Source organism: Cydia amplana, chromosome 2 (assembly GCF_948474715.1).
Source record: "Cydia amplana chromosome 2, ilCydAmpl1.1, whole genome shotgun sequence".
NCBI lineage: Eukaryota > Metazoa > Arthropoda > Insecta > Lepidoptera > Tortricidae > Cydia > Cydia amplana.
In genome coordinates this window covers 23,440,441-23,584,619 of record NC_086070.1, presented here as the reverse complement: position 1 = coordinate 23,584,619, position 144,179 = coordinate 23,440,441, and the positions used below count along the sequence as shown (strand labels likewise).

Sequence of the window (144,179 nt, the reverse complement as noted above, 5' to 3'; positions counted from 1 at the left end):
GTTAAATAAAACAAGTAATAAGTTCGCCTTTGTTGTATTTAATTTACTCTGTAACTATGTTTCTCGTGTTTTTATTTCTATGTGCAATAAAGTATATACATACATACATACATAAATAAAACAAGTAAAGTGATATTTTGGTTTTTAATTACGAGGCCTAACATAATCCCACATGTATGCCTTTAAGATTTGAGGAGTTCCCTCGATTCCTTATGGATCCCATCATCATCAGAACTCGAGCTTGACAGAAATGTGGCTTAAAAACTAAACTTGCTTAACAAACATAACGAAGAGGACAAATCGCCAAACGTGAACTATGGGTCGTTGAAGAGTTCTGTTCTGATCATCAGCAGTTCCACTTCATCAAATGCGACAGTTTTTAATAAAAATGCTTGATTTTCTGATGAAAATACAAAAATCTCTATACGCACGCCTTTAAGATTTGAGGAGTTCCCTCGATTCCTCATGGATCCCATCATTAGAACTCGAGCTTGACAAAAATGTGTCTTAAAAACTTAACTTGCTTAACAAACATAACGAAGAGGACAAATCGCCAAACGTGAACTATGCGTCGTTGAAGAGTTCTGTTCTGATCATCATCAGCAGTTCCACTTCATCAAATGTCACGTTTCTGAATGTATATGCTTGATTTGTTGATAAAAACACAAAAATCACTATATGTATGCCTTTAAGATTTGAGGAGTTCCCTCGATTCCTCATGGATCCCATCATCAGAACTGGGTTTTGACAAAAACGGGACCAATCTGTATGCATATACATACAATCAAAAAAAGAATTTTCAAAATCGGTCCAGTAATGACGGAGATATGGAGTAACAAACATAAAAAAAAAAAAAAAAAAACACAACCGAATTGATAACCTCCTTCTTTGAGATTTGGAAGTCGGTTAAAAAAAAGAAATTTTGAGGTAAATCACATTTAAAGTTTGGTCCCTTTTCACCCCAGCCATCCCTATTCACCCTGGTACGTATACTACGTATAAACGTAGCGTAAGATATAATTTTAATCCCTATATGAACGGAACGTGTGAAATACGGGCCCAAATGAATTAAGTAGCAATCGTCAAACCTCTTAATCCTATCAAAGCGAGCTTAATCCCTCACAAGGCATGCATGTTCTTTGAAGTATTTTCTTATTTAAAATAATATTTAAACGGACGTCTGATCAAAAGCTATAGCGCTCAAAGGAGTTTACTCATTCGTGTCACATTTCAAACCCTGATCACTCTTGCATGAAACTAGAGCTTCCCATAGAACGACCTAGTTTAAAGTCAAATTGAAGCATTTATATACATATATTAAACGTATTTTAAGTCGAAAAACGCTCGATATATTTCACTCCGTACTCCGTATCAGGAACTCGCGTTGGCGGCCCGGTGCAGATTGCGGGCCGGTGGCGGCAGGGGAGGCGAGAAAGTACCGTTTACGGCATTATCTGAGAAGATAGTCGGGTGACATTTATTTATTTATTTTATTGATAAACATGTTTACATGACTTTACAGCTAAACCAATGCGTCACGAAACTTAGACTAACAGCATGTCATTGTTGCTTACTTATTTCCCTGTGGTAGGTACAGTCAAGTGTCAAAATATGGGTGCATACAACTTACTCAAAAATATATGCCATAGTTCTTAATTCGCTGACATAAGAGCTATGGGACATATTTTTGTGTATGATGAGTGCATTCGTATTTTGACACTTGGTTGTACTAAATACATACCTGCTCCCTAGTTAATCTGAGTGTTCGCCTCGCCTTGTAACAATCCGAACATAGCCTGTAATGTGTATTGGCTAAGCAATGCTCATAATTATGGCTTATCTAGCAAGCTGCCAACATGCCTGGTTAGGCCGATACCACATATTACATGCCCAATGCCCAATGTTGCATTTAACCTCAAATGTATGTGGGGTGTACGCACCGCAGTTGACTAATAGTCCTGCAGCTTTGTCCTACCGACTACTACTACAGATGTAGTGTGCATATTAACTATATCTTCTATCGTATTTTCAAGGAAACGCACGAACGTGTCTTGCTATTTCAGTCAGTCTCGGTACAAAAAGTGCTGAGGTTGACTGAAGTAGCATGACAAATACGAACGATTCCGAGAAAATATGATGGAAAACAATTATGCACTACATCTGTTTAAAATATGAAAGCAGTCAATTTAAGAGCATATAAATAAAGGGAAACGATAATTTTTGGTCAATCATATTATACATTTATTAATTATGCTTCTGCACTACTTAATTTAACATTCTAATATACATAAAACATAACTGTAAACTTTATGTTAATAATTAAAAAAGAAAAAACTTGGAAACCGGCTAATTTACTTCCTAGCAAAAATTCTTACAAAACTGGAAAATTCAATGAAAAATATATAATTGTGGTGCAATTGTGTATAATAATTTCACTTGTAGTATCTTGCCTATTATTCTCCATCGAATCGAAGCTTTATAATCTAAATCCATCTCACCCAGAAAATATGTAACTTTACTATACGACGATCGGTCTCGCTGACTGTACTTATGGTCTGTTATTCGTATATGTATAAGGTTTTTGTAATATAGGAATTGTTCTCCGATTCATATTTTAAAATAATAATAAATAAATAAATATAAAAAATACCAACTCTGTTTCTACCAACTGTTCACTTTCATGTTTTAGAAGGCAAAAAAAATAATAATATTATGCAATGCAACTCAAACGTACATTAATTCAAGCAGCCAATAAGTCCCCCAATTTTATTTCTATACATAACATAAGCTGTCTTAATATATTGCTTCACTGACAACAAAACTAATGTAATATCCTCCGTAACTAAAGCGAAATCATACCAAAGGTTACAAAAGCAAAATATACGCTCACGGTTGAAATCTTTTGTACAACAATAACCATAGAAACGACCCTTAGCTGGTATCCAATTAGGCCATCAAAACGTTTTTATAATAATAATATATCCGTGCGTTTGCCCGGGATTAGGGACTGTGTAGACACGACTTAACCTGGGAATTGTATTTGGGGCGTATGTCTAAACCCGGCATTATACTTGCATGCATGAACGCGCGTCTTAAGTGGCTTCAGCTATACCATTTTTATTGCGAAGTTAAAATTTAGCAACAATATTGTTAAATACAGTATCTTTTACAATGTTCGTGTTGGCACTAACTATGTGTGTGTGTGTGTATTTACTGAATAAGTCTGGTATGTGCCAATTAGTTTGTGGACTTCAAATATCTATTAAATTATATAAAATTGCGTGCGACTTGCAATCCGGTCCGGAGGTTGCGAATTCAAACCCCGGCTCGTACCAATGAATTTTTCGGAACTTAGGTATGTACGAAATATAATTTGATATTTACCGGTCGTTTTTCGGTGAAGGAAAACATTGTGAGGAGACCGGAGTAATCCTAATAAGGCCTAGTTTACCCACCAGACTCCCCTGAGCCGTGGCAACATGCCGAAACAACGCGAGCAAGATGATGATATAAAATTTTATCGCAATATTAAGTTTAGAAATTAGCAAATCAAACAAATACTCGTATTTACAAAGCGTCTACAGAGGGCCGATTTTTGAATTTAGATCGCTCGATTTCGTCACTCGAAAATCGGTGGAAAAAGGCGAAATGCTGATTTTTGAAATACGAGCGATAGAAATCGGGAATCTAGTGGTATTGACCACTCGTTTTCCATTCTATTAGTAGAATTTACATGCCTAGTAGTGGAGATATGACTGAACGACATACACGAAATGGAGCGGTCGAATTTCAAAAATCGGCCCCCTGACTGTTTCCTAAATAAATGCGTTTGATTTTTCTCTGCCCCATTTAACCTGTAGGTACCTACTCGTATGTCTCACGTGGAAGCAGTGTCAGCTCTACGTCGGTAATCTGTAGCTTACCTCAGTTAATTATGTTCCCTATCCCGCACGAGATTAACCCGAGGGATTCCAATGAAATTTCATCCCGTGCCATCTACTTTACAAATAAGTTACGGTTTCTGAGCTAGTGCGGGGACAGACGGGATCTTGAAATTCTAACGTCACATGTATTTTTCACGTACCGGAAGGAACAGAGCGTTGGTAGACCCCCAACAAGGTGGACTGATGGCCTGATAGTTTGCGGGAGTCCGCTGGATGCGGGTGGCGCAAGACCGGTCATTGTGGCACTCTTTGGGGAAGGCCTATGTTCAGCAGTGGACGTCCTCTGGCTGATATAAATAAATATTAACCCTTCGAGTGGCATTGTCCGCCTCGTGGTCTCTACGGTAAGTGGCGGTGGCCGCGAGACGGACAGACTATAACAAGTCGTTGAATGGCGGCACCTGGGATTGAACGATGGGTTGAGTGGCGCAGCCATTTTGGAAAAATATACGTCAAGTGGCGGGGCCTCAACGGGTGATCATCTCGAATTTGGCGCGTGTTAGAAATATGACCATTTCATAGCAGAAAAGGATAGATAGTTAAATAAATTTCACGAGATCTCGCGTATTGAATTCCATTCAAGCGGTTATTGTAATTTTAATCCTGATTACCGAGTTTCACCGTATATAACAAGGTCAGCTACTCTTACCCCGCTGCCACTTTTACTCTACAGTCGCTATTCGTTCGTATAATCTACAGTCGCTTCTTCTTTACTAACCCACTAGTAAAAAATATACAATAAGCGATACCTACACCAGAATAATCCCAAAACAATACGTAACAGACAAAATAAAAAGTTACTTACCTAACTTTTTACACCCTAAAAATACGAACTGGAATAGAACTGAGTTTGTAGTGTTTCTACTTGAAGTAGCACAAACTAAAATATTTGATTTGTTGCCCAGTATCACTAAAAATACTCAGGAAGCCCATCTCTAGTACTGCGAGGCAGTGGCTATTTCAGGATTCGCCCGGATTAATTCTGCACTCTTTTGAATTAAATTGATGCCATCAGTGTTTCTGTAGACACGTGTTTGTCAAAAGTAGGTAAGATCAATGTGGCTAATTCCGTCAATTAGCATTTTTCTCGAACAACGAACAAAATTGATAAATTCATCGACAAAGCAGCGATTTTTTTTAGTTTCAGCAATCAAAAGCAAATGTTTTTTTTTTCCTATGGTTGAAAATCTAAGAAATATATTATGCTCGTGGACGGAATTAGCCACATTGACCTTCTATTTCTAAATTGGGTTTCATTGAGAGCGTAAAGCTTGTATAACATTTTGGGTTTGGAATTTTCTATTCCTTTTTGAAAATTATTTGACGAATTATTTGGTAGGTATTATTAAGTGGGTCTAATCCATTAGGATCGACATAGGTCTATTTATAGGCCACAAGTCGGGGTCACAAAACCGAGCGTATTTTTGAATATGAAGCGAGTCTTTATGAATATACCATACTTATAAACAAATCAACATACAAATTTTCTTAGAAAACATATTAGTAATAATTACGTAGGGTTATCATTCAATAGTCATAAAAAGCTGCTGAAAGATTCCCATAATATCAATTTAGATTTAATCTAGCCATAAATTAACCATCAAAGCTATAATTAAAATGCATATGGCTGTTTCGTAACCACCAGCGATGACTTACACCAACTAGATGGTGCATATTTTAAGATGAATTTAAATTGCAATCGGGTTTTTTTAGATATGAATAAAATCTAAAGTAAGTATACCTAAGAGGCAAAATCTAGTTGATAATTTATAGTTTTTCTAGGTGGTCAATTAAGGACTGTCTCATTTCACACATAGACAAAGATAATTATACTATCTTTATTTTACACTAGTACTAGCACCGAAAAGAATAGGATGAGGACTATAGTTTTTTTTGTTTATATTTACTGACAAATTTGGTTGGCCAAACTATATTAACCCACCGCAGCCGGAAAGGTTGTTGTCCGAAAAAGAAAAATGAGGCCATCGCGTCCCAAGGCCCATTATGACTAATTGATGGTGCAACTTTGTCGAACTTCATCCATTATGGCAAGGGCGCGTTCGGTTGTCATTGATGACGCGAGAGTTATTAAAGTAACCAGTGTAGCGTGGCCTTTATCGGGTAACCCCCTTATTCATAAAACCAAAGAGAATACAGTGAATAGAGAGTTACTGTTATGGTAAATTAAGTAGTCCCAGTACATTTATTTACTGCCATCTTTTGACGAAAAATTAAAACTGTTAGAACGCCATTTGAGTTTGACCCTTGTTCTTTCACTGATATGTGTTAATTTGTTAAATATTGAAATTTACGCCATCTACCCGAGTGTAGGCCAAAGGTTATGGCGCCATCGCTCGAAAAGATTGCACCATACCTTTGGCCTACTCTACCTACCTACCTATAAGTTCTTGCGGCCCACACCAGTTTTGGTGTCGAGCCATAGTCGTTGCCGCGCACCGCTACGGAACGGACGCCTGCTCGCGCTTGCGCCACCTAGCGGTCATATCTGTCGTAACAGAGAGTGAGTCTTCTCTACCTAGTACTATATTTATTCTGTGCCCTAGCTCGCGCTAGGCAAGGGATTAAAACATCCGGTCTCCCTGACATCCCTCGATCATTATTAACGATAACCCACAGCCTAATTTGGCACCCTTCACCCTTTTTATGGGAATCAAAGTTGGGCCGTGGCCTTGAATTAAAAGGCCTTGGAAATATGAGTGACTCGGCAGTCAAGTATCACGAATGCTTGGGATGAATATTTATAATAGGGATGATGACACTTGTTGAATTTTATAACAAAATCTAGTAAAATAGATAGCAGACGAGCAATTTATCACAATAATGTGGATATTCAAATAAAATATTGAAAAATTACAAAATTACAGGAACTGAAAGTTTCAAAATTTAAGTTTTTTTTAACTTCCAAGAACGATAAAAGTAAGGGTACCATTCGATTCCTTACATTTCATCCAAAAAAATATTGTATAGCAACTATATACATAAACGCAATATTTCACCGACAAAAACGCAATTTTCTTGTTTTGTCCATACTACAAGATGGGCGATGACGTCACGGCCTCTGGCCGTTTTGTATAGGGCGTTTCGCGAGTGAAGTGCGACTGTCGGACTTTGACTACAATTTCTGACTTTTGTGTTACTTTAATGCAATGGGTCCCATATAGACATTTGATCCTAAAAACAAACCCGATCGATTGATACCATAAAAAATTAGTCATGTAGCCTATTATATTGAATATAAGGCAATTTTATTGAAAATTGTACAAATTTGAGAACAAATCAAAGTTATTAGGTATATTAAAATATTAGACGACAACGGTTTCACTCACTTAGATTTGTAGGGATCTCGGAAACGGCTCTAACGATTTCGATGAAATTTGCTATATAGGGGTTTTCGGGGGCGAAAAATCGATCTAACTTGGTCATATATTTAGGAAAACGCGCATTTTCGAGGATTTATATGTTTTCCAAGCTTTGCTCGATCTCCCAGATATTACATATTCTGATTGCCTATAAGAGATTGTATATTCAGAGATATAATCACCCACCATATCTCCTGAATACTTACAGCTTTTCGTATTTTGTAGCCCGCTGCGTACGTTTAAGTAAATTCGCGGTCACTTAGCACCCGCTATAAAGCTAAAAAGTTGTCACATTTTTCATTTATACTCGTAGTCTGCCTCTTTTGCACTCACGTATAATGTTCCTCATACGTGATGGCTTCCCTTTTGCACACTTCAATTATCCTTAACATCACGTCATGCCTTGTCGCTGCTTGCATTTCCTCAAGCACTACGCACATAGCAAATAGAAGAGGAAAGATGCTAGGGCACCTGATACGTTCACGACTAATTTATGAAAAATCATAGACTGTTCGGAAAGAGAAGAGACGTGAAATGTATTGGGCTCCATAGATTCCACGACTCTTCTCTTTCCGCACAGACTCTAGAAGGGAAAGTTGTAGCAAAGAGGAAGAAGGGAAGACCAAAGGCGAGCGTACATGAATCAAATAAAGGAAAAACGTTTTAACGTCGTGTCGTATCAGGCTGTCAAAGAGAAGGCAGAAGACCGCAAAACCACAGAATAAGTAATATCTAGTATTATCATACAGAACGGCCACGCACTGCCCCGCCCCGACTCGCATTACCTCGCCCCGCGACTGTCCGCGACATGAATCTAGAGGACTTCTGGCGTCCTCTCAGTAAAGCGACTTACCCACACATACACAATGACGCGTGTACAGACGTGCCGCGCACACATATAAACGCAAATGATTTTTAATGTATGGCGTGTCCGCCCTGTGGCAAAACATGGAAATTGCTCCACCGACAAGGGTCTTAACTCTTAAATTTATGATGATACGCACATAGCTAAAAGCCAACGTTTGCTCTAATTAAATACTTAACCCTAAAACTCCCGTATAATTGGCTCCGAGCTATAGACGAGCCAGTTGCCGACTCCTGAACAGCCCTAACTTTGTCTAGTGCCTGTGTTGAAGTTTTTTCATTACTAGCCTGAGTTGAGGGATGGCAGAACTTCGTGATTTACCTCAATTGTCTTGTTTTGGCCTAGTTTGCTTCTAGTTTATATTTATTTCGATAATTGCAAGTAATCCATCATCTTGTCCTCAGAAGGAATTATAATGGTGGCATTTTTATATTTTATCATATCATGCGTTAGTAAGTTAGATAATTGTTAGAAAACAACTAGGAAAACAGTCACTTATTCAATAAAAGAGTTGTAATGTATAACTATCCTTATGACAGTTATGACCCTATTTTGCATGCATAGAACCAGTCTAAAAATGTATGGTTTTTTATTTCATTATTTTTGTGTGTGGATAGGTTTGCGTATTGTAATTGTGATGGAGTTAAAAAATACCTAATTATACTTAATTATTCCTCAATCATTCAGGATGTTTTTTAAATTAAGTGATAAAATAATTTTCAATAGTCTTATTTCATAATTTGTTACGATTTTGATCTTATTTTGATACGACCTTGAAGATCGCGTACGCTGAAGTGAAATTCGTGCGTAAGATGCGCGCCAATCACCAAGACGGACTTCGGTCGTATCTAAACCAGTTCAAAACTTTAACAAGTTGTTATATGTGAATCGCGTTCCTGTTATTGTTATCAGATTAAATGATGGGTACCATTTCTTATGATTATGATAGTAGTTATTTGCTCTCGTCTTAGGGTGTGTTTATTGACCTATAACTGGCCTTTAATGTCTTTATAACTGTTATAGATTTTATCTTTATATCTGTCACTGTCATTAGGATGTTAATGGGGAATTAATGTTTTCACCCGAAGATTTATGAATTATGACCTAATATTATGTTACTTATATGAATTGTTTATATGTATGTTGTTAATTGGGCTTTTGTTTTTATTCGTGTACCCAATCAATAATTGATTATAAATATTATTAAGCTTTCAATTCTTATTTTAGTGTTTACCGACTTTCAAACTAGGTACAAGTAGGATTAAAAACAATGAAAGTAAATAGAAAAGCTATAACTAAATCGATAGTAAAGATAAATGAATCAAATCAACTTCTAACAAAATAAAACATGCAATAAACCGTAAAAATTTAATGAAACTCTGATTGATAAACTAATAAAAACCATTATTGGTTTACGTCAGTAGTCAATATTTAATTAAATATTTGCTCCATCGTTATAGCTGAAGCAATTAAAATTTGTTTTTTAAAAACTCTTATAAAATTTGTTTTATTGATTACCAATCACACAATTGGGTTGCGGCATCATGCCGACCAAATTAGGTTACGTTAAAAATCGGGGTTAGAATGTGAATAACTTTGGGACATTTGGTTTCATAACTTGATTTTTATTGTATTCTGTCCTAAGGTACCTGCACCAAAGACCACCACCACCACCTGTTACTTTTATGTTTCATTTATACAAAATTTATTTTAAATTAATCTTACCTAACGTTGTTGTCAATTATATAAATAATAGGTACTTACCCAAGGACGAAATATATGATCTAAGAACTATTAGTAATATTTCAGAAATACCTGCATTATTTTACTGGATACTTTTTGTACAAATTTAAAATTGGACGTTCTCTACATGTATATGACGCAAATTTTAAATTGGTAAAGTCTCCTCAAGGCAATCTTGTAATAAAAAGGAATATTTTTGTAATGCCTATTTTCTGTAAATATTTTTCTGTATAGAAATAGAAAATATTTATCTCCGAAAACCAATAAAAGACAGCCTTTGAAGGAATACAATTGACTGATTAGATCGCGTACACCTTGAAGTAGGTAATTTATAATTTAACAGTAATTATTGAGTAATGTAATTTTATTTGAAGTTATTAACAAATTTTCTTGATCAAAACCTTAAATACCTTTTTTAATTATTCTCACTTTGTCTTGAAATATTTTTTTCTGACACCGCCACTGAAATTGAAAAGCTATTTGTCAATTTGTTGAATTCATTATGATAATTGAGACGGACCTTCAGTGGAAAAATTTAATAAATCTGCTAAGTTTTTTTTGTTTTTAAATCGCGCCTCAATCGTTTTTTCCTTCGTTTGCTGACAGATGGTCAGACAAATTCAAATATCGGAGGTTTTCTTTAATTTTTTTAACCAAATCTAAAAACGAGGAATATATTTTTCACCTCAGCAGCTCGAACAAGGGTATTTTGCTACTTAAAAATAGTAAGCAAAATCGCATTTTGCTCACTGAGTGAGACAAAATGAGCAAAATGCGATTTTGCTCACTGTTTTTAAGTAGCAAAGTACCCTTGTTCGAGCTGCTGAGGTGAAAATTTAATTGTTGGTATATCTTAAGAAAACATGAGTGAATAGAGGTAAGTGATGAAGAAGGAATACATTTTTCGGGTTCTCTAATATGTTCTCACTGCTGAGGTGAAAAGTTTTGTGAACTACACGAGATCAAAGTTATTTACATCTCGTGCGCTTTTGAGTCCCTTACTACGCTCAAGATTCTAAATTAATCTTTCGCTTGCACGGGACTCAAAATAAGCACTCAAAGAAATATCAAACTTTGATCTCTTGTTGTACAAATAACTATAAAAATATACATAATAAAAAGAATTGTCGTTAATTTGGTTTTTATTTAAGGCAAGATGAAACTGGAAAAAAACTTCAAATTCTTAATTTATCTTGAAGCTTTTCTACAACGGTTACCGTGTAAGTATACAGTATACACGTTAGCACAGAATAAATAATAGTAGAGTCTGTGCGGAAAGAGAAGAGTCGTGGAATGTATTGGGCCCCATACACCGTAGAGAAAGGTAACTTCCTACAAAACCGAAGGTTGACAGCGATTCGAGGTCGAATCATGCTGTCCCTTTCTAATACATGGCACTATCACTTTCGGCTATATAGTGTTGTCAAAATTCAAGTCATGATCTTTTCTGTGGTCGTGGACACAAAGGGACGTCAAGTAGTGTCAAACCTAATAATTGCTCGGAGCAATGCTAAGCCGAACAGAGCCGAGTTTGCCCGAAGCGAGGAGTTTCGTACCCCTGAGCATATAATAATGTACCTAAGTGCACGTTTGCAAGGCTCATATTAAATTTAATAATTTGACGAATTGTTGTCAATTCGTGTTACATAGGTATAAAATCCGAACGAGATGCACAGCGAGTGATGTCAAAAATAAGATATATGGTAAAATTTTCTGTTTCCGATGTCTGGTCGAGTGCAAGCATACTTACGCTTAACTTATGTAGGTAATATAATGTTATGCTTCCAGTGTAATATGTGTCATCAAGCTATTAGACTAAAAGCTACATGCATCCAAGTATTTTTCAGATATGGCAGCATACGAAATGAGTTTGTGTGAGATAGCGGAGTTGAATGAGCGGCCTTAATCATCGTGCTACGTCAGGGTAACGGCCGAGATACGCCGACTCGTTTATTTCAGGTTGCATCACACTTTAAGCGGAGCGGATTTTATCAAGCTTTTATTTTTATTTTTAACAAGCAGAAACGTCTGGAACGATGATATTAAGCTTAGAATAAATTTAAAAGTGGAAAAATTACTGTCTTGGGTGAGACTTGAACTCACGCCCTCTGGATTTATTTTATTTTTATGTTTTAGCCACGCTGGTAAACTAGTTTTCTGAATAAGACAAACTAAACAGCATGTTAAAACAAATATTAAAAAGAAGAAAGCCGACTTAAATATGAAAGTAACTCTAATCGTGTGTCTGTTTATAACTTTTTTAGGACTAAACTAGGTACCTACTTAAGTAGTGAACTAATTTTGATAAGCAAAAAAAAATCTTTCTACGCACACTACGCTTCGGGCACAAGGAAGGCAAGAAGGAATTAATTATTTTGTTTATAAGGAACTAAACTTTAGGTCAAATGTATTGTCGGGTGTAGTACATACTTTAGTTACTTTGATCTAAAACTCGAAATTTAATGTAAATTTTAAAATTATTATATTTTGAATGGAAGATGTTTATGCCAATTTAAAGCAAGTAAACAATTTTTATGGTTACAATATTCGACAATTCTAATCCCGCCCACCGAAAAGCCACAGCCTTACCAGGTTGACAAATTGATTTTTTGCCTGATTTCCTTGGTCCTTTGACACGTGGATTTGCTGAATCCCCGTCATCGGGCCGACAGACTGACAGTTCAGATTGCTATCTCAGCTATAGGGACTAATCAGGTACCTACAGCGATTTAATCACTCTTTCCTAACTTTAACTTCGGCCTGATAAAAGAATAAAATGAGTTTCATGCCAATAAAAATCTGTAAATCACAATGAAATGAGCGCCATAAAAAAAAAACTAAAATAACCTCTCTCGGTAGGTCGTTCCAAACTTGGTCTATAAAAAATATATTATTATGAAAATTATACTAAACTTATTCCAAATCCTAAATGTTGAATACACCCGCGAATTCCATGATAAAAATAGCGGAATTAAAATTAAATGCTAGTTTATAAGGCCAAGTTCTGTTTATTATAAATTAAAAATAAATAAATAGTTTAGAATTTATTAATGGTATTTTTTATGTATTTTCTTAAATAGGTAAATATTGCGGGAAATATTATGTTCAAATATTTAAAAAGCGCCCAGTTCCAGTCACGTTCCCATTAACCTCTAGCCGCCCAGAGACCCATAAAAAGGTCTCCTGTTCCATTTTAATTTGAACTTTGTGTTGACGAAATAAAATTTCATTTTGCTTGGCAAGGTTTGACGTATGGGCGGCTAAAGGTTAAAAAATTTCGGATTTAAAAAGTACCAGGTTGCCAGTGACATGGCTCTTATTTCAAAAAGCTTCTCTGTTAAAGTGTCCCGTTAGACCGGGCCGTGTCCGGGCCAGAGCTTCCGGAGCTTCGTTTTCTATGGAAAGCACCACGTGATCGCCGGTCAGCCGTCATAGAAAATGACATGTCGGATGCCTCGTCCCGGGCTCTGCCCGGTCTAGCGTGAGTCATCCTTAATACACCCACGCATAGAATGACAACTTCGTTTTTACTTTCGGGGTACGGATCGGTAAAAAACGTCCGAAATCAACCGTTTTTTTACCTAACGTTACTAAAAATATGTCAGGAACAGGGCAGGGGTTAATTAATCTAGTTATGTTTTCCGGGTGGAGATAAATCAAATATCCTATCATGCAGGGAGCGAGCACTTTTTACTCGCTCACCCCAACTTCTGACCCGACTGTGACTCAAGTCAAAAGAGAAAGGTCATGATTGGCTGTCGCACAACAGTGACACCACTGACACATATCCGGCAGATAGATAAAACGTAAGATTTTACAGTTAAATCAAGTTAAATACTACGAAAGACTTGAGCCGATGAAAGTTTGAATCATTGCTTTTACTATTACACGCAACTACGTATTACGTATGCATCGCTAGCTGGTACGCGGTCTCTAAATGAACAGGTTCTCTTGTTAAGAAGTATTCTGTTTACTTTTTTTACTGCTATGTCAGACACCACCCAACGCTGTATTAAGCGCTTTGTCGCGTGATAGGCTTCATTAACAACCATTACATACTTATAATATTAAGTGGTTATCACACCAGCGGGCGCAGCATGGTTCCATTTTTAGGGTTCCGTACCCAAAGGGTAAAAACGGGACCCTATTACTAAGACTCCGCTGTCCGTCCGTCCGTCCGTCCCTCCGTCCGTCCGTCCGTCCGTCCGTCCGTCCGTCCGTCCGTCCGTCCGTCCGTCTGTCACCAGGCTGTATCTCACGAACCGTGATAGCTAGACAGTTGAAATTTTCACAGATGATGTATTTCTGTTGCCGCTATAACAACAAATACTAAAAACAGAATAAAATAAAGATTTAAGTGGGGCTCCCATACAACAAACGTGATTTTTGGCCGAAGTTAAGCAACGTCGGGCGGGGTCAGTACTTGGATGGGTGACCGTTTTTTGGCTTGTTTATTTTTGCTTGTTTTGCTCTATTTTTTGTTGATGGTGCGGAACCCTCCGTGCGCGAATCAGACTCGCACTTGGCCGGTTTTTTATCGTCTGTCACTATGCCCCGTCACTTTTGCACTTATATACTTGTTAGAACGTGAGAGGCATGGTGACAAGCGATAAAAATGCGACCGAATTTTCACATCGCTCCGGAGTATATTGACAGCGCTAATCGCATTTATAACGGAGCGACGTAAGAATCCACATCCAATGTGAAGACCGCCATACGCGCTACCTGTACGGCTACCATCAGTTTGGCACTGAGATAAACGCCGCCGAGAACGTAATTTACTTTCTATTCATCTCGCTCGTACTCGCATATTAGTGCAAACGAGATGTATAGAAAGTAAATTACGTTCTCGATAGCGTCAATGTCAGTTTTGACACTGTCAGTGACTCACGGTACGGGCTCTTGTGACTTGGGCCACGCAAGACGTGAGCGCGCGAACTCCGCGCATTAATCTCTGTACAACTCAGATTTTGTGAAGTTAGCAGCAATTTCCTCGGAAATCGGAAACAATTTACGAATAACAACAAACCTCATAATTCTAGCTTTCACCTTTGCCATTGTCGGTGACTTTGGCTGAAATTCTACGTGAATCGGTTTGATACTCAAGGAATTCAGTTAAACATTTTGATTGTTGAACGCATTTATGCTTAATATTTGCTTACAATTTAATTGCGAACGTTGTTTTTATTTATGAAGTTAAGTACTCGTGAATAAAACGGTTTAATTTTATTTTAGAAATATAGCAATGATTGGTTTGGGAATTTTTTGTTTTTGTTTTGAAACAAATATGTAAAATCTCATTCATGTAGTACTTTGTAAATACCTACTTATCCAGCTGATTTTAGCCTAGGTAATCTTGGCTAGGCTAAATTCAGTCAAAGTTTATTTTCTTCACATATTGAACCCCCCAACGGAGCGGCAGCTGACGTCCACGTGGATTCATTACATACGTTAACTACTTTTACGAGTTATCGCCCAGTTATGCCTTTTTTTATGATAATCTGTTCCTGACTTGTCTATAGCCAAGAACGGGATATTTCTTCATAGATTTTTTTTTTACCAGTGAACAAGCAGCGATCAACAATTATATTTAAGTATTATTTATTCTATTCACACTGGTTCTACAACATCTACACGTATGTCTTTACGCTAGAATATAGTCGATCACTCGCTTTCTCATCTCCTTTAGGACCGTTATCTATTCTTCTGAAGGCTGTACAGTCATCTATCTTTTACCGTTAAGGAATACTTTTTACAATAAAGTACCTTTTTAAGTTACCCCGAACCTGGGGTCCCCTTGACAACTAATCTGACCTTCTAACCCAGAAGGGAAACTAGGCCTTATTAGTAGTGATGGGTAGGACATCAATTTAAAATGAGTTTGTATGAGTACCTCATTTTCTAAAATGAGGTGTTACAATGTCTTACTTCAAATGAGGTGAGGTACTAGCATATTTACAGAGCGCATACCGCGAACCAAGTTCGTCATGTGGCGTCCCTGTCACACTTACCTACGAATTTACAAGTGCGACAGAGAAGCAACACATCGAACTTCCTTTTAGAGACTGATTTTTCGCGCCATTTCGACAAGTAAGTTCAAAAAGGCGTAAGATGTATGAAAGCATGCAGCGCTTACGCTTGTTGTCTTTCGCGTTTAATTGTTAACGTATTTTCGGTGGTGACGCGAAGCGATATTGAAGTACCTCGCGTGTCTGTCTCACTCCCTCTTTGGGTATTTCTAATTCATTGTTTCATTTTGAAAGGATTTTTGACGGGTTCATGTCACGGAGAGGCGGTGAGTGGTACAAACTCAACGCATTTCTCGGTGAACCTTTTGTCGTTGCAATAAGGTTTGTAGTTCGGCAGTTGACAGTGTGGACCATTACTCGTTTCTTCATTTGAGACATTTGAGTTTTGAGTGTCGGCGAGCAGGCGAGCACCTAGCGCCTCGCGCGATCCAAGGACTGGCAGGGACTTTCTTGCGAGTTGTGAGGAGTGTATGAGTTTTGAGGGTCGCGAGACTCGCGAGTGAATTTGAACGCATAAGAGTTTTTTGAAATTTGAAGTGTGTGAATGATTTGTGTGGCAAGAGGTGTTTGTGATGCGCGCGAGTAAATGAGTAAAATGAATAGAGGAGTGGAGTAAGACATTTTTGCGGTACGAAGTACTGCGACAAATTAACAAAATGAGTGGTACAAATGAGGTGCCTCACGAGTGAGCGACTCAACACTACTTATTAGGATTAGTCTGGTTTCCTCACGACGTTTTCCTTCACCGAAAAGCGATTGGTAAATATCAAATGATATTCGTACATAGGTAAGTACCGAAAAACTCATTGGTACGAGCCGTTTGAACCCGCGACCTCTGGATTGAAAGTCGCACGCTCTTACCGCTAGGCCACCAGCGCTCCTTCTAACACAATCATTATGTTTCAAAAACAGATGACAAAGTTGGATATTGAAGTATTTTATTCGCAAGAGTGGAAAGCAGTCTGATGCAAATTTTGAGTTGTTTTCTCATGTTAGCTGATAGAATTGACTTGTAAGAAATGATTTTGAATGATAAATATTTAATATCGTTAATTTGAATTTGATTTGTAATGCTTTACAGTTAGTATTTTCTTCGCGTTAGGGTGGTGTAATTTTTTTTTGTTTCACTCTATAGCAAAGTTTGTTAAAACCCTCGTGTAACCTAAGCCCTCGTTCACGTGCCCTTGAGATTATATTTTAAGAACTACTCGCTACGCCCATTGATCAATTTAGGAGTTTTTCGCTTGCTCGGCTATCAATATCGGCACGAGAAGTTAATCAACAACTTTGCCTACTTGAAAACAAATCTTGTACCTTTAAACGAGCAATTCTTGTTTATTTATTTATTTATATATATTTATTGTAGGGATCTCGGAAACGGCTCTAACGATTTCTATGAAATTTGTTACATGGGGGGTTTCGGGGGCGAAAAATCGATCTAGCTAGGTCTTATCTCTGGGAAAACGCAGTTTTGAGTTTTTATATGTTTTCCGAGCAAAGTTCGGTCTCCCAGATATTCAATAGGTATTTGCGAGTTGCAATAATTTGCAGGAGACTGTACAGGGCGGTAGAGGGCGTGACCTGTCATATCTTTCTATTTTTAGCCCATTGTCAACGTTCTCGTCCATTATACGTCCGACAAAAAGGATTTACACCCGAAGTTAAAGTTACGTTTGCAGCCCTGTATTTTTAGATACGAAAAGGTTTATGATTTTAGCTCGAGGGTAGGTTTGTATGAATTTACTGTTTAACATCCATATGTGGCTGAAGAGTACAGAATAATTATGTTATTCTGTTGTTCTTAATACAAAACAAGCAACAGTGCCGAACCAGTATAAAACTGATGAGATGATTGCGCCTAATGGCTCCTCTTCACGATGGGCCAACGCCGGCCACTCCAAGGGACGCATTTATGCGTAAGAGGGAGTAAGTGATATTGCTATCTCATTCTACCGCATGGCTACGTCCCTTGGAGTGGCCGGCGTTGGCCCATCGTGAAGAGGAGCCATAAAACGTTTTTTGACGTGATAACGTCTTATAAATCGATGAACTCCGGTAGCATGCACGAAAAAGTGTCACGTTGTGGACGGATCTCCATGGTAAAGTTGTGGAGAGATCTCCATGATAACGTATAAATAAAAGTATGCAATTTTTCATCAATGTTTTCTTATGACGTTACCACGCAAAATTATCGTCCGTAAACCGACTTTATAGACAACCATATTTTTTTATATTAAAGTAGCCATCATAACATGAGTCTTCGTCAACGCTGCCAAATCGAGCAAAATGATATCACAAATATCTTAATTTGTATATATTTAACTGTAAATTGGCAACGGGACACAGGAGGCACCTACCGTTTTTTCGCTTTTTGAATCAGAATCATTAAGAAGATTTGAACTTACGACCTTCCACGTTTTTTTGTCAATTAAAAAGAAATTTAAATGATAAAGGTCTCAAGGTCATTTCAAGGTCATGAGGCGCAATCTCGGTACCGATGGGAATTAGGCTGCTACAAACCTTTTCCAGTAAAGTTCATTGAACTTTGTTACCTGGAATGGTCTGGGGCGAGTTAATATTGAGTGTTTCGAGCATTTAAAGTTAATCTCCAGTTTTATTCGATTTAGTAGTAGGTATTTTTCGCTTACGAAGCTGGTGATCCCAAGTTCGAGTTTTGGGCGAATGTTCAACCCAACATTTGTATGATGAGCATACCTCAATAAACATACATATAATCACGCCTATTTCCCGGAGGGGTAGGCAGAGACCGCGGATTTCCACTTGCTACGATCCTGACATACCTCTTTCGCTTCCGTTACTTTCATAATATTCCTCATACACGCTCGCCGGTTTAGGGTGCTCTTGACCTGGCCTTTCTTCAGGATTTCCCCGATCTGATCGAAGAAAGTCCGCCGAGGTCTGCCCCTTCCAACTCCCTCTTCTACTTCTCCCTTACACACTCTCTTTGTCAGCCTTCTTTCACTCATTCTTTCCATGTGTCCAAACCATCTCAACATACTTACCTTTCTCAATTTTTGTCACTACATCTTCGTTCAGTCGACACTTTTCCCTTATCACACTGTTCCTAATTCTATCTTGTAATCTCACACCACACACACTTCTCAACGCTCTCATTTCCACTGCATTCACTTGGCTCTGATGCCTCTTCTGCCATACCCAACTTTCGCTACCATACATGAGTCTAGGCACCAACACCCCTCTATGCACAGCCAACCGTGCTTTTTGCGACTCCTTTTGGCTACTCATAAAAGCGTTAAGTGCCCCAAACACGCGATTTCCAGCATTCACTCTCCTTTCAATGTCTTTATCATGCTTACCGTCCCTAGTGAACAAGGTTCCCAGATACACAAACTCTTTCACTTGTTGCACTCTTTTTGACCAATCAAAATCTCACAGTTAGTCATATTTTCTTTCTTTTCAAATACCATTACTTTCTAATTTTTTACAAGCAGAAACGTCTGCGACCGACGCTATTAAGCTTAGAATAAATTTAAAAGTGGAAAAATTACTGTCTTGGGTGAGACTTGAACTCAGAGGCCGTGAGTTTAAGTCTCACCCAAGACAGTAATTTTTCCACTTTTAAATTTATTCTAAACCATTACTTTCGTCTTGCTTACATTAATTTTCGTTCCTTTCCTTTCAAAAGACCTAAATAAACATATATCATAATTATATACTTGGTCAACCAGATCTTGACAGTAGAAAAAGGCGGCAAATTTGAAAAATGTAGGCGCGAAGGGACATCGTCCCATAGAAAATTTGAATTGCGCGCCATTTTTTACTGACAAGATTTGGTTGACCAGCTATATTCTATTTTTGAAATTATAACTTTTTTTAAATAATTGGTTATTATTGACGCCCTGTGATCTGAGCAGATTTTTTTAAACAACTTGTTTTATGTCTCAACTGATATAATCTTCATATAAGGGTAACATTTCATTTCTGACCGCAGCTGCACTACTGCCACTACTGGTACTGAACGCGTCGCTGTTACTGTTAATTTCCATAGTAAAATGAACAGTAGTGCAGCTGCGGTTGGAAATGGACTGTCACCTTAGATACAAATTTTGCCTTGATATAAGATAATCTCATTATCGGTTCAAAAATAATTGAAAAAATTCATATTTGAAAGTCTTGTAACAAGAATTTTATTACATGGATCAATATATTAATATTGAATCAAAGCTGACCTTTTTTATTTGATAATTTGTTATTTAATACCAGAAAGTAGTTTTTTGCCTGAGATCTATAAATACAAGATATTCCTTGGTTCAAGACTTTTTTTTCATCCGTGTGGATCCATTATCAAATCACGCTTCTCGCGTGATCTTGGATATAGGAAAATCAAATATTTGTCCTTCGTTTTCCTGGTCGTCCTTCGATTTTGATTTATAAAATTATAATAACCAACAATCGAACCTTTTTAGGGTTCCGTAGCCAAATGGCAAAAACCGGAACCCTTATGGATTCGTCGTGTCTGTCTGTCCGTCCGTATGTCACAGCCACTTTTTTCCGAAACTATAAGAACTGTTGAAACTTGATAAGTAGATGTATTCTGTAAACCGCATTAAGATTTTCACACAAAAATAGAAAAAAAAATTTGGGGATTCCCGATACTTAGAACTGAAACTCAGTTTTTTTTTTCATGTGTGGGGTATCTATGGATAGGTCTTCAAAAATGATATTGAGGTTTCTTATATCATTTTTAGGGTTCCGTACCCAAAGGGTAAAAACGGGACCCTATTACTAAGACTCCGCTGTCCGTCCGTCCGTCCGTCCGTCCGTCCGTCCGTCCGTCTGTCACCAGGCTGTATCTCACGAATCGTGATAGCTAGACAGTTGAAATTTTCACAGATGATGTATTTCTGGTGCCGCTGTAACAACAAATACTAAAAACAGAATAAAATAAAGATTTAAGCGGGGCTCCCATACAACAAACGTGATTTTTGACCGAAGTTAAGCAACGTCGGGCGGGGTCAGTACTTGGATGGGTGACCGTTTTTTTGCTTTTTTTTTGCTTGTTTTGCTCTATTTTTTGTTGATGGTGCGGAACCCTCTGTGCGCGAGTCCGACTCGCACTTGGCCGGTTTTTTTTCTAAACTGAATAGTTTGCGCGAGAGACACTTCGAAAGTGATAAAATGTTTGCCCCCCCCCCCCTTATTCTAAAATAAGAGAATGATAAAACTAAAAAAAATATATGATGTACATTACCATGCAAACTTCCACCGAAAATTTGTTTGAACGAGATCTAGTAAGTAGTTTTTAGGGTTCCGTACCCAAAGGGTAAAAATGGGACCCTATTACTAAGACTCCGCTGTCCGTCCGTCCGTCCGTCCGTCCGTCCGTCCGTCCGTCCGTCCATCTGTCACCAGGCTGTATCTCACGAACCGTGATAGCTAGACAGTTGAAATTTTCACAGATTATGTATTTCTGTTGCCGCTATAACAACAAATACTAAAAACAGAATAAAATAAAGATTTAAGTGGGGCTCCCATACAACAAACGTGATTTTTGACCGAAGTTAAGCAACGTCGGGCGGAGTCAGTACTTGGATGGGTGACCGTTTTTTTGCTTGTTTTGCTCTATTTTTTGTTGATGGTGCGGAACCCTCTGTGCGCGAGTCCGACTCGCACTTGGCCGGTTTTTTTTTCTAAACTGAATAGTTTGCGCGAGAGACACTTCAAAAGTGATAAAATGTTTGTCCCCCCCCCCCTTATTCTAAAATAAGAGAATGATAAAACTAAAAAAAATATATGATGTACATTACCATGCAAACTTCCACCGAAAATTTGTTTGAACGAGATCTAGTAAGTAGTTTTAGGGTTCCGTACCCAAAGGGTAAAAACGGGACCCTATTACTAAGACTCCGCTGTCCGTCCGTCCGTCCGTCCGTCCGTCCGTCCGTCTGTCACCAGGCTGTATCTCACGAACCGTGATAGCTAGACAGTTGAAATTTTCATAGATTATGTATTTCTGTTTCCGCTATAACAACAAATACTAAAAACAGAATAAAATAAAGATTTAAGTGGGGCTCCCATACAACAAACGTGATTTTTGACCGAAGTTAAGCAACGTCGGGCGGGGTCAGTATATACTTGGATGGGATGGGTGACCGTTTTTTTGCTTGTTTTGCTCTATTTTTTGTTGATGGTGCGGAACCCTCCGTGCGCGAGTCCGACTCGCACTTGGCCGGTTTTTTTTTAATCTGTCAGCTCCCAGTGGCTCATATATGAGCCAGAACGCTTATGGGTGACGTCATATCGTGGGATTCGACAGGTAATACGTCATAAATCCCGTAAATACGGAACCCTTCATGGGCGAGTCCGACTCGCACTTGGCCGCTTTTTTCCTTTTACTTGCGACAATAAACAAATATCGTGCCTATATAATAATATTGTGTTTCACCCAATACAAACTCGCCTAAACACCCAGCCCTCGCCCTTTATAAGCAGGTACGCAAATATTATATAGGGCGGGTTCCTTCAATATGGCACTTTTAGACCTAAAATGACTTCTTTTGTCGGCATCAACAAAGCATGATTTATAGTCCACGCTTTAACCTCAAATATGTAAAATAGAGTGAATAATTAAAGTAGACGTGACATGTCTTTAATGGTCTGAAATGTACGGTAATGGTGTCTTTCAAGGCTGGGTAAGACATCCATTTTAATGTACATAATACATACGTATATGGATACTCGTTTATAGAAGGAAGGATTTTAAAATGGAATTAGCTTAGTAAGGTGGGCGTAAAACTAAAATATTTGCAGGCATCGATTTGCTACAACTTGTGACTTACCTAAAATACTTTCGAAGTGTAGAAGATTGGACTTTGAAAAATTGCCTGTGCATTAGTGACTACTGTAGGTAGTACTTAAAATTTACACGAAATAATGCAAGATTTGCTTCTAGATCAAAAATATTTCTTGGAGATGTTTAATTAAGTTGGAATTAGAATACCTACGACTTCTAGGACACATCGGTGTCACTGAAATGTTATGGTACCATGACTAATATAGAAAATATGAAAAAAACTGCCATGTTTTCTTCATATATTACTTGCAAATGATATGTATACCAAAGAATTTACTAATGACGACTTATCGATATAATGCTTATAATAATGTCAAACTGCCTAATAATTAAAAGAAAAACTTACTAAGAGACTTAAGGTTTTCCTTTAAAAATAATGTAGGTAACAATAAGGTACCTATTACCTAATAGCGATAAAACTGAAGTCACTAAAAATGAATCGTTATAAAACTTATTCTCAAAGTTATCGAACTGAATCAAAATTGATTGTAGAATAATGCTGCAGAAGCGAAAATTCGGTGTCAAAACTTACGCCGGCGATGCGCCAACTTTGATAAAACTTGATATTATGCACTTGGTTTTCTCAAAGTCGCTACTCTCAATGCAAAGTCGATTTTGGTATTTTAGTTTCTTGTGGAGAGATTAGTTTTATGAGCTTTTTGCTTGGCGCAGTTTATAAAAACATAAAACTTTCTTGTTCAAGTCAGTTATGAAATAATTAACTTGTGTTTGTTGCTGCATACAGGATGGGGCAATACGTAAACAATTATTTTACTAAGTAAGTACGGCAAATTGTTAATAATTTTAACAAATGTTTGCTATTGTGTATCATAGCTAAATGATAATATTATTGAGAGATAAAGCGATTTGTTTTAGCTAATTTCCAGTCCACTACCACTTGGATCTTTTTAAATCGAGAGTGAATAGGCATCTTTTAGATAAACATGTTCTATCCAAGACTGCATTGGTACTTACCATCAGGTGAAATTGTGGTCAAATGCTTACCTTTTTACACGACTGCCCAAGGTTTTTTTAATGACATTTCGTAAACTACTTGTAAGTAAGTAAAAAAAAAATTGACAACGTATTTTTTGGCCACTTCTACATATTTAACTTACTTTTTCTTCGATGTCTTTTATTTATACTTATACCTACATGTACGTTCATCTTTATCAGGTGTAGATTTAAAGTACCTATACCTATAAACCTTCTAAATTAAAATTATTCTGTTCCAATTTCGCTTTGCAGTTTGAAATATAAATATCTTAAATCTGAGTGTTTACCTGTTATTTGCTATATAACTCTAAATATTAATTTCTAAATAAGCTTTTAAAAGATCTTCTCTTAAAATACTTTAGCTACATTTTCTAATCGACAAGAAAAATGTGGGGTCATTAATTGCCAGGCGCTGTCTGGCATCTTTAATGTTGAGAAACTACGCTCCCAGGTTTAGAATGGATGCCTGATTGGAATTTACTTTAAAACGATCATTACAATTTCAATGTAGAACTTAGGTATAGACCGACAAGAAATTCTAGAAATTTATTGAGGGTGCCACTGAGCTCCAATAGGCAAACATTATGCAAAAATCCATACATCTATAGAGTTAAACCAAGATAAGATTGCAATGATTTTCACACTTCTATAATTACTCTTGCACTGCGTGTGCTATCAAAATCGTGCTGTCTTTCAAAATCAAAATAAAAATTTCTCGTAAATATGCAATTTATGAAAACGCTTTGCTTTTGACAAATACCTATTGTTTAAAAATGGTTTCAAATATTATAGTTTGAACAAGCTTTCCAACTCATATTTTTTATATTTTACAGTACATTTGGTGCTCCATTACGTTACGACACCCTATGCTATAATAATTTATAAGCACATTACGTAACTATGTCGAAAATTTAAAGGGCCATTTAAACCTACTGTAAAACGTTGTACGATACACGTGTAAATAGGTAATTCGCCATTCGTTGCGAATTTCCTTTTTTTCGGACTTGTATCGTAAATAACTACTTTGTATTACCAAACAAAGTAACACTTCAAAACACACAAACTCTATTAACCTTAATTTTCTAACAAACAAACTCTTCAATTCAGTACACGCTCAAACTACATAAGTGCAGCTAATTCAATATGAAGTTATTTCACTCCACAAAATATAAGTGAGATATTTCCGAAACTGGAGATATTTGTTACCGTCAACAAATGCGGGTTACGCAACCCTTTTACCCCAATAATGTCGATTTTCGGACCTCGCCGACATATTGAACGCTGATAAAAACCCTTTTTTTAGCCGAGAATTCTCGGGCCGACAAACAGCTGCGTCTTTGGATGAGGATAAATTGAAAACTTCACTGATGGTTTAAAAAAAATCTGTAATAGTAATTTGTTTCAAAAATGGGGGAAGTTGGGGGAACGTTGTACGATACACGTGTGAATAGGTAATTCGCCATTCGTTGCGAATTTCCTTTTTTTCGGACTTGTATCGTAAATAACTACTTTGTATTACCAAACAAAGTAACACTTCAAAACACACAAACTCTATTAACCTTAATTTTCTAACAAACAAACTCTTCAATTCAGTACACGCTCAAACTACATAAGTGCAGCTAATTCAATATGAAGTTATTTCACTCCACAAAATATAAGTGAGATATTTCCGAAACTGGAGATATTTGTTACCGTCAACAAATGCGGGTTACGCAACCCTTTTACCCCAATAATGTCGATTTTCGGACCTCGCCGACATATTGAACGCTGATAAAAACCCTTTTTTTAGCCGAGAATTCTCGGGCCGACAAACAGCTGCGTCTTTGGATGAGGATAAATTGAAAACTTCACTGATGGTTTAAAAAAAATCTGTAATAGTAATTTGTTTCAAAAATGGGGGAAGTTGTTGTTTAACCGCTCGTGCCATTGACGTATAATATCTCAAAACGGGCCTTACGGGCACTAAAAATGGTACTAGTTCAGCGGTGTCACTCATAGGTATTCGAGCCAATCGTGCAGTCTAACGCAACTAGTTGCGACCAATCGCGCGCGTGATGCGACCTCATCAACTAATCGCGTTGTAGTGTCACACCGCTGTACTGGCCCTATTCATGCCCCATTCTTATTGCTCGTATAGCCAGTCCTGAGATAAACGTCAATGGCTCGTGCTAATATGTATTGACACCCGAACCCTCCCGAGCAAGCGAAATGATAGCCAGGTAAATAAGTTTTACTTTTCGCTCGCTAGAAAAATAATCTAAGTAGACGTACGTTGTTACTTGACTAATTTCATAATTTAAGCATGCATCCAGTTTCATCGAGATAAAAGCGTATCACTCAGGATGTAGACATTTCTGGAGCGCCTTGGAAACAGATTCCCCTACTAGATGAAGAAAAAATACTTAGTTTAATTAAAGTCTTATTGCCGTGACCATACAAAATGTATGAAAAGAGTCGTGGCAATTAGACGCAACCGACGTAAGAATACATATTCTCAGAAAATGACCCTTTAAACGTTTAATTGTCTTGGCAGCATGTTATTAAATATCTTAAGAATTATGTTTATTTTTTTTAGAAAATTGGGGTTGGTTTTTATCAATATGGTGAAACAAAATAACAATACAATTAATCACAACTAAATAACAGCGTCGCGCGTCGTGACAAATTACAAATGTTTAAAACGGAAGTCTAAGCCTCTCTTTCGAATTATGTCTTTTTATATTTTCATAGGTACATGTTAAACAAACTTTGCCATACCGAATAACACACAAAGCTTTTTATAGTTTTTATCACAGCAACGCGAAAAAAATATTAGAAATCTAATGAATGCTTTTAAATATTAATAATTCAAAGTTAATTTTTATATTTGCATCTATTTACTTTTCCACTCTTCTCGGTAAAATTCTACTTTCTCATTTATTTTGACGAATAAATAAAGCCTTTACGAATTGGTGTAGTGAAAATAATATCCAGTTTTTCCTAGACCACGTCATTCTAAATGATGTAGTCAGTGTTTGTTAGAACTCAAGTCGAAAACTAATCAAAACTTTTTTTTATTCAATTGTTTCTCTTCGTAATGTTTCATAACGCGGAAACTAGAGGATGTAATCTACGGCCTCGGGATAATAAAATAGAGTGCGTATAAGTGAAATAACGCAAAGTTCCTTTCTAAAGTAACGTTGTTTTGATACTAACAAGTATTTAGTAGATAAATAAATGAGAGAAAAACTTCTTTTTTGATTGTTGTTGAATTAGGTAACTAAATTCGTCATATTTGTTTATTTAATATGATAGTTAATTATAAACTGAAATAGATGCCATATACTAAAGAATAATTAAGTGACGTAGCCCTCCAGGGGCGGAGGCCGGATTCGAACCCTGCGTGATTAGTTATCGCGGCTAGCTAGCGCCATAAACCCCTAGGCCACCCCGGCACGATTGTTGCTGCCCGGATTTGTGATATTTGCGGCAGTAATGTCGCACTGCAATACTACCTTAGTATTACCGATGTAGTTTGATAGATCTGCTATCCTAATACTTTCGCCTGCATTCAGTTTTTATTACTACCGTAAAATGAGTAGGGGCAAAACTGACATTCAAACCTCGATAACATTTTATTTTTACATAGACTGTATGCAAACTGAATGGTGTATATAATAAGTGTTTCGGACGTTTGTATTTTCGTTTTTATTTTATTTTGGGTAGTTCCATTTCATAACTTTGACGATAAACAGGAAATCCCGCCTCACCCCGTAGTCCTTCGTAATTGGGGTGAGATGGGATTTCATACAAAGGTGATTTTGGAAGATTGTTGGATAGATTTTTTTATTATAAGTATTACTATAGCTCCATTTTAAATTGGAATAGGTACATTATTTTTGTAGCAGTAGCCTTCAAATCCCATCTAACCCCCCTTTCATCCCTTCTCTCCCCATTCATAACCCAACTCTCCCCGCGAACCCTACTCACCCCATTTTACGGTATAGAGAAGCCAATACAATACAATTCTATACGTAATAATAGTAGTTCAATATTTGTCTGCTAGGTAACTGACATAACCGTACATACGTACGGTCTTACGTCTCGGTCTTCTACGCTCTTCTACTCGTAAATAGCTTTCCTTCATCATTGTCTTCATATAACTTTGTACGTATACATTTTCTTTAATACTTAAAAGTACGGTCAGATAGTATTTTACAATCTCATAAGATAAAACTCATAAAACGCAATTTCCTCCCTCCCAGCGCTCGACAACCTTTTTATAACTTTATTATCTCAAACGTTATGAGTTATTAATGCGATCCTATTCAACCTAGATTAATTGCGTCACTTGAATACAGCAGAAAGCGTATAATAAAAGAAAATGGTTATTTAAACTTCAACTATCATAACCTGAACAGTTTATTTTAATGGCTTTTCTTTAGCAGAGTCGTAATTTAATCGCAGTTAAGTGGCTAAGTGGCGTTTTAAATAAAAATGGCTGAGCCAGTCAATTAGCTAGTGTAAAAAATTCGTTTGCGGCACATTTTTTTTTAAAGTTTGCCTTACATTACAAAATGGTTGTACTTAATGTATATTATTATAAACTAGGGTTACAATTGTTACAATGATGTTACCAGCACACGAATCATAATAACACTTTTGATAAAAAAAACCATTATAAAAAACATGAAGAATTTATGCAGGACGATCTATTATGATTGTAAACGAAGTTCCTACTATACTTAGAAAGTAATAAATATGTAGCAATAATATAACGTTAAGTAAAAGTATATTTATGTGTACTAAATATAATATTTCGTTAATAAGGATAATTTCGTTAAGGATAATTGCCATACCCTACCAGGGTGCCATGTGATTTTTTTCTATTGTAACATCTATATGTATTGTACCATGGTTTGCAATAGGGATGTAACGATACATGATTTTGCCGATACGATACCGATACCGATATTTAAAGTGAATAATCGGCGATACCGATACCGATACCGATATCGTGGTAGTTTGTTAATAAATCAAATTAATAAAGAATTATATGCATATGCATAAAACATACTTATGTTTAATAGACACTCGATTTTAAGAAGTGTGAAAAACTGAAAAATAAAAATAAAGAAGAATATATTCCTATTAGCAAAATAGCACGATTATAGCAACTTCACTGTTACGTTGAGTAAGTAATCTATCGTAGTAAAACTTAGGTACGTAAGTTTTGACACATCAAGTTAAAATTGAGGTGAAGAATATTCTTGCCCCTTACTGTGGGTTGTTTACATTTTGTTATGATATCGAGTGTATTTAAATCGGCGATGCCGATATATCGGCCTGCCGATTATATCGGCCGATATATCGTATCGGTATCGGTATCGTTACATCCCTAGTTTGCAATAAACGATATTACTATTACTATAACCTAAGCTCACTAATAATAAATACCTACATTTAAATCACTAGTTTAGATTTTACATTTCTGAGTAAATTTTGCAGTTATTATTTTCGTCAGGTGACCACCAAAACTCAGTAATTACCACCACCAATTCAGAGCCATAATGAATCGTATTAGTAACAAAACAAGGTCGAAATTGTCTTTTAACTTGTGATGGTAATTAGTGACTTTAGGTTGTCAACTAACGATTTCCGATGTATTACATGCACTTTGTCGTGGCGTCATTATTATAGTCAACAGTAGGGTAAAAAACCGATATACACCCTTTTTGGAACCCCAGAAACACAGATACACAGACAGACAGACAGAAAAATACCTATGACTATGATTTTCTCTGTCTATACTCCAGGAGCCCCATTCAGATTTTACAACATGTTACGGTTTTGATATTATTTTTAAAGATCGATCATGCTGATTGCTACATGCAAAATGAAATTATTAAAGTCGAGCGTGAGACGCACCAATCACTAAGGTTATCGTAACAAAACCATAACAATTTGTACAATCTGAATCGGACTCCATATGGAGCCAATAGAAACACATGAATTGTAAACAGCAGAGATTGGCAACCTTTTATCACTCATTGATCTTTAGCCTGAATGGGTAAAACGATGCGTAAATATATTTACCCACGCTATTTACCCAGAACGTTCAACGTGATAATTGTGTGACTCCAATACGGCCCCAGCAGGCATCGTAAACCTTTATTGACAATTCGTTTGCACTGACACGGAAGGGTTTCGTTTTTTCAGGCTTACACTGCCTTTACGATTGAATACGATTTACTTTCGATCGACTTTAATAAGGCGTGTGATGGGTGGGCGTAATGGAGTTCTGTTTTAGATAATGGAAGGGAGAATACTTTATTATTATCTATTTTCTACTCCAGCACTTAAATGTGTCAATTAAATGACTGACAGTGATATCTAAAGCAATGTCATTTGAATGCTTTGTCTATAGGCTCATAAGATGACTGCTAGCAGTCATCTTATGAGTATAATACAACTGCTTTATTTTTTTTAAAGATACAAGTTCCGATCATCTTGATTGAAAGAGGTATGTTTTCATTTACAATAATAACTCTTTTTTTTTTAATAATAACTCAATTTTTTTTAAATAATAACTCTTTTTTTTTATAATAACTCTTTTTTTTAATAATAACTCTTTTTTTTTTTTTTTTTTGCTGCAGCTGTCATAGAAAAAGTAATGTATGCAACAGCTCATAATTGGTTCTTAAAATTCTTGGGTCTTTTTTTACAAAACTCGACTACGTCTCGTTTTGTAACTTCGACCCTTGAATTTTAAGAACCCTTATTATATCACTGTTGCATAAACTACTATTTGGTGCTGTTTTGTTTTAACCTGTATTATTATTTGTGTTCTTTTTTTACCTACGTGACATTAAGGTTAATTTTATGCATCGTCAATCTATAGTGCAAGTGATCTAACTAACGTAACTTCCGAGTGACTGTGGGTTCAAATTCTGAGTCGTAACAATTATTTTTTTAGAACTTATGTACAGAATTATCATTAGAAATTCAGGTACGTATGTAGTACTACTTCAGAGGAAACATCCTCGTGAAACCAAACTAATCACAATAACATTTTCTGGATCCAAAGATTCACTTAGTGTTAGGATTATTTGCTAAAAGCGAATCCCGATCTCCATTAAGATGCCACCTAACTAAAAAGCGCTAAGATCAAAAGGAGAGTTATAACAACTAAAAATTTATCTCACAAATCCATTAGCTAATCTCTAAATCTCTCAAATCTCCATGCTTCCGCATGTCTTTCGATAACGCTCAACACCTCGTATATTAACTCAATTCTGTACTTCAAAATCAACCGTCACTAGTTAGAAATACAGTTTGTTTTTGAAGAGAACACCAAAACGAAATCCGAGTTTGAAGAATTCTTATGAAAATGTGAAACTCAGCGTTGACTTTAATCAATCTAAGCGGACCAATTTGCAAAAAGCTAATGCATCAGCGGGTTTCGTCCGCAAGTTTTGTTTTGAGTAAAAGGATTAAATTGTGATGGACGGGAAGCATCCGGTTTGTCAGTCAGAGTCCAAAAATTGTGCACAGTCAGAGGTTTTCTGGATAGCGTTTTGGTAGCCCAGTGGTGAAGGTAATATTAGATATACTTCCGCAGCGTTGGCGGGAGCGGTTGCTGTCAATCTCTTTTATATCATGCATTGTTGTTTTGATGTTTTTATTGTTTATTTATATAAGTGTCCCACTGCTGGGCAAAGGCCTCCCTCCTCCTTTTCCACGTATCCCGATCATGACCCGTCTCCCGCCAGTTTCTTTCAAAGGCGAGGTTGGTCGTTGGTGGGTCCCAATTGGTGGTTGATTTAGCCCACAAGTCATCTGGCATACGCAAACGTGTCCCGCCCAGTCACACTTCAGTTGTTCTGATATGAACCTTTAATCTGTCACTTATATTACCTACTAAGAATTTTGACAGTAGCATCGCTCGACTGTACGCCGCAACCGTAAAAGTAGCTCTACTGCAGTTACAACTCAAAAGTCACCTTAAGGCGCACCACTTAGAAAAAATGGAGATCACCTTGACTCTTATCTAACTTTGTGACTGCAGTTTTCCATGGAAAGTGGAGGGGGAAAATAGAAAATATCCGTCCCGATCCGGTGAACTGATCAGATCAGCATTACCTCGAAAGTTACCAACTTCTACGATGCTGTTCATATCGTCAAGAATCGACATGTGATCGACATAATTGGCTGAAAATAATTAAACGGTTTTAATAAGGGATCACGACCCTCAGCACTGAGAAAATCGACACAAGGAGGAGGAATAAATTTAAATCCTAAGGCGCCTAAGTAGACACATTTACATACTTATACGAAACCCTCAGGAGGCATATCGGAAACTAATTCATGTTAGGCATGCAAATATTTACCGAAGCCTACAAGCTGTTGGAGAAGCTCCAAAGTGGATCGGTCCAAGAAAACGGCCGTTGATAGAAGAGATGGGTGACGTATATCGATCGGGATATGAAGCGTGATTACCTTTTGTATTGTTTTTGAGCTCCAAGCTCGAATAACGTCGTATGTGTTATTCTGATTGGATACCAAGCATAAGCATAGCATAGTTTGGCCTATAGCATGGTTATGTAATTCACCTAATTGCCAACAGCTATACTATTATTGTGTATGATGTCTATTTTTTTATGTCGTCATGGCATGACAGAGGCCAGAAAACATTTTCCTGTGTCACATTTTTGTTAGACAATGTCTAGACATAATTTTTCCAATACGAATTCTGAAGAGTAGTCACAGTGCGCAAAGCGCCGGCAATGTGAATGTGGCGGACTATTTGTGGCCGTAATCTCGCCTTAATGTCCACGTCGCGTGACGCAGGCCAGCAATCTTCCTGTGTCAATTTTGTGGACCTTCACCTATTTGTTGTATCACGACAATCAGAAAAACCGGCCAAGTGCGAGTCGGACTCGCGCACGGAGGGTTCCGCACCATCAACAAAAAATAGAGCAAAACAAGCAAAAAAACGGTCACCCATCCAAGTACTGACCCCGCCCGACGTTGCTTAACTTCGGTCAAAAATCACGTTTGTTGTATGGGAGCCCCACTTAAATCTTTATTTTATTCTGTTTTTAGTATTTGTTGTTATTGCGGCAACAGAAATACATCATCTGTGAAAATTTCAACTGTCTAGCTATCACGGTTCGTGAGATACAGCCTGGTGACAGATGGACGGACGGACGGACGGACGGACGGACAGCGGAGTCTTAGTAATAGGGTCCCATTTTTACCCTTTGGGTACGGAACCCTAAAAAGGATGTTGTAAATAAGTACCACGAGGTAATCTGTTTATTATAAAAGTATTTGCAAGTGAAATGCAAATGAATATGTTTTTAAGGGGATTGGCTTAAAATGTGCTAAAAAGACCATTAATTTTTATTTTTATCTTATTATTCTTTATTTTCTAATTCAACTGTCATTACAATCAGAATACGTCTCGTAGATGTATTAGATTAGTATCAGAATCTACAGTCATGTTTAATTTCAGAATATTTTCAACACAAGTTTAAACATTGCAGTATTCTCTCCCTATTCAGTATATTTTTTAATATAAACCGCACGACCTTTGATCTCTAGTGAAATAAGAATCGGGACTAAATGGCAATAAATGACAATAAATTAATAAAAAAATTAATTAAAACGAAGAACTCAAAATTCGAAAAACTCATTGGTACGAGCCGGGGTTTGAACCCGCGACTCCGGGTTGAAAGTAACCCGCTCCCACCGCTAGACTACGCACCTACCAGCGCCTCTTGATTGCGGCCGAGTTAAAAATATGAATTTATTGATGAAGATGAAACGCTATATTATTGTGTACAGTGGCGGATTTCCCATAAGGCACAGTAGGCACGAGCCTAGGGTGGCGAGATATTAGGGGCGGCAAATTGTGACAAAAAAATCGCTGATGATAAGAAGAAATAACTTAAAATTAGGCCAGGCAACGAATTCTCAAAAAAAGGTATAGAGGGAAATGCTTGGAACACCATTTTTGACTTCGTAACTTTGTTTGAAGGGCCGTAGCCCTTGAGCCGGGGGAAGAGGGAGGTTTGAAGGTCCTATTTTTCGGTTTTTCGCTATATCTCGGAAACTATGCATTCTAACGACTGATCATTGTACAAAATGAAAGCTGATTAAATTTGCTACAAGTTTTATTTAGTAAGCCGCGAACGCGAGTGTGGCGTCAATTTCACAGATTGTTCACGCCTTCGCGCCTTGTTCCCCGTTTTTTGTCGGTTTTTCGGCCAGCGTCAAAGGAGGCGCGAAGCGCGAACTTGCAAGACTCCACAATACACACTATTTTGGCTCATCAGTTGCAAGATAAATATTAATTCTATTATATATAGCGGCTATATTTTACGGTTTTACAACAAAACAAAATGGAAAAAAGCGCTGGTGGCCTAGCGGTAAGAGCGTGCGACTTGCAATCCGGAGGTCGCGGGTTCGAACCCCGGCTCGTACCAATGAGTTTTTCGGAACTTATGTACGATATATCATTTGATATTTACCAGTCGCTTTTCGGTGAAGGAAAACATCGTGAGGAAACCGGACTAATTCCAATAGGGGCCTAGTTTACCCTCTGGGTTGGAAGGTCAGATGGCAGTCGCTTTCGTAAAACCTAGTGCCCACGCCAATTACTGGGATTAGTTGCCAAGCGGACCCCATGTTCCCATGAGCCGTGGCAAAATGCCGGGACAACGCGAGGAAGACGAAGAAGACAACAAAACAAAATGGAAAAATAACTACAGCAAGTATGATGCCTTAGATAAATGACAGTTAAACTCGATCAGCTGATGCTTTTCAGCCATCTTGGCCCGAACTAAACTGCGAAATCACCGAGAAGTTTGCGAGTGTGGGTCATACGTCAACGTCGCGATATGTTCGCTCGGCGAAGTCGCGCCGTGATTCACGCACAATAGTCTGGAGGGGGCTTGTATAGGGCCCTCCACACTCATGCGCGAATCGCGGCGCGAAGCCGCGAACGCGAGTGTGGAGTCGATTTCGCAGATCTGCTAGACTGTAAAAATCTTTCGGGTTCCTTTCCTCGTGAGCACCGTGAATATTATTGATGGAAATTTAATGCAAAATTATAGACATTCAAGAGCGGCTATCTCAAAAACTAAACAAGATATCTATCGAAAAACTCGACTGTATAAAACCTGTAGCAAATTTAATCAGCTTTCATTTTGTATAATGATCATGTCACAACGACGCATAGTTTCTAAGATATTATAAGCGAAAAACCGAAAAATGAACCTTCAAATCAAACCCCCCGCTCAAGGGCTACGGCCGGGGACTTTTGATATTTTCACCTCCTAACGAGTCCAAACAAAGTTACTAAGTTTAAATGTGTCCCAAGCATTTCCCTCTATACCTTTTCGTTGCTTGACCTAAATGTAGTCAATGATATGATGGGTGCTGATGCTGAAGGGGCGGCTACAGGGTCTGAGCCTAGGGCGGCAAAGACTGCAAATCCGCCACTGATTGTGTAAAACTAACAACTGAGTACAATTACGAATGTAGTAAACTGCAGTAGCGTTGAACCCATATTGGGTAGAATCATGAATAGGAAGAATCCCGATTGCGTTAAAATAACGGCTGTATGGAATCACGAATGTAGTAAACTGCGGTTGCGTCGAAAAAATATTGTGTAGAATCACGAGAATCTCACTGATTTAAACTTTCACGATTTTTACACATTATTAAATTATACAACGGGACTTAAACGCGTATCTAAGTTTTAAGATTTACCTCCGACGTTCCGAGGAAGAATCTCAATTGCGTAATGTAGTAAACTGCAGTTGTGTGGAATCCATATTGTATGGGAATCACGAATGGGAAGAATTGCGTTTGTGTTATCGATCGCATAATCCTTCATAATCTATTAACATTTATACCTAAAACGTCTACGAAACGTAGACAAACGAATAAATCACGCTGCGTAAACCGTTTTAATATTATTAAACCCGTTACAAAACACCCATACCTGACAAATCAAAAGTTAGAAGGCCGTGTTGGCAATGGCAAAAGTATCACAGCATAATATGTCGTGCCTAATGGGGGATGGAGTAACACAATTTACACAGTGTATTCTTAGGTTATGCAGTACCGTAATGCTTAAGTAATTGTTTTCGACGGAAATAGTACATTGTGTATTAAGGGCGATAAACAAGAATGTATATACGAACGAGTGTGAATTGAAGCTTGAAACCGAAGGCGAGAGGGCTTAATTAACACGAGTTCGTTATAACTGTACCGCCCGTGACACACACAATGTTTTTCATCACACTTATGAGGAAAAAAGAGAAATAAATAAAACTTCTGTCTAAATTCGTACGTACGTACATTACAGCCCTAGGTCGAGATTTAGGTTTATTCTAGAGAGTACTTAGTTGTAAAAACTATGAGCACTGCGGTACTTTACTGTAATTCTTTTAATTCAGAATCAAGGCGATTTGTATATATTGGAAAATATAGAAAATCACAATTTGGCTAATCCTTGTTTTTACCGAAAACTTTCACGTTTATAATTGGATTACTGCCAATATGTGTACTGCAGTAAACGCTCGTTAGGTAAAAGTTCGTGCGAAAGTCAAGATGGCGAAGTTTGTCCTTAAATCTGGGTTAGGACAATTTCGTCCGTCGTCAGTTGTGTCGCGTGGATTCATTAAGGTCATGTCATGCCGTGTGGCCGGTTGGCTTTTATAGAGTATTGTGAATGTGAATCGTTTACTATCACCACATATACACACCTTTTTCCATGACGAATGGGTTGCTATGCTGAATAAAGGATGTCACACGCTAGAACGCAAAGTGAGACTGCGTGACGTGACGTACGTTACAATGTGTTAACACTTGCACCTTATTCCTTTGTAATAAGGCAAAAAATGTAAATACATATTTGACATCGACTGTAACCCTGAGGGAAAATTATTAGATTTAAGTAAGGAAAGTTTATCAACAAATGTACAATCTATCAATTTAAGTTACTTTTGGTAACAAAGCACCTAAATCAATTTCTTTGATTGAACAATTCGTCGGAAGAGCAACGATAATCAATTTTTTTCAGTTCATGCTGATCTTTACACCGATATCGTTAACTTTACAAAATCAAGTTTAAACTTAACGATAAAATCTCCCCTTCGGCGATTAAGTCATAAAAAGTTTCAACATTTCACTTCAGCGGTCGTAAAGTCGTGTCGTGAGTAGCGGTCTTTACCCATAAATTAGTTGCCGAACTAATAAAATAAATCTACTCGGTAAACATAAATGGAAGGGAGACAATAACAGTAGGTCATCTGCTGTGTCTTCATTCGACACCCTTTTGCGAGGGTGCGAGGGGGCTCTTCCGCATCCCTGCTGTGGAGCCTGGTTCGGGTCGCGCCCCATCCTCGTGGGGCGGTCTTCCGTCGTCATTGTATGGACGACTGTGTTCTAGTGTGTGCCAGCTTTTTCGCTTCCGGCCGTTATCAACCCCACGACTCATAGCCTGGTGATACGGTTTGAGTGGGGCCAGGTTTCGGGGCCGCAGAGAAGGCGACAGTAGGTCATCTCAACAGTCTCCTTAGGCTGCGGGTGCGGACTGGCGAGCGGCAAAATCAAGACCATTCAATGTGCTCGATCAATGTTGAGCGGCCTTGATTTTCCGCTTTCCGCGCCGCGCCGCGTGCTGTTTGCGTTCATTCCACGGCCTAAGAAAGTATAATTCTTATAATAAAAGAAAACAAAAGGCGGAATTGGAGACGGATGGCAACGATAGGTTAATTCAGCTTATATGCGTGTTGCAATACTTTACCCGGGCAAAGCTGAACACCAAGGAAGGTTCTCTACGCTAGATGTATGTAGGTAGATTCAGTTTCGCCAACCAAACACTGTTAACTGGGTTATCTAATCAGCCACCAAGGCCTTTACGCTTTTGTGGGTTAGCAAATGTATGCATGTTAAAGATAATATTTAATCAGTACCCGCTGTATTATTTCTCTTTTGCGTTTGAAACATTAATGTTTGGCCATTGGTGGAAACGATTACGTCTTGCTAATTCTATCGTCGATTTAACATTCCACCATCGCAGGCTTAGTTACGTAAATTAAATCGCTATGGTGTGTCACGGCTTAAAGCTAAATATTTAAGTTGATGTTTTCCCAGGGCGTCCGTTAATTGGCGCTGGGATAATGAAAAATAAATAGTATGAGCAATGCTAACTGTACCGGACGCATGCGACGGATTTTACAGATAGTGCATAATTATTTCCCATCGTATTTTCACGGAAACGTATAAGTAATGATTATCTGTTATTCGTAGACCTAACTTGGATTAAACTCGTGTTACGAATAACAGTCCTTTTTCTTGCATAAGATGATAAGATAAGATAAGATAAGATAATCATTTATTGCATAATTATAGGTATTACAGAAGGGTGGATTACATAATATGTATTTTAGTGGACTCACTATAATTTGCCTGTCAGGCGTACAATATTTGTTTACTTAAAATCTATATTAACTAATATCTATATTAACTATTTACAATGTTTTTAATTGCCATATTTTTCCTTTTTAGCCTAGTTTTACCTAAGAAGAAAAGATAAGGCAAGTGCTATCAACTATCGTATTACAAAGTGGTTGAGAAATCTATATCAAAAAAATCATTTATATTGTAAGGCATCTTCTTTTTCAATATGCATACTAAAGATTTTTTAAACGCCTTTGCATCCTGATCTTTAATTGAGTCAGGTAATTTATTAAATAATTTGGCAGCCATTACGTATAAGCTTTTATTATAATAGGCGGTTTTTACAGGGATTTTTGGGAGTATCTCATACTTATTTTGATGATTACGGGGCAAGTTTTTTTCAATTTTTCTAAAGAGATGGATATTTTCTTTGACAAATATGCACGCTTCCAATATAAACATAGAGGGGAGAGTTAGGATATCAAGTTTATTGAACAAAGGCTTGCAACTATCATCATATCTTGCTCTTGCAATAGATCGAACACATTTTTTTTGTAGAATAAATACGTCATTTTTATTACAAGAATTTCCCCAGTGCAGTAAACCATATCTCAAGATAGAAGATACTTGGCCATGATACGCACAGAGTGCAGTTTTTTGGGAAGACATAGTTGAGATTTTCCTAAGAGCATAAACATATTTACTTAGGTTTTTACAAAGATTATTTGTATGTGCTTTCCAGCTTCCATGACAGTCTAATGTCAATCCAAGAAATTTAATTTCTGTTACTTCTTGTAATGGAAGATTCTCATATTTTAGTACAATCTCTTTTGGCTTTGACTGTGGCAGGTAGAACTGCATAAATTTTGTTTTGCTTAAGTTAACAATGAGTTGATTCATAGTGAACCATTTCATAACATTGTTTAATGCCAAGTTTAGTCTGTCTTGATAGGTATCGCTGTCATTTCCTGTAACTAAGATAGTTGTATCATCAGCAAAGAGAACCGTACGATTTTTAGTAACGTTGGGCAAGTCGTTGATAAATAATAAAAACAACAAAGGCCCCAATATACTACCCTGCGGTACACCTCGTTCTACTGTTCTATTTATCGAGTTCGAGACAAGTTCTGTTTTGCTTTTTTTATCAATCCGAGTTATGACGGTGTACTGCTTCCTATTTTCTAAATATGATTTGATGAGGTCGAAAGCAGTCCCTCGTACTCCGTATTGATATATTTTATTTAGTAACAACTTATGGGATACAAAATCGAACGCTTTAGTCATGTCCATGAAAATAGCTGTGACAGGTTGACGAGTATTTAAGCATTCTGAGATTGTGTTCATTAATTCGACGATAGCTAGAGTAGTCGATCTGTTTTTCCTAAAGCCGAATTGTTCTCTAGCCAATATGTTATATTTTTCGAAGAATTTAATTAACCTATTGTAGATAGATCTTTCGAATATTTTAGAAAAGATTGATGTTAAAGCTATCGGGCGATAGTTTTCACATTGTTCTTTGTCGCCTTTTTTGTAAACAGGTTTAACAACTGTTACCTTTAGATTTTCTGGATATATGCCAGTAAGTATACTTAAATTAATTAGGTGCGAGAGTGGTTCTACTATCGAATTTGAACATGTTTTGATCACTTTCGTACATATCCCATCATGTCCGACACTCTGTGAATTTTTCAAGCCTTTTATAATGTTTGAGATTTCTTTTGGGGAGGTTGGCTGTATAAAAATAGAATTTTCAACGGGGTCTATATTGTTATCTGGTATAATCCCTGTATCCTGATTAAAATACGTGTTTGCTAGTTCAACAAAGGTGTTATTAAAAGCATTCGCTATATGTACAGGACTGTGCAGAATTTTACCTTTGTAATTTATCTGTTTTATCTCTGGTCTAGGGTTTATGTATTTACTCTGATTTATAATATGCCATATTGCTTTACTTTTGTTATTAGACTTATTAATAAGGTTAAAATTTTCGAGTCTTTGGGAATACGTAATTACTTTTTTCAGCAATTTATTGTAGTTATTGTAGTGATTGCTGTACAGGTTTCTATTTTTCAGATATTGTAAGTATATTATTCTTTTTTGTCTACATGATTTCCTAATGCCATTTGTTAACCACACTGGTTTTCGTTTTGTGTTACATTTTACTAATTTAAATGGGAAGCATAAGTCGTAGAACAATTTAAAACTATTATAAAAATTATCATATGCAGTATTGCAGTCATTACTCTCGTAGACATCAGAAAACGTGAGACTTGCTAAACAATTTTGAAATTTAAATAAGTTTTCTTTACAATAGTCTCGTTTTTTAATATACCATATATCGAGAATATCTTTATTTTTAACAGGGCATTTTAAAATTTGCGCCGAATGATCTGATAAGTTCAGATGTAAAACTTTACTTTGGCACCCTTTAATATTGTGAATTATATTATCTACACAAGTCCCACTTGCTAGTCTTGTGGTTTGTTTAAATTCCATTTTTAGGTTATAACTCAGTACTAGGTTTTCGAATTCTCGGGATGTTTTAGTGTCTTGCATCATATTAATGTTAAAGTCACCGCAAATTACGATCTTTTTCTTATATGAGTTACATAATTTTAACAACACTGATTCCAAAATATGCTTAAATTCATTTAAATTAGCATCGTTTGGCACTCTATATATACAAATAACTACGATGTTGTCCTTTAGTAGATGCACGGCACAACATTCAAATACAAGATTAACAGATAGTTCCTTGAATTCTATTAGTTCCTTATAATCTAAACCTTTTCTTACTAGAATACACGCGCCCCCTCTTCTTGCATTCCGACAGTGAATGGCTGACACATTAAAGTTTAAAATGTTCAAATTTGTATGTTCGCCCTTTTTTATAAAGTGCTCCGTTAAGCAAATGACATCAACCTCGTTACCCGTAATGAGCATTTCATCTAATGCTGCCTCTAGGTTTTCTTTCTTATTTAGAATCCCAGCAATGTTTTGATGTAGAATTACCATGTTACTGAATTTCATTGTTTTTTGGGTCTCGAAAAAAAGTGTTGTTTGTATTGTTCGTCTCTTTTTCTGCTTCAGTTTGGGTAGCTGTTTCCGATTCCGGGATTTGTTGCAGTATCTTTGCTTTGAAGTAATCCATAATTTTGCTTTGTTTGGTTTGTTTAGGTTTTATAAACTGTGTTTTTGTTTTATAGTAGTCTGATATCTTTTTCTGTATAATTCTACTTACTTTATGTCCGCTATTGATTTGTATATCAGATATTATATTTCCAGCTATAAAGTTTCCTATATGGTGCATGATATTTTCCATACCGCTGTCTTTAATTTTCCCGGTTTTTGTAGAAAACATTTCTGTAGATAAGTCTAGGTTTGCGTCGAAAGAGTAGTGCCGTTTGTGAAAAGGTGTATTGTTGAGCAGTAATGAGTTGAAGTTCTCCACCTTTGAATTATATATTGGTTTTCCACAAATGTAGGTCGGGCAGGCTATAATAATATTTGTGTGTGTTATAGGGTTTAGCGTATTGTTTATGAAGTGGATTATTTCTTGATGATTTGAGTTTTGTTGAATATCTTCTTCTCCAATTAAAATCACACAATAGTCACTACTTGTTAGATTAGATAGTTTATTTGTAATATTTTCTAACATGTTTTTTATTCCTCCTCCAGGTGTAATGTAATGACAGTACTCCCAGTTTTGAAGCGAAGTCTCGTTACTTATAATATTTGTAATTTTATTTTCTTTATTACTACTGAGTATGATTAACTTATTTCGTCTGAAGTCATCACTTGTGTCTGCTTGTCTGATTTTTTCCTGCGATGGGGTATGCGGAGATATTTTATTATTTGGTGATGAAATAACAGCTTCATTATTTACAGTTTCAATTTGCTTATCATTTGACACTTCAGGTTTCAGAAGAGGTGAGATCATTTCAGGGTTTCTAGATTTACGTTTTTTTAAAGGTGTAGTTAATACGGAAGGTGGCGTTTCGGTCAAAAGCTGTTTATACATGTTAATTTTCTTTTGCTGTTCTTCGTTCTTTTTTTGTAAGCTTATTATATCCATATTGAGACGAGATATCTCTTCGTGAGCACTTTCTAGCTCCAACGATAGATTTTCAATTTCTAAATTTAGTTCCTGCACTTGTAAGTCTCCAGCTACAGACATACTTGGTAGACTTCGAGGACTATCCTGGTCTGTTTGAGAAAATGTATCCTCATCGATATCTATTTCTGATTCAACATCTGATATAGCCTTTGGCTTAGGTTGGCTCTTATTTTTATGGGCTCTCCTGGTTACAACATTTGTGACCGGTTTTGTGTTAGGGATATCTTTGTTTTCCCTGGGAGAATTATTTGTTGAGGTACTGGGACAGTTACTTGAGATAGCATCTTTGTTTTTTTGCGCAAGTTTCACACATTTTTTGCATATCCATGACTTCCGGTTTCCAGGTGTCATTAAATCATATAATTGATTGGATACTGTTGTACATGTAATGTGAAGCGTCGATGTACACTTTGAACAAATTAGGTAGTGTTTGTCCCTTATTTCTCTTTGGCAAGCCTTGCACATTGGTACTTTAGTGTTCGGTGTCATTTTCAGAAATTATTATTGATTTTTATTTGTATGATGTATATTTATCTTCGTAAATGCCTTTTTACTTATCGTTACTGAACGCACCTTTAGCTGTCATCTATACGTCAACACGTCAATGTCACTTGTCAAACGTCAATGACACTACCGGAGCAGCTGATGAATTACCTCTTTATTTAATAGATTTTTTTATAAAATTAGCAGTTATCTCAAAGCTTTTGCATGTGTGCGTGTGTTTTGAAATATCAATATGTAATTTCCAATTTCGTTTTGATAGAATAAGATGTGAAAATGGCTCACCAAGTGTTGTAATGTTCGACTCCCAGTCAACAAGTGTTTCTGCCGTTGTTTTCAGCCACTTATATGCAGGTTTGTGCGGTTTTTTCTATTTTATTCTTCATAAATAGCTTAGCAGTTTTCGTATAGTGTTGCCCCATTGTCTTACACACACACACATGGATAGAAAACTTTACAAAATATCATAAAAATGTCTGGGTCTGTGTTATAAAGTATTTAATGCGGACTGTAGACACTCGTCGAGAGCCTCTCGCAGAGTCACGTCACAGCTCCGACCCAAGTAGAGAAAAGAGAGACGAGACGAGGAGGAAGCAGATGTACACACTCGTTCTCCGCCTTTCTTGGGGTGTCTCGACGACTGTTCACAGCCAGCATAATATTATATTTCCAGGCACAAGATAGAATTCAACCCTTCGGTTTGAAAGTCGTATGCAAAACTCTAATAAACTTGTTATCATATACCAAATTGAGGACTAAGGCAAATTCGGCGAGTCCTTGAAACTTAAGCACTGTGTGTGTATAAAGGTATGTCTACACCAGTGTATATATTTGAGTTTTCCTCTAATGTCATAGCTATCATGCCCTACAATCGCTTGCGTTACCGTAAACGGTATCAAGCAAACGTACCGCCCATATGTTTGACATTGACATATTAGCTAGCGACTGGGTCAACTCTAGAAGAAGTTGTAACCTGGCTTACTGACCACAACTTACAAGTAAACTTCGAAAAAACGGAAATGATACAATTTAAAACTTTCCAAAAGCGAACATTAAACATTAATAACTCTTACAACAAAAATACAATAGAATTAATCACTTCAACGGTATTTTTGGGTATTAACATTGACTCAGCCCTTAACTGGAACGATCACATAAATAAAATAAGTAGCAAATGAAGCTATTCATTTACGCACTATATCACCTAAAAAAAGCGGCCAAGTGCGAGTCGGACTCGCCCATGAAGGGTTCCGTATTTAGGCGATTTATGACGTATAAAAAAAAACTACTTACTAGATCTCGTTCAAACCAATTTTCGGTGGAAGTTTACATGGTAATGTACATCATATATTTTTTTTAGTTTTATCATTCTCTTATTTTAGAAGTTACGGGGGGGGGGACACACATTTTACCACTTTGGAAGTGTCTCTCGCGCAAACTATTCAGTTTAGAAAAAAATGATATTAAAAACCTCAATATCATTTTTGAAGACCTATCCATAGATACCCCACACGTATGGGTTTGATGAAAAAAATTTTTTTGAGTTTCAGTTCGAAGTATGGGGAACCCCAAAAATTTATTGTTTTTTTTCTATTTTTGTGTGAAAATCTTAATGCGGTTCACAGAATACATCTACTTACCAAGTTTCAACAGTATAGTTCTTATAGTTTCGGAGAAAAGTGGCTGTGACATACGGACGGACAGACAGACGGACAGACGGACAGACGGACAGACGGACAGACGGACAGACAGACAGACATGACGAATCTATAAGGGTTCCGTTTTTTGCCATTTGGCTACGGAACCCTAAAAATGTACCAAGTGTGTTTGCGTCCTAAATGAATTTAAATGGTAGGTACCTAATCGTTCTGGTGTGAACATAGCTTTATACATATAATAACTTTACATAGTACGATCAAAGCATTAAATGAGCAAGCCTAGACAATTGACTTAAGTCATTACTTGACATAAGTTCTAAGCCTCAGTTTAAGTAGAATCCACAAACACTGTCAATCTACAATCTACATATAGAATACATTTTACTCATTGACGTATAATACCTAAGGACGGGCTAATGGGGCACTAAACATCGTACTAGTTCAGCGGTGCTACCCACGAATTCCAACCAATCGTGCAGTCTAACGCGACTAGTTGCGACCAATAGCGCGCGTAATGCGAACTCGTCAACCAATCGCGCGCGTGATTAGAACTCATCAACCAATCGCGTTGTAGAGATTTCACACCGCTGTACTGGCCCCTGTCATGCCTCATTATTATTGCCCGTAAAGCTAGTCCCTAGATATATCTATGTCAATGATTTTACTACACCACTACGCCGCTACGCGTTAGAAATACTACACGATTTGTAGTATTTCTGGCGAAATGCCTATCTAGTTGACAAACCATCAATTTAAGAATCTATTTATTGACAGTTAATTTGGTAAGCTCGCTCCCAAACCGCAACATTCTCTTCAGTTACCGGGTTTACCTACTCTGGCACAAGAAATTTGCTAACAGCAATTAACTGACCGTTGCTAGACTTTATTGTCATTGAAATAAGGGTCACAAATGCGTAGTTCACTTTATAGATAAGTAATGGTTCATACCTACTCATAGAATTTGCGCGCAGTACAAAATCTTGAGTAAGCCTTATAACTTTTTATGACGTCACGTTAATTATAATCTGCCCGTTTCTTCTCAGAGCCTTTAAAAAGTTTCTTTATAGCTATTCTCGAGGGAATACTTTTATTTAGATGTCTTATATCAAGGGAAACATCCTGCATATAGCTTTTTGCCCTGTAGACGAAAGGTACTTACTTTGGCGTTTATAATATTTATGGATTCCAAGGGTATAACCCTGCAGAAGAAAGAGACCCTAGTAAGTAGATTTGCATTGTTACAATGTGTATATATTGTCCAAAATATTGATGACAATATGGGGACTGCCCAATCTTTATCAACTCACTTATCTCCGGTTTTAAGCCTAAGTCTAACATACAAGGGTCAGACAGACGGTTCGCAGAAACTTGATAATGTAATAATATTTGGAATCTGTACGTGGCATCAGATTCCACTTTAGGCAGTCTTTAGGTACTACAATGAAGCTGACTAAGAATTATTGAGAAGATAAAATATTTGGAACGATCAAAGGTAAATTATTCAATAATTACCTTCAGACATGTAATTAAAAGTTTCTTTTTCCTAATGATTCTATATTAAAATAGGTATCTTTATTTTTTAAGCCTAAGAAAAATGAGTTTGAAGATAGATTATTAAAATCGGTTTTTTTAATAACATTAATTAATATTATTAAGCTAATGCTTTAGAATAAGTAATAGAATATAATAGATTACCTATATTACGAGTACAAAGAAAACATACGCGTCACAAAACAATCGCACTGACAAACCCCCTTTGAAAGTTATGCTCTTTATAATAATGTTGGACAAGATAAAAAAAAAGATAAGATGTAGGTGTACTTTAGCTTGTCATGTTTTAAATAAACAAATAAAAACTTTTTCATTTTTCATACATATACCTAGGTACCGTACCAAAACTCTATGCAATTTGCCATGGAAATATCGATAACAACTCCCATTATGACGGCCATTAGAAGTTTTGACGATCGTCCAACCGCCATTAACCGACATCAAGTCAAATACGTAATGACATAATGAAACGTTTACTGTTTTGTTGGATTGTAAATGGTAAATGTTCGTTGAAGTTTGTGGTGATTTACAAAGCTTTACCCAGCGTCTACTTTAAACATCGAAAATATGGTTCGTTTATTTACCTCTTTAGCCCAAGACCGGAATGCAAAACCTGGAGGACGCCTTTACCCAAGAGGTGATCCCAAAATAACATATGTTAAACAAAAAAACTTTAGTTATAATTTATATAATACCTTTTCTAAAATATTTTGTTTTAATAATTTGTTTTATGCAACACAGGACGGACAAAAGAATCGTAAAAAATGGTTGTTTAGTTTTTATTTTATATCCCTCTTGAGTTTCTATTATTATTTGCCTCTTGAATCAAAATTTCGTATTTTCCTCTCTGTAACTAGAATATGTGTAAGAGTGACGAGCCTCGAATTGCAAGAGCGACAGAGAGGTGAATGGACGAATGAACGAATTAAATGGTCTTCATTTGTTGCCCAGGACTCGCACAGCTACGAAGAAAAGAAAAGACAGGTATTTCACTCCCACGCGCTCAATTACTAGCTACTAAAAGGATAAATGGATTTTCTTTTATTTGATTTATATTCTATATTAAATAAAAGTAATTAATTAAATTTAGTTCAAAGAAAAGATTCAATTTACTTCGCTGAGAGATATAAAACCTATGAACTAACTAAATTAATAAACAACTTTTGCACACACGTCTACGCGTTATTTGTGTCGAAGTCTAGTCAAACCGCGGTATTCGGAAAACAAGATCCGTTCTAGAGAAAAGAACGATACGATATGTACCTACTAGATACCTGGTAGTTTAGATTTCAACTAGATATCTTTTGCAGATCAATTCGGGCAACCAATGTCACTTTTACATTAAATTATCGTCTTAAGATCGTTTTAAAATCGTTTTGAGATCTAAAAATACATACCTAACGAGAGTGAGACATTTTAGACATTGTGGAAATCGTTCAAGAGTATCTCCAGAATCGCGGAAATGTCAAATTTGACAGGCTAGATCTTAAAAATATCTTGGTGATGTCTAATAGACATCTAATAGATGTCTAGTTCAAAATCCGAATCGGGCCCATAGGTCCTTTTGTCGCTTACCATAAGGACGAGATTTGCTTGTATCTTTATACGAATAACCTGTCAAAGCAGGATCTATATCTGAATCCCTAAAGTCTTTTCTCCTATCTTTGCATTCCCTAATATTGTTTGTCATAATGATCAGTTGTCCTAACACTCGTATACCTTAATTTTGGTTACCCTATTATCAAATGGCCGATTTTTTTTTGTCCTAATATGTTTTTCCCTAATGGCACTTTCTATATTGAGTATTTATCCTAATGTAATGTAGCATAATTCTTTTTTTGCCTAATTATTGTTAGGCCTAAATATTATATATCCTAACCATCATGTTACCTAATTTTACTTAGCCTATCGTTGCTTGACCTAACACTCGTATGCCCTAATTTTGATTTCCGTATTATCGAATGGCCGATTTTTTATTTGTCCTAATATGTTTATCCGTAATGGCACTTTCTATATTGAGTATTTATCCTAATGATATTGAGCATAATTCTTATCTGGCCTAATTATTTTTAAGCCTAAAGGTCATACGTCCTAACCTAACCCAGTTTTCTGGCAACAGTTCTTTTTCATGAGGGTCGCAGTTCTAACCTAACCTAACCCACTTTTCTGGCAATAGTTTTCTATCGGACTCCGCATCTGTTCCGGCGCTACGGGCAAAGCAGCCCCTTCGCCCTTGCGTATCAAAGGGCAGGCACTAATGCTCATATTCGCAGCTTCGGCTTGCTTAGCCTCAGCCGCTACGGCTCACATTGTGCCCTGCTCTTTGCTACGGCGGGCGAGGGCTGCTTCCCCTCCGCGCCTCCGGCTTTCTACATACACTCTAGGGGTAGGACAGACAAGACCACGTGGATAGTGGGGTGCTCCGATTCGGATTTTGTGTGCTAAAAATATGTATGTATGTATGTGTGTATGTATGTGTGGTCTTTGACGGAAGCTCAGAAGTCCAAACTCGGGGTTTGCCAGAGAGCTATGGAGCGCAGCATATTAGGTGTAAAATTAAGGGATCAGAGTCCGAAACACCACGCTGCGCTCTAAGACTCGAATAATGGACGTAGCTCGTAAAGCGGCTAAGTTAAAATGGAACTGGGCTGGTCATGTCTGCCGAATGCCGGACGACTTGTGGGCCAAGTTAACCACAGAGTGGGAGCCCCACGAGTCTAACCGGGGAGCCGGCAGGCCTCGTCGGCGATGGCGGGATAACTTGGACTCCTTCTTGAGAGGCTGGCCAGATATTGCACTAAATAGAGACGAGTGGAGGAAGAGGGGGGAGGCCTTTGCCCAGCAGTGGGACACAGTGGGCTCTTTATAATATATAATATAATATAATAAAAATATGTATACATTCAAAATGCCAATAATATGTTCGGGAGCCCAAAGTTTCCAAAATACAATAATATAATAATATTTATTACACATTATAAATGTAGGCCGATGTACAAATTTCAACTATACAGGGTGCTTCCTGTAACCGGGGCAATAAATTAAACCAAAGGCTGTACTCCTCGAACTGATTAACATTTGTTCAGCAACTTTAAAAATTATGAATCCTTATTATGAATTATGAATTATGAATACTTTCTTTTTCATACAAAATAAATATTGCCTGAAAATGTACGATGACATCAGTGTGTTTGATGTTGCTTGTCACGCTTTAAACATAACAAAATTTGCAATAAAAAATATTTTTTATGACAATTGATCATTAGAGCAATACCCATTAGATCAAACCAGTTAGGGTGTGATGTGTTAGGCCAAACATTGTTAGAAATTTCGAGGAATATGGTAAAAAACATTAAGGATATTGATAGTTATGGTAGAAATGCTTATGACATATGAGTTTTAGGCTAAACATTTATTATGGAATGTAATTGTTATGATAATTGATCAATAGGAAAAGTAACTGTTATGACAACTGATCATTAGGGTAATAGCCATTAGGTCAAAGCAGTTAGAGCATGTTATTTTATGCCAAACATTGTTAGGGATTTCGAAGATTATTGTAAAGAACATTAGGGATCTTGATAGTTATGGTACAAATGCTTCTTAGGCTAACCATTACATTATGGAAAATAATCGTTATGACAATTGATCGTTAGGGTATGTGCCCATTAGGACAAACCAGTTAGAGCAAGTGACTTTAGGACAAACGTTGTAAGGGATTCAGAATGACACCCGTCAAAGCATCCTTATGGGAAGTGACAAAGTGGGTCTTTTTGATTGGAAACGACAGATTTTGTTTGTGTTTTAGTCTGGTCTCATCATGCACATGTTTCTAAAGAGTTGTACTTTTGCAAATATCTACCTACAATATGTTTTCATACACGGAAGATTGCAACCTAATTGTAGGTATGGAAAGCGACTTAAACATACTTGTAAAAACTCATTAATAATTAGGCATAAACTGATATAGATATCATACACTAATGAAAAAGTGACCAAGTTCACCGGTAAGATGATTCATTGATTGATTGATCGCGTCATTGCTAAGATGAGTATTTCGGAACATGCGAAATAACATTTTTATTTAGGTACCAGTCGCTTTTTGGTGAACGGACACAGTCATCATTCATCGTGACACCGGAAACCGGAATTATTTTAAGGTCTAGTTTATATATGTCACCGTAAAATTGTGAACACTCGTCAGATTATAATCTCGCTAGTTAAATTATAAACTGACGGTAGGGAGATTATAAACTAACCTAACCTAACCTACGTTAGATTATAAACTAACGGGTTCACAATCTTACGGTGACATATATAATAAGTTTATTGCCTTTGTTAAAAGCGCTCAAAGCCTTTTATAATATGTATGTGAGAAACAAACATCTCACGCCAATTGGTGCATGCGAAAAGTTGTAAAGTGGTGCGAGAGATGTACCTACGCCAATCACCAATTACGATCGTCAAGGTTGAACAGTCTGTCTGGTCTGTCTGGCTGTCCGTCGTAAACTGATCTTATTTTGTCGTGTCGTTGTCATGTCTAATTTTGAATCTAAATGTCCGTAGTTCCAAATATGTATGTCAGCCAGTCAGTCAGTTGGTCTATGTCAGGTCGCCACGGAGGTTGGAAGCTACGACAAAGGTCGTCCCAAAACCAGTTCAAAAACATAACAAATTGGTAAATCAGAATCGGGTTCACTGTCTCCATTTAATCGTGAGTAATAAAAATATAATATTTAAAACTTTCATGTTTTGAACACATACCAACTCACATTTATAGACGGGTCTATCGCGAATTTATTTTATTACCCTTATTTACCGACGTTTCGACACAGGTCGTGGTCGCGACTAACAGTAAAATGTCAAAACAGAGATTTGTGCAACTCCCGACGAAAAGTGTATGAAAAAGTTTAAAAATCCCTTCAACAATCCGTGTATAAATGTGATTAAAAAAACAACGGGTTGCACTCCGGGAGTGCCGACAGAAGTGAAAACTCAATGACTAGTCCAAAATGTCTGCAGCACTATGTATAATTGACCCATCCTCCTTTCCATTGAAAAACTTTAGTTCCGAAATTGCTGATCAGTGAGCTTAAATTTGTAGCGTTAATTGTTTAAAATTCGAATAGAAATTGTAAAGTTATCTTGCAGACCTCGCATCTAAATATATTTGGTCATGATATTTTGAGTTTTATTCACCAGTACTAGAGTTACCTTTTATTAGCGATTTCATCAAGATGTAGCTTTATTGAATTATATTTGAGTGATATCTTTATATTAGAATGTAACTGTGAGATCCTCGTATTTCAGCCCGTACAAGATTAGAACATTGAGCTTTATTGCTTAATAAAAAAAGTCCAGTTTTAAATAATTGACCAGATTATGATACGTTATGACTTCTTCTTTGGTGAATAAAAACGAAACAGCAGGCTCAGCCATACATTTTCGCCGCGCGGTATAAAGAGAGGGTTACACCTTACGCCTTACGTCTTACGCCTTACGGTCACGAGACACCTGTTACGAGATTAACATTTTTTCCCCATTACAAAAAGTGCACAGCGCCGCTAAAGAAGTTTTCACTTCAAAAAAATGTCTAAGACCACCTATCCTATACAAATGAGTTGGTACAATTTGACTTGCGTGAGTCTATCGGAATAACTCTTAAACCTTTGTACTCGTACTAACAAAGTCAGGAAACTTTATCGATATCATGCAAGTTCCCATGAGGCCGCACGAAGATAAATAAACTCACATAGCGAAGGAAAGTAAAACAAAAGTGAAGTCGAGAAACGGTTTGTTTTAAACGGTGTATTGTTATTTAGGTTCGTGGGGAGTGTCAATAGTTAACGTATTTAAGGAGGGTACAGCTGACCCACTTAACTAGAAGAGCTACTAATGATGACTTGCGTTCATCTATTGGCGCTGTCATAGTTAGATACTTTAGATTGAAAGCTTACTCAATTGCGTTTTAACCGTTTTTGGAACATTCGTTTGAAAGCGCAGCCGGTATTGTTACCTATACGACTATCGAAGGAGGGATATGTCTTTAGTTATATCTTTATATGTTGAAGTGTAGGTATGTATTTATCTATGTAAATTGTACCTATGTGTGCCTAACTTTGGGACACCCTGCAACCTAAAACGATTGGCGCATTACAATGTAAGAGATGTCATGAGATTCGTCTCAGGCTTCGAGCAACACCGGCTTCCGATTTTCTTTCTTTCTGCCATTTTTTGCGGGGGGAAAGGTGCACACAGTTGCACTTCTCACACACTTACACACAAAATCCAATCTGTAATGACGACACAAATTCATAGAAAATGACACCCTACACAGACAAATCTTGCACACCTCGATCTGTTTTTGTGTACGGACCAGTGTTGGCCGAAACATTAATGCAATTGAAAATGTTGGCCATTAACTATTATAAATTGAACCTTAAAGCGTAACGGACGATTACAGTTTACGGTTCAATTTATAATGGTTAATGGCCAACATTTTCAATTGCATTAACGTTTCGGCCAACACTGGTACGGACGAGTCAGAAGTGTCACAACACAATTTGTACTGGGCGAGCAAAATCGATAAATCCAACAATTACATGAGACTAAAATATACAGCTGTCTCGGCGCCAACTACGAGTTCGTAACTTTCGGCGTCGAGACACTCGGACCGTGGGGTAGAGGAGCGCGTGGGCTCCTTAAGGAAGGTAAGCGGTTAAGGGAGTCAACAGGAGACTCTCGCGCATGTAGCTTTCTCGCGCAAAGGATTACCATCGCTATACAGCGCGGGAATGCTGCCTGCGGGATGGGCACCTTGCCGAGGGGCCTAGGCTTAGAAGGTAGGTTTTAGGGATTTTTATTTTTTTGTTAGGTTTAGTTTTAGTTATTTTATTTTATAGGGTACTTAAGTATTAAGTTTGTATTATTTACGTTATATAAACACGTTTTACTTACTAATTGTGTTTAAATGTAATTAAACGTATGATAATTATGTAAAAAAAATATTACACGTGAAATGTAACACCTTCTTTTTGTAAATTTGATGTCCCAGACCCCTTTTTATAACAAAAAACCGAGCAATTAGGCATTTTTTTTACTGCTGTGTTCACTCGCGCGACTGGACTCGGTCTAGTTAAAAATCCGAGTGCAACTAGTTTTATTACCCGCGCTAGATCAGTTGATCTTGTAACTAGGCAGAGGGGAAATAGTGTGAATGCCGCCTCCCTTCCGTGTTGCTCGAAGGTCTCAGGTGTATGTAGTAAACAGGAGTGATAAAATGTGTAATGTTGACCATTTAATGGTACATTAAACTACTACATACGTAGGTATTAGTTATTTATTAGTAGATTCTAAAAAAGTACTTAATAAATTATAATATATATAAGTACAGTGTCAGATGAGAGTTAATGAAAATTCGTTTTTTCATGGTGAGAGACCGAAAAAAAAACATACCTATTGAAGGTATGTTTATTTAACTGTATTGATATAAATTATTATATTAACAGTGGTTTAACTAAAATTTAAAACGAATTTATTACTAACTAAAAATTTAAAGCTCGAAAATATAGTAATATTAACATCATTATTAAAATGGCACAAAGCAATTTGTACAAATCACGTTAAAATGTATGATTCAGTCGTTAAAACCTTTTGCTAGGTTCGTGGCGTAATTAATGTGGTTAGCTTCGGATCTAAATGTATTAAATTCCCATAAATCATGATCAGTACAGTCAGCAATTTAAATTAATTCGAATTCGGATTTGATGATAATCCTCAAAACAAACCGGATGGACTGATAGCATTAATAAATCTAGCCTATTTTGAGAACCACTGGGAATCGATCCCGTAACCTCTGGATTGAATGTCACACGTCTCACCGCTAGGCTACCAACGCTTCTGACTCTAATTACTGTAATTACCAATTTATGGAATAACATATTAAATATAATATACTAACTTATTTAAATAAACTAATACTACAGATAAATTAAAATTAATACTAAAATAAAAGTAAACTTACCTATAGAATTAAATAAAAACCTAACCACCAAAAAAAAATACCCCATCCAGCAGGTCCGCTTGCGGGATGGTGCCCATTACCTACGCTGGCGGCGTTTCCTCGCTGAACCGCCAGGGCGATTCGTTGCGAGAAGTACACGCCACTGGGGTCTCCTGTGGCGTCAATCACCCGTGCCGACAGAGCCCTCACGAAGGCCTTCATGTCGGCTGACCAAGGGCCTAGTGTCTACCAATTATATTTAGCAGTTGCTTAGCCTATAAACAGATACGCCAAACTACAAATATGACTGCCCCGGTAACTGATTTTCTGACGGTATTAAACGATAATCCAATGAACCGAATGATCATTATGCAATCGGTGTGCGTACTCCATAACCTAAAGTAGCTATTGATGCCAAATAATGAATTTTACATGAACTGCCAGCCAATATGAATCACACAGAGAATTATCAATACGCACAATACCGACATCAAAACTTACTGTACCTATGTGTTAGAAAGAAAGGCAATACAGCTATTAAAAGTACAGATTGCAGAGACTTTTACAAAATGCGGCCCATGAGGGCTATTTGAACTTTACGAAATGATCTCATGTTGACATCAGCACTCGTATCGTGCGTGAGATATACGCGCCAATCACCAAGACGTCAGTCTTATCAAAAACATTTGAAAACTATATCAAATTCCCTTTTTATAAACCTCCTAGTCGTCTATAGTTTCAACTTTGTCCGTGTAGAAGTTGCTAAATACTTTTTCACACCTCCTATTCAGAAAAGAGCTTTTTCTTCCCTGCTAGGAGGGATCAAAGTGGCACTTTTCCTCCCTGCTAGGAGGGATCAAAGTAACACTTTTCTGTTCTAGGACACTATTTTTACATTTTTTTGCACATTATTATTTTAGCTTAAATAATCTGTTTAAGCATCAGATTCTGTCAACACTTAGATTTTTTTATTTTCCTCATAGTTGATATGAAAAGTAGTATGTGTCACACGGTATCAAAATTATTTCGTCTTGGACGTTAACACTTGAATCCGCTCACTACGTAAGGGATTCTATTGTAGAATCCATCGCTTCATTCAGGATTCAATGTACGCCCTTGATGGAAATATATCATTTAGATCCCTTGTAACACAAACTACTGTATCCACTCAGTTGCTTTTGGATTTCAAAAATGGTAGCGTAAAGTGCTTCGCGATTTTAAGCCAATGTCTGCGCGATGCAGTGTTTTATTGAAAAAATAATTAATTGGCGTCTAATGAACCATTTGCTATGATTTTTTTACGCAGAATAGTTAATAAAACAAGGAATCTGAGTCCGTTGCTTAATGTATGGGTAATTAAAATAAAAATAATTATAAAAAATGCGTAAACTTGACACACTAAAAAAGTATTTAAAAAAAAAACTAAAGCGATAACACCTATTTTTTAGTATCGTAAAAAAAAGTAGATTAGTTCTTTTATTTAGTACCAAATACCATATAAGTGTTTATTAAAAATCCTTAAATAAACATCATTTCATTTTATGACACGTCACGCAAGAAATACGCAGGACGGATCGAAATGTTTCGTTGATTCATGATGTATTTTTGAATGGTTAAAGAGACTTAAGTACGGAAATATAGTTCTAATAAGAACAAGTAACTAATAATCTTTAATTAGAATAGTCACAGTTTGCAATTATCGCTTTCATTACGATTTTACAAGTAAATAACAAGAAAGTATTACGTACCACCGCAGTTTCGGGTTCTTTTGCCGATCAAAAACAACACAATATCACATTTTCACTATAAATTTTTCACATCATTAATCACAGAATGTTAGAACAAAACCATATTACACAAAAGAAAACTGTTAAATACGGAATTACACTAATTTAAACGTAAATAAACAAAGCCGGTATAAAAACACCCGCAACACGTGATCGGGCGCCGGTAGGACTGGCCGCCATGTTGAAAAAATGGCCGCCGTTGGTGACTAGGGTCGGGGCACACAGAGTGCGTTAGGCACAGGTAGGTCCAGCATTCGAAAAAGTATGCAGACATTATTTTCAGTCACCGTCATATTCTTATCTACGTTATTTAAGGTACTTTTCCTTCATGTGACATAGTCTGGGGACATCCTGTATATGACAATGCACTAATAAAAGATATACCAATAACCATGTATAAATAATGTCAGGTTTCCCCAAAAGCAATCTTCGTAGTTGAAATATTGTACCACACGGGCACGCAAAGCGTCTAGTGTGCCTCATGCCTTACGACGTCCGAGCGAGACGTTCGCTAAATTGCTTTTGGTAACTAGAGTTACCAGCCGCCCGGCACATACTTACAATTGTTTCTTTCGCTAATCCTGTATAACATATCACAGGTTTATATGATTTTATGATTATAAATGAAACTTAATATTTAGACTATTTAAATAACAATATTTTATTTGAAAAATATGACTTATTCAAAATCTTATCTTATTTCAATCGCAAGTAACCGAAAAAAATCACCGTTTAACTACTTTGAAGTGAGATAGTAATTCATAATTCTACATTAGAACTGAAATATACATTCTATCTGTTAGTTAGATAAATACATAATCGTTTGGTATAAAATTTAGATAGTAAAAGAGTAATTAAAAATACTTACGGCATTTTTAAAACACCGACCACTTTTCCGCAACTTCACTTTCGCACAACTTTGAAACCGACAGCTGTTTAAAATATTTTTATTTTATCATGTTGGCTATTTTTTTTTCTGTATTGACATGTTATTTGTCTATGCTCGGAACATAGTTTAAACCGCTTCCAAGCCGCCACTCACAGATAAAAAATCAAAAATCGTACAATGGTCGTCTGGTAGCTCTGGCTGCCAGAAGCAATTTGTAGGTGTTCAAAATTGGTAGCTCTAGTTACCAGAAGCAACTGAGTGGGTATTAACCCCAATCTCGTCCACCTTAGAGTTTAATTTAATAATTAAAGACTTGTGTAGAATATTGGTACGTGTATGTTTCAAATGTCAAGTCAAGATCCTATTTTCAACGGGTTAAGCTGTTCGTTGTCTGTCTCTGTCTAAATACAGAAATGTAATGCGTAATTATTACATTCTTATTCTAAACTATCAAACTACAAAATAAAATTGTATCTGTTGAAAGAAAATAGGACATCTTCCGTATTCGGACGAAAACACTGGCAAAGTACACACTCGAACAACAAGAACATTCCGAACTCCACTTGCCAAAAGGACCTCTGGACTTTTCTTTGTGAGTTGGAAAATACGGGCGGAAGTTCTGAACTTAACCACTTGAAACGGCGTTCTTGTTACGAAATTCACTCGATTATCTTGTGATTTTGCTGGTGTTTGTTATCGACGGTGTGAAAAGAAAGTGTAGGCAACATAAATAACTTAACATTACAGTAAAAAAAAACTTTAGTCCAAAAGCTCCCCCAACTATGATCCAAAAACTAACTCAAATATGTTCTTTCAAATGCGACTATTATTTGCGACAGTTTAAAGCAAAAATATTTTCATGTACGGAAGACAAAACTCACATGACACCAAAAAGTAGATTGGTATCAAGACTTACAGGTAAATTTGAACGTACATTCGACATCAAACCGATATTTGGATCATATTAGAATCATTTCAGTTAATCGCACTAATACATTAACGGACAAGTCAGAGCAAAACGAATGCGCAAATGGCAGCTAACTAATACGATTCCAATATGATTCAAATTGCGGTTTGATATCAGGTGCACGTTCGAATAAAATTGGCCTGTTAATTACGTATTAAACTTCTGTTACGTATTAAAGTTATTTTACTGGACTATATTTGGTTTATTCACAGACATGTGTTCGAGACCTCAACTCTGGTACCGATGCCTATAACAGCTCAACCTCAAAATCTACCATTACCTACCTCAAAACATTGGCCCGCTATAATTATAGGCCACCTTTGTAGTTACGTCTGACGCGAAGTGACACTTCCCTCGTTCTGTGGTACTTTGTCGCCCTCATTACAGCCTGTTTGTGACACCAAAAGGTTTCGCTTTGAGTTTTCATCCAATACTACCTCCTCAGTGTGACTTTTTTAAGTACTGGCTAAATTGATCGCATTTAGAATAGCCATTAAATTGACGGAAAACTACACTAACAAGGATAATTTTAACAAAAGTGTGCATTTTAAGCTTTTATTAGGTCGACCTGTATGTAACTATGTAATGGAATTTTGCAAGTTAAATTTGATCCACTTCCCGGTTTCCGATTGAGCTGAAATTTTGCATACACATGTAAGTCGCGTGACAATGCAATATTATTATGGTACCATCGAGCTGATGGAGACAGGAGGTGGCCATAGGAACTCTGTGATGAAACAACGCAACCTAATTGTGTTAGAGGTTTTTAGAATTGTCTCGATGAGTATTAGTTGTCTGTCGTAAGAAAAGTACAGTCAGCGATAAAAGCTTGTACCAAAAATGAAATTTTTGCCAAAAACTTATTGTATCGAAACCAAGAGATAATATTTTTAAGGTAGCGTTTTGTTTCAGTTAAATGATTGTACTTTTAAATTTTAATGACATTTTATAAAAAACAAACGTGTAAGTAAGAAAAGTATATTTGTGCTAACTTGTAACTATGTATAGTTTTTGTGAAATTAGCAAGCCGTATACAGCTCCGATATGAATCCTGATCTTATAAATGTTCCGTACAATTTAGATCTGTATTGCAAAACCTCAAGTCATAAGAGAAATCTTACCACATAGTCCGACAAGAAATTGTAGAAAACTAGCGACCCGCCCCAGCTTTGCACGGGTTAAAAAGTATACATGAACCTTTCTCTAGAATCACTCTATCTATTTAAAAAAACCGCATCAAAATCCGTTGCTTAGTCTTAAAGATCTAAGCATACAATAGGGACAGACAGACAGCGGAAAGCGACTTTGTTTTATACTATTGTAGTGAAGTGATTATTGAGGGCGCCACTTCTTACGTAAGTATCTGACACATTTTTGACGTAAAATGCTTAAACAGGGCAACTATTTAGTATGGATTATTTTAAATTCCATTTTATTTTATTTATACTATTTTATATCGCACTATAGCTACTTGTCCGAGAATCCGCTTATCCTTGGGCTGCAAATATACAACCAAACACGAAAGTTAAGGTATCGTTCGGATTCAGACGACATCAGAATAAAATTACTTCTGCAGTCACATCACTGCCGTTTGCATTGCTGCCGCAAATGTCAAATATCCGGGTAGCAACATCAATTTTAACATTATCTCGTTGCAAAACTGCTGCGCTCATGCCAAGTCTGAATCCAAACGGTACCTTTATGGCCCCCTTCCTCAAAAACTTGAGTATACCTAAAGCAAATAGAAAATGAGAAAATTAAATTATTTGATCCTTAATTGGTTTTTAAACTCCGAATTATATAAACCCCTGAAATTAACGAAATCCACTCATACGTCCTCTTTACACTTTGTGCTCGTACCGTGACAAATTAATTTCGGTCGCAGGACGTACGCTTTTCGTCACAGGAGGATATTTGAACCTCATTTTGAATGTGGATTTAACGCATTCAAATTATATTGGAATCAGAGGGCCTACCGTGAACCACTTTCGACGTGTTCCTGCCTCTCGGTCGCACTTGTAAATTCATACGTAAGTGTGACAGGGAGGCAACACGTCGAATGTGAGTGTGCGGTAGACCCACAGAGTAGGTTGAATTTATGCTCGTATCCAGAATCAGAGAGCGTAAATGTCATAGTTAAGTATGCGTAAGTCTTATCTACTCACTTTTATTTATATGGTTTCATACCTTACTTACCTACCTTAATTTATAATAAATACTAGGAGGGATCAAAGTGGCACTTTTCCTCCCTGCTAGGAGGGATCAAAGTAACAGTTTTCTGTTCTAGCACACTATTTTTAAATTTTTTTGCACAATATTTTTTTAGCTTAAATAATCTGTTTAAGCATCAGATTGTGTTAACACGTGTACACTAGGGTGGGTCACTTGTGTATGGAGAAAAAAAAGTATTAGTTATCCTTCGGGCACAGTCACAAAAAGTTGCGTAATAATGCCAATAAACAGTGTTTCAAATTATTCTGTAATCGAAATTCATTTTCTGCCTCCGGATCCATTTCAAAGTTTTCATATAAATATTGTTATATTTTGTATGGTCTGCGGAGTATATTTATGTATCGTCTCTTTATTCAAACTTTAGCTAAAAAGTTATACCATGCATTATTAGCTCGAAATAGCATGGTAAAGGTCCAGAGCCATAAATAAATAAAAAAGTACTCAAATAGAAACATTTTTTTTTCACAATGTCCATACATTTAACAAAAATTTTAACTAAAATCCGGAGGCAGTAAAATTAAAGCTAAAAATAAAATAAAAATACGGGCAATAATTAATTACCAAATGGCACCTTTTTTTAACTGTGCCCCCTAATAAATTAAAAAAAAGTAAAAATGACCCACCCTAGTGTAGGTACACGGTATCAAAATTATTTCGTCTTGGGCGTTAAGACTTGAATCCCTCATTACGCTCAGGATTCTACGCTACGCTAGAATCCATCGCTTCATTCAGGATTCAATGGACGGAAATATATCATTTTGATCCCTTGAAACACAAATTACTATTGTGTGTTCCCTCCTAGCAGGGAAGAAAAAGCTCTTTTCCGAATAGGAGGTGTGAAAACTACTATTACTATTTTTTATGATATTCGAGGCAAAGCAATTACCGTCACCCATGGACACCTATATCCTATATTACTTGCAAACCCTCTGGTGTTGCATTGCTACGCAACGTACGAGTAGGTAAATACCATATGGTACATTCCACAGTTTAGTCGTGTGAGAAAGGAAGTTTCTGGAGAAAAACATAATGAGGACTGTTATAATGTGGTGAATAAACCTCTTTCTAATTCCTGGATATAACTTGACTTTTTCAAGTCTTTAAGTCTATTAAAAGGTTTGTTTAAACACTTCTGGAGCTTTCAAATTTGTAAGTAAACTGCTTCTGTAATAATTCTGTAATCGTCTTTAATTGTTTCACCAAATCTCAGCTTGCAGCTAAATGTTAATAAGCGCGAGAAATTAATATTGGATTGATGATTTTCTGAACAAGACCCTTTAACTCCGAAATTCAACTAATTATGGCACCGTAATCAAAATCAGGTTAAATATAAAACTGAATCCACTCTGTGCTGAACCTTGTAAACTATAAACGAATATGCGTCACGGTATCATCATTTCATTTTTAATGTCAATTATGGGGTCAATTACGATATTGCGGCCCCAGTGGACATTTATGCTTTGAATTGATATTATTAAAATGATTCCACACAATTCACAGTTATATGTACCCAATATTTTAGTTTAGAAATTTGTAATCTAGTAATATGACCATTTTTAGCGTAACGTTCAAACCTGTTAATTACAAATATGAAGTTCTTCAATGATACCTATTTAATTGATATAATTAAGTAGTTAGGATATTACTTAGGTATTACATTTTCGACAAAAGATGGGTGTATCAACAACTATTAGCGGTATAATTAAAAAGGTTTTCATAATTAGAAAAAAAAAAACAATATGTAAATAAAGTGTCATTCAATAGAATTTCCTAACTGTGTAAACAAAAGTTACTAGTAATTTGACATTCAGTGTTAATTTTAGTATGGCGGTTTGTTTACATAGTTAGCAAGTTCTTTTGAAAGACACTTTAGAGTTAAGCCAAGAATAGTCTGCAACGATTTTGATAGCAAATGTTATTTATACGTCATAATTTCATAGAAGTTTGACGTCTAAAATAACACTTGCACTGCGTGCGCTATAAAAATACCTTGAGATGTTTTTAACATGCAGTTAAATCACTTATGCAATGTTTTCCATAGCCACCGATTAGCATTTCCCACTTAAGGTCAGATGAGGAGGCGTTCTGTAAGGGATGATACACAGAGATATGACGTAGTTCGGACTTTCGGAGTATCGCTATACTTAAGTGCCGTAGGGTTGGGCATCACTCGTAAAACTGATGGCTGATATGGGGCTCAATTCAATTGACCAGGTGGCTATTTTTAGGCAAGTAAGGTATCATTGTAACACAAAACGTGCACTAAACAGTGCACATTTTGTTGAGTCACATGATACGTGAAATAGAACCGTATTCATATCACAGCTGGTATATCGTGAAGAAAGTTTTCAGTGTTGGTTATGATACCAACTTACTTTGTATAAAAATTTTAGCGTTAAAACCCGTCTTTAGTGAAAACGCGTTTTCCCTAGTTATAACTAGTTTTCCGTAAGGCCTTGGTGAAAAATAGTTTTAACTTTAATTTTTCAGTAAAAACGACTTAATTATCACTATTTGTTACAACATGTATTTACACGATGTACTTACGCACGTAACACAAAATAGGTTCTTATATTATATCTACTCTTCAAATATTGGTACCTATCAATCCTATCATAGGTATTTTCTCACAAATCTGAATACGCACCAACGCTTGATCCTCCATAGCTATCGCTCACGTAATCTCTAACACCTCGGATTGTCCCTACAATGAATGTGTGTCCGGACAAAGAGCACGTCTGTCTGTCCCCGACAGGCGTGTTCAAGAGATTGTGTGTACACGTATATTGTAGGCGCAGTTTACGATTTTAAACCCTATTCCAATGATATAAGATACAGTTTTATTGTTAAGTTGTTTGGGTGAAATCGTAACTTTTCAGTGACAAATGTTTTGATAAGTACGGGGTTTTCTAAACAGAAAAACTAACTTTGTTTGTTATGTTGCGATAAGTTTCCGAGTTATCGCCTATTTTCTGGAGCTGTCATTTTGGTGCACTTTTAATCCAAACGGTACCTTTAGGTATCATTTTCTTATGGTTGTTATAGTTGGTGATGCGGATTTCACTTTCTCCTCTTAATTTGTGGAAGGTTGTAATTTGCATTTAGCAGATAAGTCTATCAACCTATGTATATTAGGCAGTAAGCATCCCGAATTAAAAAAAAAATTGACTGAACTGCCCAAGAAATATAACTTGCTAAAGGGCTTTATGCTCGTGACACGTGTCGTGTTGGAGCGATATTGTCTGAGTTGTCCAGTGAATGAATGGTGTCACAGAACAAAGGACGAGCCTGTCTCTTGCAGTTACTGTTTGCAAGATTCCATACACTAAGGCCTAAGAATACTACAGAACGAGAGATGAATATCGTTATCTCATTTTAACAAATAGCGTAAGTCCTCACTTTTGTAAGTTTTACTTACGTAAGTAGGGACTTACGTAAGTAAAACTTACAAGTGTATTTCGGGCCTAAGGCTGAACGCACATTGCACACGGATACCATAACAATACTATCCTCCTAAGGTAAAAGGCCGTATTTTCATATAGTTTTCTTTGAAAATACGGCCTTTTACCTTAGGAGGGCAGCATACTCGTATTTTAACTTTCACTACATATTCACTTATTCACGTGTAGTGGTACGCCGCCGCAGGCTGTAGGTACCCCTAGCGTTTTCATTCGATAGCGTGACGTGACGTACGCGTTTGCGTTAAGTGTCACTTTGTATGGGATTTTGAGTTTCCAAAACGTCCCGCTTCAAGCGCTGTTCAAAATCCCGTAGGTCCAAAAATAAACATAACGCAAACGCGAACGTTGGACACGCTATCGAATGAAATTTACATACAATTTACTGCTATGGGTTAACAGCATTTGTTTGATTTTCTGAATATCTACTCAGCTGGTTGATTATGAATAGGGTGACTGCTATAGAATTATTGGCCAGTACAAACAAGCCAATTGAAACCCTATTGTTAAGAGCGGCCACTTAATATGTAGTGGCCAAAACACTATCAAATTAAAATTAAAATACAGCAGTCACCATACTTTAATGAATATAAAAAAAAATTAACCGGGCCTATACACAATACACAAAATAGCAGAATTTATAAATAAAACAAACAAGCTTGGCACGTTGAATTCAAAATTATTATTTATTCTTAAATCCAAGTGTCGATAATTACATTTCTCTTAATACATACTTATTGTTAGTATTATTTCACAATTTATTTACATTAACATTATTGTACTCAACTGGTATACTTTTATTTATTAACTGTGATACATGATAAAACTTTGAAAAATATTGTTGGTGTTTTTCAGCCAGTTTATTGCATTTTAATAAAATAATCTTGCAGCTAGCCAAAATTTGTTTATCCGTTCAAAAACAGTTTTGATTGCGTTTAACTTATTTGCATATTTTTTTTAAATATAGGTACAGCAATTCAATTTTAAATTACCATATAATTAGAATAGCCAAAATACTATGTAACAAATAAACTTTTCATTATTGAGGAAACGACAATTTATGGTTAACGCAATGCTAAATTTACAAGGGGGTTTCTAATAACAACAAAAAATTGCAGATAAATAATTTCAATACAATCACAACAATATTATATTATTTAAATATAACATTTTGTCTAAAATATAGGTCATTTATATGCTTTTCCTAATAAACAATTCTAGAAAATGACAAACAGACGTTATACATTTGCTGAAAAATCACCATATTTAACACCAGATCATAATTATTTATTATAAACAGTGAAGGTGTACTGAAAAAGAAAAGTAGCTCAATAAATTAGACGCTTTATTAATTAGGTCGACTGAGCTAAAATGTAAGCTAAGTAAAACAAAATGATCTAAATCACAATAACATAAATTGCAGCTAAACTTAAACACAAAGGTATGATTGAAAATATTTTATTTGTAGAGTGTTGTTTTATGAGTAGATTTGTATTTAAGTACCTGTCGTAAGAAATAAACCAAGACACACGCCATCGTTAGATATTGTGTTTTTGGAATAAAATAACATTATATTTCAAGAAAAAGAGAAGAGAAAAAAAATACATAGAGTGCTCACTCCATACATCAGTTTTGGTACCAAAAAGACTATTATTTTCATAGTCGACATCTAACATCGAGTAGCGGAATTATCAGTACTGCTACTGATGTATGGAGTGAGCACTCTATGTATTTTTTCTCTCTATGCCAGCATCCAGGCGTCCTTAACGTTTAGGTATTTTACAAAATGAGCTACTTTTCTCCTCAACTATGGGAAAGGGCAAACAAAATGCTTACGCTTTTATCACTATCCGTACTCTAAAGATATTTGTGTCAGCAATAGTCTTAATGCCAATAGATAGACGAAGCCGCTGGCCAGCAAGTGTAAGCTGGTGGTTCGCGCTGACGAGTTGTTTCCGTGCTGCATTGCTGCCGGGGTTTCACCTGTGAAAGACAAAGGTTATTTAAGACAAGTTTTTAGCTATCTCAGACAAGGGGTCTTACCAGAACGGGAAGCCAAATGGTAAGTCGATTAACTATGGTGCGACCTTGAAGGTGAAATTCGGATGTCAGCTGCAGTAGCACTACTGCTGCTACAACGCCGCTGTATCTGTCAAGTTCCTTGATAAAATGAGTGACCTCGACAATAGAACATCATAATCCCGACCATCTCTTGATGGTCGGGATTATGATGTTATGATGATGATGGTCGGGATTATGATGTTACTGCTGCGACGGTATCTCTCAATCCTCTTGAATTGAGAGATACTGTCGCAGCAGTAACGTCTCAACAGTAATTCATGCAGATGTAGTGGACATCCGAATGTCACCTTGGGTCGCGTGGCGCGTAGACGATCGCCGCGATTTGATACAATCACGAAGTCAATTTGCGGCAAATTGTGCTAGCCGTGTGGGATGGCATTGACAGTGACAACGCAATTGTATATATTGTCAAATTACGGAAACTTTAGCATAGCATATAATTTTTTTTACAATTATGAAATTTATGAACTACCGAAAAAAATATTATGTTCCATTTATGATGAAATCCGAGTTCTCTTTCCTGTCCCAGTACATGTCATCTTTAAACTTAAGCATAGAGAAATATAGTAAGACAAGAGTGCTCACTCCATACATCAGTTCAGACTATTAATATCCGTGTCTACATCTAGCATCGAGTAGCGGAACTATCAGTACTGCTACTTGACAATAGATGTAGCACCGACCGGAAAGTCTTATCTCAACAGCATAAGACTTTCCTGTCGGTGCTACATCTATTTTCTAGTAGCAGTACTGATAGTTCCGCTACTCGATGCTAGATGCTAATAGTCTATTTGCTACTAAAACTGATGTATGGAGTGAGCACTCTATGTATTTTTTTCTCTATGACTTAAGTAATTGTCAATAGATACCTATATCGACCATAATATTTTATTTAAAAGATTTCAATTTCATTCCTTTTGTAATTACAAATAACAAAAAAACTTCCAAAAATACATTACGCAACTGCCCTAGTTCCTACACAACCAACGTTCAGCTATAAACCTATATTAGTAAAGTAGCAACGATATATAAGCTATATAAAGCACGTCATTAGTACAGCGCGAGTATTACTGATGGCCGCCATCGCACTAATGTTGGGGATTTATCATCCAGTCATTTAGCAGGCGGTGAACATTTCTTTTGATTTAAGTACCTACCGTTGCTTTTACTGAAGTATTTTAGTATTATTTCTTAAGTTCCTGATGGTGAAATACTGTAAGTGAAAGTGAAAGGCCAATAAACAAAGGATTACTTGTTCACTTTCACTTATAGTCATAATGTGTCAGAAAAGTAGGATGGCAGTAGGAAAGCAGAATATATATTAACATTAAGGACAATGACAATTTTTAAGAGCCAACAGGAGTGGTCATTTTTTTCTCCATATAAACGTACTCGACTGTTTCCTCCGTGGGTTTTGAAGCTAGAGCAATGATTTTTTCAACACAGATTAATATTGTCAATATCTGTGTCGGACCGTTTTGCTTCATATTTTTGTTTTTTAAGGCGCTAGAGCCCTTCAAAAATGGCCAAAATGGCCTAATTGACTATGCCGCAATGAGAGGCGCGCTATTCAAAACTTATATCAATTAGCCAAAAAAGCAAAACGGTCCGACACAGATAATGTCATATTCATTTAGATTTCCAAATTTGGTTACGATTGGTTAAGTTTTGGAGGAGGAAACAGTCGAGTACGAAACCTCGATTTTTGAGATTTTTACGCAGGATTTTTCGCCTTGTCCTTATCGCACTAGTTTTAGGAGCCGCTTCCGTTAGCGAGACAGGTATATTTACCTAAAATATTTAAATCTCAGCTCCTGTGGGCTCTTAAGCGGTATCCGTCCTTACACTTAGCAAACTTACTATAGCAAATTTTAACAGCGGCATACAGAGAAATTATAACTGCTACAATGTTAAAGTAGATATCGCTGTTTTGTATCGAAAAGTCATGGCTTACATTATTTCTAAGCAAACGTCAGTTTGCTTGAATGATTTTTGGTAGGTAGGTATAAAAGTTACCTACACAAAACTTGAACCGAACCTATCAGGCACGAAATAGGCCCATAGATTTCACAATATCCGTCGTCAAATCATTTCTGAATTTCAATTTTGCAATTTTGACAGTTAAATCTATCCATGAACCGGGTATCTATCGTACAATAATAGTATAGGTACATTGTTAGGATTCGTTTAGGCGGCGCGAGAACTCGATTTCTAGTTTCATTACATCGGTAGGTATTTTATCGGTCGGCTAAATTAGATGTAACCTCAATAGTCTACAATGTAGGTAACTATAAGCACATGCGAGTTCGTGCGTCGTCTAAATAAGTCCTAAAAATTAATGTGTCTCACTAGATAGGACACTAACTAAGAACCTTCATTTTCTGCCACTCGACCTAGATCGATGCTTGATTTCTTAAGAATTCTTAAGCGAGCTTAATATTGTCAAGTTAAGAACTTAAAGTACTTCCATCTTGCGAACTTTGTAATTGCGTTCGTTAAAGTTTTTTCCGCCATTAAAATAGCTTACCACCAGGCTAGCGTCATAACATTTCCTAAGGGATATTCATATTTCTACCTTAATAATGTGGAAATTTAATAATCAGGAAAAATATTCGAGATATAATCAACATTTGTCAGAAAATTGATCACGTTAAGACCAAAAAACATAGCAAATAAACTTACCCAATATAAAGCTAACTTATGAAAAGGTCGATCACGTTTTTTGATGTTGTTATGGCGTGAGCAAAGGGAATACAGATTACACGTGTAAAAGGTATTTATTAGTAGAGCTCTTTTTATTCATTTAATATTTTTTATTTAAAATAATTTAATATTTGAGCTTTATCATAAAGTCTTCTGAAAGAATCTATTTAGATTAAAAATAGAATATAAATAAAGGAACGACATTATTTTGGAATATAACCATTTTGACTTTGTTCATAAACTTGGTTCACTCGGTTTCAAAATATGGCCCAAGAGACGTCACCGTCGCAACCAGATGCTCAGAAGGATTAAAATAATTCACTAAAAACAAGCATTTTCATCAAGCTGTTTAGTGTCCATTTCCTCGCGGTTTCCCAGTACTAAAGTGGCTATTAGGAGAACGTCTCAAACGTTACGATCCATAAACTGCAGTCTTTCTCGAGTCTCGAGGTATCTCGGTTCATTCAAACAGCAAGGATGACTCACGCTAGAACGGTCAACGGCAGTTTTCTATAGAAGTCATCATGTGTCGTGATCACCGATCACTAATAGAAAACATACTGTCGGACTCGGCCCGGACCTGAATCGTTTTAGCGTGAGTCCGCTGAACTTACAAATATAAAAAGTGTACCCTAATTCTTGACCTTAAGATTTCAGTTTGCTTGATCGAAAACTAGGGCGAAACATGTTTTCACGAAATAATTCAAGTTCGTATGTAACTTGCGTACTTACTACATACCTAGAGATGAAGTACGAAAAAGGAAAGAAAAATAATTCGATACGAATCTAATTTCAGTTCAAGTTCTAGGAAAATGAAAATAGTATGTCAATTGAGAAATCCATTTCCTTTTTCACGAATCAACTAACTAGGAGGTAAATAATAACTAATAATGATTGTTAAATGAATTAGTTCAGCATTTTATTCATAAAACGTTTGAAAGAAAAATATTGTTAAATGAAGAACCCCATTTTAATAGTTAATTGTAATTAAAACTCAAGTATTTTACGTAGTTAAATTTAAAACTTAGTAAGATTAATAAAATATTTAGTGAAATATGCGAAGCTGCAAATTTTTTCACCTCCCCCATCGCCTTTGATGAATTTCTCGTAAACTTCCAAAGGCGCTCAAGACATTAGTTAAGAACTTTAATTAGTGCAAAAAGGTACATCAAAGATATTTTAATAATAAAATTGAAATAAATGAGCTGAATTTCAGCAAGTTGATCAAACGCTGAAATCAACACCTGTAAATAAGGAGGGAGAAGGTAATTTTAGGAATTTACTAGACATTTCTTGTTTAATATTATTTTCACGAAGAATTTATTAAAGGTTACCAGCGGGGCATCCATAATATTCAATTCATACAGGCTTGCCAAAATATTCAGACAGCTGATCTTTTTTCTTACCACGGAAGAAAAGAAAAGTCAAATTAGCTTATCTTGTCTATGAATAATGTTGACGGAAAGCTAATAGAAGCGTATTTTATATAGTAACTCGCGCGGCATGTTTCGAAGAGCCTAGGTCTCTATTTTCAAGCACTATCAGTGTATGAGTAGCGTTCACCAGCTGTGCGCCGCGTACTGTCGCTCACGGCCATAATCGGTTGAGGTCGGCCTTGCACTACTTGCACTCATGCATTGTTAGTGCTTGAAAATGGAGACCTGGGTTCTCCGAACTGAGGCACGCGAGTGTCTTAAAAATACGCGAGTTAAACCGTAAAAATTGCTGTTTGTTAGTATGACTCACGATAGTAAAAACAATCTACATATATTGACGCAACACCACTGCTGCGTATTAGCATCCATTTTTCTCCAATGCACTTACAAATAAAACTAATAAACCCTTAAAAATAAAACTCATAACCAGAATCACTGTTATTTTCAAAAGTAGAAAAAAAGCGTAATTTAATTTCAATCTGATCAACATTCCAATATTTCAGCGTTCCTTGAATAAGCAATTTAGTTGTTGTCTTTGATAATAAATTAATTTCACCCCGCTTTTAGCTTCCGCTTTTTTCCTTCAAGGCAACAATCATTTGCATTTAAACAGAAAATTAGTTTAACTTTAGAAGCTTTTTAACTGAACGTTTTAAGTAATTAAAAATTGCTTGAGATCCTGTTGGTGCGAGTAATAATGTAAAAACGGGGAAGAAAAATCCTGAGTGAAAAATACCTTGTATGTACTTATAAAAGGTTACCTATTATGAGTTAATCTAATCAATTTTTGTGGCCTCAGTGGCCATTTCTGTAAAAAAAAAACTATTTCAAAAATTTTGATTTTAAAAATGAATTTTAAACGACCGTGCACGACATGTTTGCAGACAGACTGCTTAGTCCGTGTACCATGTAGGGCAGACAAGTTAAATTAAATTAAATTAATAAAATGACATATTAGGATTTAGCAAAAAGAAAGTTCAAAATATTTTTCTCTGTGAACTGCCGTGAGCGTTAGCTGGCACGCAGATGAGACTACTACACTGGTTCTGGTTATCCCTGTGCCGCTAGTCTGATGGATTTTATTAACCCACTTTTTACTAAAACTAAAAATCTTACCCTTGATTTTTTAATGATTTTTCGATATATTGTCAATTAGCCACTACAAAAACAAAAAACAACGGGTTGCACTCCGGGAGTGCCGACAAAAGTGAAAACTCAATGTCTAGTCCAAATGTCTGTAGCACCAGCACTATCTATAATTGACCCATCCTCCTTTCTATTGAAAAACTTAGTTCCGAAATTGCTGGCCAGTGAGCTTAAATTTGTAGCGTTAATTGTTTAAAATTCGAATAGAAATTATAAAGTTACCTTGTAGACCTCGCATATAAATATATTTTCACCTCAGCAGCTCGAACAAGGGTACTTTGCTACTTAAAAACAGTGAACAAAATCGCATTTTGCTCACTGAGTGAGACAAAATGAGCAAAATGCGATTTTGCTCACCCAGTGAGCAAAATGCGATTTTGCTTACTATTTTTAAGTAGCAAAGTACCCTTGTTCGAGCTGCTGCTGCTGCTGTTGTTGTTGTTAATTGTTGGTATATCTTAAGAAAACATGAGTGAATAGAGGTAACTGATGAAGAAGGAATACATTTTTCGGGTTCTCTAATATGTTCTCACTGCTGAGGTGAAAAGTTTTGTGAACTACACGAGATCAAAGTTATTTACATCTCGTGCGCTTTTGAGTCCCTTACTACGCTCAAGATTCTAAATTAGATTCACTCGCTACGCTCGTGAATCTAGTATAGAATCTTTCGCTTGCACGGGACTCAAAATAAGCACTCGAAGAAATATCAAACTTTGATCTCTTGTTGTACAAATAACTATTGGTCATGATATTGAGTTTTATTCACCAGTACTAGAGTTCACTTTTATTAGCGATTTCATCAAGATGTAGCTTTATTGAATTATATTTGAGTGATATAAAGCTAGAATGTAACTGTGAGATCCTCGTATTTCAGCCCGTACAAGATTAGAATCTTTTTCATGTAATGTCATTGAGTTTTTCTTTATTGATTTAAATGCCATCTAAACCTTACGGTCGCGTGATCGCCTTACGGTCACGTGATCGCCTTACGCTGTCTAGAGTTTATCATTTTTTCCCCACCTCAAAAAGTGCCCAGCACCGCTAAAGATTTTCACTTCAAAAAAAAATATGTGGCGTTATAAAGGACGATAGTAAAAAGAATGACTTACACTAGAACTCTCGAGAGGAATCGGAGAATCGCCTACTTAGAACTGTCGATAGGTAATTCAAATGCCTGTGTTTCCGCTTTGCTGATCAACAGCTCTCTAACCTAATTATCAGCCCTGACTTTGTCTTGAAGGCTGCTTAGGGCAGTCTAAGATTTAGCAACAAAACACAAGTTCACTTACTCTGTACAACATGCACGGTGACCGAGGCAGCTTTAGCGTTCGCCGGCACGCAGGTGTAGTTTCCCGCATGCCTTGGCTCCGCTTTCCCAATCACCAGCTCACTGGTCTGACGCCCGTTGTGAACGCTCACGCCGTCTGCAACAATTATAAATCAAATCAAGCAGGATTTCCGCCGAAATAACACATCCTTCGGCCAGAAGATCTAATGATTTTTAGAAAGAAAGAAAAAGGAAGAAAGAGGTATCATCTTCAAACACCAGCTTTCAAGAGGTGAGGAGTAAAACCCATGTTTGTCATAAAATGGGGATTTTTCAAGAAGCGAGTATTCAGTACAGTGTTAAGGGTTACCAACGCATGTGACAACGCAAAGATGGACGACTATGAGCGCGCCCCATCAGGTAGCTCGTCTTAGGTCAGCTGACTATTTGGTTAAAAAGATTCCATTAGCAATAAACCTCTCCACGGGGAATTTTCTTGTATTTTTATAACGGTTTTGAGCGATCCGTCTTGAGATAAGGAAGAAATTATGTAAAATGTTGAAGATCGATGAGTTTGAGCACCTGGGCCGTCTAATCTTTGCAAAGCTTGCTGGTACAGTGAGCTGCAAAATTGCACGCGATTTTTCATAGATTATTAAACAAATTTATCTGAAAGGCTTTGTTTAGTGAATTATGACGATGATTTAAATATTTATAGGTATGCATTCTACCCCTAGCTTTTCCATAAAGTCGAAAATTCCTAAATTATTTTCATGGGTTTTCAGGGGTATTTCACAAAAAGGTTTTTCGGGGACGTGACGCGTAGGTATAGCAGTTAGCAACCAGCCCTAGTAGCACGGCCGCATTTTTATCGTTTAACACCATGCCTGTCACGTTCTAACAAGTATGCAATCTAACAAGTGCGAAAATGACGGGCATAGTGATAGTCGATAAAAATGGAACTGTGCTGAGCCCGCTGCATTGTATTGTATACCGTTGAATTTAAAGCCTGGAATGCCCCTTCAGTACATAACCATCACAGTCCATACGCTACAACTAGTACGTTTCAAAGACCTCGTGATGTCCCAGGAGACAAGACGAATGCAATACAACTTTGAGATTCCTAACTTCGGAACCCCCTGGCCAAATCATGTTCAATGTTAGACATGTTTCATAGAGATTGGAGTACCTTACTAAGACATAGTGCTCATTACTGCCCTAGCACAGTTAGCAGCAGAAGTTGCTAAGCGGGCCAGGTGTTCAAAATTATCTTGACGCGACTTTATTGTTAAGAGAATAAGAGCGTGTCAAGGTAATTTTGAACACCTCTGCTGCTGACTGTACATGTCATCTTTAAACTTACGTCATTAGGGTTACGTCATTGCGTCAACAGGGTGTCATTTATAGGCATTAGCATATTATCAAGGATTGGGACGCCTTTAACTGGAATTATCGTTAGACTAACATAAGACAATACCTACTGAACCTTAGCCCCCAATGAAGCTTGAGCAAATGGCTATGAGCTTACTGTTGGTCTGTAAACTTGTCCTAAAATATTTATTTATTTATTTTAATCAATAAATTCAGATCTCGGCCTTCGGCATTCACAAGCCACAACGATTTGCTTATTATTCTGTGAATATTATGATGACCACCAAGTAATATATAAAGCCATTAGATCTTATTTCAATCGGGCAATCATTCGTTTTAATTTAAAACCAATTACATAATAACAACGAATTTATTTAAATAAATGGCTTGGAAAATACCTCAAATTAAGCCTTTGACGTTACGCTAATAATATGTAAATAATGATCGTTAATTGACCATTGGATAATTGGATATGTGTGGCTAATTTCCCATTTTGGTCAATTTATCTAATTAATAATCCACAATTTTGCCGATTTCCATTGTAACGGTATAATAATCAATTTTTAACTAGTTTATTTAGTGATTGACTGTATTAATGCACCTGCATATAATTTTAACTGCTTTTTACCATATAACCGCGACTGCTAAAATTTTGTTTGTTGCTGATAATGCATATAACCAACATGCTTATTTTTAGAAATTATCATAAACAAATATAATATATACCTACGAAAGTCTAGCCAAGTCAATTTCTCAATTTTAATTACATCCCAAGTGAACTAGAACTTGGCACCCATATGATAGGTATTATAGATCCCAATTCTTTTGCGGGCGAAGTCAACAACGATGCATAACTATTCTTTATATTGAAATTAATTTCTAATTTCACATAAAATTTATGTTTTTATGGGTCACAAAAATCGGGGCTATAACCGCTAAAATCGAAGTTCGCAAATTGCGGGCATCTTTCTCTGTCACTCTAATTACGCCTTCATTGGAGTAAAAGAGAAAGATCCCCGCAATTTGCGATATTCGGTTTTCACGGTAGGCCCTCTGGCGTGATCCGCGTAGGACCGGGTAAAATGGCGTGCTCTTATGTTCGAGGCCGACTCATTTTGGAACATGGCGCCAACCAAGTTTAGTATAGTAGTAGTATACTTTTCGCGCGTCAAAACTTATTTTGAAATTCTACCTCACTGGGAGTTAATCAGCGAGTACCTACATAAACATGGCTAGTATAAATTATTACATAGATCAAGTGACCGAAGCCCATGGGGGGTTTATATATTAGAGTTTATTATTATTTATTATCTTACCTTTACATTTACGCTTTGTCAATATTATCATGTCAGTTATTTTATTGTAGTTTGTTACCAATAGTTACTACACATATTTATGGTACAGTCGACGTCAAAGAGAAATTTACAGCCAAAGTAACAAAAAAATGTTTACACGACCTAAATGCTATGACAATAAAGTCGTGTAAATAATTTTTTGTAACGTTAGTCGTAAAGATCTCTTTGACGTCGACTGTACATAGATAAAATACATGGTACAAACTGTACGTATTCATCAAACGAAAGGTAAGTATAATAAAGAGATTAAACCTTCGTTCCATAGCTTGCAGAAAATCAATGTTTATAGCCGATATACGAAGTACTTGGAACAATTAATTATAAGCGAGTGTTCGAGCAATTAACAAAAACACTTTAAGGTAAGTACCCACGTTTATTGCTGAGTCACATGTAACCTTTGCGTGGGATCTTCGCAACCTAGTTTCAGACAGGAACATTATTAACTTTGCTAATTTTCAAAGTCATAAAGTCAAAATATAATTTATTCATGTAGGCCTAGCTACAAGCACTTATGAATAATAACTAGTTATTACATTATACATTATGTTAAGCTAATTATCAGAGCAATTTATTGATGTTAATATTATTTCATAATAATATTGGATTATTATACAGATCCAATTAAATAAGAATTTCACAAAAGGATCGTCAAACATGAAAAAAAAAATTGTATAAAAAAATACAGGTTAAGGCTTTTGCAGAGCTTTCATCAAAATGGCACGCAGTTTTAGATAATTTCTGGCTATTTAAATAGGGGGCAACAATTGATCGATCAAATGCGAAGAAGAAATGAGACTAAGTGCCAGTTGCACCATCCACACTTGACGGACTGATCAACGTCACCCGGTGCGTCGCGGCGGTTTACTATGAAACTTTCTATACAATAAAATTTTGCGAACTCTTTAACGATGTCAAACAGTTTGGTGCAACCGACCCTTATGTACTTAGTTTTTTTTAACTTTTAGTAAAAGAATTAGGTAACAATAAAAATTTTACGTATTTTAGCCTTAGTGCTCGTGCAATAAGACACGAAATTGTATAGGTATGTACATATCATTGATTCTTCCATATACAAACAAACGAACTTTACTGCTGACAAAATAAATATAAAAAGTTTGCGAGATAGCGCTTTTTATTTAGTTTTGCACCTCAGTAGATACGGAGTTTTTGCCAACATTTTAAGCTTTTAGTACCTACCTATGAAACTTTTTAAGGCTTTTAGATGCAGCGACTTGAAAAAGTACATTAGCGCTTTTAATGAATATGTCTTATATTTATTTTTTATTTAATAAAAAACCGAGTTAATTATAAGTACTGCTGACTTGTACTAGTTGTATTTGTTTCTAAATTACTGAATTGTAACGCGAACTTTCCCAAATACATTAATACGCTATGTTTAGTTCGTATGATCTCTTACTAGATGGCGCTAGTAGTCCTCGATTTCGACGTAAACATTAGCGATATTTTATCTTTCCCGTAGTTTTAAAAATCCAAAACCTTGCGTAACCTGTGTTAAGTGTTGCCTAGTTTTTTGAGTACACATAACGAAAGTGCAAAGTAAGATTAATGTAAATTAGTTAGCCTTCAGTTCCTATGTAAACCATAGTTCACTGTGTCTTTAAAAGATGGCGTTACTAATACCCAATGTTTGATCTTAATCCTAGTTTTCCTGGAGCCTTAAAATTATGCATTTCGTAACACTTGTATTTTTACCAAAACGTAGCAAATGTATAGATATAGATTAATGTCATTTTGTCAACTCATACATATGTAATTCACCTATGTGCACAGAGATGGTGTTAGTAGGCCTATCATATTTCGTTTCTGAAACCTGTGTAAAATACAGAACATCATGTAACATGTTCCTAAAAATATAGCGAATGTATCCAAATAGTTTAACATATAAAAACAACGCGCATGTTCGTACAACTGAACTGGTTACCAAATCAGTCACTAGATGTCACTGTACAGTGCGCATAGCCATCCTACATGGCGGTGTTAAGATTTTTCCTAGAATAAGGACCCGATGCACCTAATTTTGTAATTGTTGAGAAATGAGAGAGAAGTAGTTAGGAGTCATTAGGCGAACGGACTGCGTACCCTCTGGGACCTTTCTGGACCTTCTTGACAAACCAAATCCTCGTCATCTCATCTCCCCTAGGCGCTCGACTGCTGTCCTGTCTTGGACGCTGCTCGGCCTTAGGCTATTTAGTCTAGTTACATAGTTCCTGTACCTAGTGTTAGCGCCGACTGGTTAATATACGGCTATCTGCCTTTACTCCGTGTTTATCTTCGCTCCTCACCGCACGCCCCACCTCTCGGAGAAAACTACTCCTACAGAATTTAATTTAATTATTTAGCTGACTGGCCAGCTACACTTAAAATATGGTTGATTTGAGGCCAGTTGATGTTATTAAATAAGTACCCATCTTTAAATGGACGTAGCCATAAATAGTTACACTTTCAATTGCGCCAATATTTTTAGATGCAATAATGCTTAGTGAAATATATGTATAATACCGTTGTTACTTCTTCAATTCATAGGTAATATACCAACTAAGACAGGATTTTTTGGTATTTAAAATTAAGTAGGTTAGGTAATATCAAAATTATTAATGTATCTATACAACTTACGCATGAATACGTTAAAGTGAGCGAAATATTTCTCACAACAATAACTTGAAATTCTGAATATAAACAGTAACTCGTGTTTATTTTGAGACGAGTTCGGTCGACAGCACCACAATACTATTTGCAGTAGAAATTATTTGTGTTACAGATTGACACCAGGGCGTGTGATTGTTCTGATGAAATAACGTTTCGTATTCCAAAATTGTCTTTCGGTGTTTTTCACCTGTGAAAAAATATTTATATGACATCTAATCTTATACCTTTAAACGATTTTATATAAATACATATACTTAATACATAATAATATATTTATTTATTTACCTATATATTTCGGGGATCTTGGAAACGGCTGTAACTATTTTGATGAAATTTGCTACATGGAGGTTTTCGGGGGTGAAAAATCGATCTAGCTAGGTCTTATAGCCTTATAGCCCTGGGATACTGCGCATTTTGGAGTTTTTATAAGTCTCCCAGTTATTTCACATCACATAATTATTTAGTAAAAAATGATGGCTTACAAGTGTGGAAAAATCTAAATAACAGTAATTCAAATTTTAAAATGTCAGATGTTGATTTTTTTAGAAAACTGGCTTTTCTTTGAACTTATCGGTGTCACTAAATATTAAAATATACACTTAGCGTCGCAAAAAGCCAGTGATATTCTGGCCAGTTTTAAATAAAAACAGTATTGCAAATTTTGAGATTCAAAATTGGACTCCATGGAAATAGCGATAAGAGCTAAAATAGGTTAGACACTTGCAGATTATACAGTGAAATCCAGGCTAGAATGTTTGCATAACTAATTGTACAGTCTTGCAAATTGGCTGGCGAATTGAAAACTAGGGAAAATGTTATATTTAAATGTTAACGTTCATTAAATATTCTATTTATCAATTGGTATGGTATTGGTTTAGTTTGGTCGTCCAGAGATATATTTTGATAAACAATTTGAAGCAATATTTAAAATATATTCTTTTTAGTACCCTTGGTCCTTCATTACCAGGTAGGAATGAAATCAGGAAAGTGGAAATTAAAGTAGTAATGGCGCTCTTACACTGGCAGTTTTATAGTAATGTTATATAACATAATGTGGCAGGGACAACGTAATGCCAGTCATCAGTTTGAAATGATTGCGCAACTTTGATTATAAGGCGGCAGTTAGCTGAATTTTAACAATAATAAAACAACGGGTTGCACTCTCGGAGTGCCGACAGAAGTGAAAACTCAATGACTAGTCCAAAATGTCTGCAGTACTATGTATAATTGATCCATCCTCCTTTCTATTGAAAAACTTTAGTTCCGAAATTGCGGGACGCTGGTTGCTGGTGACCTTGTTTAAAATTCGAAATTCAAATTTGTAGCGTTAATTGTTTAAAATTCAAATAGAAACTGTAAAGTTACCTTGCAGACCTCGCATCTAAATATATTTGGTCATGATACTTTGAGTTTTATTCACCAGTAATAGAGTTCACTTTTATTTGCGATTTCATCAAGATGTAGCTTTATTGAATTATGTCATTGAGTTTTTTTTTATTGATTTAAATGCCATCTAAATGAGTGGCCATCTAAAACTTACGGTCACGTGATCGCCTTACGGTCACGTCGCCTTACGGTCACGCCCGTGATCGCCTTACGCTGTCTCGAGTTTATCATTTTTTCCCCACCTCAAAAAGTGCCCATCAGCGCCGCTAAAGAAGTTTTCACTTCAAATATCGTGAGTGTCGTGGAACACTCGGTTGGAAGGAAGTTAAGAAAATTAGTTGACACATACTGCTTTAAATACAAATACAAATGCATTTATTTCATTACTTTTTACATCAGTTCTTAGGTATAATATAAGGGTTAGGTAGGTAATTAGTCCATCTTAGGTATATGAAGTAAATAGGTAAGTATTTATCTAAACATTCATTTTAATGTTCATGTTCAAAAAGGAACTTCGTTCCAAAAACCTACGTAAAGTTTTTTTTAAATTTTATCAAGATTCATGTCTAAGATTTCACACTCGTCATTACTGAAACTGAATTTAATACTATATTCACGTAAAAAACATCCTCACAAATGGAAATATCAACTACAATTTACTCTTGAATCCGATCCCTCATGTTCAACAATATTCGATACTTTATGTTAATTAACCGGGTCGACACAGTTCCGGCATTAATTAATACCAGTAGGAAACAATAATGGAACTGGTAAGATTTTTATCATTGCATGTATCTTAGTTTGTAAGGTATGTATCTATGGGACTTAATTGCCTATCAGGCAATGATATAAAATTTTTAATTTTATAAAAAAAAAGTTTTGAGGAATTAATTCCCAGCAAGCTGGAAATCGTATTAATACCTTCATTTAGTCCTAATTGAGACCCGTTGATCCATGTACTTACGCACACTAGCCTATTATTTCTTACTTATAATCGTATAATATTAAGAAAAACTCACTTAGGTCGTAGTTGATCATTCTGTTATGTATTTCATTCTGTCATAGCGCCGCACCACGCGCACTAGCCTATTCTTAAATATAATTAAGATAAGATACGCTAAGATAAGATAAACTCACTCAGGTCGTAGTTGATCATTCTGTTCTCGAAGTACCAGAAGACGTATGACGGTGGCTCGGTGGAGCGCCGCACCACGCACACTAGCCTCAGCATCGAGCCCTCGTGGATGATTTTCTCGGATTCACCCATTATTTCCGCGTAGGCAGCTGTTAAAGTAACATTTTGTTAATAATACAAAAAATAATGAAGTAGGTAAATATTTATTGTGCCAAAAATTTAGAAATACACAGAAAATGATTTTTTTTGAAATTGTATTGAAATACAATTTCAAAAAAAGTTATGAAACACAGGTGCTCTAATAATAGGTAGTCTTTTACTTAGAAAAGTGGAACAAATTCAAATACAAATGTAAAGTTTGTGTCTTCAATGAGAAGAGTAATTTTATTTTAAGACGTAGTAGATATTGATATAACAATTTTTACTCGTTATGTTGGTTATCTAGAAGGATTCTCACCCTATTTAAACAAAATTGAATGATTATACCTTCATAATACATGCATGTTTTCAACAGAAAAACTAAATTTAAAAACTGTTTAGAATGTGCTTTAGACGTTCTAAAGCATAACTTAAACAATCCGTACTAAAGCAATGCAAAAAATACCAAGGGGCATAATCTGCATTAATGTTGCAAAAATTTATTTAAAAAAGTGATTATTAAATCAAGAAAAAATTTGGTCAACATGATACTAAATATTTGTATTTCTAGCATAGGTATCCTGAGTACATTAGAAAATTAAGTGAAAAGACTTCTGGCCAGACTCAGGCCCATAAATAATAAAAGATGATAATGCTTAAGCCTGTTGGCTTTTTAATAATAAATGGAAAACTTACCAACGAGAACTAGCTTAAAGAAGATACTTGTAGGCGGGTGCGTTGGGACTTGGCACTCGTAGTAACCACCGTCGGCGGACGTTGAAAACCGTATGTGGAGGGCCCAGTCCTGGGACAAAAAACGACATTGAAAACACCGTGGCAAAGTTTTAGTAGTCGTTTTTAAAGTTAGCAATGCAGAAGGCTATTTCTAACTTTATTTACTTATGGCGTTATTCATAAACGGCTGCTAACATAATCAGTTGATGATCGTTTTTTGTCCTTATCTGTCGTTATGCCATAGAAAGGGACAAACGACGATCATTCATCAGCTGATTAAGTAACTAAGCAGACGTTTATGAATAACGCCGTTAGTATTCATCTTAAAAGTACCGTTTGGATTCTGACTACACTAGTATTACTTAAAATAGATGTTGCTGCTCCGATTTTCGTCATATGAATTTGCGGTAGCAATGCTGTCGGCAGTAATGTCGCTGCTATAGTATTGCTGGTGTTATCTGAATCCGAATGATAAATTTACTGAATTTATAACAATATCACTTGCAGAGTCTCTCGTTAAATTTTATTATGGTTGTACACGAGGAATTATAGACGAGACAAATTAAAGCTGTAGTCATTTAGATAAGGTGCTTTGTCGAATTTACGAGTAAACTGTCGTGAGTCATACTAACATTTACCTAATTTTACGGACTTTTTAGTCACTCGACATTCGACATGTTTCGAAGAGCTCAATTTTCAAGCACTAACAGTGCATGAGTACGTAGTACTTATGTATTTAAATTAAACCGTAATATTAGCTTTACGGTGTTTTTTGTTTTTAAAACGTACTTAAACGTAGGTATAATATAGTAGCGTTACGTAAAGCAAATTTTCTTATCTGTTGGACTTGCTAATACTGAGGACACACTTAAAGAATGCTACTGACTTGTACAGCAAGCTGCAAATTTACATGGATACATTATGAATGAGTTCATTAATTAAATTACCATGCCATTTTGCGGCAAGGTGTACTGTTACACACGGACGTCTACCTTAATATCGCGTAATATGTACGTACAAACGCATTAATTCATGTGACGATCAGATTTCACCATTAATAATAGTGACACGTGACGTTTCATTATAATGATTACAGCTACATATTTGCATATTACTCGCATTATTTCAACATTTTATGTTTTTAAAATTTTATAATGCTCTTAGGGGACCGATCCATTTATTACGTTCACTCCATTCCCAAGAGTACCCGAAAATTCCGTATTCATGCGATCGCCTCCACTATTAAAATATGAAATGATCTTTGCACACGTGCTCGGCCAATAAAGGAAAGTAGTATTAAACGTGCAAAGGTTTCCGCACCTTATTAACATCTTAATAGAGTCACATTTGGTTTGAGAAGAACATTCCCAATATTGTTGGCAGTTTTTTCCATGGATTTTTGCAAGTGTATTACATGAAATGGAGCTCTTGTTATGTACGCGGTTATGGGAGTAGGTATATAAAAATGAAGATGCTGTGAGTACTTGAGTTGAGAGGAGTTATAAAATTGTGGCCTATGGTTTTTTTTTTTATTTTACTGGCTATGAAAGTAAAATTTAACTTGATTTGAGCATGAGTTAAGAAGTGTTTAATAAATGTGTTAAATTTTTACAGTTTAATTAACACTACCAATATTAGCTTACTTACTTACATAAAAATTTGTTAGCAATTCGGTGATAATGATTTTGATGAATGATGATAGTGATCGAAGGTCTCCGTAGGTAGGTAATTGAACAACGTGTGCTTTATTAATCTAAATAAAATTAAAATTGTCTTGAGTTGCAGGCTGTTCAAAGTGATTTTAAAGAAATATCATACAAATATTCCTATATTTGCTGCTATTTTGAATCATCTTTTCTAATTTGCACTGTATGCGGTATAAGGAGCAGTGATCACTAAGTTAGGTACTACTATACCTACATTAATGTAATAATTTAAAGATTTATTCCTATTGTTTGAAATGTCAAATTAGCTGTTTTTCTAGGCATTTGAAGGCAATTAAAGCAGTTGTCAACCAACTTAACAAATCCATTATTACCGGCCAGATTGCGAAATTTCCGGTTCCCAATTACTACCATTGTTCTCCTTCGCTTCAAAATATTGACAAGAGGGATGACAACTCCCCTCACGAGACAAGAATAGAAACTTGGCCAAAGTTGGTGTAATTACCTGAAATATTGACTTGACTTCAAGACCTCCAACCTTTGTCGTGTTTGTCTTTGTGGAAAAGCTATTCGTTTGATGGACTCAAACATTTCAAACGTAACCATGAATATTTCATCGTAATCTACCTCTTGTTATACTTTAAATGAATATTAACAAAATCACAAATCCTTCAGTTAGAAGTGTTTCAACTACTTTACAAGCGCAGTTTACCGTTAACGAGTAGGTTACTTACCTACTCGTTAACGGTAGCTTTATTGGGGTCAAAAACTTCCTGTTGATCGGGGTACTGTTTACAACTTAGTTTATGAATTGTACGGAGTTTCTAGTTCTGAACGCTAACTCTGTTGCTTATAATAATTCTACCCACCACACATAAGTACCAACCCTAACAACCTAGAAAACACAATTCAATTGTTTACCGTATTCTCGAGCAATAAATTCCAAATTCAAATTGATTTTACATTTTAAATGGCTATACGCGGTAGGGCAGAACTCCTACAACTTCCACTGTAACCTAACTAAACTTAATGTTTAATCAAAAACAGAAATCTTAGAAGGTTGCCTGCGGTTGTGTTTGGTTCGAATAACTAAATAAAGTCCTAATTTGATTTGGAAATATTGATCAAGAAATAATCAAGGTAATAGACGAAAGATAACCAACTAAATAAACATACGGTAAATCAACTACTCATTTTGGCTGTCGACGGGATGATTCATATTAGGTTTTTGCTTTTCATCTTATTTCAATTGAAATCTTGGTTATACAATACTTGTATTGAGGTAGCGAGGTAAACGTAGGTACTGCTCGCGCGATGTGGTCCCAGTACCAGGGATCGGAACCGGTTTTTTGCAAAAACATCGAAATAACCATAATTTTCGAATTATTTTATATTCGAAATGTAGAACTCAGTTGTGTGTTTAGGTAACGACTTCGTATTATTAGATTGCCCAATTAGAAATGAAGTAATTAGCAAAGAACGAAAAAATACCGTTTCCGTTCCCATACAACAAATACCGGTATCCGATCCCTGCCCAGTACGATACATGTCATCTTGAAACTTAAGTCTAGGTCAATAGAGGTGACAGCAGGGTGTCATCTATTGGGCATTAGCATGTCGAACATTAGTATGAATACTTAGTAACACAACAAAAATGAAATTGCGCATTATCTACGATAAGGGACCTTATTGTCGATGGCGCTTACGCCGCACAGCGTCGCGCGGCATTGTATTTATATCGGAGCATCGTTAATAATGGCGTAACCGCCATCGACAATAAGGTCCCTTTTCATAAATAACGTCACAAATAGGAATTTATGCGTTCAACAGTTTGTGGTATTGGAAATCTAATTTTATACAAGATCCAAATTAAACAGCTGATGGCGTATGACTGATTTATTCCATCTCATGCATATCTTCAAGTACCCACATTATGTTTATAAGCATACCCACTACACACGTAATTAACATTGTATAACTACTGTTTAATACGGAGGATACCATGTATATTTTTTTAAGTTTCCAATATTTACGCAATAATAACCCATAGTACCCTAGTTTTAATGATAGTTACCTATATTTAACGTAAAATACCATGTTAGCTTTAAATCGTATTAAACAAACAAAACTTGTATTCATGACCGTACTTTATATTCTGATAGCCTGAATTTCCAATAGAAATAACATTATAAAGACATGCCCCATGCCTACAGCTACATAGGTTGAAAGTTAACAATAATAAAAGAAAAAATAAAATTTCACAGTCCTCCCGTTTCTCAAAAGCTTGTAACTTGTAATACAAGCGGATGTCACTTTTTGAGAGCTTTTGTTAGAAAGGGACTTCCAGTTGTATTACAAGTTACAAGCTTTAGAGAAACGGGCCCCAGTTCTATCAGCATACATTAGCAATACATTTGATTTGAGCACCGAACGATACCCTTAAACAACAAATGTCATTACCAGCGTGCTCAGCGTATCTTAGGACCATTTATTTTCCGAATCCCTCACTTATCTTTATTTCCCGCATTACATAAATGTTGTTTCTCTCGTTTACGAAATAAACAATTTTATAGTGACCTCTGGATACATATGGCTGGTACTGGTATAGGGGCCACGGATAGACTGGTTTTAAGCCCAAGGTTCGCTTGTGGTCGGAATAATAGGGACATGGGTTACTTCGTACAGACTCCGTGAGAAGCGTTTACGATGACTCGTGGACCGTGGTTCGCCATGTCGGTCTTTCCGTCCGTACGTCTGTATGTCCGTACGAGTATGCTCTATGCCTCTCGCGTCGAATGATGTTCCCGATACAGTTCATTTTTATATGGAGTAGCTGTCACGTACTTAAAATGTTTGTTGAAATTTTTTAGAAATTTAACAAATACTTAACTTTATTCAGAAATTTAGCATTTTAGTACCTAATATGAATACGGTAAAAACATATTTCTTCCTTTATTTTTCAATTAAGCCCAACCAAAAGATACTTGAAGGAATTGTCATCTATAGGGACTACTTATCATTCGACTTAAGTGCCACCCCATATTAGCGTCTCCCGAGCGTCGGTGTCTAGTCAACTCTATAGCTGCTGCTCGACTCAACGTTGACGCAACTGCGCAGCGACGCCAGTTTCCCGCTGACTAGACGCGGAAACTCAAAAGACGCTGGGGTGGCCCTAAGAGATATGACATAACAGTACGTGTTACAGCTTTTCCCCGCCGATTTGACTCCACAATATAATAGTAAGTGGTCTGTAAACAGGGCTTACCTTCACATGTCGGCCGTGGGCAGAAAAGAATCGGTTGTCTGCGCTGTATGTAACTAGTCCCACTGATAACAAGGAATAGTCTTTTTTTCTTATCCACGTTACCTGAAAAAAGGATATCGGTAAATTCTTGGCGTTACACAAAATCTATTAGAACATTTTTGGAGATCGGCAGCAACTACCTACCTATTAATCCTTTTCCTATTATTGGGAAGTAAATTCTGAATGAGGCAATCGAAATTTTAAAATAGCTGGCAGAAGTTTTTGCTCCCACCAGTAATATGAAATACTGAGTATAATAATATGATCAATATCAATCCAAAAACAGGTGTTTTAGTTCGAATTCCACTCGTACAATGCGAAGCTATGACGAAAATGACTTTTACTACCTACTTTTTGCTGAGCAAAGAACTATTTAATTAGGGTTCCGTACCCAAAGGGTAAAAACGGGACCCTATTACTAAGACTCCGCTGTCCGTCCGTCCGTCCGTCCGTCCGTCTGTCACCAGGCTGTATCTCACGAACCGTGATATATAGCTAGACAGTTGAAATTTTCACAGATGATGTATTTCTGTTGCCGCTATAACAACAAATACTAAAAACAGAATAAAATAAAGATTTAAGTGGGGCTCCCATACAACAAACATGATTTTTGACCGAAGTTAAGCAACGTCGGGCAGGGTCAGTACTTGGATGGGTGACCGTTTTTTTGCTTGTTTTTTTTTTTGCTAATTTTGCTCTATTTTTTGTTGATGGTGCGGAACCCTCCGTGCGCGAGTCCGACTCGCACTTGACCGGTTTTTTTTTGGGTAGGTAAATCTCATAATACAAAATAGAAAATAATGCCACATAAATTTAAGGTACTACCTACTTATATAATATCCGTACCACGGGTTGACACTTGATGTTTACGTTAGCGGTTGCGTAAACCCAATCGCAGTCCATCACGCTCGCACTGATGAATTGGTGCGATCGAGTAACGTAAACGTCAAATGCCAACTCGTGGTAGCCGTGCTAAAGATTATCAAAGTATTTTTAACTACTATTTCGAAAAATGTCTTACTTAGTTTTCATAACTAAGACCATATTTAGGTAAGTACATACAGAATTTTAGAACGGCAATGAAAAAACAGGCTGCAGACTTTATTTAAAGTAGACATAAATAATATATATTTGGGTCTAAACTTTCCTTTTACTTCGGTATTTTATACAGCCTGTTTTTTCATTTCACTTCCTGAAGTCTACTATTAAATTAACTCACATTTATAGACGGGTCTAACGCGAAATTTATTCACATACCTTTATTTACCGACGTTACGACACAGGTTTCACTGGTCATGGTCGTGGCTAACCACCAGCCGCCGTAACCATGTGTGTGTGTAAGCCGTGGTGGTTAGCCGCGACCAGTCGGTAAATAAAGGTATGTGAATAAATTTCGCGTTAGATCCGTCTATAAATGTGAGTTAATATGTGTTCAAAACGCGAAAGTTTTAAACATTATACTATTAAATTGTTACTATCGTCCTTGCGGCATCTAATTTAAATTTAATAATTTAATCTTTCTAAAGAAACTGTAACCTGAAATCAAATGGATTGTATTTAACTTTGATTATAGTGGAAATCGTTCCCTATCCCATGGTACTTACAATTAAATCGTGAATGTAGGTTCCAATTTAATTACTACTATTACAAGCTACGGTTACAAAAGAGACAGTTATTAAATTCGGGTTAGTTTTGGTAACTTCCGGTAAATTCATAAATTAACTCAAGTTTCAACTTTTAGAAATCTGAACCAGGGATGTTGCGAATATCCGCATCCGCATCCGCAACCGCGGAACTTCTGCATTATTTTCAACATCCGCATCCGCATAAAATCGATGCGGATTTAATGCGGATGCGGATGTGGAACAGTTCGGTATAGGAACGTCTTAGCATCGGCGTAAGTGCTAGACTGCTAGGTAATTTAGTCATTAGCCAAAAAAACCTATTAGAAATTAGCAGTCAAGCGTGAGTGGGACTTAACTTAATGTACGGAACCCTTGGAACGCGAGTTCGACTCGCACTTGGCCGGTTTTTTTTTAATAAAAATTACTAAAATGTAATATTTGACGTTTTTATATACCTATCTTGACATCCGCATCCGCATCCGCGTTCTCGGATGTGAGCCTTTAAAATTCCGCATCCGCATCCGCATCCGCGGATGTCAAAAAATCGGCATCCGCAACATCCCTGATCTGAACCCCTAGTGTAAATTTCATTCGATAGCGTGACGAGCATTCGTGTTTGCGACTTTTGTATGGGATTTTGAATAGCGCGTCAAGCGGGACGTTTTGGAAACTCAAAATCCCATACAAAATGACACTTAAAGCAAACGCGTACGTCACGTCAAGCTATCGGATGAAATTTACACTAGGGGTACTAAATAGTGTTTACTTTATGTTTATATAAATTTCAGTAGATTTAATTACTTTGGGTTAAAAACGTTCAGGAAAAGATAAGTAGAGTAGTATCTCTTTCCGCACAGAGGTGCGGAAAGAGAAGGGTATATACATTCCACGACTCTTCTCTTTCCGCACAGACTCTATCGAAACATATAAGACAAAATATATTAAAAATGCTTACCGTGTTCTCTGTGATATCGCTAACTTCACAGTGCAAAACAGCCGTAGTTCCTATTTGTGCTATAACAGTTGTACAATTGTCAGTCAAAAATATACCCGCCTTCCCAACCTTGCCACTTAACTTATTAGCGGCCGAACCCGTTGAATCTCTGTACATTTTCTTAACTTTACTTAACGATTTAGCTAATGATGTTTCATCTAGCTCTGTATATTTCTCGTGGTGCTTATAACCTTCTATAATCTCACTTATTTCATCTTCAATTGCATTTTTATCTATATGTACATCGTAGTCTTTGTATGAAGTTAGCCTTTGAGGTTTAGGTAGTTTGGGGTGGGGGGTGGTGAGGGTTTCGCTGGTCATGAAGGGGTTGGTTAGGTCGTCCTCATTGTCGACTGCTGTCGTGTAGATGATTGTTGTTTGTGTTGTGGTGGTTGTTCTTCTTCTGTGACCTGTAGAAAAGGTTTAATGGGTTAACATTCTTTTCACTTTATGCTTCCTAACTTTTCAAACATATTTTGGGTAAATATTATGATTGAAGAGGTAGGAAGCCACGTAAATAAAAGTAACTTCAACTAGCTTAACTTTAAGGTAATTATAAATATACTTGGAGGATACAACTAAACGGAGTAGCCATTAACAGGCTTTCCCCTCTGTCGAAAATAGGCGGCCAACGGTCATACACAATGTATGGACTGACGTTTATCTGATATGGCTATTTTTACGTTACGCATACATTTGACGTTCCCCTCCCCCGCAAAAATCGGCAGACTGTTTTGTACAGAAAATTACAGACATGGCGTCTCCGTTTGATTATATCCTCCAAGTAAATATAAGACATATGAGATAACGCCGCAATCTTATGAAATAAACACCCCTACTGTCAATTGAGTCTTGTTTTTCTTGATACGACTATAGTTATTAAAGGAAATGAATAGGAAGCAGCAAAAGTTTAAAGATTAATAAAAAAAATTAAGCTGACCGAGTATGACAGGCTTAAAAATATTTAGTACCTACATCAAATGACTGAATGAACAAAGCTTTTTAAACATCAGAACTTGAAATTGAATTTACTTTTTTGATCCACTACAAATCGCTTTGAGGAAAATAAACAATGGAATTATGCCTATTTAGCTCCTTTGATGTGGTCACATTTGATTTCAAAACATAATCTGCGAGGTTATTAAATTTATAATAGGTACTTTTTAATTTATAATGAAAACATGTTGAGTCCAGTTTTTGTTATACCGTAAATTTAGTATAAAATACAATTATGCTGAATATTTTTCAACAGAATTGCATGTTTTAATCTAGTTTTAAATTTCGAAGTTGAAGCATCTCGATTTTGTGAACCGTTTCAAACAAAAGAATTTTTTTTAGATCACACGAGGATCTTCGAGTAATTGGAGAATACCTACTTAAATAAATAAACAATCCTGTCATATTGTGAATCCCTTCCAGTTAGAACATGAAACTTTTTTTTACATTTGTTATTGTAAAACCTTCCAACTCTGCTCTGATGCTTCCCTCTACCAAAAAACTGTCTTGCAGTGTGGCAGAATAAAAAAAGTTGTAAAAATTGGGTATTTCTCCTGAGTGTTGAACGAAATCTACGAATGAATATGCTATAACCTGCCCTCTAGACCCATTAGGTACGAGTTTTACCAGAAAACATACCCACCAGGCTAAAAATAAACAACTTCCCGTTATTAAATCTTTTCCTACAATAAAATTCAGCAAAGACACCAATTTCCGCCGCAGCCCGTAAACGCCATAACGACAAAAGTACTGCAATGCGTATTACGAGAGACGGAGGCAATCAAACGTTTAGCTGTACTGCAGCAGTTAATGCTCGTTTGATGTGTATTCTTGATTTTAATGATCTTTTTGATGACTGAATACGGTGCGTTAATAATAAATTTGATGTTATTGCTTGTATCAATGGGCGAATCGTTAAAACTATTACATTCTCATTATCTGGGTCAAAAAAGGCTGTTCTCACATTTATAGGCAGCCGCATGCCGCTCCGGTTTTCGAGCGGAGCATCGCTATACAGGGTGCATCCTGTAACAGGAGCAATAAATTAAACTGTAGGTTGTACTCCTCAAACTGACCAACATTTGTTCAGCAACTTTTGAAAAAAACTCATGTTTTGATTTTTATTACACTTTTAAGTTTATTCTAAGACGCAATGTATTGCAAATTTTGTTATGTTTAAAGCGTGACAAGCAACGTCAAACACACTGATGTCAGCGTACATTCAAGGCAATATTTATTTTGTATGAAAAAGAGGAAATCTAAAGGATTCATAATTTTCAAAAGTTGCTGAACAAATGTTGGTCAGTTTGAGAAGTACAGCCTTTAGTTTAATTTATTGCTCCTGTTACAGGAAGCACCCTGTATATTGTAAATGCGCTGTCTCGTGTTAGTGCCACTTGCACTATCCCACTAACCCGGGGTAACCGGTTAAACTTGGAGTTATCACCGTTACAATTTGACACTGGGTTAATGGTATAACGGGTTAACCCCGGGTTAATGGGATAGTGCAAGTGGCACTTAGTGTGTTAACTGAGTAAACGTGTGAAGGTCACGTCTATCTAATAGGCCCTTGAAAATCGTTTGTCCTTATGAAATGAAATTTGTGTTCATTAGAAAGAGATTAGTCTCTTTTCTAATGAACACAAATAAATAGTTTTTTTTCTTTTTTTAACATAGGTTTGGTAAGTTTTATGAGTAACGCGTAACGGGGTTATTAACTATTTATACCTATATACGGGGTTATAACTTTACTTACCCTTTTTGTGATGCCTCGTATAATTCCCAAAAACACTACCCAGCCTCTGCTGATTCCTACTAATACATAGCTCCAAAGATTTCAATTCATCGGCGTTTTGCGCCAACAAGGAAGACCGCTTCGACTCCATAGCACCCGTGTTCACCAACAACTCAGCTTCGAGTAACAGAACAATTGTGGCGTAGAGTAGTTTCAGTCCTTTGCAGCAAAACATTGTTTTGGCACGATTGCTTTGAAATGTCACAGTTTTTTCCCACTCAGGTTAATGGTCATTTTCACTGTCATCTGTTGGTGCGATCGTATGCGAACATTCTGAAAAAAAAAGAGAAAATGTTCAGTGAAAAGTATTGACATGTAAATAAAATCGTTACAATCTATAAGAACCAATCGTCATGTATAAGAAAATATCACAGCATTAGGATAATATACGTTTTATTCAAATCATAATTCCAAAGTTTATATTAGAAATATTATTATAACAAGCTTTTGCCCGCGACTTCGTCTGCATAGAATTAGTGACAGCAGCTAAAGTGAGTATAGCGCCTGGATAATAGCAATCGTTCAATTTACGAATTGCTTACTTCAATTAATAGACAATTCATTAACTCTATCAATTCCACCCCCCTTTGCACTCTTTTCAGGGTTGATTTCCGACATAGATACTATCCTACGTCCTTCCCGGGACTCAAACTATCTCTATGCCAAATTTCAACTAAATCGGTTCAGCGGTTTAAGCGTGAAGAGGTAACAGACAGACAGACACACTTTCGCATTTATAATATTAGTATGGATGCAGAACATTTGAGATATTTCATCACGGAAGAATTTTTAAAGATGGCCCATTTACATATATTTTGTAATAGGATTTGTGTTTTAGAGGATCTACGCGTAGTATGTTTCTAAAGGCATTTTTATTCAACAACAGAAAATAGAGGCATTTAATTATTCAGATTCAGATTCAGAGTTTTATTTGCTTAAACATGGTATATACAGGTCTTAAATACTAATACAATAGAGCTACATGTTTGGTCATAGAGACATGCAAATATTGTGTGATGTCATGTGTGTCGCATGCATCATATTTAAATGAAATTAATTAATATCTAAGTACTTACTAACTAGTTCTTATAACTATGAATATATGTCATTAAGATATATAAGATATATTATGATTTATGTCTAACTACGATTAGGAAACAACTAATTTTATACCCGTCGTTAGGAATTAATTTGTTATAAATTACCTCTGGGCGGCTGCTAAAGCCCGTATGCCACATGCAAAGCCCATTTCCTGTTTCTTTTAAGCCATGCGGGTACTAATACTAACTGACCACCAAAAACACACTTTTATTTCCTTCAAGGAATACGTAAAACATATGAATGTCGATCGCAATATTTACAGCTTACATAGATATATCAAACATTCTACTTTTTAAGTACAGCAGAAATCCATACGTGTTTAAAAATAAAAATATTCTGAAAAAAAAAACAACGGGTTGCACTCCGGGAGTGCCGGCAGAAGTGAAAACTCAATGACATTATGACAGTTTTTCGATCAGGTCACGTGTCCATCTTACGAATTTTCAATCTGTCGAATCTATCGGTCACGTGACCTGTCGCGAGTTTAACATCTTTTCCCCACCTCAAAAAGTGCACAGCGCCGCTAAAGAAGTATTCACTTCAATAATATTGATATTATTATTAAATCCATATAATTATAAGTTTCTCATATAAGTGAATTGTTACAATTCTTTTGAGAAAATAAAGATCTTTGAACCGATATAGAGTCCAAGTTTTCTTTCACTACTAAAAGTCATGACGGCTTTCACAACCTTTGCAATGACAGCGACTGTCAAAAACAGTGTGAAATTGCCAGCGCGAAAACATCAAGTGATACATAAATTTTAAATGAACGTACAAACAGTCTGGAAAGTGGGACGTATGCCACAAGTTTCATCGTATCTTCTCATTGCACGACCCGGCTATTAGAGTTTATCTTATAATATAAACCGAAGTAATTTTGCCTTGCAATCCGTAATAACTTTGCGTTATTAGAGCCCTCACTTACACTGGTTTTTCATAAGATTTTACCTATCCGTGTACGTCTAGGTCGTCTAGTGGTGGGAATGAATGCTCTGAATGAGGACGGAATGGATCCAAGACCGACAGTCTGCGCAAAACTGCATCTTTTATATTCTTTTTACGTTCGCTCCTCAAATACAGTGTAATATTTAAGCTTTATAATCTGTATTTTTCATGGAAGTTTTGTTGCAGAATATTTAGAAATTGCTGGAGATTTGGGATCCCGGAAACGGACCAAATACTTCCTGCTTTCCTGAAAGAGAACTTTTATTTATCCGTTCTGAAACGAAAGACTAATAATTTTAGACACGACAGCAAGCCATCAGGGGCCGATTTTTGAATTTCAAGCGCTCAATTTCGTCACTCGAGTCCAAAACATTATGTTGAAAACGGCGAATAGTTATTTTTGAAATACGAGACGTTTCGGGATCGAGTGCGAGTAGTTCAAAATTATAGAGCAGCTAGATGTTGATGTCAAGCCCGTCTTTCCCCGAGACCAGGGACAATGCCGTCTTCGAAACCTCTGAGGCAATTTTAAAGTTTAAGTAGGATAGGTAGGTACGCTATTAAGTTCCATTGAAGTAAATAATAACTTTCAACCTTATGATACACTTTAGATATCGTCTACAACAATTTGAACGACATAAGCCGTCTCTATGCAACATTAACGCCTAAAGCCAGTCTATTTAGAGTAGCCTAATCGATACTCGTCTTTAGCGATACACTATTCATTTCCTATTGAAGGACGGCTCAACGATTAGGCTACCTAAGTATAAAGTTAATGGTAGCCTAGAAGGTCGTACAGGTAATCACTTATGTGGAAATAAATCCGTACTATATTATAAATGCGAAAGTAAATTAGTCTGTCTGTCTGTTAGCTCTACAACTGAACCGATTTAAATTAAATTTTAAATGGAGATAGGTTGAGACCCGGGGAAGGACATAGGGTAGTTAGTACCTAATAATAATATTCACACATGGATAATTAAGTGAAACACTTTATTCCGTCATGTGAACCAATTAATTCGAATGGGCCCCCATTCGTAAGAAATAAAATTAATACATCAGAGAATAACAAAAGTAATTACTAAAAAAGCTAAATAATAACTAATAATAAGCTAAATGTTTTCCTTAGAAAAAATGACAGATTCCCCTAAAAATCACATTGGTCTGGATTTAATTTTCCGCTCCCATAAGTTCCGGACAACGTAGAAAAACTTAAATCAGTAAACCAAGGTCGAAAAACCGTCGATGCCGAAATATGCCAATGTTTTATTCATACGGGACTGAAATGACGGCGTTCGTGCCATTTTGCGAATGGTACACGCGCAAATAGATATTTTTTATGTACAAGGTTATAAAGCATTCGTGTTTGTACTGTTACTTACATTTCGAATTGATATCGTAGTTTAAGTACTCGTGAGAGTTAAGTAATGCTAATGCAACAGTTTTCAACACGGTGTATTAATAAGGGGAAGCTTTATCATAGTAAAATATCAATTTATTTTATTGACAATTTGCATTCATTGAGTAATGAAAAGTTTTCTTCAGATAAGCTACGCTCATATATAGCACTGCAGATGACAGAATACTCGTAGTTATCCACGAATGCAGCGAAGATACTTCGTAGAGGCATAACAATATCGTGCATGTAAGGTGCAAAATACCTACTCTTTATGCCAACACATACTTAAAACCAAGGGAAGCGTATAGTTGTAAACAAAACTGGATGTTTAAATATATTGATAATAATATTAACACCCTAAAATTTAACAGTAACGAGTAATATGTTACGATCTCGAAACTCGAACAAGCATTTCAAGCTAGTCGTATTTCGGCTCACTCGGAATACAGGGACACACAATACACGTACCTATACAATATATTGTAGGTAGCATACGAAGCAATTCAATGGACTTAGGCTTTGGACCGGTGCGACGGTGCAACGACAGGGACGTAATAGGATTGTAGACTGGAAGAGGCTCGGTGGACATATGTTTAGAGATTACTTATCTGTAGAGGAAAAAGATTAAAGGTAACAGAACTACTAGTAGGATGAAAATACTGTTACAGAGGGGTAGTGTACACGTACAACTGAACATATGTGACGTGCATCCCGTGAGATCTTTCACAAGCAGAAAATACAATATCACCAAAAACATTACATGTAAAAAGATGCAAGTCCCGCAACGCAATTCTTCTACTACAAAAAAGTTTTGAGATGTAATTTTAAACCAAGTCGATTATTTTAGTCAGTATCAATAAGATCTTTAATTTTTAATACGTATAATGACATGGCCTCAGATTTTACACCTAAATTCATACAAGACCCAATCTTCGTATTTAAAACAATTAATATTCCTGTTCCAGTTAAGCTTGTTTTCACTTGGGCAAACACAAAGTTGTGGGGTCCACAAACAATGCCAGCAGCATTCAAATATCAAAGTTAATCAAGCAAAGATCTAATCCCGGGAGTGGGACGTGGCCGCTTGAAACCGCTTTCAGTTTTGTTGTTCCTATCGCGATCGCTTCCAACGCAGCTAGGGATTGCTCGCGGTACTGGTTTTCTATACAAATACAGTACCGGAACCGGGAATTCCCGGTTCGCGCCATACAAACTCAGTACCGGAACCGGGAATTCCCGGTTCTCGGCATACAAACTCAGTACCGGGAGCATTCCCTACGAGAAAAAGCCCAGAATTTGCTTAATTCTGGCGCTAATAAAGGAACATTCGCGCTAGAACGGTTCGGGTTTGGGCCGAGGTGACTGATAATTCAGATTTCTATAGAAAGCATCACGAGATCACCGAATCGATCGTCATCGAAAACGAAGTGTCGGGCCGTTCGAACATGACTCATCCTTACTTCAGTCACAATACAGAGGAAGGAAAATATCGTAGATAAACCTGCGTCGTGAAGAAATTCAAAAAGTTCCAATGAAAGTCGTATCCGAAATGTGTCGCCGTGAGAACTGTAGCCCAACCCATCTTAATGAGCTGCCCAATTAATGTAACAGTGGGACAGTTACACTGGTTCTGGTAGTTTATTTTCACTTACACTGGTCCTACTGATATAAACGGTCGCTTGAGCCCAATAAGCAATGTTAAGAACATCCTTGCTTTGTGGGTCAAACCGTCGTTTAGGGTTGGTTTGATTTCCGCAAGTACCTATTTTGTTTGTTTCTTTTGTCCCTTTCTATTGTGCAAGTGCCTTTTGAGGCGCTGTAATTACTGTCCCAATAGCTTGCACAATATAGCTCACTGATTTCAATTATTTGGTATCTGCTTTTACAATACAAATACTCTTTATTGCACACCTCAATAAAAGAAGACAATACAAATAAAACAGAAATACAAACAGAGGTAAACAACAGGCGGTCTTATCGCTAAAAAGCGATCTCTTCCAGACAACCTTTGGGTAGCGGAAATTAATAAATTTATATATATATGTCAGTAAGTGTTGCAAATGCAATGAAAGAAACCTATCACTAAATACATCGAAAACAGACAAATTACCTTGCAAATAAAAATAAACAAAATATAAATACATATACAATACATACACATACTTATATATATACATACATAAATAAATACATATATAATATAATATGAAAATGAAAAAAAAAAATAAAAATGAAAAAAGTTTATTGTATAAATTTAGACATACAGTAAATCACGTCCCTGTGTCCTGATCTAGGAAACCCTGTGTTACAGGACCCAGTTTCGTTACTTATACTAGTTTCTTAATCTATATATTGGTAGGTACAAATTGTACAGAGAGTTACACTGTGTGTGTGTGTGTGTGTGTGTGTGTGTGTGTGTGTGTGTGTGTGTGTGTGTGTGTTCGGTATATATACAAAAATCAAAGAAAGAGACATATTTACAATAGAGTGAGACAGAGATAGTTTTATATATATATAGATTTTTCTAAGATACAATTGGCGAACCGAGAGAACATTGGCAAGCGTGTATAGTTCTTTAGTACTGTATCGTGATGGTTTCCGGTAAATAACTTTGAGAAGAGACCGTTGAGCTCTTTCTAAAGTAATGAGGTGCGTCTTTGCCGCCCCTCCCCACACTGAATTGCAGTAGCATAGCACGGATTCACAAAGAGCGAAGTAAACTGTCCTCAACAGCTCGGGATATGCAATATTTCTTAAAGTTCGAAAGACATACGTAAGCTTACGAAGACGGCTTTTGAGTGACTCGATGTGCTGCCGCCAAGTGAGGTGAGTATCGAGCAGTACACCAAGGTAACGCATGGTGTTTGAACGCTCTAAGAAGCTAGCACTGGTTAAATTAGAGGACCCGGACAACACGTCATTCTGATGTCTAACCGTAATACAAAATCCGTCATGAGGTTGGCCTCTTGAGTCGATTGAGAAACAGACATATTTGGTCTTCTGGACGTTTAATGTCAGCAGGTGGAATCGAGCTACTCTACAACTAGTTTTAAGTTAAGCTCCGCGGTGCTCTGGACTTCTGGCCAGCTTTTTCCGCGTACCAGAATAGCTGTATCATCGGCAAACGATATGGTTATAGCATTTGTTAGTTTAAGGTTACAGAGGCCGTTGATATAAGCCAAAAACAAAGTTATATATAGCAGTGCCAGCCATAGAGAAAAAGTTAACAGATAAAAGTATTAAGGAAGAGATAAGAAATGGAGTTTAAGTAGTCTCTTAAAAGAGTTAGGAGACTGAGTGCACCTTAGGTCAAGAGGCAGCGAATTCCAAAGTCGAACAGCTTGAAAAGTATAGGAATTATTATAGAATTTTGAAGCGGAAGAGGGGACAGAAATAATTAACTTCTGGGCGGACCTAGCGGAACAGAGATAACTGAAGCGGTTTTTGAGATAGCGGAGAGTTGCAGGGTTGTAAAGAATAGAATATAGAAGGGACAAAATGTGAAAGTTACGACGAAGGCGGATAGGGAGCCACTTGAGCTGTTAACGGAAGTGAGATACATGGTCATATTTGCGTAACCCAAATATGAACCGAATGCAGACATTTTGGATACGCTCAAGCTTATTAAGCTTTTGAATGGGAACCTGATTTCCACTTTTTATTTAGGCTGATAAATTTAGTATGTGTGTGATATATTAAACTCAAATTTATATTCAATACAATTTGTAAACAAAAAATTGAAATTAAATGCATTTTTTTAGATAGGTACGTCACGAGGAAAACTCGCATAAAAACCAGAAATAAGGGAGTATGAAAGGGTCAATCTGATGCATAACGACCTATTTTAAATTATTTGTGAGGCCGAGGGCCAATCTGCAGGAAGACGAAGAGATCGGAAACAACGGCTATTTAGGCAAAACGACGGGGTCTACCAAGGCCAGAGGCCGTGTCTTCTGCAGAAGTCATGTTGAGCTCCGCATAGGTACCGCAGGTACGGAACCCTGTGCGAGGTAGAAGGCCGAGACCGAATCTACTGTGGCCCCGTCCTTAGTGCAGTCTGCCCGTTTTTTCTATCTGACATCCTTACGTAAAATCGCAATTTTAAATATCCAGGCCACTCCCAAGTATAAGATGAACCCATTCAGTCGAAATATCTAGCCATTTCCTTTTCTGATTGCCTCTGCACTCTGCTTCGTACAGCATTACCGTTTCAAACATTCCGATCTGAGGAACATCATTCGATCAGCTGTTAAAAGATCTTGAATCGGTTGATGTAGTCTGATAACCTCCGAATAGGTAGCTCGGAAATCGCTGACAGAAAAAATAAAAGCTCTCAAAGAATCGCCAATTCAATTTCCATAGTCGGTGATGCAAAAATTTCTTTTTCTCCGTTCGTACTGAATTCGCTATGGATTGTAATATTTTAAGCTGAATTCGACGCTCGTTTGGATTTTCACATTATACATGGAATTGCGTAATGATTCTTGCCATTTCCATTTTATAGGGATTCGTTGTCCAATTGGGTGAAATCGTTTGAGTTTATCCCGATACAACTTTTTTCTGTAGCAAAAATTGATGCTGAAAAATACCTAACATTTTTACATAGAGCAAAATAAAATATATTAGTAAAAAGGGTTGTGTTTGAAATATAATCTCCATAGTGATTCAAATTCCCTTATAGTACCGTTATTTACTTTGGATTGAAAAATTGAAAGCGCAAAAATTTATATTATTCATATACTTATATTACCATACCTACACGGAGTAAAAACAAACAAAGGGTCAAAAAGGTTAAAAGTTACAAAGCGTTAAATCGTTGCATGCTTCACGTATTATACTTGATATCTGAAAAATATTCGCTATGCTTAATTTATATCACTTTAGGTACACAGTAATTATCCTTATTTATCATTATAAGTAAATAGAAATAAATAAAACAGGTCTGTTATGTTATACATACAATATTACCTATGTTATCCACACATATTGTAGGGTTCCAATAAGAAGGCTAGTTATGAGATTATATTATGTACATACATAAGTATAAACTTATGTACAGTGCTGATGGTGCAACTGGCACTAAGTGTACCAAATTAAATTTATGTCCGAGTTTACTTTTGGACTCCGTATAGGGTTGCAATATGAAGATATGGAAAATCCAGATAAAAGTCTGGACATCACCCTAAAAATCCTGACATTTCTTAGACTGTCATTTCTCCAAGTATGGGATCTAAATGTATGCGATTGTATGCATTAGCTATTATAATCTCTTCTTCGACGTTTATTAAACGGTAGCAGGACATTCCTCTTTCAAGCTACCAAATACTGTCGCATACATATTCGACTGCACAGTCTACATAACGTTACCAGACTAAAAACACAAATCGCATTAAATTACATTTCACACTACATTACACGCATTACATTACATTTAACACTGTCCATTTGTTCCCTTGCAGCTAAACCACCAAAATATCATGGTCATATATCACTATGCATTTGCGGGTTAACCCCTCCCACAGTATTAGCGAGGAAGCACGTACTAAACCGCACCGCACGTGATTGGGCTTATTACCGAAACGTACTATTATTAAGGTGGAAAAACTGGACCTGCCCGGTTCAATCTAGTGTTGTTAAAGACTCAAGTGATTGAGGTTGTTACCTGTAGACTCGATACATTATTTAGACTCTGGGTAGTTCATACAGCGGTCCGAACGCTTTTACTTTCTTGTCTGCATTTTTGTCCAAGATTTATGATATTCATGGCTTTATGACTATAATACCTCTCTTAAATAACTAGAAATTATATCATGAAACCATTCTTTGATGAAGAAACGCCTGCGTAAGTACATAGGTATTTGAAAACTCGTATAAACATAAAACACGAGATTTATAGTTTATTTTTTCAGTCAAATTTAGACCAAATCCCAACCACTAGATTAGACAATTGATTAATTGTTATACGTTGTAGTACTTTCTGGTTACTGCTAAAATAATCGTTACGACTAGTAAGTCTTTTTAGCGCAATTTGTAGAAATCAAGGCTTAACTATATTTTGACTTATAAGAGTTATAAGACTCAAATCCTGACCAACACTAGTTCGATCTAACTCTAAAAGCCTCTAGCGAGCCGGCCAATATTTGACAGGCGTACAAAAAGGAAACGAAAAAGATGCTGAGAATAGGAATTGCTGCTTTTTCTCGCTTGGGAGGAAAATGTTAGAATGAGCTCAGCAGAAAGCGGATAACGAATTTTAGGCACTTTTTTAGCGTAAGCGTTTTTAATGTCGCCAAAAGTTTTCGCAACCTTTTTTATTTATAAATGGGATAAAACCTTGTTCTGGAGTAATTAGCACTGCAAAGTGCGGAAAAGTGTAGAATTTTATTCAGTGAAAAATTTGTTCGCAATTTTTTTCAAATAACAAGCATAAAACAGTGGAGATAATGGCCATTAAATTTAACGTTTTCACAAAATCAGCGATACTCACAGACAGAAATGAAACTTAAATATTTAATGTAGGCCATTTCGTTTATTAAATGGATGAAGAAAATAAAGACAGGAACATTTTAAATGAAGTAGCAATTACTGGCAGAAAATGGCAGTGAATATCGGGACGCACATTGTCTGAAATTCCGTCAGTTATATTTTGTATCCGAGCGGGAAATGGAAAGGCTGCGTTGAGCATATTGGATTGTGTTTATATTTATTTCATTACAAGGGGTAGCGATTCAATATGTGACCCAATTTTTTGGTTTTCTTAGGAAACTGCTATATGGCATGAAAATCTTGGGATTATCTTGCCCCGTTAATGGCTTGTTTGGTTGCTACTTAAAATAAATGTGTTCATTCACCTACATCTACTAATGCATTGGAAGTGATTCGATGCAATTTGACCCATACATTTTCACAATCAGAATGATCTACCTATATTATATGACCTGTGCTAGCTTCCTTTGCAATATCGCATTTACTAAATTGCATCGTATTTTTATGTTTATCTACTCTAACAGTTTTAAATTATTCACGATTCGTTTCATTAGACTTATATCGTTGACACGTGAACAAGATGCATGTAACTGCGTCGAAATATCGGAAGCTCGAAAAAAACACAAAAGGTAATTAAGGTCCATATCCCGGCCGGTATTAGTTTATCTATTCTGTTAGAGTGTTGTCTTATAATCTTCAAATATCACGTCGTTACTACTACCGTATCAGTAAATCATATCTCACAAACAGATATTAGGTACGTGACACAGTGATTTAAACTTTCACGATTCTTACAAATTATTATGTATAAAACGGGACTTAACTAAAAAAACTTTTTCAATATCATTAACATCAGCAACTAAGCGTAAAGTTAATATTTCTTCTGGTTCTCTACATTCAGGTTTGCTCATACCATATTTTCATTAAATATATTAAAAAGAAACTCGTGTTTTTATAAGTAGTGACTGTGTAGTATTCGAACCCGTGAAATAAAATGTTTCTGTATATAAATTGGCACCCAAACGTGGGCTTGATAAATATTTCACATTTTATCATGACGATCGAGTATATTTTTCAGAAATAATTTTCCCAGTAGCAATGAAAAACATTTTTATAATTTATGAAATAATTTATTAGTACCATATTTCGATCAATCGGCACCGTTTAGGTCAGTAGTGCCATATTAGCGAGAAAGGACTATAATATAAATATTTGACTAATACCGTTCCAGAAATGGGCCCCAGGTAACAATTATCACTGTGGCGAAACAGGGGCCAGATTTCAGTATAAACACCACATATTGTGTGTACTGAAATCTGACCTCTAACCCTTTAAAATTAAAATTAAAAGCTAATATTTATTTCAATACTAATAATTTTTATTTGTTAAATCCTCTTCAAAGTGTTGCCATATTTTAATACGTTAAAATTTTCAAATAGCCAAGATCTTGTGTTATTTTTTGAAATAGTATATAAACAGTTTGATGGGAGCCTCAACAATTTTTACATATTTTTGCACAATATTCAAATATATTCCAAAAAGTGGCGCCCAACAAGGGACCGGCCATTCTGAAATATTTTTGCGTATAATGAAAGCTTCGTGTACCCTTATAGATGGGTGAGCGAGATAGGTCAGGACCGTAGGGAGGCTTTGATTAACTCGTCTGACAATATAACACGGGAAGTTTTGTATGGGAACATTCAATAATATTTCGGGATGTTTGTTAGGGAATTGAGTTAAAGTTTGTTATTGTTACAGTAAATTTGTTAGTTAGGGAGTTGTTTCTGTAGTAAATATACCTTACTCCTTTCATAGTTAAGTGCATTTCACCCCTTAAATATAAAGGAAATCCATGTTATTATCGAAAGTTTTTGTAGTTTTGATCCACCATTAAGAGCCGTGGTATTTTTATTTATTAATGTTAAAAGTTTGTTGTTACTAATTTATAGATCTATTTTGAGTGTATATATAATATATATATATACAAAGGCAAACTGTATTTGTATACGTAGTTAGCTGTTATTTGTTTTAAGGGTTCGTTTTCTAACTACCCGTGATTAACTATTCTATACTTTTATCAGCCGTCTATCCATCAAAACAGTATTTAATATGGACGAGTCTAACTTATATTTTTCTGTTATGAAGATCTACTAAACTTTGTTTTCTAATTCATATCAAGTTTCATAAAGAAGACTCTGAAGTACTTTGGGAATAAACCCATGGCAGAATATAATTTTCTAAAGTAGGATGTTTGACGGCTATCTGAATAAATAAACGGATATTGATAGAGGGTGAAACTTTTCCTAGTATCAAAGTACTTTCTTAAAAAATGTGATTGAAAAAGGATATTTAGGCTCTTCGAAACATGTCTTGCGAGTGACTAAAAACACGTGACTTTAAACCGTATACTTAATAATACCTTTAGGTATTTTCGTCCCAAAAATCATATCCAATTTAGGGCCATAAACGACATCTACGCGAGCAAAGTTGCAGGAAAAAGCTAGTAACAGTATCGAAGTGACAACTCCTTTGTCGTCGCTAAAAAAATAAAATATTCCAGTACAATCAATGACCCCGCAGAGTGTAAATAAAACATTGTCACTACGCATTTTTTCCGAACCTTTTATCCCTACATTTCGCGTGAAAGTGCACGTCCCACTTACTGTGACGTTCGTGGCTGAGCACCGTTTTCCATAATTGAAAACATTCTTTTACATCACTTTTCACTTAGCCTTCTTGAATGTTCTTAAATGCTCGAGAGGCGACAGCATCTAGACTTAAAATAGGATATAAATAGGTGTAACTATACACGGAGCGCTGGTGGTCTAGCGGTAAGAGCGTGCGACTTGCAGTCCGGAGGTCGCGGGTGCATATCGTTTGAAAATAGTGCCTACGCCAATTCTCGGGATTAGGCTCGGTAATGAGGGACCGAGGAAGGATAAAAATGTCGCGCTGCAATACTGCTGCACTAATACTGTAGTCAAATTCCGAACGGAACCTTAAGTAAAGTAAGTCAAGAGTAGCCCTTCAGGCAGGTGCAGTTTAACGGAACTGTCCTAGTTTTCAGAGCACTTGAGGTGACTAGATTTTTCCAATCTTGTCAATGGCACTTGTCTTTTTTATCAGAACAGTAAGGATTTGTAAGGGTCTCCTTAAGCTGAGAGTTATTAGAGTGAATTTATGTGAAGTGTTAAATCTTTTTCTACCTACGTGGGTTTGTGTTGTTATTGTCTGAGATTTTTAGGCAAAAAGAGTTGAATTATAAACAAGTGAGCATTTAATTGTGATTGGGTATCTCTGAGGTAAAATTAATCCCTAAACTAAACATGGAACTTTGCATAAACAAGAACAAGTAAAAGTTTTGTATGTAAACCTTCTATTAGCTCTAATTTATTTGTATTACGATTTATAGTAACTTAAAATTAAACTTGTACCGAACATAGATACGAGTATATGTGTAGGTAACTTGAATGTTCATGGCAAAATAAGTAGGCCGTTGCTAGGCTCATGTGACTCTTAAGGACGCTGCATATCCATATCCAACGTGTGTTTCAGTTCTGCCTAAGCTGGTAATAATTTTGTGAGTAAAGAGAATACGACAGACACAAAATTCAATGATATGATAATCATGTCAAAGGGCTGAGGCCTACCGCGAAAACCGAAGTTCGCGAGTTGCTGTCATCTTTCTCTTTTACTCCAATTAAGGCGTAATTTAAATAACAGAGAAAGATGTCAGCAATTTGTGAACCTTTGGTGTTCGCAGTATGCCCTCAGACGTTAGCTTAACGCATGAGATTCTTTATACGACTAAATCCAAGCTTCTTGTACGACTTTATTACACGCGACCATATCTTTACATTATCTGTCGCATAAATAGCTTTCTCCACTAAACTTACCATAATATTGTCCTTACAAAAACCCTATTTACATAGACCCTCTGGCCTCGAGGGACCCCACCGACTTTATATTTAAGGACACGTGCGTCTCGTATATTTACTCTGGTATTTATGAAAATAATGTCAAGTAAACATGTTAAAGTTATGTAAGGTATGTACAGGACACATTTCCTCATTAGTTTGTTTCCAACAAATTGTGCAACGTCAATGCTATGTTCGGATGCCAAGTGCAGCAGCATTAAGTACTGTTGTGAGTTCTGAATGTTACTTATTACATAAAATATTCCTACAATATTCGGTTAAGATACTTTATGAAATGAATTCTAATTTACGAACTTAAGCGGTTAAAGGTACCCTACCTTTAACAGCAATCAAAAGGTAGTCAAAAAAACCGGCCAAGTGCGAGTCGGACTCGCGCACGGAGGGTTCCGCACCATCAACAAAAATAGAGCAAAAAAATCGTGTTGGTTGTATGGGAGCCCCCTTAAATATTTATTTTATTTTATTTTTAGTATTTGTTGTTATAGCGGCAACAAAGATACATCGTTTGTGAAAATTTCAACTGTCTAGCTATCGCGGTTCATGAGATACAGCCTGGTGACGGACGGACGGACGGACGAACAGCGAAGTCTTAGTAGTAGGGTCCCGTTTTTTACCCTTTGGGTACGGAACCCTAAAAACAGTCTTCAATTTTCATAACATATTTTTTTTTATCTTCAATTTATTTGGTTATTAAAGGACAAATTATTTGAACTCATTATACTTATCGTACCTACTCGTAACATTGAATTTCTTCGCGGATGTATTATATACCTACAGGTTTCTCTACGATGTTTTCCTTCACTTCTAATGATATTTTGTCCTCCTCAATTATTATGAGTGAAAGTGAAAAGCAAATCACTAAAACTAAAACCCAACCTCAATTTGAATACCTCACTAGTAAACCGTGAGACATGCGTAATCTCATTATAAGATTTTACAACTAACATGTTTACTTGTTATTGAAGTTGAGCGTAATGAACAGCCTAATTGGATTCGAGCTGTAACCGAATTAAGTTAAATTTGCATGTCGTTAACTATGCTTCAATGACTGGAGGTTGATTTTGCTTAAATAAATACGAGTATATTTTATATGATCAATTTTATTACGCATCCCTGTTGACACGTTTTATTTGTTAAATATTTTAAAATGTATATGGCTTATTTCAATAAATATGAAAAGACTTTCTATTATGAGTATTAAATACTATAGCTCCATTTTAAATTGGAATACATTATTTTTGTAGCAATAGCCTTCAAATCCCATCTCACCCCCTTTTAATCTCTACTCTCCCCATTCATAATCTAACTCTCCCCGCGAACCCTTCTCACCCCATTTTACGGTAATCACGGATAGTTTAGTTAAGGAATTTAACTTACCCTTTAAACTACTCTGTATGGCTAACAAAGCAGTGGCCATATATGTACCACGTAGCACCATTGGTAACGGGCAGTGGGCATAAAAAACCACCGGGTTTTTATTGAAATAGTGATAATAATAAAAAATCTAGAAATTACTTTTCTTTTAAGAGCCAACAGGAGTGGTCATTTCTCCATACAAACGTACTCGACTGTTTCCTCCGTGGGTTTTGAAGCTAGAGCAATGATTTTTTCAACACAGATTAATATTGTCAATATCTGTGTCGGACCGTTTTGCTTTTTTTAATATTTTTGTTTTTTAAGGCGCTAGAGCCCTTCAAAAATAATTGACTATGCCGCAATGAGAGGCGTGCTATTCAAAACTGACATCAATTAGTCAAAAAATCAAAACGGTCCGACACAGATAATGTCATAATCATTTAGATTTCCAAATTTGGTTACGATTGGTTAAGTTTTGGAGGAGGAAACAGTCGAGTACGAAACCTCGATTTTTGATATTTTTACGCAGGATTTTTCGCCTTGTCCTTATCGCACTAGTTTTAGGATCCGCTTCCGTTAGCGAGACGGGTATATTTACCTAAAATATTTAAATCTTAGCTCCTGTTGGCTCTTAACGCTATTATCTACCCGAATAAGTAATCAAAATAAAAAATGCGTCAGGCCTGTTTAAAAGTTAAAATTTTGTGAAAGCTTTAATGCATACCTAACACAAGAAATTTCACATTGAGGTCTAAATGCTTTTCCTTACCTATACTTAAGCGTTTGAAATGACGTGTAAATATCAGTTTAGTATATTTTATTATAAAGGTATAGGTCATGCCTTAAGATCTACCGAAATCGCGCTTTAAATGGCGCCCGCTACTTAACATCTCTCGTTCTCGGTAAGTACCTAAGTATATTCGAATTTCGCTTGTATCATTCACTTCCACACGCACGATTACACAATAGGTTAGCCATGCGTACACATGCCCTATTTACTTTGATATTCGAATGGATTGAAGTCACTTTTCCTAACAGCACTCTGTAAATAATACTTGTCACCGTATTTCCATATTTATATAAACCGTACCGTTTTTTTTAATAACACGGGGCTGGAAATGTAAAAACATTAGGTAAGCTTGAATTCATTAATGCTCAAGTTCTAGATATCTTAAATAATTGTAGGAGACGCTTTTTACCTAAAAAGAACCAAAGTGATTTTTTTTTAACAAGCAGAAACGTATGCGAACGACGCGTTGGTTTATTTTGTGATTTTGGCTGACTGTACAAAATATGTGTTATCATAGAATGCTACACAGGTATATCTGCACATTTAGCCAGAAGGAATGCAAATATAAAAACATATTTACATAATCCAAGCATATTTACAAAAACCAAACATATTTACCGCTATTAAAAAAAACCAAGCGTACTAAGTACCTATAGGTACACGTTATATGGGCCGATTTTAGTTTGCTGTCGATTTTTTCCGTCAAATTTGGACAAAGCATTTCAATATTTGAATGTAACAAATAATTGAAATTTTGTTCATAAAGTAAAGCCTAAAAGGGTCTTTACCCTACTAACGGCTTACTTAGAAGTAGGGACTTATATCCATTATGTTTACGTAAATCTCGTGCTCTCTCTAAATAATATATTATGTATAGGTACGTGATTTAAATACCTGGTATTATCCCAACTAGAGTATTAAATATTGAAAGATTCTTAATACCGGTATTGAAATCCGGTATTAGCCCTCAATAACGGAATTCCAGAATTTCCAGAACAGAACCGGTATTGATTTTCTTCTGTTTACATATTGAATATTTTTAGTTTGTTGGAACTCCTGTTTCATATTTAACAAAAAAATGTTTAATAATTTATTTAATAAAAATATAATTCCGTCGAATTATTCGCAATAATCGCAGTTTTAGTCGTAATATTCATATTTTTTTCTAAAACGAAACTTAAAAAACCCAATACCGAAATTTCGATATTGGCCCTAATCAATTCCGGTATTACAATATCGTAAAAATCGGTCTGATATTCCAGTATTTCGGGATTTCGGAATACCGGTATTCATGCCCTAATCCCAACCCAATTTCTAGGTAAAACTAGATCGAATGGAATCCGTCGCAATTTGTGCCACTGAAATTGATTGATAGTTCGCTGGCGAACACGTAACTTAATATTATTTTATGATAGGTTTCATTTTCATTCAATATAATATCTTTGAATAAATGATAAATGATTCGAATTTGAAATATAAGTAGGAAATGTAATATTCTGTTGAAAATAGTAAAAGTAAGATTCATAAAAATGTTGCATGTAATTCCGAGAATGAAGCTTATAATAGTAGTTTATGCAACAGTGATATAATAAGGGTTCTTAAAATTCAAGGGTCGAAGTTACAAAACGAGACGTAGTCGAGTTTTGTAAAAAAAGACCCGAGAATTTTAAGAACCAATTATGAGCTGTTGCATACATTACTTTTTCTATGACAGCTGCAGCAAAAAAAAAAAAAAAAAAAAAAAAAAAAAAGAGTTATTATTAAAAAAAAGAGTTATTATTAAAAAAAAAAGAGTTATTATTAAAAAAAAGAGTTATTATTTAAAAAAAAAAGAGTTATTATTGTAAATGAAAACATACCTCTTTCAATCAAGATGATCGGAACTTGTATCTTTAAAAAAAATAAAGCAGTTGTATTATACTCATAAGATGACTGCTAGCAGTCATCTTATGAGCCTATAGACAAAGCATTCAAATGACATTGCTTTAGATATCACTGTCAGTCATTTAATTGACACATTTAAGTGCTGGAGTAGAAAAAAAGACATAGGAATCCGTGGGGCAAATTTTCTTGACAGGTAGGGACTTCCTATATCGATAAACTCAATTATCGATGCTCGTTCTATATACTAGTGATCGCCCCCAACATTGTGTGTTTTTGTAAGTATTGTTTTGAAGACAAGTATGAAATTCACACATACCTAGCATATTTTAAATAATCGCTAGGTTATATAAAGGTAGGGCATAATACTTATTGCACTATAAAATAGTCAATATTATCTCAACCTCTTTTTATTGATTGATTATCAATCAAAGCGAATTGAGTTATTATTTTAGGTATTTGATTTTTACACTTTTAATAAAAACATATTTTTACAAGAAAACCTTTGAGTGATCACTAGTACGAGGGGCATTCAAAATATTCTCGGTATTGATATCTTACAACCTCTTCTAAAATTTCTTTCGTTACTGGCCGCTAAGGTTTATTCATTGACATTAAAAAAAAGTATAATTCGAAGCGAGATGTTCTTTTGTTTTTCTGCAATTGCTGAACAAACATGAACATCATGTGGGAATTGACAATGTTAACTAAATTAGAACATCGATGCGTGATAAAATTCTTGACAAAACAGGGTAAAAATCAAAAAACCATAAAAGAGGAAATGGATTGTGTTTACCGTGAGTCTGCTCCTTCTTTATCTACCATTCAAAAGTGGTCAAGCGAGTTTAAACGTGGAAGGGAGAGTGTTGAAGACGACCCTAGACCTGGCCGGCCTGTAGTAGCTACTTCACAAGAAAATATTGATAAAGTGGAAAAACTTATATTGGAAGATGGTCGAGTGAAGGTAAAATCTATAGCACAAGTAACCAATCTCTCTATTGGTACCGTACATGATATTATCCATGACCATCTAAATATGTCAAAAGTAAGTGCAAGATGGGTTCCGCGAATGCTGACTCGGCTTCAAAAAGACATGCGTGTAGCTTGTTGTTCCGATTTTATTGACCTGTGCGGTGAAAATCCTGATGAGGTGCTGCAAAGAATAGTTACTGGAGATGAAACCTGGGTTCATCATTATGACCCAGAGAGTAAACAAGAGTCCATGCAGTGGCACATTAAGGGTTCAGCTCATCCCAAGAAGTTCAAGGTCATCCCTTCAGCTGGCAAGGTCATGGCCACGATATTTTGGGATTGTGAAGGAGTATTACTGATCGATTATAAAGAAGAAGGTGTAAATATCACAGGACAGTACTACGCTAACATTCTACGTCAATTAAAGGATGCAATCAAAGAAAAGAGGCGAGGAAAGTTAACCAAAGGTGTTATGCTTCTGCATGACAACGCCCCCGTCCATACTGCTCATATTGCCAAGGCAGCTATTGTTGAATGTGGGTTTGAAACTGTTACTCACCCACCGTAGTCCGGACTTAGCCCCCAGCGACTTCTTTTTGTTCCCCAATCTTAAAAAGGATCTGCGTGGAAATAAATTTTCCGATGATGAAGCATTGAAGGCGGCAGTGGAGGAGCATTTTTACACCAAAGATAAAAAATATTTTTATGCAGGATTAAAAAAAATAATTGATCGATCTTTTAAGTGTATGAACATAGGGGGGGAGTATATTGAAAAATAAAAATATCAAACTTTTCGTACTTGTTTGTTTTCATTCTCATACCGAGAATATTTTGAACACCCCTCGTACCTATATAGAACGAGCATCGATAATTGAGTTTATCGATATACTCGTAGGAAGTCCCTACCTGTCAAGAAAATTTGCCCCACGGATTCCTATGTCTGCTTATAAACTAGTACAGAGCCCGTACCATGAGTCACTGACAGTGTCAAAACTGACATATATACGCTATCGAGAACGTAATTTGCTTTCTATACATCTCGTTCGCACTAATATGCGAGTACGAGCGAGATGTATATATAGAAAGTAAATTACGTTCTCGATAGCGTTTATGTCAGTGCCAAACTGATGGTAGCCGTACAGATCTATAGACTAATGGAAGATGTCATCAGTTTTTTGCATGTATTTTGGTGCATGCAACTGGTAAATGCGTTAGAGAAGATTGCAATAAGGACACATTCAACATTCAGGAAGTTAGGTGAAGCGACTAAAGGATGAATCTCGTTAGACCGAGCCGTGTCCGGGCCGGAGCATCCGGAGCTTCGAATTGGTATCGCTATAAAGCGCGGCAATGCCACCAGCCTACTCCGTGTACCTTATACGCGCCCCGATAGCCCCCATTTTTACAAGCTTTTATTTACTTTCACCTGACCGTTGTCTGTTTGTCGGTCTGTAATCAAATCTTGCAAGTTAAATTTGATCCACTTCCCGGTTTCCGATTGAGCTGAAATTTTGCATACACATGTAAGTCGGGTGACAATGCAATATTATGGTACCATCGAGCTGATCTGATGATGGAACTGGAAGGTGGCCATAGGAACTCTGTGATGAAACAACGCTACCTAATTGTGTTTGGGGTTTTTTAGAAATGTCTCGATGAGTATTAGTTGTCTGTCGTAAGAAAAGTACAGTCAGCGATAAAAGCTTGTACCAACAATGAAATTTTTGCCAAAAACTTATTTACCTACAAATATGTACTTTAGGTATATAGATATTTTTTTTGTTCGTGAATATGTAGTGTTATTTAGTTTATGTAATTGTATGCTTTATAAAATGCTGGTATAAAATAAAATTTCACGACAAACCAGAAGGGGAAAGTTAACTAGGGGGAAAGTACTGAATGGACATAGCTTTATATAGCTTACACCATCAGCATGTCAGATAGTCAAGAGCCGAGCAGCATGCTAATCGTGTGGTGAGGGCCTAATGGGGCGGTTGAAGCAATTTGCCGTGACGAAGATAGAGCAGTCTTCATTCTTTGTTTAAAAAGACGTAGGTACCTAACATACGTGGTTTCCTTTAAATCTTGTGTTTTTACGCAGTAGCTCCTGGCTTGTTAAGTAATTGTTTTCGTAGGACTCCTTGTGTTTTCTTTCGTTTACGACGGTGAATTTTAATTTATATATCAAGTCATGAAGCTGATGTAGGTATATAAGAGTGTTTTTAGAAGTACCTACGTTAAAAACTGTTAGAATATGAGAGCGTGGGCCTATAAAAAGGACTCGCACTCCATTGAAATTTGAATCTTTTTTTGGAAAATTTTGTTTCGTGGACGACTAGTGGATACAGCAGTTTCTAAGAGATGTTGGTTACATTTGTTAAGTATTTATCGGTTGTATTAAAAGCCATGATTATAAATAATTTTATAAATCGATACCGTAGTGCACACGGATTATAATTTGATGCACGACTGGGTTGTTGGTTAAGGGAAACATGAAGAAAAAAAGCTATTTCATTCTTTTTTTTATTCAGAAAAAGTGACCAAGCCTCCCGGTGGCCGAAATAGAAAAGGCTGCAGAGTGCTACCATCTATACGACTAGTTTCTCCTATTTAATCATTAATACTGTTTACGCCTGGCACGTGAATATATGGCTGACCTATATTTTACTCTATCAGTGTGTCTGCTCTCGAACGCGTTAATAGCTGTGGATCAGATACGAAATATTGAATGCACTCCCTCGCTCGAATTTTTGACTAAAATCGGAAATCGGAATATAATTTTATTATACCACTGAATAATGTATTATTAGCCTTTTGAGTGACAATCGTCGAACGTTAAAGTATTAATTATTTGAGAAAAATATATTGAGAATGATGCCAGTGGGCATTCTTTAATAATATGAGCTTTTAAATAAGTAAATAAAGTATAATGTACGCTTATTACCAAAAAACAAACTCAGTACAGTAATCGAACAACAAAAAGGTATGGGGTAGGTAACTTTCAAGTGTTTGAATAGCTTTCACTTTCACTTTCACTTTCCTGTTAGATATAGGGTACCTAAACCTATATTCTGGATTCTGAATTACATAATGGTGAAATCGAAATACTAAGTAGGTAAGTTTTATTTTCCCTCGCGCTATTTTAAAATCAAACTACAATACTTAGAATAATAAATTACTCCTACGCGTGGCTCACTCCGCGATTTCGTCGCGTAACTACAAGTACCTACAAGTATTGTATATGCGGCCCACACCAATTTTGGTGTCTAGCCATAGTAGTTGCCGCGCACCGCTATGGAGCGGACGCCTGCTCGCGCTTGCGCCACCTATCGGTCATATCAGTCGTAATAGACGCGTTTTGTTAGAGAGTGAATCTTCTGTACCTATTATTTATTCTGTGCCCATATCTGGGTACAGGCTGTATAACGGCACTCACACAGCCATAGTAGTAATTTGTTATGTTATTTCACTCATGTCTGCGTTCGCAAATTGATCTGTAGGTACCTATAATTAAAATACCTTTGCGCCTGCACAACATCACCATTTTGGAGAATTGCATCCAGAACTGCGAATTGGCAACAATAGGCTGTAAAACGTATATTCAATGAGATATGGTCGTTTACTGAACCGTGGAGTGGTTCTGCCGCGGATCACTGACTTTTTCAATTTATACGTTGGGAAATTTTGCCTTTATGTCTTTTTTTTGCTTTCGACCGCTTAAATACTGCCGTGTGGGTAGCGTTTGAATTTTTATTTCATGTGTACCGGAGAGCATATGGCTTTTACGTTTTGTTTTTGAAAAAAAAAAACACATACAGTTTTGTGCCGCGTGTTGGATGTCGTGTAAACGGATTTTAAATTTTAGATTTGATAAATTTGTAAAATCTTCTAGTTAAAGAAAACCGACCTGAAACAGACGTGAAATTTTAAATCAGAATTGTATAAAGTAAATGAAAGTCGTCATCATATAACTACACAGCCAATTGAATCAAAACTGTTTTATTATAAGTTAGGTTATTCGTCTACCCTGTGAATATCGTAAAATAAATATATCCAAAGCGTTTACTATACATAATACTGTTCATAGAAAAAGACCCCGTTTTCCTGAACGTTTTGACGCACTGTGTACCTACTTATAGTACATTGCACATAAAAGGCCCCTGTTTTCCTGAACATTTTGACCCACTTATTTTCATAGTACTAAGTTGTTGGAGGGATCCCAGCGCACATAAGTTGTTCGCAGAAATCGCGAAGCGTCTGGTTGACGTAACTAGTGACCGAAGAGCTGGCGGCTACCTCGCACAACGTATCAGCATTGCAATACAGCGAGGAAATGTCGCCAGCATCCTTGGTACAATGCCTCAAGGGCCTATTTTAGATTTAAGCTAGTTTTTAATTTCTTTTAGTAATACCACTGTATATATCTTGTTTGTAAATAAATGATTAATTACAGTTGTAGTTGTAAGCCGTAAATTACCTAGATTCAATTTAGTTTCGACACTTCAGTTTAGTTTCAAGATGATTAAATCTAAGCAATTATGTTTAATTCTAAGCTTAATAGCATCGTTCGCAGACGTTTCTACTTGATACAAAATTAATTTATGATTGCACCTGTTACTATTGATTAATTTGGCAAAGTGTGAGTTGGTCTCGCGAGTCGCTTTTCTTTTGACGCCGAGCCATGCTTGAGAGGTCAAATATTTTTGAAAGTTCTCCTACTCTGAAAAGTATTTTGTAAAGGTCATTACACCTTCCAGCCTCAAATAGGAAAAAAAGCGAAGCTAACTTTTAAAAAGCTTTTCATATTCAAGACTTTTTATGCAAAACACATTATTTAACAAACTTCTGGGGAACTTGGATGAATTGAGTTATGGCGTTCAATCGAGTCAGATTCGTCTCTTTTGTATGGACGAAATTGAATGAAATGGAACGAATACTTGAAAAGTTCACTTGTCTGCGGTTTGTTGTTATTTGCAAAGCAATCCGGCATGAATGACCAGTTTTATTTTAAGGGTCAAGGAGTGATCGAATGCTTTTTATATGGGTATTAAAATGGTATGGGTATTGGGCTTGCTTTTTAAAGGAATGGCCAGAGACTGTACAGGATCGGGAAGACTGGAAAAGGTGGGGGAAGGCCTTTGCTCAGCAGTGGGACATTACAAAACCTTGTTATGGCAGGTGTCCGAGGTACGTCTTTGCAATAGCTCAGTCTCATAGTCCACCCAAACTTCAATCCATAGACCGATATTCTGTTCACTTTTTTTCTACAATAGTCCCAATGCCTGCTGAGACCGGTTCATGGGTGTCTATTGTTGCACCTGTAAACGGGTCCCAGCAGGCGTTCTACATGACATTAAAGCTCTCCAAAGGGCCTCTTCGTGTTGGATCTATATCCCCACGCAAGCCTATCAAAAGACCGGGATTTATAGGCCCGTGATCCCAAAAAAGGAGATACAAATAATAATAATAATAATGGGTATATATTGTTTCCCAAAATGTTTTAATTTATTTGGTTCAGAAACGCGTCAATTTTCAGGATTGCCATAAAACAAACCTAACATAACCTATCTATAGGATAACCTTACGAAGATCCTGGATAGTTAACGGTTTCAGTTTTAGGACTAATGATAATACTCGTACCTATAACAAACAATACATTATGGCTTAAAACTTTATGGGAAGCAAAGGGACCATCTATGTCGATATTATTATCAGTAATTACCTGGATAAAAGAAAAGAGTTGAAAAAAATATCAGTTTCTATTTCGAAAAGTATTTAAATATGTAAATTAATTATCAAGTGCCTACGACTTCGTTAGCGTAGAATATTGCTAGTTACGTAGAAGAGTAGAGCTTTTATCAAACAATATATTTTAACATTATTTTTAACGTTATTACTCATATGAATGTTCGCATTAAATTGACAATAAGATCATTTATTTATTTTTATTTTTGATTTACATGCTTTTCCACCACTTATCATATTATTATTAAATATCTGGTAGACCGAGCTTTGTTCGGAAAACATATAAAAACTCAAAAATGCGCGTTTTCCCAGAGATAAGACAATTTCGCTCCGGAAAACCCCCATACTTATAGCAAACTTCATCGAAATCGTTAGAGCTGTTTCCAGATCCCCGAAATATAATTATAAATATACAAGAATTGCTCGTTTAAAGGTACGACGTTTTTAAACTTATTACCGTTGAATTTCCAATCACAATTTTATTTGTTTTCCAATCAATGTTCAAAGAAGATTGTTAACCGTTTCTCATTGTACAAAGAAGTTTGATGAACTCCCGTCCTGGCTCTATTAGCAGTTTGACCCAGAAGCAAGTTTTCCAACATTCGTTCTATTTTTAAAACTGGATTTTTCATTCAGTCTATGCTGCTTTTATATTTTCATTGCTTCTTTTAGCAGCTTTGTTTTCCTTAATAGAACATTTTTCTTTGTGACAGAATAATACCATAAATGTATCTGCTTAAATTTCCGGGAGGTCTTTTTGTTGTTTTTAAATCTTTTAATCTTTAAATTTACAAAAGCAAGATATTATGCTTATTATTATTTTTTTAGCCCGATATGCTCTTACATGAAATAATTATGTGTTTATTTATCTACCTAATATGTAAATGGGAGTTTACACATGTTACAGTGCCAATTATATGACATTTATAGCGGCTTTCAGATTTTGATCTGTATGACTACTTTTGTTATGAATGCGTGAATGACGAATTTATTCGGAACACACAGTATACTTACACACATCTTAAATATGAGTAAATTGGAAGTTACAGTGCCGCGAGTTGTTCCACTAAAGGTTATCACTCAGTGTGTGGCGCAGCACATAATTAGTGTTGCGACGCTGATTTTTAGTGTACCTACCCATTGACACACAAAACAACACAGAACACAACAGAATGTGCAATGCACTATGTAATTTGAATTGAAATAATTATATATGTATATATACCCAACCACAAAAAAACAGGCTCTCTGTCTAGTGTTGTGAATTTAAGCTTCGAGGCGTAAACTACAAGACCCGAGTCGCGACTTCTGAGAAGCCTCGAACCTTAAAGCCTCGGCCATATAAGCCTCAACTTAATAAGTTAGCGTTGCTGCTTACGAGCACAGAAACCTCGAGTCTTTAGGCCTCAAGCTTTCAAGCCTCCTAAGCTTTGAAGGTTTGTCTATAAGGTTTGTAGCATTTAAGTCTTATTTAAAGCTTTTAACAAATTAGATTAATGAAGAGCTCATAAAAAGCTTGAGTTGTTAAGGTTCTGAACCGTTTCTGAGCTCAAACCTTTAACGCTTGAGTCTTCAAAGCTTGAACCTTCAAGGCTTGCAAGTCTTTAAGGTTTAAAAGTCTTTAAGACTAGTCTTTTAACAACACTATCTCTGTCTTGCCAAAGTTTAAATTCTAAAAATTTAATAAAGCGTGAATATTCATACAATAAGGTTCCCTTAAAACACCTTTATATTATTCCCTAATAATACCAGAGGGCCTATCAAGGTTAGGATTACTCCATTATAACATGATAATGCTTGCTCGTTGGAGCTACGTTACGTTTGACGTCTTGTCTCGATTTTCTTAACCTGTAAGACCCTGCGTACAATTTTTTGTACATATTCCAAAAAATATTTTGAACTTTCATTGAGTAACTAAGGGTTCCAAATTCAAAAACAAAACAAATCCTTCTGGGTCTCAGGAGGTTTGGTAAAGGAATTACCGTTTTTACGATGTTTTGATTTTGTTATTGTATTTCATTGCTGGCAAAAATGCTTACTTAGCATCTTAAAGTTCTTTGTTGTTGCAAAGAATTTAAGCTTTATATTTTATGACAGTGATAAATCATAATGAACCATAATATACGATCAAGGTCGTTGAGATTAATAGTCACCTTATAAAAAGATATAGTTGCCAGAAATCAGAAATAACTTTATGCCAACATTACTAATGTTGCCACCATGAAATTCCACAAGTTTAAAATAAAAACAAAAGGCATGGTAATGTAGCTAACACAAATTTAGTCAATAGACGCAGAATTGTTACTAATTTGACAGGCGACGATTTCAACGCCAAGCCTAATTGTTTACTTATTAAGTAAACAAAATAAACGAGATATAATTCTATTTATTGCAAAATGAGTACCTAAATGATGACATTTAAAAATAATTAGATTACATAAACATATAATCAAAAATATGTATAAACCAAATGTGCAGTGGAATCGATAATTAACGGGTAGTAAAGAGCCAGTTCAGTTAACCTACTTATTGATTGAGTCAATTATAATTTAAAACTTTTTAATGGACCTTTTTCGACGAAAATAAGTGAGTATTTGCAGCAGACGCTTCAGGCTTCTCAACAAAGTCCCAACTAATACGGAACCAATTTATATTATGCTGTAAAGTTCGTCAAACTTGCTAGTGCAATATTATAACTTTCCTGACGTTATTACAAAGTTAAATAATACACTAAGCACCTCCTGTTTAACTCAGGGGCAAATCAAATTATGTCATTAAATATTTTGATTTGTGTGTATTTTAATCATGAGTTAAACTACTTTAAATAAATAAACTGAAATAGATGTAAGCGCAGCCCGCATACAACGAAAGAAAAACTAATAATGAACTGTATAAACCGGCTTTTTACACTTTTATGCGGTTAATTTGGCATAATGTTAAGAAATTTCTCTCGGAATATCATAATTAGCTGTGAAATAATTATTGGCTTGGATTATTTGGCCCCGTAATACTGCAATCCGGCACACTACAAGACACCATCTTTACTGTATTACTTTATTTAATAGTTTTCTTCCTGATTCGTGCATATTTTTCAAATTAAAAACTACGTTCATAGTTCATACGCTCTTGGCCGTCCGCGGCCGTCGTCAAACTCAAAAAACCGGCCAAGTGCGAGTCGAACTCGCGCACGGAGGGTTCTGCACCATCAACAAAAAATAGAGCAAAACAAGCAAAAAAACGGTCACCCATCCAAGTACTGACCCCGCCCGACGTTGCTTAACTTCGGTCAAAAATCACGTTTGTTGTATGGGAGCCCCACTTAAATCTTTATTACCCGACTACGGCAACGCAAAAGGAGGGTTATTTTATTCTGTTTTTAGTATTTGTTGTTATAGCGGTACAAAAATACATCATCTGTGAAAATTTAAACTGTCTAGCTATCACGGTTCGTGAGAAACAGCCTGGTAACAGACGGACGGACGGACGGACGGACGGACAGCGGAGTCTTAGGGTCCCGTTTTTACCCTTTGGGTACGGAACCCTAAAAATGGTCACGTTTTCTAATTTGTAGTCTGACTCTTTCGCTCTCATGGGATGTTCATATACGCGATGGCTTCCCTTTCGCACACTTCAGCTGTCTGTCAAGCGTCAGCGATGACAATCTGCCGTATTCGAACTTCAAGATATTCACAAGAGACGACACGTACCTACCATTCTAGATACGTTATAGTTTAGATTTCAACTAGTTCTTTTTTGAAGCGCAATTCGGGCAACCAATGTCACTTTTACGATAGATCGTGTTAGATATCTATTAGATGTGAATTAGATCTCTAAGTAGGTAATATCTTGTGATAATCGTTCAAGAGTATCTCCAGAATCGCAGAAATGTCAAATTTTACAGGTTAGATCTTAAACATATCGTTATCGTATCTTGGCGATGTCTAAAAGATATCTAATAGATGTCTATTACAAAATCCGAATCGAGGCCATAGACATGTCTGTGTATACAACACAAAGGCAAACTAATTATTAACTACTAATCACATTGATAATGACAGGCTGGTGTCTCGTTAAATCGTTTTGAAGGACAAACTGTGATATGAACTGTAATTAATTCAATGTGACTTTAGTAAAAAGTGTAGCGCAATTTATTTTTCATTTCTCATGCTCTGAAAGATTGTTTGAAGAAACGTCGTTATTTGAATATCGTATCTAGACCTAATTAATATTTGACGTATCTTAAACTTCGATTCGGGCATGTCCAAACTCTAAGCGTTAAGTACGCTTAACTATCATTATGTCTGTGTTTTTAGTAGGAAATACCTATTATAAAGCAAGCATTATTTTTTCCCTTCCGATTATACACAGGAAATGTCTCACTCTCAGTGTAACTGACGTAAAGGAATTGTCATACGGTTTCGTTCCCAAGGCTTTGCATGTGACAAAATCAATACACGTGCGTAAATTTATTTGAACTCTAATTATATATTCACTAATAAACAGGGCTGTTAAGAATCTCACGAATCCGCAGAACGATTAAATGAAACTTAGCATAAACATTGGCGTACCTACTATGTACCTAACCTAACTAAATATGTCTGGTAGGTACATACGAGTATAACAATTTGGGACAGGTACCATTGTGACCGGGTGATCTAGTGGTTAGGACGTTAGCCGCGTAAGCTGAAGACGCGGGTTCGATTCCCGCCTCGGCCATTGATTGTCGCTTTTTCTTTAGTGTATGATATCTATTTCAGTTTTAATGTCTGGTACTAGTTGTTTGTTGCTAAAATTGTTATATTATGAAAATAGAACGAGTAGAATTTATGTCTTGTTGTATTTGTGTCTGGAAGGCAGGATTGAAAAGGCAAGAGAAGGAGGAAAACCTAGAATTACTTATTTCAGCCAAATAAAAAATAACGCGAGGAAATTAAAAGACTGGCACAAGAAATAAATGATTGAATAGAATAGAATAGAAGAAATTTATTCAGAAAACGCTTAAATTTAGGAATTACATGAGACAACAGAACTAATTTATTATTAAGCGTCACTGAAAAGGTCTCCACTCAGCGTAATGTCAAGATACCATCTAAGGATCTCGACGCTGGTCTTCCGTGGAAACCCTTCCGAGAGAGCGCAACTACACGCTAAGGTACAAATTTTATATAAGTGCAAAAGTTGCAAGTAAATTTAATAAGGCTATAATTATTATTCAATTAAAACTAAAATAACAAACTACGGTACCTAAACAGTCATTAATGTGGTTTATCTGGCTTACAAGGTGAAATAAATTATTTAGCAGGCGTTCGTTCTAGTAGGGATATATGGCACAGGAGTATACCCATAACTATATTTTTTGTAAGGTTAAAATGTGTTTTTTAAATTTACATTTAAATGAACCAATTGATGGCGAGTTCCTTATAGGTGGAGGTATATTGTTCCAGCACTTCGTGGCAGAATATTTAAAACTGCCACGAAATGCTGCGGTGCAGTGTCTAGGGCAAAGAAGACGTATGGCTCCCCTAATATGGCGTTGTGAAAAAGTTAACTTTTCATAGAGGTAGAGGGGCGTCATGGATTTTATAATGCCAAAGAGCATGCAAGCAAAATGCAGCGACCGCCGCGATTCCATATTCATTAACCCGCTATTATTTAAATAAGGAGTTACATGGGTTCGAGGTGGGATATTAAAACAAAAACGTGCACATGCGTTCTGCAGCCGCTGCAATAGCTTTTTTGTTTGGTACAATAGACATCCACCTATAACAATATCGGCATAGTTAAGTTTTGACAGAATCAAAGATTCACATAGAGATATTCTTACGTCAGTACTTAAATATCTACGTACACTATATAATATCTTAAGTCTATAAAAACATACTCTAGAGATCTCCAACACGTGGTTGTGAAATCTAAGCTTGCCGTCCATGAGCACACCCAAATTCCTTGCTTCCGTTACATGCTCAATACAGTCATCTCCAATTTTAATCAGAGGGTTGTGGTTGCACATTTTACGCCTTTGCTGCTCAGCACCAAGCACAAGGAATTTTGACTTTGCTGGGTTTAAGACTAGACTGTTTTTGTTGGACCACTGAACTATTCGTCTCAAGTCGTCATTTATTTTTTCCACTGCACATGAAGTATCATTTGGCTTACAAGATAAGTATAACTGAATATCGTCAGCATAAATGTGATAAGCACAGTTTTTAATAACTTTCACTATATCCGCGCTATACAGTATATACAGAATAGGACCCAATATTGAACCTTGTGGCACGCCACGGGAGACTAAAGAAGCATCAGACACTTGAAAGTTACCATTCTCACTAATTAATTGTACTCTCTGCCCGCGACCGCTTAAATAACTAGAAAACCATTTTAGTGCCTTGATGTCAAAGCCATAATAGGCTAACTTGGAAATAAGTAAATTGTGATCAATGGTGTCGAACGCACGTGAAAAATCGAGCAAAACCATGAATGATCCTTTTCCAGCATCGACATCAGTCAAGATGTCATCCACAACGTCAAGCAAGGCAGTTGATGTACTACGCCTAGCTCTAAAACCAGATTGCTTTGATGGCAATATAGAGTTAGCTTCTAGAAACTCAGTCACTTGCTGGCTAACTACTTTTTCTATAATTTTCGATAAGAAAGGAAGAATACTGATTGGCCGGAGATCCTTGTAGTCGGTTGGATTGCTAATTTTAGGAATGGGTTTAATACGAGCTTCCTTCCAGGCTTCAGGAAATATTCCTGATTGTATCGACTGATTTATTATGGCTGTGATGACTGAAAGGGTTCGTGGAAGCGTCAACAGAATCATGTCACGCGTGATGCCGTCAGATCCCTGGGAGTTAGAAGAGATATTAAGAATAATTTTTGACACTATGTTTTCATCCACTGGCTTTAGACTAAACGTAGATGAGTTAAAACGGTTATATTCAAAAAATGTGAGGTTTGAAATTGTGACATTTGTATTCGGAGTATTAAGAAAATGATTATTGATTGAATTAGGATCATTAAACTGACTAGAGAAGCTGTAGTCTTTTTTGTTAAAGTCAACAATACTTTGCTTTATATTTTTCCATAACTTACGAGAGTCTTTACTTTGTGCATTAATTTTGCTATTAAAATATGCTTGTTTCTCAGTAAACATGGCTTGGCTAACAATACTTTTTAATTCTTTGTAATATAACTTGTGAGATTCCTGACCAGAGGCGCGGTATCTAGCGTGTGCTTCATCTCTAAGTTTTATCATATCTTTTACTGTATGCGTTATCCAAGGGTAGCTATTATTTTTTAAATAAATCTTTTTGACAGGAGCAAATATATCAAATATGTGCCTAAGATATACGTTAAAAGATGCAAGTGATTCATTAACATTATCACACATAAGTCGTTCCCAAGCAATTGAGACGACAAGCGCATTAAAATCGTTGAGCGGGATATGTTTTACTGGCCGACAAAAGATCCAAGTGGGACATGGCTTAGGTTTTTTGACTTGCAAGTTGCATGTGATGAACGCGTGAGCACTTAAATCAGGGACATGATCAATACACACATTAGACAGTTTGTAATTACTACATATAACATCTATAAGGGTCTCCGAGTGATCGGTAAAGTGAGTAGGGCGAGTGACATATTGATTAAAATTAAAATAATGCAGAAATTCCGAGAGTTTTTTAGTATTTGTATCATTAGGCGAGGCACATCGATATTAAAATCACCCATTATAATTATATGATCAAATTCGTAGAAAGCACCAACAGACTCTGTCAGGGCGTCGAAGAACGTGTCTACGTTGAACCAAGGCGGGCGGTACGCAGTACCTATGGCAAACCTAAGTCCATTAAGTTTTATACTTAACCACATTTGTTCTATTAAAGGCGCGTGGGGATGATCAAGTTTACGCGCATAGATACCGCGACGAATGTAAAAGCCGACTCCGCCGCCGCGCGAGCGCACCGCGGCCGGGCGCGGCACGTGCCGCAACCGATAGCCCGCGGGGGCCGGCGCGCGGGCCTCCTCACCTGCCCGCAACCAGGTCTCGTTGATGGCCATTATATCCACCGAGTGTCGTTCAAGAGCCGCAATAAACTCCTCATGGCGTGTCCCAAGTGAGCCAGGGTTCAATAAGCCAATGGTCACATATTTATTCTTGATTATGAATTGCAGAACAAATGCGAACGAAATCTCAATGTACTTACAATTTATTAATTTTTTTTTTAGTACACTTAAATGATGACTGTTTAGGAAAACCTTTTGAATTATGTTAGTTAGATTCATATTAACATGCAGCTTCAATAAAACATTATAAGTGCAAAAATAAATATCAACATCAACTAAATATTTCATTAGATATGCTGTTTGAAACAACTATACAAAAACATTTGTCTACGAAATATTATTTTAACAGATTGTACACATCTTAATAGATTTAAATAATTTATAGAAATTTTATTAATTACTAAACGCAGCTTCATGTAATGCATGTGTTCATGTGTGTTCATGTTTCATCATTAAGAATACATAACACATTTATAAAAACATCATATAAATATTTCATTAGGCATAAGATCAAGTCAAAACAATACTGAAACATTGCAACTGAAATCAGGAAAGATAGTGCAAACAATATTGTGTTTATGTAACTATTATTTATCTTTCTGGGAACAATAAAGCCATAAATGCTACACAATGGGGTTGTTGGATGGTATCGAAAAAACACGGTCCAAATCACTCTCAGTCCGAATCCGATACACTCTCGACGATTCAGACTTTCTTACGTAGATCCTCCCATCTTTACTCCAAACGAAGCGCCACTGCTCGGACCGCCCTCTCTCACGAGCCTTGCCAAATAAAACCCGGTTCTTCCTGGTAAGTCGGTCATGCACATTAAATTTTGATACAGTGTGGTCAGGTAGGCCGATTGGCGATTACTCCACCGACAAGATTAAAGCTCTTAAGTTATGATGATGATGATGGTTAAACCTAACTTGTTACTCTAGCTGTAAGTTTTCCTAACAAATAAAATAAATAAATAAATAAAATAAATAAAATTTATGTAAGTATGTAAATCTTCTAATCACTCTACTTTCTTTGTATCACAATTTCTACAATTATCTTATCTATCTCTTATTCTTATTTTATTATACTTCAATTCAAAATACTACATATCAATTTTTATATCCTTTCTCAGTAAAGTCAAGGACAAATGTATTCCCCTGTGAGTGACACAAAAGAATTGCGATTCCATTTCCCTTTGATATCGCATCTGTAATACAAGTCGGCGGCTTTATACTTCCATTCACAAAATTGCTTCCATTAAGTTAATATTACGGTTTCACTCAAGTATTTTTAGTCACTCGCACGACATGTTTCGGAGAGCCTATATCTCCATTCTCAAGCACTAACAGTACATAGCGGTCACCGTAAAGATTGATTTAAGTTAGGTAGTAGTTGGTCAAACTAATTTGTCAGCCAGTAAGAACCAGGAAAACACTTAACTACTCATCCTTTTCCTTTGGGTGCTAGTACTAGTGTAAGACAAAGATAGTATGATTCTCTCTGTCTATGTTTGAAATGAGACAGTCCTTTTACAATGTCTGACTATAGTTTAAATTCGAAAATCGAAACTAGTCGATCGTAAAATGTTTGCAAATTGAAGTTATGATTAATTACTTAACATCAAATACATCAATCTAGAGTAGTGGGACTATTAAACCATTTGTGTATACACAGTTCAAGACAAATTGTAGGTGGATTTATCGTCAACGACAAAAATTAACGTAAATACATAAAATAAAAATACCAGAGTTGTCTTTAGAACTCACGTAAGAAAGCACTTATAAATCGTGGTTAGAGCGTTGTTGAACGTCAACATTTATTCACTTACTATACCAAAAACATCAAGGTAGTAAAATACTTTTTACCACACCAGCTCGGAAAGGCTTACTTTGCACTTCAAAAACGGATAGCAAAGTTGCACTTTGCTATCAGTAATTCATATGTGAGGCAAAGTAATCGAATGCAAAAAATCTTATGTTTGCTGGTAGAATTGACTTTAAAATGATGATTTTGGATGATAAATATTTAATAATATTCATTTGAATTTGATTTTGTTTGATATTTTACATTTAATATTTGCTTTGGGTTGGTGTGGTGAAAATTTTTGCGTTTGACTCTGGGGAAAATTTTGTTTAACCCTCGTGCTTTGAAACCCTCGCAACGCTTAAGATTCCATTTTTTGAAATTTGAAATTTTGGAATATTTCGCTTGCTCGGGTATCAATATTAATTAATTAGCACGGGCGGTTAAAAAACAACTTTGCCCCCTTGTAAAACAAATAACTATTAATTTTAGTACCATTGAGTACCTTGTCACAGTGACAATGAATATAAAACTAGACAGTACATCATACTATTGTCGCTTCGACAAGGTACAAGATGGTACGGAAATTAAGTTCCTTAACCGTATTTATTACATTATTTTCATGTGACTAAAACATGCCTATTCACTCTCTAATATACGTACAAAACACCCAAGTATTACATTTTCCCCTGCCGATAGGATGTGTATCTCTGCCTAGTGTGATTGACGTGGAAGGAATTACGTATCCGTCCGCAGGCCCTTTGATCTCGACTGGAGTACGCGCGTAGAATTGACAAAACCACCTACGTGTGTGTAATAAAAGTTGCGATTTCAGTGTTGATTAAAACAAGATTAAAATATGATTAAGTACTTTATAATAATTAACACCTACGATGGATTCAAAAACCGCAAATTAGGCCAGCATAAGGGCTCATTTCTTAGACGGCGCGCGAACTCGTATACGATTTTAGTTACATTGTGGACCATTGAGGTTACATCAATTCAGCCGATCGATCAAACGACGCAATGTAATCAAACTCGCATGCGAGTTCTCGCCCCGTCTAAATGAGCCCTAAGATAGGTAGACTGTTTTGTAAGAACAAATTTCTTATCTGTGATATTGTTATTGTGGCGTATTTAATTATAACGTCGATATCAATTTCTATTTCTATCTAAAAACAAAGGAATTTAATTTGACCTCATTTTTACTAGTATCAGTCGAGATACTGTTTTCTTCTAAATGCAATGTCAATTGCACACAACATTTACTTAAAAAAATAAACAAGTTGTTTCATTTAGAGACAATAACAAATGATATATTTACAAAGAAATATAATTGTGTTATTAATAGGCCAGTAGACGATAGTCATTAAATAAATCCTTACATGTATCAATAAAAATAACAAATTTGACTTTACAATATGTTACAAGTGGATGGCTTAAATTCGTTATTGAAATACTTACATTATTAATTTATTATTATCGTCTCTTACACATCTCTAGGTTAGTTTTTGGTAGGTACCTAATAGTAGTTTACTATCTAGTATTTTCCTTGTCTTGTTTTAATTAGAATAAATGTTAATATTCACAAACAAAACTATTACATTTTTATATGCAGATGCGCGCAAAAACTTAACACACGGGCGTATTCAAATTTTAGTTATTCGATCTGGTTCCGATATGATACTGATCAAATAATTCGAATACGCCTGTCAGTTGCCGATGCGCGCAGTCAGATAGGTACGAACAAACGAAGATGATATATGTTTGACCGGAACCATATACTCATATGTAAGTAGGTATGTACAACATATGTATAAGGCTGACACACTAGTAGAACACATGACATTGAGTAATCACTTGTCGTCCGATGGCCGACATCTGGGACCAAATTGTCCCGATTTTCCTTTTTCCAGGATTATTAATGTTAAGTTCTGGACTGAAGTCTTTAAGTTACGTATTATTTATGGAACATTTTATAAGTTTTGTGTAAAGAATAGAAATCGGTTGTCATCGTCTGACTTATATTTATGTCACAAACGATATGACAGCTAAATTGGCCAGTTTCCGACCAAGAAAACCCTGCCTGGTAATTGCAATGACAAAGTGAGTGGAAACATGACGTTTATAATGACAGTATCTCACTTTGTGCAGTTAAAAAGCTTAGGCGAAATCTATAGCCTTAGGTAATATTTTTTAAAAGTAAAAATTTAAGTAGGTAACTATCTACTTATAGTCCGACTACGGATTCGTTTTCATATAAAACGTCTCATTTCTTGAAAGGCGATTGAAAAGGTAAATAGCCAATATCATCGATGACATAAAAATAGATCGGTTGATACCTCATTCATCAAAATTTGTTTCGTACCTTCGACAAAGGCGGTGGTATTAAATATACCTACGCACTTTATAAATATCCAAACATCGCTTCTACAATTTCTAAGTATAAAACATTTAAAAATGAGAAAGTAAAAATAATGTATGTCTATCAAAAAAGTCCGTCTGTCTGTGACCTCTTCACGCTTAAACTTCTGAACCGATTTAGACGAAGTTTGGTATGAAGAGAGTTGAAGCCTGAGCTGCCTGAGAAAGGACATATATGATAGTTTTTATCATTCATCATAATCATCATATCACGCAGACCAAGTCGCGGGCAGAAGCTAGTATAATACCTATAAAAATACACTGCGTGTGTGTGTCACCCTTTTAAGCTTCGCCCTAATCGGATAGACGAGACGCAAGACGATTGTACATAGGTAATATTGATTGTATGGAAAGTGCAAGAAAGTTGTATAATGTAAATGGGCCTTTATTCTACTATTTCTACTAGTCAAATGAATAACAAAGTCATTGAGCATAAAATTACAACTCGCTAAAGTAAAAGTTAATGTAGGTAGAGTCAGACCGAGAAAAGTCTGCAGCGATTTTGATAGCCCATGCAGTGCAAGTGTCATTTTAAACGTCAAACTTCTATGAATTTATAACGTGTAAATAACACTTGCACTGCGTGGGCTATCAAAATCGCTGCGGACTTTTCTTGGTCTAACTCTACCTACTTAATAAGAAATTTAAAAATCTATGTTCCGATTACGATTTTTTCTTATCAACTATTCAACTTTTTGGAAGGTGATGGTTAAAATGTACCATATTCTCGAAGTCAGAAAGGACAGAAACCTACCTATTCTAGTCTAGTTTAAGGATGTCATTGAGGATAGGACATTGAGTAATTATGTGTCGTCCGTGGTCGTCAGACATGTCAATCTTGGACATAATATTGTCTAGATGTTCCTTTCTTACTATATTGTTAATGTCAAAGATAGACTAAAAGTAATTGTATTTAGCGGTCCGTACTGTAATTGGCACGAACGAGAAACTTATGGGTTAAACTTTCATGGATGTCTGTCGGTCTTAATTGTTATATATGTGTTTATCGGGTTTACAAACCTAGTTAAATTCGCTAAACATAAAGTAGAATTCCTATTGCGATAATTTTCGTATAAACCATCCTACTTTTTGGAAGTCGAAATAGGTAAGTGTAGCATATTCTAGGGGCCCGATTCGGATTTTGTAATAGACATCTATTAAGTAGATATCTTTTAGACATCGCCAAGATACGATAACGAAGATCTAACCTGTCAAATTTGAAATTTCCGCGATTCTGCAGATACTCTTGAACGATTTTCACAAGATATTACTTAGAGATTTAATTCACATCTAATAGATATCAAACACGATCTATCGTAAAAGTGACATTGGTTGCCCGAATTGCGCTGCAAAAGAGAACTAGTTGAAATCTAAACTATAACGTATCTAGAATGGATCTAGTACGTGTCGTCTCTTGTGAATATCTTGAAGTTCGAATACGGCAGATTAAAGTCTGAAAGTGATATTGACCGTTACCCTATTCTAGTCTAATTTATGTGTCATTGAGAAAAGGACATTGAGTAATCATGTGTCGTCCGTAGTCTGACATGTTGGACAAATTATTTTGATGCTCCTTTCAATGCTATATTAATAATTTTGAGCTTTGAACATAAGTCCCTAAGTTATTTGACAACATTTTATTTACATTAGGTACCTAAATGTCTTTAGGTAGGTATCTAATAATGATAAAATTATCTTTATTACTTATTAACACTCAGATTGATTAAAATAAAAATATATTTATTTAAAGATCAAAAACAGGAGCTACATAGATAACGCCACTCTCAAGGGTGCCATATATCTACGGAGATTTTAATTTAGCAAATTGCCAACCGCAAAGTAAAAAATAACTTCTAAATTACGCCTTAACTAACATGAACGAAGTAAATTAAATCCTATTCATCTTGCTCATTCTGTTTGTGCTACTAATTAAGTTATCCAAGATAATTACACAAATTCAATCTATGTCACTTTCTTAAATTTATAAAATTTCCGTAAAAAAAAGGAAAATATCAACACGAATGATTGTTATAAAAGTAGGACAACCAATTTATTTTATTTATAAATTAAATTTAAAAAATCATTAGTAAAAGCTTTCCTTAAATCTAGTAGGTAAAATTCTTTACAACATTTTTGAGGACCTGATTTTTGTTTTTATTTAAATATTTAAATAATTAAGTGACGATTAATCAACACAAGTTGACGTTTACGTCTTTATTGAAAAAAGAACTAATGCTGTAATAATTTCCCTCGAATATATTGAAATTAAACCTACAATTTAATTAATTATCTTTATTTACTGTCAATAAAATAACAGATCACACCTACCTTTGATTCAGTAAAATCACGACACTTCCCACAAATCACTAAATAATCATCCACAGTTAAAAGTCAGACACTATTAAAGCGAAAAAAAAACCACAAACCACACCACTAAAAGTTTTCCCGCGATACCTTTAAAAAATCACACACGCATTCGGAATTCAAAAATCGCGGTCTTCCATCGTCGAGGAACGAAACGACCGACCGCGTCGAGAAATGGAAACGCACTAGTGTTTGTTCGGGGTGGCAGAAAGAGAGGGCGAATCGCGAAATCCATAGAGATACGTGAAATACGGGGGCCGATTCCGTTCGACATGAAGCATGTTTGTCAATGAGTCAGCGTTTGCGATTCGATGACAATGAAGTTTGATGAGTTTTTTGACAAAGTGCTTTCCCTGTTGTTTCTAGCTGACAAATGTCAGGTGCAACGGTTAGCTTTACTGAAAACGGTGGAGTGCTACGGTTGGGTGATTGTTTGTTTTTGTTTTGTAAATGGATAAATGTTTTTCGTTTCCAAACACGGAAACGAGGGATCATAGTGAGGACTGACGTGTAGGAAATTAATTATATTTGCATTTGTTTACAAGTAATGTAATGTACCTACCGATTATTTGTTTCACACTAAGTACGGAATTTTCTTAAATACCTAACACGGTAACATAACATTTATTTTTCATTAAATAAACTTAGTACTTTCCCGGTGACATCAGAAAGGATCCCGAGATCCTTTTAGACTACCTAATCCTAAGAATTAGCGCACTAAATTTTAGGGAAGCGGTTGCCATTTGACCTTCCAACCCAGAGGAAACTAGGCCTTGATGGAATTAGTCCGGTTTCCTCACGTTTTCCTTACCTAGAAAGCAACTGATAAATTTAATATAAAATGATATTTCTCACTGATGTGGTACCTATGAGACTTACCGGCCTATTCAAACGTACACTGATATCAAAATGATGAGTATAAACTGATGATGTCATTCAGTTAACATTATTTATTGTACTTATCCGTACATGTACAGCATGAAACGCATAATCTTCTACAGCATGCTGAACTAATTTGACGATTATGATAATAAGCTAGTGTATATACATACATGTATTAAAATTGCTATTTAGTTATAGGTTAGTCATTATAATATTGTAAGTCCGTGATGGATAGACTGTTGGTTCCTAATTGTATTATTGTCAAAAGCTTTGTATACAGTGCACAGTAAATAAATCATAAATGATATTTATCTTATCTTATCTTTGTATTGGCGCGGGCGAGACCAACAATTACTAAGTAAATAACACGATTCAAATATAATTCTCATGTTATTGCACGTTTGATTTGGCATAAGAGTTAGAAAATTCTTATATATTTTCATTATAAAGACACATAACTAGCAATTTATGTAGATAGTGAAAGAATAGTAAACGTTTTGTTTTGTTTCCAACTAGTAAACTTTTGATACTGATTGAACAAACGTAGCGAATTTATTCAAAAGAAAAAGATAAAGCGAGTTAGTTTGCTGTTGTTGTTGGTTGGTTGGTTGGTGGTTGGTTGGTTGGTTGGTTGGTGGTTGGTTGGTTGGTTGGTTGGTGGTGAGAAGGTCGGCAACGTGCATGTAACACCTCTGGAGTTGCAGGCGTCCATAGGCTACGGTGACTGCTTACCATCAGGCGGCCCGTATGCTTGTTTGCCACCGATGTGGTGGTTTTCTTTTACTCTGAAGTCTCTGAACTCTATATACAGGGTGTTTGGTAGGTACATCGTTTTCCAAATTAAAACGGCAGATAGGTTGAGTCGTTTGCTATCTTCTCATGCCAAAAATAAAATTGCCCATGGTGTTTTTTTTACTACTGTGCAAGAAAAAAACTTAAAATTTACGAAAAACTGGCATAGAGCTTAAAAAAAACGTGCACAATTTTTTTTTCTAGGCATGAGAAGATTGCAAATGACTCAACCTATTTGCCGTTTTAATATAGGTATGTAGTAAACGATGTAAGGTGTATTCGGGTATTTCCGAATGACGAATAGTGGCGGATAATTCCGAAAGCTGACTCTTACTACAACGGAATATGAGTGATTTTACAATGATTTTCGGGATTACCCAATTTCCGGAATTACCCGAATAAACCTTACCAAACACCCCGTAGTATATATGTACAATTTTAACTGGCTACCATAAATCGAATTTTATACCTACTCATATTGTCATACCTACGCACGTTGATCGCTTTAATCTTTCTGGGCTAAAATGTAACATTAAAGTAATAAAATACTGTAAAAACATATTTAATATTTAATATAATATATATTTTTAAATTAAGCCAAAGCAAAAGAAACTTTAAACTTTCAAACGTCATCGCAACCATCGTTCGTTGAACCAACGCAAGAGGTATAAGAATGGGTTTTAATATATTACATACACGTGTAACAAATAACACACGTGTAAGTTATAAGACACGTGCAGGTACCGGCAAATTCATTATATCACCCTTAGAAATTGGACACCCGCCACCAGTTATTTAAGACTAAGTGCTCATTTAGACGGCGCGCGAACTCGTATACGATTTTAGATACATTGCGGACCATTGAGGTTACATCAATTCAGCCGACCGATCAAATGACGCAATGTAATGAAACTCGCATGCGAGTAGTCGCACCGTCTAAATGAGCCCTAAATGAGATGAAAAAACCGATATCTGGTTGCTACTAATGTTACTCTAATTACATTATTAAATATTTGATCAAAATATTCTACCCGCGTAAAGACTTCGCTATGGACTAGTACATCACTACGCTGTTTTTAATATTTGTTCTTTATGTTACTGATGTTTTAATGCCTAATTATGTACAGTTACAATAATTAATCTACACAATTATTGTAAGCTCTTTACGATGCTTGCAGGAACCGCCACTGCGGCATTTGATCACATTGTTTGAAATAAACTTTAAATATAAAATGAAATGTCATCTCTACTGATACTAGAAGTCAAAAAAATCCTTTGTTTTTCAGAAAACTGACAAAACTGACACCTTGTATAAAAAACCGAGGACATTTTATTCTCTTTTTAATCAATATAAGTCCTTGTGATTCTGAGTGAAATAACGCAAAAATGTATAATTATTCAAAAATAAGTAAATAGTACTCTTTTTCTGTAAACCCTCATCCATGTTGAAGTTAAAAAAAATTCCCAAGCGCGTTGTTGTTTTTCCGGTGCCCCACCACTTCGCATACAGCGAATCACGAGTTGACTGAACTTGTTAAAATGACATCTGATATTTGTGATCTACAAAGATGGGGTAAGTATTCTTAGATTTCGTTGGAAGAGATGACAGCCGCAGATTATGTTCGAATGATTCTTGCATGTTACGCAGAAGCAAAAATAGAGACCACGGAGTAGTTAGTACAGGATTTAGAGTCTTATTACTTTGTTTTTAGTGTGAGATTTCTTTGACAATGTGAGACTAGTAATACTACACTCTAATGACACCAAGTATTAAAGCAAATAAACAAGGTACCTACTTACTATCTGCAGCGGACCAAATAAATTGCAAATTTAATTTGTAGGTATTATAAGGGAGGCCCCCTAGAAGACCAGAATAAAATTACTTAATCGACTATAGTTCTCAAGTGCTTTAATTTCTGGAGTTTGATTTATGATTTCTCTCTATCTGTTACCTGCTGTATAATAAACAGTTTAATCAATACAATGATATTTACGGCTATTATGCTAGATGGGGAACCCTATCAAAGGCGTAAAATAGAAACTGATAACCGAAATGAACCCAACACTTTTACTTTATAAGAAATCAGTTATAACAGCTTGTTTAGTGCAGGGTTGAACCCTCCAAGCGACGGAGGGGGCTCTTATAAGGTACTGATTATGCGAGGGGATGACTTGAAAGATATGGCCGACACCGAGTGTCTATACAGGGTGTTTGGCACATGTACCGACAAAATTTTTTGGGGGGTTTGTGGTGTCATTTCCTTCCCTTTCTTCCTTGGAACCTTGGTGCTAGGAGCCACGGATCTGGAGATACGATTTTTTTATTTTTTTTTCATAAATCATCCAAAATCTGATTTTCGAAGCCCCATAACTTTTTTTGTATGGTCTTAAATGCATTGTTTGTATGGTCTTAAATGCATTGTTTGTATGGTCTTAAATGCGTCTTACATTAGGCCTGTCTGCTTCTAAAATTACTAGATTTTTATTACAAATTACAGCATAAAACGAACACATGGATCTTTTTCATTACAAATAAACTGAACATCTGCACTTCTAAATGAAATGAAAAAAAAACTAACATCAATTGGAGAGCTCTTTTTATTTAAAGGTCTTTGGTTTATGACTTCAATAAAAAAAGGCTTTGCAAATCAGATTTTAATCAAAAGGATAAAAAAGACAGACATGGAAATTAAGATTCGTAGGTAAGTAAATTAATTCATCGTAAATTTTGTTCGAACTGTTGTCCTCTCTCCCGCATACACGCCCGACACTTTTTTCTAATTTCATCCGTTGTCGTAGCTAGCACCATTTCTTCTTTCATGGTTTGAAATGCGGCGTTTATTCTTTCTACCAACACTTCTCTTGTAGGAACTTCCGTGGAATAAACTAATTCCTTAGCTCTTCCCCAGACGTAAAAATCCAACGGAGTTAGGTCTGGAGATCGAGCAGGCCAAGGGATGGGGCCGCCTCTGCCTATCCATGAATTTGGAAAGGAGTTGTTGAGGTGCTCCCGAACATCTCTCTGGAAATGTGCCGGGCAACCGTCATGCTGGAATACAATCGGCACATCTTCATCTACAACTTCATCATCTAGTAGCTCCGGCAATACAGTTTCTAAGAATTCTAAGTAAACAGGCCCACTTAGTCGAGCTGGTAAGTAGTGTGGTCCGATGAGACGTCTCCCTATCACACCAGCCCAAACATTGACACTAAATTTTTGTTGAAAACTAGTCGGTCTCTTTACGTGAGGATTTTGATCTTTAGATGACCAATGATGCAAATTATGCAGATTCGTTATGCCTTCTCGATTAAAGCAGGATTCATCCGTCCACAAAATTCGTTGTAAAAACTGGATGTCATCGACGTCGGTGTGCATCAAAAACTGACAAAATTCAAACCGTCTACCGGGATCGCCTTCTTGGAGACCTTTAACAATAAAACCTAAATTGAAGACTGTGGCAGTTTCATTTATTAACTAACTTTCATCTCACTGCCTCTCCATTACTTATTAATTAAAGTACAAAGCGGTTAGAATCAAACATTCCTTACCTTGGACCGGAGTGTAATGAAAAGCATGTTTGTCATTAGCCCGAAGAACCGACCACACTTTCCAAATCGTTATGTTAAGTGCACGAGCAACGACGCGAATGCTTGTAGTTGGATTATCTTCAAAAGCTTGAAGTATTTCTTCGTCGACTACTACATTATGTTGCCTCACATTAACTCGAGGCTCTTGAAAATTTAAGTTTCCAGTCCCCCTCAAACGTCGATAAGTCACCGAAAATGTGGTGTGGTGGGGTAATCTTCGATTTGGAAATTTCGCTTGATAGACCCTTTGAGCTTCCCGAGCAACACCATCGGCTTTGCCATATGCCATCAGCATATCAGCGTACTCTTCGTTAGTGTAGTTAGGCATGACAATAGCAAAATTAAAACAACGGTAACAAAAGTCAATAATAGCAACGTAGCAAACACAACGTACGTAGTTAACAATTGACCGACGCAGCACAACCATGCACTTCCGTGACGCCACTTAAAATGTGACTGCCCTCAGATTTCAAACTAAAATTTGTAACAAAAAACTAGTATTTGAAAGCAGACAGGCCTAATGTAAGACTAACAAAGTATGCATTTAAGACCATAAAAAAAAGTTATGGGGCTTCGAAAATCAGATTTTGGATGATTTATGAAAAAAAATAAAAAAATCGTATCTCCAGATCCGTGGCTCCTAGGACCAAGGTTCCAAGGAAGAAAGGGAAGGAAATGACACCACAAACCCCCCAAAAATTTTTGTCGGTACATGTGCCAAACACCCTGTATAATTACGGTCTTATTGTTTGTTTTTGTTTATCTGTATTGTTATGTACAAGTAAAATGTGTTTCTCGATCCATCATTTAATTTTTATCTAATGAGAAAGTTGAGAGCGCGCGGCTTTTAAACTAAGGTGGGCTGCAATCCCGGCTCATACCAGATTTTTTTTGGAGCTTATGTGCGAGACAAGTACATAAACTCCAAAAAAAAGTAAGTGGAGAGAAAAGACCAGTAAAGCAGACCCCACAATCAGATGGGAATAATAATGCTGAGGAGAGAGAGATGAGAGAGACTAGACAAGTACAATAGTTGTTACTTTTCGGTGAAGGACAAACAATGAGTATACATCTGTAACATTTGTATGAAGTCCCATATCCACATTTAACAATGTGAGGGTTTAAGTCCCAACCCTCTTATACAATCATAGGAAAATGGTCAAATTGTCACTCACAGTCGAACTTATAAAGATTTATAACGAAGATAAAAATGCAGTTGACATTAATTAGTTAATAACCCTAAGCTTTCCCAGTAAGTAGAACTAGTGTAACTTAATTTATGACCTAACTAATACAAATATACAATAGACTATATTAATAACGAAGAAAATTCATGCATAGAAGACGAAATTAGATTTTCGCTATTACGATCCGTCCGGTAAATAATTAGTTTCTTAAAAATACAATGAGTAGATATAATAATTACAAAACGTTAGAATTTACATCGTAAAAATAATGAAAACCAAATATAAACGACTTCATCAAAAACCACGCTAAAATTTCTTACCTTACCTTACTTATAAAATAAAATAAAAACAAAACGTTTTCTGAAACAAGTGCCGACCCATATCAATGTCAGGAATTTCTTTTATGTACACACCGGTGAGAATCGCACGTAAGCTGATACCTGAGCACCTATTAGGTACCTTATAAAATAAATCGAGGAATGAATTTTATTAAAAGCAATTTCGGAAAGAACAGGTAGTTATGTATTGTTTTTCATATCAGCTAGTTATAAATTATGTTTAGACATGATCACGTATCTACTATCACTATTATTATCATATAGCAAAAAGCAGTCCACTGCAATGCTGAGCATTATGCCTTCCCCGAAGATATTCACGACTATCTAAACGTGTCCAGAGCAATCTTGACTAGCCGCGGTTGTAGTGGTATGTAGCTAATAAGTTAAGTATAGATATAGTTTAAGCATAAGACGCGACTCCATGTAAGACAGTCATTAAAGAGACGTAGTCCTAACACGTTGTTTTCACTCAAGTCCGTTCCCGCCTGCCCCACACAGCACATGGCGACCTTGCCATTGACGCGCGAACGCGTTTCGCTTCGCTACAAGGACATTAATTGTAATTAAAAGGAAGTGCTAAAAATGAACAGATATATAATGTGCTGTGTGGGGCAGGCGGGAACGGACTTGAGTGAAAACAACGTGTTAGGACTACGTCTCTTTAATGACTGTCTTACATGGAGTCGCGTCTTATGCTTAAACTATATCTATACTTAACTTATTAGCTACATACCACTACACCTCTGGGGTGAAAAAGAAAAACAAAAAAAATAAAAGTTTTTTTTTCTTTTTTAACATTAAGAAAATGCTATTATTCGAAATACTGTTTTATTCTATTTTTATTATTATTTCTATTTTTATTTTTATTTTTGTTTTTTTATTTTATTCGGAAAACAAGATCCATTCTAGAGAAACGATACGATATGTACATACTAGATACCGCTGCAGCCATATTAGAACTTAAATATACGTCAAATATTAGATATCTATTAGACATCTAATAGATGTCTAGTTCAAAATCCGAATCGGGCCCTTAATGTCGACCCATTTTTTTGACCTATTTGCGTCTCCCAATCCAAATTACTTCTTAGCGTAGGTACCTAGTGGCCATTACTGAAGAAGGTAAATTAAAGAAACTAAATTATGCAATTGATAGCATTATTTACAACAACTCTGAAAATACTAAACATCCGCGCTGTAATACAATTCTCCAACTTCCGTAATAATCTAAAGCCCGATTCCACATAATTGGCCAAGAAGCCCAGTATTTATCGCCCCAATAACGACAAGACGTTGTCCATACTGTGAACAACCAAAAGCTATATCCGTAGAGATTACCGAATATTTACGCGAACGAATGTTGTTTGCCGGATTTGCCCCCCTAGGGTCGTAAAAAGTTAGTGCGGTATTACACATCTATATTTATTCCTTTGAACGTGAAAAGATCGTAAAAGGCACTGCGCCCCGTAGTCTTAGAAAATAGGATTTATTATAAGTTGTTTTGTCAATGGAGTCGCGAGTTCCAACACGCATTGTAAAGCAATTATTCTTTGCCGTAAAAGTTATATTTTCTTAATTTGAAATTATGTTTTGGAGCTAAATTTTAACAAAAAAGATCTTGATATAGGTTCTTCAGAGACATTCTCTACCATTTTGAATTCAAATATTGTATTCATGAAAAAGGGATTTATATTTTATCACATCAGTTCTTTTATCAATGGAGACGCAACACAACTTAAAGTTAACATAAAAGTTTTTAGTACCTACGTAAAATAAAATCTAAATATAAGCCGTAAAGACGTTTGGAAATCGAATATCGGCACCAATAATTTCTCACCCAAAACTGATTCCAACCACGCTATACTTTTCGTAAAATAATATCCCATCCACACTATCCTAATTCGGAAAAATGTAAAGAGCAAATAAATTCCCCTAGTCGCATGGGAGCCTGGATAATCGAATCACCCTGTGTATAGCGTCCCCTAACATGAGTCGCCGTAAAGTAGTGATAAATGATGCATTTGATTTTTTATCTGACGACTTCTTTTTTAGGGTTCCATACCCAAAGGGTAAAAACGGGACCCTATTACTAAGACTCCGCTGTCCGTCCGTCCGTCCGTCCGTCCGTCCGTCTGTCACCAGGCTGTATCTCACGAACCGTGATAGCTAGACAGTTGAAATTTTCACAGATGATTTATTTCTGTTGCCGCTATAACAACAAATACTAAAAACAGAATAAAATAAAGATTTAAGTGGGGCTCCCATACAACAAACGTGATTTTTGACCGAAGTTAAGCAACGTCGGGCGGGGTCAGTACTTAGATGGGTGACCGTTTTTTTTGCTTGTTTTGCTCTATTTTTTGTTGATGGTGCGGAACCCTCCGTGCGCGAGTCCGACTCGCACTTGGCCGGTTTTTTGACGACTGGTCTGGCCTAGTGTGTAATGACCCTGCCTGTTAAGCCGCGGTCCTGGGTTCAAATCCCGGTAAGGGCATTTATTTGTGTGATGAGCACAGATATTTGTTCCTGAATCGTGGTTGTTTTCTATGTAAGTATTTAAGTATTTTTATATTATATGTATATATATCGTTGTCTGAGTACCCACAACATATAGGGTATTCTTCTTCTTATTTTAGAGCTGCGTTCTTGTCGGTGGAGCAATCTCCAACACATCCGGTCCTCTGCCAACTCCTTAACCTGTCGAATCCCACGATATGACGTCACCATAAGCGTTCTGGCTCATATATGAGCCGTGGGAGCTGACAGATTAACCTTCTGGTATGACACGACCTGAACCTTTTCTTTTATTTGGTTGAAATATTTTTTCGTCGGTCTTCCTCTCCTTCTCTTTCCCTCTATTTTTCCTTCTATGGTGCTCTTAAGGAACAAGTCGTGTCTTAGCAGATGTCCAATTAGTATTCTTCTTCTATTTTCTATTGTCTTTATTATATTTATTTTCTCTTAAATCCTATCGAAAACCCTAACATTTGATATTTTCTCTATCCAACTAATCCCTTCCATTCTGCGCCAACACCACATTTCCTAGGGTAGACCGAGGAAAATCGGATTACAAGGTGAATGATCAAACAAAAAATCTGACACATCAGTGCAATATTTCGACTACCCCATGGATTTATCGTTTTTTTTGCACTACGTTCGACAACCCTTAGTAAAATACAATACGTGGTTACGAGACAAAAAGACCAACTAGATTTGATTCCGCACATATTGAGTGTGAAGACGCATGTAAGGGGGTACTAACTTTTGCCTTTATTACATTTTCCGACATTTTTCCCGACGTTCCTCATTTAAACTGTACATCAAGTTTACTGAGAATACGGCTTCAGGATCAAGATTTAAAAAGAAATTAAAGAATCTCAGGAAGAAAGATATTTTTGCATGCACGTGAGCACGTAGCTTTAATATTTATACCTATTTAGTTATGTTATTGAAAAAAATGTTATGCGACAAGGCCCATATTACATACCTACAGGTACCTTAGAGACTAACATAGAAGAAATTTATTCAGAAAACGCTTAAATTTAGGTATCAGTACGGGTACCATATACTTAAGGCCACATGTGAAATGTCGACTCGGTGTCCTAATAATAGGTAGTCACTATTATTACATTTATTACTACTACCTATTGTGGGTACATTTATTTTGAATTTTGAATTAACGGTCTTCAATACATATCAGAAGGGACCGTACATTATAATTTTATTCGAAAACTTCGCCTTAATTGCGAGGTTGGCTACTTACGTCAGTAGCATTATAATAAGTGAATATGAATGATATCGTGCGGAGGGCGCTGGGTTCTGCAAACGTGCCATGCGTGCTGGAACCCCCGGGCCTCAGTCGCTCTGACGGGAGGAGACCGGATGGGTTAACTTTGGTTCCCTGGGAGAAGGGGAAATATTTAGTGTGGGACGCAACGTGTGACAGCACTTTCGCGGCGTCGCATATTGGCCGTACCGTGAGATCGGCGGGGGCAGCAGCCGAGTTGGCTGCAGTTCGCAAGCGGGAGAAATATGAGGTCCTGGCGAACTATTTATTTGTCCCGCTTGCAGTAGAAACCACAGGGTGCTGGTGTGTTGAGGCCAAGGCCTTTTTAGGGGAAGTGGGGAGACGCATGCGGGAGAGGGGTTTGGATCCTCGCTCTGGGTTCTTCCTGATGCAAAGGTTCGCGGTTCAACGTGGCAACGCAGCGAGCGTGATGGGCACTTTTGCATCGGGGGGGTCGCGGAGCGATTTTATCGGTTAGTTTAGTAAGTGTAATTTGTGTTTTATTTTTTAAGTTTTCTTGTACCTTAGTTAATTTAGATCGTATGTTTTTTAAGTTACTTTGATGTGTAAACCTGTAAATTAATTTATGGATTTAATGTTACCTATTATTAAAATATACTTTTCATTAGTGAATACAATTAATAATTATATAATATCAAAAGGCAAAAAAATAGAATTAAAAGAAACAATACAATTTTGTATTTTTAGTTACATTCAGTATTAGTTATTTAAAGATATGATGCGCATTTTTTTTTCTTTTTTATGAAGACCAATCTGTACCACAACTTATCGTACAGATATCTCATATAAATTATTTGTCATAAAAGATACGTATATGTATCTGTAGTATCTCTCACGATAGCTTGACTCGTATCACGCGTTCGGACCATAAGTTATGGATCCATGATATAATCTCGATGATAAAAGCTATTGAGCGTTACTGAGGCAAATTTAGATTAAAAAATGTATGACATCGATTTGATATTCATCTCAGTGAGTCTCGCTCAGACTCATATTTAAGTGTGAGGGAGAGTAGGGAGACGCTATGACAAAAAAAAATGTAATTGTTAAAAATTCGTTGACCCATCGTGGTGGAACCATGAAAGCTCGGTCAGCTATTTCAACAAAGGTCTAACATATAGTAAAAGTTTGTTTTAGTATCGTCCGACGATTCAACGTTTTCGTAAATTGGCTCGCCCGTGTTTTAACTCAATATTTACCTACGTTATTATATTTACTTTTTAAATTTGTGCAAAATTTTCATATCACTACATAGTATAAAACAAAGTCGCTGTCTGTATGTATGCTTAGATCTTTAAAACTACGCAACGGATTTAGATGCGAATTTTTTTAATAGATAGAGTGATTCAAGAGGTAGGTTTTTGTATTTGTTAACCCATGCGATGCCGGGGCGGGTCGCTAATATAATATATTGAACTTAATTAACCTTCATTTAAATAGGTAAGCGTTCAAAGGTACCGTCAACCAGGGTGAATAGGGATGGCTGGGGTTAATAGGGACAAAACCTAAAATGTTATTTACTTGATAATTTCTTCTTTTAAATTAGTTTTATTTTAATTTAGTAAGTATAATAATTATATCTTCTAGTCGAAGATTAATCGACATGTTACACGTTACGAGTATGTGACTTAAAATGCGTGAGTGACCCGTTTTAAAATATTCGCGTCTCACGGTATTTTCCTTATTATAATATTTAAAAAAATCGGCAGGGTAATGAAATGATAAGCATCCTAAATAACGACCCATACGCATTTAACTTTTATATCGACATTCTACATCATCGTAGTTTATTAGTCATATACCTAGTAGTTACAATTTTAAGGTCACGATACACTGTTTCTTCGCATATCCACACATGAAAGTACACGGAATATTCCGATTTACATGCTTCAGAACGTAACGTCGGCGTCGAATTACCATATTTGGCGGTAAGTTTTAAGGGCACGTTATAATAATGATATTATAGGGAAAAGTTTGATATCATTGTTATAACTTATACCACAGATGTGTAATTTCGTATACGATATTACTCAGCCGGAGACATTTCTGGGCCAGTCAGCAGCGGACTAGAATCTAAGCAGGTGAGGTGGTCAAAATGATGTACACACGCTTTTACTCCCAAAATAAAGTTGCACTCACGTGGTTTTGAACACCTCGCCCGCTTAAAACGGGCATATTTTTTGATTCCTTCTAAACATACCCAAAAAAGTGTGCAGTTTGAAAATTATAATCCATTCTAATACCACTATAGCCTTACCACGAGCTTGACAATGAAATATTCGCTAGCGTGAGCGTAACTTACTTTCTGAGCATCTCTCTCGTACTGGCATATTAGTGCGAGCGAGATGTACAGAAAGTACAGAAATGTACAGAAAGTAAGTTACGCAAACGTTAGCGAATATGTCAACAAAGTCGTACACGGTAGGTACACGGTATTGCGAAATGACATAAATTAATTACACCCAAGCAAAAATACAACCGACCGTTCAGTAAGAACTGCCAATAATAAATCAACTAAGGATTCATGTCTGTGAAACATATGGGGAAGATAGCCTTATCCGTCATCATTACCTTGTCATTCGTTAGGTTTATCGCCCCGCAAATTTATCAAGAAATGCCTCTAGCCCTTACTACTTGGATATAGAGTCCATATTTTCTTGATTCTTGAATAACATTGGTTGACGTGAATGTAATAATACATTATCATTTGAAAGCACGCGGTTTGCGCATTCATTTCCATAAGTTTTTATAACAATAACATTTTGTGTAAGTAATTTGATAGGTATTTTTGTACCTGTTTACTTCTTACGGGTTTTGACACAGACGCATGGGGCAATTTGGTACTATAGCTTTCTACACAGAACATTATTAAAGAGGTTAGAATGGCTATCGCGCGCAGTTAGTATCGGAACCGGTGTCGCCGGCGTCTCCGCTCGTTTCTCTCCACATTTACTAACACTCGCGCAACGGTAGTAAGAACTTGTGTGCCTGGTGAATGGATACGCCTCCTTTAGACAGATTTGATGTCTGGCTTCTTAATCTGAAGGTTATTGTGGCGCAAAAGGCATGTTCACTTCGTTTTCGGTCAGTGCGGGCGAGT

At 36.2% G+C, this 144,179-nt stretch overlaps 1 protein-coding gene and 2 long non-coding RNA genes across 3 annotated transcripts; all 3 read right to left on the bottom strand.

The window, feature by feature from the left end:
- Positions 1-19,021: 19,021 nt before the first annotated feature.
- LOC134662224 (uncharacterized) lies at positions 19,022-19,423 on the bottom strand. Its single transcript, XR_010098036.1, has 2 exons — positions 19,251-19,423; positions 19,022-19,210 (listed from the first exon to the last, which is right to left on the bottom strand). It is a non-coding gene; the product is annotated as an uncharacterized LOC134662224 (long non-coding RNA).
- A 45,794-nt stretch (positions 19,424-65,217) lies between these two features.
- Positions 65,218-130,861, bottom strand: LOC134660302 (uncharacterized). The gene is made up of 8 exons (XM_063516050.1): positions 130,449-130,861; positions 91,172-91,483; positions 88,381-88,829; positions 85,762-85,863; positions 80,794-80,902; positions 79,962-80,108; positions 72,068-72,202; positions 65,218-65,394 (listed from the first exon to the last, which is right to left on the bottom strand). The coding sequence occupies exons 2-8, from the start codon at positions 91,383-91,385 to the stop codon at positions 65,258-65,260; spliced, it is 1,293 nt and encodes a 430-aa protein (XP_063372120.1). The 5' UTR covers positions 91,386-91,483; positions 130,449-130,861; the 3' UTR covers positions 65,218-65,257.
- Positions 130,862-139,889: 9,028 nt separating this feature from the next.
- Positions 139,890-140,210, bottom strand: LOC134662222 (uncharacterized). Its single transcript, XR_010098035.1, has 3 exons — positions 140,159-140,210; positions 140,044-140,124; positions 139,890-139,968 (listed from the first exon to the last, which is right to left on the bottom strand). It is a non-coding gene; the product is annotated as an uncharacterized LOC134662222 (long non-coding RNA).
- Positions 140,211-144,179: the final 3,969 nt, after the last annotated feature.

Coding starts and splice junctions, on each gene's coding strand:
- LOC134660302 (XM_063516050.1), bottom strand. CDS start 91,385: ATGTTTTGCTGCAAAGGACTGAAACTACTCTACGCCACAATTGTTCTG. Junction 80,109..80,793: donor CTTTAAGCTAGTTCTCGTTG/GTAAGTTTTCCA, acceptor TTACTTTAACAG/CTGCCTACGCGGAAATAATG. Junction 72,203..79,961: donor AATGATCAACTACGACCTGA/GTGAGTTTATCT, acceptor TAATTGTTGCAG/ACGGCGTGAGCGTTCACAAC.